The 129,674-nt window shown below is 37.9% G+C and overlaps 2 protein-coding genes across 4 annotated transcripts; both read right to left on the bottom strand.

Annotated features, from left to right (window-relative positions):
- Positions 1 to 10,016: 10,016 nt before the first annotated feature.
- Positions 10,017 to 71,742, bottom strand: agmo (alkylglycerol monooxygenase). 3 transcript variants are annotated; one of them, XM_015357787.2, is made up of 13 exons: positions 71,478 to 71,742; positions 68,140 to 68,270; positions 65,776 to 65,927; positions 43,895 to 43,998; positions 42,022 to 42,117; positions 36,409 to 36,475; positions 35,412 to 35,477; positions 35,003 to 35,082; positions 33,742 to 33,876; positions 29,949 to 30,065; positions 26,776 to 26,858; positions 26,176 to 26,281; positions 10,017 to 12,187 (listed from the first exon to the last, which is right to left on the bottom strand). In XM_015357787.2, exons 1-13 carry the CDS (start codon positions 71,598 to 71,600, stop codon positions 12,107 to 12,109), a joined length of 1,341 nt encoding a protein of 446 aa, XP_015213273.1. In that variant the 5' UTR covers positions 71,601 to 71,742; the 3' UTR covers positions 10,017 to 12,106. The 3 variants fall into 3 exon arrangements, with proteins under 3 accessions (XP_015213273.1, XP_015213274.1, XP_015213275.1); XM_015357788.2 differs by lacking the exon at positions 35,412 to 35,477; XM_015357789.2 differs by lacking the exon at positions 26,776 to 26,858 and having other exon boundaries at positions 12,099 to 12,187.
- A 5,490-nt stretch (positions 71,743 to 77,232) lies between these two features.
- On the bottom strand, positions 77,233 to 100,136 carry meox2a (mesenchyme homeobox 2a). Its single transcript, XM_006636038.3, has 3 exons — positions 99,305 to 100,136; positions 86,106 to 86,278; positions 77,233 to 78,515 (listed from the first exon to the last, which is right to left on the bottom strand). The coding sequence occupies exons 1-3, from the start codon at positions 99,819 to 99,821 to the stop codon at positions 78,297 to 78,299; spliced, it is 909 nt and encodes a 302-aa protein (XP_006636101.2). The 5' UTR covers positions 99,822 to 100,136; the 3' UTR covers positions 77,233 to 78,296.
- Between the last annotated feature and the right edge of the window lie 29,538 nt (positions 100,137 to 129,674).

Genomic DNA, 129,674 nt, shown 5'->3' with positions numbered 1-129,674 from the left:
CTAAAAACATATGAACATACTATAAGAACCGGCCATTTGGTTGTGAGTATATGTGATTGATTGATCTGCCTGAGGAGGATCTCATCCATCTGTTTCCTGAATAAATTCAGTAAAGACAGGGTATCAGCTTCTACAACAAGGTGTTCATCTGTTTTGAGACTCCCTATTCTCAACATTTCCTGATCCATAATTCCTATAATGGTGAAAAAAAAGAAGCTGTCAGAATAAACTTCAGTTTATTCTGAATCAACAAATGCATACTATAAATAATACATTTTTAACATTATTATTATTATTATTATTATTATTATATTATGCCAACAATGGTGCCTACTTTGTCTGTTTAAAACACTGACGATATTTCTGGTAAATTATCGTGTTGCTCGGTCTGCAGACAGTAATACGTTTAATAAAACACCTAATTTAAGTATGATTTATTAGAAGATAAGGCAAAAAAATAATTCAGTTGAATAGGAGAAAGTTAAAGTCTATTTGGTTGGTGGGATAAACATGTAATTCACAGACTAGGCACTGAGACCACTTGCTGCCATGAGGCTGGAATGGGTTCACTGGACCTTGAAGTGTTATTTTTAGAAAGAAAATTGACTGACTATAATGCACAAATTTTCTAGGAGATGAAGTAAGTGGTTGTACACCCAGTAAAATAAAATGTATTTTTTCTTTATAAGACAGGAAATAAAATAAACTCTTAACTAATTCCCCATTGCTAAGATCAGTTATCAAGGGTATTTTTTGATGCATGTTAAATAAATAATTGCATAAACACAAAAAGAATGATTATTTTGTGACTGCTGCATATTCTGTGCATATTCAGAGGTATTTTTGTCATAAATATAGCCCTGTTTATCCTACATTTTGGTCAGAAAATTACAAGTTGGCTCATGAACAATTCTCCCTCATTATAGGCTGGAATACACTGAGTGTGAGTGTCAAATTGATTGTGTGTCTAATGACTTTCAGTTGGTTATATTCCTCAACTGAAAAATTTAATCTTTTGTTTTCCACAGTATCATTTTTTTTAAATGTCTTCAATGAACGGTTATACTACGTAGCTATTTACTTCCCATTGGTTTAAGTGCACTATCATTAAGGTTATAAATCTGAGTTCAGTGGAGATTGAGTGTTTATCGATATTTGAAAAATATATTTGATTTTGCCATTTTAACATTAGATTCCTTCCCGTTTTGGGACATCTGCTTCCTCTCTTTAATAGTCCAATTCACAGTGCAATATATTGTATGCATGCATATACAATAAACTGAATAACCATACTGTATGTCTTTTACCCTCACTGCAGATACTGTATTTAAAAAAAAAATTAAAAACAGAGCTCAGTGTCTTCACTGAGTTTAAGTACAGGAAAATGTTAGAGAAGAAAAAACTTGGCAAAGTGACCTCTGTAATTTCAATCCACGCATATTTCCCAGTTATCTGTAATCCTGATAATGTTGCCTATGCTAGTAGTTGTAGCACTGAAGGTAGGGCAGATACTGTATATGGCCTATTAACAACCACCCTACAAAATTTAAAAGCACAACAACCCTTTAAAATCTAAACTACAACAGTGTTTTAATTACATTAATTGTGTGTACTGTAGCTCTCTGACAAATTTCACCTCTTTGCCTTCACAAATGTGACAACCTTCGCAATGTTCATTAGTCTTAAACATAGATTAGATTTCTTTATGTTGACTTAGATAGATAGACTTAGATAGATACTGTAGTAACGACCACCGTCGTCTGAACTTCCAACATTTTTAATTGCAAAGGAAGGTATCTGAGAGAAAGACTGTACACAAAACAGAATTCTGCGCAGTTACATTATAAACAGTTTATTTTTCCTTTATCGCTTTGGCGCCATCGTTCCTAGCACTCTCACTTTGTAGAAATTGTTTATAACTGACATAATCCTGGGTAAGACATTTCCATTAGTGGCAGTAAGCGTACTACTTTGTGCGGACTTTGTGAAGACGCTGTCTTATTTGTTGGTTTGGAAACACCAGTATCGTAAATAGTAAAAAAGTTGTATGGAGGATAAGCAGCAATTATTATAAGAAATCACTGGGGCAAATCAAATAAACCTAAATGCTCTCTGCAAGCAGAAGCTTCTAAAGGGAACACGCCTCTGTGTCCCCAGGTGCAATGGAAATAAAGTCAAGAAATCTTTCATCCCCTCTGCAATATGACTCTCAAACAAATGCAAATAACTATCTTACCTCCTGAAACACTGCTGTACTGAATTATTTGTTGTGAGGTTTGTTTGTTTTTATTGTATTGCTGTGTTGGACCCTGCCATTAAACACATTTCCCCCAAGAGAAAATTAGAATGAATTCATATGAATTTTTAATGCACGTAGTATAAAGAGTGTTTTAAAGTGAGTTATTTTGTGCCTAGTCTGGTCCTTTTCCAATCACATATATATAAGGTAATAAACCATGCTGCACAAAAGAAAGTTATTATAATGCAGTGTTTAAACAGAAACATTAACATCTACAATTAGTGTCGAGATATTACTGCCAGATACATCACTCATCATTCCCAAGGGTAGGCTTTGCTATAATTGCTTACTACAAAAATAATTTAGTGTACTGTGGGCTATAAATAAGACACATACTGTACATACATTTACATATTGTTATAAGATAATAAAATAAGCAGCAATCATTTTTCTAAAAATAGTTTTAAAAATACTTTTTCCCTTAAGGTCAAAAACCTAAGCTCATCAATAACTACAACTAATAAAATAATAATAATAATAATAATAATAATAATAATAATAATAATAATAAAATTAAGATTCCAACAGCAGATTAGATTGCTGAAGACAGACTTATTTGCATATTTAAACACTTTTAGAAATTGGGTCAGAAAGGGAAAAAACCTATTTCAAGAAAACTTCAAGATTCAAAAATAGAAGAGGGGCTGTGGGACATGAGTAGTTCTTTTTTATCTTGGAGTTTGAATTTAGAAGACTTTTTTTAATTGACACACGAGAGCCCTGGAAAGGCTCAAGACCGTGTATTTGAAGAACTGAAATAAGCAGGTGTGCCTTAACAATTTATCAATTGCCAGGTTTTATCAATCAAATACTGTCTCTGTTGTGGCAAACTGCCTGGATTCAGAGAATCTGAGTGTGCCACCCCAGTGCCACTATAGAGATGGACACAATCACTTTTCTCTTCAAACACAGTGGTTCACCTTGCTCACTACTTTCTCCAGTTTTGGTTAATGGTGAATGTTTACATGGATTTGGGATGTATGCAAGGGTGTGTCGTTGTGCTCACTGTTATTTATTATTTTTGAGAAGTATTAAGTTGGTTTGTTTCAAGTTTTAATAAAGTCAGAAAGTACCCTTGGATGTTGTTTATAAGCTAAATTATTTGAACAGGGAATCTTTCACACTTTCTGTGTTTCTCTTAATATTTATGAAAATTAATAATAAGTTTCTACAGAAATGTGCATGATAAAGCAAACTCGAAATTAAACCCTGGTGTCCAAATCACTCTGCTTCACTGCTGTACTAAAAGAGTGTACTGTATCTATAAAAAGTTCCTAAGTATGGGTTGGAAGTCCTTTAAATGTCTTTAGCTTACACCGCATTTTTCTTTTGTTTTCTAGGTCAACAAAACAAATTGATTACCAGAAGTCCTGGCTAAGTTGCTGCTCCTGAGAGGATAACTTCTGGTGGTGTAGCAAGCACGGCCAACAAAGGACGCATTATTGATTTAGCGCCTTCTCATATCATGTATTTCCTTCTCTAGTCATTTCAAATGTCTTTGTTGTGGCACTCAGATTACCTGAGTTATATGTCATTGTTCATTTATTGAACATTGGCTGAAATAACTATATGCATACAGTATATACTGTATATTTGGTTTAAACAAAGAAAGTTTACCAATGAGAGACAACAATTTGGCCCAACTAGCTCATTTGGTTGATCAAAAGGAAATTGTTCCCAGGATCTCATCCAGCCTTTTCTTGGAAGAAGCCAGGGCACTGGGTTCAACAACATGCCGGGTTTGGTTGTTTCTCACTCTCACAATGTCTTAAGTAAAAAAAAAAAGAACGAATTTAACGATGTATTACTTTTATATCATAAAGACCCCCAAGAGCTTTCCATGTACAGTAGAATGGGACCCACCTCTTCCACCATTGAGGTGCCCTCCCCACAGCTACTGAGGCACAGCAGTAATGATGCACAGGCAGCTGCTCTGCACAGCGGGTCAGGTGGTGAACCGAGGAACTGGCTCACTAACTGAATTAAGGGAACTTTAGATAGGGCAGATTGTTCAAGCCCTGAGTGGAATTTAACTGCTTTCTCATCCCATTTGAAGAATGGCTTATGATGCAGCACATTGTCCCTGATCACTACTGGGGCATCGGTTTGGTAGTTCGCATTCTGTGGGAAGAGCCCCACCTTCTGTTACAGCAGCACCACTGATAGAGGCAACTGGTATTTTCCTAGGAGGTCAACCCCTCCCAGTACAGACCAGTTCGAGCCTTGCTTATATACTGTACAAAGTGGTGTCTGCAATATGTCATGCTGTCTAAAATAATTTCAAGTTAAATTACATATCAATAATAAACTAGTCTGCTAAGTCCATTCAAATAACGTCTTACAATCTGATGTACACTATTACAGTGGGTAAGAAACATTATGAATATGTTTTTATTTTATTTTACTATTAAGTTTCTCTTGTCAGAGATAGCTCTGTCCATAGGACGAGTTCCAGAGGCAGTTATACAGTAAATGACATGACTACCCCCACCAGGCTTCACAGATGAAGTGGTGTTCTTTTGATAATCTCCAGTTCTTTTCTTTCTCCACAGTTTAAACTTTACATCACATTCCCCAAGGTTTTCTAGGTCTCATTTGTCCATAAACCTTCAAAACTAATATGCTTCAAAATTAATACGCTGCATCTATTGGCAACATCCATAAGCAAGTTGAAGTTGAAGGTGCCCCTCGGGGCTGTGTGTGCTCACCAGTTCTGTTCACACTTTATACAAATGATTGTACGAGCTGTAGTCAAAGCAACTTCATCTTCAAATTCTCAGATGATACAGCTGTGCTTGGCTTAATGCATAGAGGAAACAGTTCATCTGTGTACACGTCAGAAATCCAAAGGTTTGTGCAATGGTGCGACAACAATAGCCTATTTTGAATGTTAATAAAACAAAAGAAATAGGTTTTGATCCTATAGCAGTTGGTAATCACTCACATGTAATAATCCACAATGAACCTATCACTCAGGTCGATTCATACAGTATAAGTACTTAAGTGTACACATAGACAGTGACCTGTGCTGGACAACTCATGCTGAGAGTGTTTGCTCCAAAGTTCAGCCACGCTTATATTTTTTGCAAGGACTGTTTGGGGTTCGACAGGAAATAATGCTACTCTTTTACCTTACTGTAATCAAGAGCATTATCCGATATGGTATAACAGTGTGGTTTGGTAATTTATCAGTTCAATTAAGACCGCAAATTACCCGTCTCATCCAAACAGCTTTGAAGGTCATGGGAGTGAAACAGCATCCCTCCCTGCAGACAATCTTTGAAAAAGCCGTAATCAAACAGGCAGAAAAAATTATGTCAGATCCTTCCCACATCCTCAATTCTGAATACCAACTTCTTCCTTCTGGCAAATGTTTCGGGGTTCCCAAATGTAAGTCAAACAGATACAAACATTACTTTGTTCCACTATCCATTAAAGCTGTCAATGCAAATGGCAAGGATAAACATAATTCTTGATCTTTACAATCCACTTGTGTGCAATATGTTTTGTAATGTGTTATAAGTGTTACAGTATGTTATACGTGTGCAATAGAGTGATGTGCAATGTTTTTTTGGGGGGTGCATTATATTTAAATATACAGAAGTGTTGTGTCCCCACAAAAAATTTCCCTTAGGGGACAATAAATCTTATCTTATCTCCTCTCCTGGCTCATCATTGTACTTCTGAGCACCGTGTAGATACAGTAGTGTCATACTGTATCTCAGACATGCTTGGTTGCCTTAGACACTGTCTCATTCATCTTTACTAGAGAAGTATCTAATGACAGCCACAGCAGATGTTTACAAAAACATTTTATGTAGAAGAAAATGTTTCCTTACTTATTGGGCCATGCTTCACCATGCAGCATGTCAATGAGACAAAAGGACTTTGTGACGGAGCAAGCTGAGGTCTGTTGCAAAAATGTTTGTGCTTTCAGCAAGTGAGTCTGACAAAGCCCTTACAAAATGTAGACTTTGTGTAAGAAGGCATTAGAAAATTATGCCATTGTACTGGTGTATTGTACAATGGTATAGTACTACTTTAAGTACTCGAGTATCAGGCATATTAATATCAAAATATCGCTGCACCCAAAGAAATAGCTCTAGTGTAAAGACACAAAAAAATCAGCTACTGTATGTTCACCATGCCTGGTTCTGTTGTTTGAATGTGTAATCGACTGTATGTCATTCTTTGCACTAGAGGACAGTAAAGCCTCATGAATACCTGTCCTTAAAACAATTTGAATTTTATACAGCACTGTAACACCGGTATCACCAAGCTTATGTACAAACACAGGGTTTCAAAATATACAGTAAATCTTATTCTGCAGGCAAGCTGCTTGGCAAGTTTATTGCCTAGAAAATGTTTCAACAAAAACAGGTAGAAGACAGGTACTGTAGGTAATGTGGTTGAGAAGTCAGCTTGGTTTCTACAGGAATACCATTTTATAACATTTTTACCTTAATTTGTTTAACAAGCTTTTGATTCCAGAATTCATCACAGCAGAACATGCTCTGCCATATCAGGTTTCCGTTCAATCTGTGCAGTGCTTCCGAACAAGACTTTGAAAGGCCATTCAAAGAATTGGGTCAGGATCAGCTTAATAGCCAGGGGACCTCTGTTTCTAAAAGAGCTATGTAAACTACTTTTATAACCTTCTTTATATAAAACTAGGTAATTGGGTCAAAGAAAAAAAAATACTGATGTCCTGCAAACATTGAAGGACATACTGTAAAGGTGCTGTCCTTTAAAAATTCCAAATGGGAATCTGAGGAAGCTAATTCCATGCCGGATTGCCATTGGGCAGGGGTGTGTGTGTGTGTGGGAGGGTACTTCCTGAGGAATATTTGAAAATCATTGGACAAAAACGGGAGCCTGGTACCTGTCAAAATGTGATGTAACATATTCTCCTACCACTCTCACCAATGCAGAAAAGGAGCAGTGAAGCTTCAAGCACCAGTCTGCCCAGAGTCTGATCTGGTCTATATTTTGTATACTAATGCTTAGGAAGGTTGAACTTTGTAACATTTTTTTTTTTCATTTTACACTGTATTATGTTTCACACTGAAAATTTAGAAAGATACTTGGATCCATATTTACACTGTGTTCTCTTTTCGGTGATTTGTTTGATATGTTATATTATGCATAATGATAATTACATATTATATATTATAATTATAATAATGATTGTGGCATTGGACTTGAATGTTCCCTTTTTGTAGCAGTATATGTGACAAAACTGCCCCTTTAAATGTTGTGGCGCAATGCAGGGACTGTCTGGTGTGGGGGGGGCGGGGCGGAGCCCCTGATTAAGGGAGACGCGTTGCAGTGGAAACCACACCTGACGTGAATGAACGGCAGGTGCAGAAGTGGTTTAAAGGTAAAAAGATGCAACGGAGGGGAAATGCGGAGGCTCTGCTGTGAGAGAGCCGGGCTGAAGCAGGACAGTAGCGGCTGTGAGACGCTACTAGTCGGGGCGATGTTAGAAGGGCGTGATGCCCTGTACAGTATGAGTGAGCAAAGTCTTGACTAGCCGCTGTAGTAACCCCGAGAGGGGGTGGAGAAGAACGACAATCCCGGAGAGGGTTGTGAGAGAAACAGCCTGAGAGCAAAAGAGTGAAAGCCTCAGTCTGAGGAGACTGACAAGAAACGGAGCATTATGATCGTCAGAAGATTTAAAGGGACCGCATCCTACTAGGGTGTGAGAGCAGGACTGTCGTGTCCGCTGCATGAGTGAGTTGTGAGTTAGTGTGTGTGTGGACCAGAGTGGGTTGTGTGGTAGAGGGACCCTCCTCCTGGCAATACGTTGGTATTGGGGTCTATCTAGCTGCACCGTCTGGGGGATAGTGCAGTGGTGGCTGGGCACAGTGAGGTGCGCTGGCAGCTGTGAGAGTGAGGCACCAGAAAGGGGGTGTGTGTGTGTATTAGAGAGGGACAGTGTGCTGGGTCTCGGCACGGTGTGTAGTGCGGAAGAGACTCGGTGATGTAGGTAGTGTGTTTGTGTATCCCAACCTGGTGGCGTCGGGAAGAGGACGTCAGGGCTGGAGGTGGACCTGGGAGTCCGAGGCGCAGGTTGTGTGTGAAACAGTGGCGTAATGGAGTAGGAGCAGGAGGTTCCTAACAGTGAGGACAACAGGATGAACTTGAGACTCTGAAGTCAAAGGGCCTAGAAGTAAGGGAATGTGGAGTCATGAATCCTGTTACACTGATGAGGGGGTCAGTGTGATCACCACTCTCAGAGGAGAGTGTGTGCAAGATTTTTTTTAAAAAAAGGGAACCTAAAAGAGCTTTATAAAGGGGTGTGACCGTGCCCACTGCAGTGTTGGCTACCCCCATGGTTTAGTGTTCTAGGTTTTTCTCCAGCAAAAGGAACTGTATGTGTGTCCCTTTAAACAAAAAGGCCTATGTAATATTTCCATTTCAAACAGTTTTAGCAATACAAAAAAGTATACTTCACCACAAAAACACATTTAACGTCACCGATACTTATTTTTATACAATTTGTTTTAATTATTTCCCACTTAATTGCCAGTACCACTTCTGATGGAGAGGGAATGACTGAGAATTCAGCTTTTAAATGATCGCACATTACCATTTGACTGCCTAGTAACATGAGAATCGATGTAGTTAGAGAGAACTATAACTTCTCCCTCAATGTGTGGGCTTGATGCATAGATACTGTATGAGGTGACAAACCCCACTTAAAGAATGTCCAGGATTAATCTGAACTTTGAAAGGATGCTACTTAATCCGAGACAGCCCCGGCTTGGTGAAATATACACATCATTTCTAGGCAGTGGTCCAGGTACAGTAGCTTCAGAGAAAGGGACCCAAGGTGCAGATCCGCCAGACTCATGAAACTGAAAAGCTTCCTGGGGTGTGAGAGAAGAAAGACTCTATAATAACAAAGGGGTTGTGGAACGCTTGTGCCTTAGTCACATGTGCAGGAAATCGCAATAAATAGACTAATTGCTTACCAGCGGGCCAGCGTATTCACCCGTTGCTTATCAGCCAGCTGGTTGCATAAGCACACAGGGGCAATTACAGGCACCAAATAACTAAGCCAGCCTGCCTTGAGAAGGTGGAAGAAAGACATGTCCCTGTGTACATGGAAACAGTATGCAGATTCCCACAGGAGGATCGCTATTTAAGATTTAAGATACCAAGACCCCAAAGCTATAATGAAGCAGGTTTAACAGGCATGACACTGCGCCGCACGGGGACTAACTCATTTGAGAAAAGTCCAAACAATGCAAGAAATAATATTGGACGTCAAGAGTTCCCATTTTTAGTGGCAGCCGATCGATTTAAGAAGTTGTCAAAATCCAGCAGTCGCCCTCAGAAGTGTTTTCACCGACTGCATCTGGTTTCCTGTAGGGCTGTAGGGCTTGCTCAAACCACAGCTGGCAAACCACATGCGGGAGTGCACAAAGGGCCCTGCTGTTGGACTTTGTTTTTCTAACTGGGAGATAAAAGACGCGCGCTGTTGTTTTTCTAATCTTTCATTTCCCTTTCATTCCAAACAAATACAAAGAATTAGGAAAATAGAGCCTTTGCTCTTCATTAAATAATACATATACACTATGAACTTTATAATATTAAAAAATCTGTTTAAGCATTTTCACCTGTACTTCTATTGTTTTCATTATTATTGATTCTTTATACCTTGAACTTTATATCCTGAATACGCCTCACTGGAACTGGGTGAAACTGTTTATAAAGATACTATTTCTCTTTACTGCACAGGGCTACTAGACTACTTTGGACAGAATGCTACTTTTCAAAAGCATTACTCAAAGAAAAAAATAGTTTGGAAGAGAATGCAGAATAGCTGTTTTAATTTTGTTTGAGTCATTTAGTTTCTTGGTAATACAGCAATAATTCAGAGTACCCTTTATTGTGTGGTGTGATCTACAGTATATGAAAGAGATTTTAAGAGAAAGAGGCCTCTGTTAAAAAAATAAGAGGCACCCTACTGTGAGCGTTATTCTTAAAACATCTTTAACCATCAATAGACTGTAAATTCAAAACAGTTCTCAAGTAATATTATTTCTTCATTAGAAACTGTTTCAGTAACTTAAAATACCATTTAATTTGCACATATATTATCCAGTGTAGACTCCTGATGTCAGAATACAGTGAAGTTTGTCAAAATATTTTGAAAGGGTAAATGTTTCAATATGGAGAGGCATGCAGTGTATAAAATTACTATAACAGAAGAAATTAATTATAAAAGATGTGAAATTTCTAAGGCACTGTTTTCAATTATGGAAGGCGTTGTACAGATTTATTTGTAATGAAGATACAATACTCATAGATTGTTCACGGAGTCACAGTGACGCCATCTGGTGATGAACAATTTAGTTTACTATAATTTTTCAGTTCATCAGCAACAGCTTTGGATATAATCTAGGAAAGGAAATTTAACCATCGCACAGTAATTAAGTGCTGATTAATGGATAGTGAAAAACTCACCGAGGCAAGATGTCTAAAAATGTATCATTAATTTAAAGCCAACATTACATAACATTCTAGACACATTTGTTTTGGACAGATGAGCACTTTATTTCTGCTCTGCTGTGACTAAGCTGCAGGAAATGACTTTATACACATACTGTACAAGTGGTCACCATGTGGAATGGGCTGGATTGGACATAGGAATTTTAATGAAGGTGGAGGCACCATTTTGAGTTCAAGACTCCCCTGAAAGAGAGTGTGGGCAGACTAGAGATGGAACTGTAATAATTCATCATAATAATAATAATAATTGCTTACACTTATATAGCACTTTTTCTGGACACTCAAATCAAAGCGCTTTACAGGTAATGGGGACTCCCCTCCACCACCACCAATGTGCAGCATCCACCTGGATGATGTGACTGCAGCCATAGTGCGCCAGAGCGCTCCCCACACACCAGCTATCAGTGGGGAGGAGAGCAGAGTAATGAAGCCAATTCATAGATGGGGATTATTAGGAGGCCATGATTGGTAAGGGCCAATGGGAAATTTGGCCAGGATGACGGGGTTACACCCCTTCTCTTTTCGAGAAACGCCCTGGGATTTTTAATGACCACAGAGAGTCAGGACCTCGGTTTTACGTCTCATCCAAATTACAGTATAGTGTCCCCATCACTATACTGGGGCATTAGGACCCACATGGACCGCAGGGTGAGCACCCCCTGCTGGCCCCACTAACACCTCTTCCAGCAGCAAACCATAGTTTTTCCCAGGAGGTCTCCCAACCAGGTACTGACCAGGCTCACACCAGCTTAGCTTCAGTAAATACTGTAAAAGCAATAGGTACCATACAGTATGTCTGTATTGCAGATTCTGTATATGTTTGCTTCATGATGATTACTATTGAAACATTTCCTATATAATAAACATCATGAAATATATGAAAATATTAAACAAGATGAAACATAAATTTAGCTGCAGAAGCTAACCACTTCTGAACTGTTAAATTATTCTTTTAAAATGTTTTCAGAAAGAATATTTGATGACTGTTTTTTGCTGTCACATGTGGCCTGTCACTAGTACTAGCCATAATAGCTAATTTTTAGCAAATTAATTTTATTAAATCTATAAATAATTTGACATATTATGTGCCTAATAATTTTTACTGTGTCACTGTATAGCATCTGTAATTCCAACAGAATTATACATGAAATATGTTGGATGACATGATGGTGCAGTGCACTCCAGAAAGAAAAAAAACATTTAAAAATCACTATGAAAAGCAAAGGCTCTTTTTTTTTTAAACAATGAGCCTTTGCTGGAAGGATTTTGCTAATATGAGGTACTTTTTCACTGGTGTTTTTTCTCATTGCCAGCCAGTATGCACAATGTCTTCAGCCCCCAATACACCACACTCAGCAGAAAGAAAACCTGAAAAAAGAAAAAAAAAATACAATCAAATGTACGTCATTTAATGGATATTACAGGCTACTGCTGCCATGCTGATAAATACATTGGACTCAATAGGAAGCAATGGGGACTTTAAAGCACTTAAGTGTTTTAAATATAGAGCCCATTAATCATAAGATCTGAGCCAAGAGAGATGGTCGATGTCCCAGTCGCTAGTTATTTTCTTGATAAGAAATACAAGCTTTACTTGAAGTCTGTATTTATACACAAAGTTATTTATATTGAGTGTGTTATGATCATAGTACATTGCAACACTTTTATTCAATGGATACTAGATTTTTAAAAAAAGGTTATTTAACTTTAATTCCGTTGGTAAGAGACAATACCATTGTTTGTTGCAGGTTAACTCATAAATTATAGAGTGCATGTGTAAGTAAATCTGCTTGATGTTAACATGCTTAAAATATCAAATGCTTTAAAAGTAAGTGCTTGATCCTGACAAAGTTACAGTAAAATATGTAGTGTTTCAACTATGTCAACTGAAGGCTTAAACAAAGATATAAAGTATTTAAACTTTTGTAACACATGCCCAATTTCACACACTAGCATGATTAGTTTACTTCTGCATCATTACATATTATTTATTATACATTAATTATTGGCAGGAGTGTAGTCTCTACAGATTCTGCAGACACCAGGTCAATGTAAGATTGAAAATAAACATAAGAGTCAAGGAGAAGCAAAAGAATCTCCCATGATGCACTGCCGTGAGGTCAAGTAGATGTGTTCACGTCAGGGGAATAGACGAGGCTTCTGCCAAAAGCTGGACTGCGGAACCTGTTTCTCTTCTAACTTCTAGGCCATAAAGTGCATCCTACTCAATGAGCCCTGCCAAGCCAGGCCCTTGTCTATCAAGGGTCTCAACTGATGGGAAAAAATGGTTGTTTCCTCTGGAAGCCACAGCTGTTTTCCTAGGAGAGCGCAGATGCCTGGAATTTTCCCTGTCTTCCTCTTCTGACTACCTGTCCTGGCAACAGGTTCCCCTGTAGTGTGGGGGAGGTGCAGGGGTCCAGCACAGCATAGCTCACATGACCTCACTTTCAGTGACTTTTTGTTTTTTATTTTTGTGACTTGTTTTCCGTTTGTTTTAAAGTAAAAAAAAAAAAAATCATCTCAGACTCGATATAAACGCTTTTGAACATTCCAAAGATGCAGGCATTCAATCAAAAGAAATCAATAAAAGCCCCTGAAATAGCTTCACCAAATTAGCACATACAGTAATGGAGGTGATGGAATGTCAGTGTATTTAATGTTTAATTCATAGTGTACAGTATATTCCTCATTTCAGTGATCACGAAACCATTCCTTCCTGAGCCATAACATTTACTTATGAGATAAACAAATTAAACAGCTGGAGGTTGATCTTAACGTCTGCCAAAATCAACATTAGCTTATCACCCTGTTCGTTTGATCTTATTTGTGAAATATTTCTATATTAAATAAGTCCTGTTGTTTCTTTTCTAAATTAAATGTACACACAGTTGATTTAAAGGAATTAAAGGTTATACCATACTTCAGAAAACAGTATCCTGTCTGAACTTTTATCGCCCTACTCCCCACCTCGCAACCTCCGCTCTTCAAATTCTGCCCTCCTTACTGTCCCCCAAGCCCGTCTACATTGTATGGGCGACAGGGCCTTCTCCTGCTATGCCCCCAAGCTCTGGAACTCCTTGCCCAAGGATATTAGAGAGTCACCTTCTCTAAACTCCTTCAAATCCAGACTCAAAACCCTCCTTTTCAGAAAAGCCTTTACTTAACTGGTTCCATTCTTCACCCCTCTGCTCTTCTTAATACCATCTTCCACGGTCTCCTCTATTGTTATTGTTGTATTGTTGTAATTATAATTGTGTCCTGTCTTGTGAAATTTTCTTATTTATTGTTGTAGTCTTCTTATTTATTGTTATTGTCATCCTGTAAAGCGCTTTGAGAAGCCACCTTTAAAGGCGCTATATAAAATAAAGTTTATTATTATTATTATTATTATTATAGTATTATGGATGTCTAAACTTAATTACATTTCATTTTAGCTACAGTATTTCAATATAGACATGTACTGCATCCAAAAGCAAATTGCTGTAAACGTGATTATTGAACACTTTCTTTGTTTAAAAAGCAGGAGTATGCAATGTTACACTTTCCTCATGAGAAGTCTTGTGATATAATCAGAAACTCAGTAATTATTTGCATTTTGCTCATAATCATTGGCTTTCTTTCAGATACTTTACTACCTTCCCTGTCTCCTGTGTCTTCATTGATTAAATTCCCCTGCCATAGACTCCAGAAGGGAAATGCAAACCTATTGTGTGGAGATCAAATCTGTCGGCTGCAGGAGACTCGTCAGATTGTAAAAGCAGGAACATGCTGTTCTCAGTATGAAGTTGTCAATTGTACGAAACGCAGAAAGGGCCGCGTTCCAGAAATCCATTTCACACTTTATTTTTCACGTGTGCTTAACTCCAGCCTTTCACTGAGCTCTCGCATCCTAAAACACACAGCACAGGGAAAGGAGAATGATCTACTGTACGTTTAGCCCTGCAAAAATACACCACCACGTATGAGCTTGCAAAACAGGCTTGAAAACTACTCTCCAAAAAATACAGTACATGAGAAGGGGTTAAATTTACTTCAGACAGCAGCTGAGCAGCTGCATTCATGATTGAAATCAAAACAAGTCGAAATCCTTGCTGTCAGCTCAGTGATATATTACTTGTAATGGGATGTTTCCAAACTCCCTCTTCCATATGGCTGCCTACACGTTAGGTAACACATAATGCCTATAGTGCAACTGCCTGAGCGCAAAACATCTGTGTCCCATTCCTTTACTATGACTTACAAAGTAGCCTCCCACAAGCTGAGCTGATTCATTTTATGATACCCCTCTCCATAGGACGAAATTAAGGACTAACAGTGATAATTGATCACTGCCCCAATTTATGGGAATGAGCAACATTTTATTTACTATTTTTGTCTCGCTTAAAAGCTGAATTTTTGCACCACTTCATCAGGTTTAGCTTTGTGTACATTCAGTACAGTAGGAGAAAACACTGCAACAGTTTCATCTGACCTTACAGTTTCAGTGTCTTCATAGTACTGTGGCAGTGTTGACATCCATCATCATCGACAATGGGATTCACTAACTTGTTCAGTGCAATAAACTACTGTTGTTAAACTATACAGTGCCAAAAAATGTTTGCAAACCCCCTAGATTGGTCTGTATTCTAGTTTATTTTCGATCCTAAACATACTTAGGTCCTCAGGGAAGTATTAATACAAGATTAATTCAGCTTGATTAAATGTATAACAAAGACATTATATTTTTTTATTATGTAATTAACAAAATGATCCAAGAATAAATATCCTCGTGTGAATATGTATGTCAGTCCTTAGATACAGTAAGTGGAGGCACCTCCTTGAGCAGCAATATCTGGACATTTTCTGTAACTGTTTGTCATGCTATTCAAGCTTCGAGCTGGTGAAGACTGAAGGTTCTCCTGCTTCAGGTCCTGACATAACATCTCATTGGGGTTCAGGTCAGGACTGTGGCCAGTACAAAATACAAAATTCCTTCTGTTGTAGATCTGCATTTATGTTTAATATAATTGTTTTGCTGCATGAGCCACTTTTGACTCGGCTTCATCTGACAGATGGATGGCCCACCATCACTCTCCGGATCTCCAGAACCATGACATTCCCACCAACATGCCTGGCAGTCAGGCTGAGGTTTGTCCAGGACACCAGGCAACAAATTTTCCATTGGCCCTTACCAATCATGGCCTCCTCATAATCCCCATCTATGAATTGGCTTCATCACTCTGTTTTCCCCCCACTGATAGCTGGTGTGTGGGGAGCGTTCTGGCACACTATGGCTGCCCTCACATCATCCAGGTGGGGCTGCACACCAGTGGTGGTGGAGGGGAGTCCCCACTAAATGCAAAGCGCTTTGAGTTGAGTGTCCAGAAAAGAGATAAATAAGTGTAAGGCATCATTATTATTAACCACTTGATTCTAATTACACCCTTAATTGTGATCAGTAAACTAATGACTTGTGTATTATTTCACCTGGACTGACATTTAATTAAGCACTTTTTTATATACTTTATACTGCATACCACCTTATCTCAAACCTTTCTGATGAAGAAGACTGGTTTTGATGACACAGGGGTTCCATGGTACAAATTGTAATTTTCATAATGACATTGGAGGTTCACAGACTTATTCTTGGCACTGTATTTGCTTCTATAAATGTATTGCACGCTCACTGTTCATCTCAGCAGGGGGTAGCAATTCTTTAGAAAATCCGATGCAGTTATAGAAGTACCACATGCTATGATTTAAGATTATATAATTCCTCATAAATTTTATAGACTGGCAAGGATGAATAGGTCTAACAAATACAAGTTAACAAACAATATTAATATGAATTAGCTTATGACACTGAAGGAGAAGGGGGTGCCCATATGCATGTCTGTAATCAATTAGAAAACAGCAGTAGTGGAGCTCTAAGCACATTTTGTAATTAATCCAACTGCAAAGCTGCTCCATGGGGAAATCTACAGTACAATATTTGAGAATTTCTTGAATAACTGCAAATCAGCCATATGAAGCGAAAAGTACATTTTGGTTCTTTACTTTTACCTTCGATGCTAAGTTCCCTTAGTGATGTAGTACTATAGTAGAAACGCAGTACAAACCAGCTTGATCACTTTGTACACTGATCTGGTCAGATCTCAGAAGCCAAGCAAGGCTGGGCCTAGTCAACACTGGGATAGTAAATCACCGTAGGAAAACCAGGTGGTAGGCTGCAAGCAGAGCTGGAGCACCAGTAGGTGGCGCTCTCTCCTCTGCTCTAGAATTTCCCAACTAGTGCTGCAGCATGGTGACTGGGCACCCTGCACAGTGGGAGGGATTGTCCCTCAGAGGACACGTTAAACTACTGTACAAGGTCATTAAAGACCCCATGGCACTCTGAAAAGTAGGGGGTTTTAACCCTATTATCTTACCTGGATTCTACTCTTGTACAAGCTGGCCTCACTTAAGTCTCCCTTACTTTAATCGGTGCAATAACTTCTCTCTTCTCCCCCCTGATTTGCTTCCACTATTTTGGAGGAAGCTGTACTTCAGTGCTGGAATATGTGCCCTTTGGTCTAAAACAGCTACTCTATACAGTATGTGTAGTTCTAATTATTATACAAATAAGTGAATTTGACTACTCTGGGCAAATAAAAGACAATGTCTTCTTGACTTTGTCAGTGCAAGAGTTTTTATTTTCCCTGAGAGAAACCAAAAGAACTAAAACAACAGGTTTTATGATGCAAGCCATATTGATTGTTATCATGTACTGTATGATTACTGCTTTTGAAATAGTAAAACTCTTATATCAAACATGCTTCCTTGTCTTAGGACCCAGGAAAAATTATTAACAGTAATTAAAAGTAAAGTTAGCAGTAATAATGTATGTCACATCTTCATGTGTTTTGTTTTAAATTAGCATGAGATTCTCATTGAGAAAGAAAAGTTTCTCGATAGTATTACATCAGTTATGTTTTGTCGTTTTTTTATGTACCTTAAAATGCAGGTACAGTGCTGTTACCTGCAGTGGTTTGGAAATGTGCTTTAATCCATTCATTTTGTGTCAAGATAAGGATAAGCTCCCTCTAGTGGTCAGCAAGTAAACACGTTGACATGAGAAACACGCTGGGTACAGAGACTTTGATTTAGATAGGGAAATTGCAGTGCAACAGCAGCTTAACACAGCAACAGTGTAATGAATGATACAATAATAATAATACAATACAATCAGTACAGTGAGAAGTGCACTAAGAAGAGTTACTCACAGTCCAGAACACACAAAGAACAAACCAGAACAGAACAGTACACAAAAAAGTTGTATTGCACAATATAAATATTTGCAGTACAATTTCTGCAATTTGCCCTTGGCTGTCGAATTACCAACAGTGGACGGCAGCTTTGCTCACTGAGGTGTTAAAAAAAGAAGCATGATTCTTTCCAAAACTTACACAATTTAAGAGCATGAAAAGGATGTTTCTACCTTTGCTTGATTGTAGACTAGTAAAAACATAGATTGCTCAGTTGTAGATAGATAGATACTTTATTGATCCTGTGAGGGAAATTGCAGTGCAACAGCAGCTTAACACACACAACACAGCCACAGTGTAACGAATTATATAATAATAGTACAATACATACAATACAATACAAGAGTTACTCACAGTCCGGACACACAAGAGCAAACTAGAACAGAACAGTACACAGAAAAACGTATCACACATATGAATATAAATATAGATGTAATTAAGGCTGAATGCTTTAATATCACACCTGTACAGCCACGGTCAGAAAAAACTACCGATACACATGCAAGCATAAGTTAGTCTCGTAAGAGAAACACAAAAGCAATATGTCATTGTGAAGTCCAGCTGAATTTGTTCATTGGCTTTTTTCTTTTTAATAATAATATTTCCTTCCATTTAGATTTGTCAGCACACTGTTCACAATGATCAGCTCAGAGAGTATTAATTGACATCTGACACATCAATTTACAGTATTTAAGAAGAAAGACTCCCAAGTCCTAGACGTTGAACATGAGTGAAGGCAGACTGTACAGATCCAGGAGGATGCAACTAGGAAGCAAAGGCCGAATAAGAATCTTAGAAACATCTTCATTCAGCTATGGGTCCATAAAGGTGTAACATGATATATACAGTAAACGATAAAATTATTAAGGTTAAGAATTTTTTTTTTGCCTGTTTGCATTTTTTTTTGGGGGGGCTGACTTTACCACTGAACTTGAACAGGCAATTAAAGGCGTTATGAATGGCTCTGCCTGTACTCTGGAGGTCAGCAGTGATTGGCCCCTGAGGTCTGAATGTGGGAGAACACCTGTGCAAAACTGAGTTCTACATAAAGAAAGAACACAGCATGAACCATGTTCCACACGGCTGGGATAAATACAGAAATACTGCACCTCGGTTCCCAAATCACAGAGCTATTCCTGGTTTGGCAACCACGTGGATAAAAGCTATTGTCAATGTCCCTGGTGGTAGGAACCCTGCAGTCAGATGCTACATGCTGATATTTGTTTCTCTCTCACCTAAAATGAAACTACGGAAAGGATTCCAACATCCCCTGAGGCACTGGTAAACTTTAAACATAGCTGCAGCAACAATAGCTGTGTCAAACAAAAAACTCAAAGTGTGAAAATGGCCTGCTGACACCGTTCATCATACTGTATGCCCATAATAATCTATTCATTTCCTTTCCATTAACTACTATACCTTTTATGCACATTTTATTAATAACATTTATTGTCCTTGACATAGTGTCATGCATTGATCTTCAAGAATTTAAATTACATTGATCAAATCTTTTATCAGTCGATCCATAAAAGTCCTTCAGAACAGCCTGTCAGTGTTGATCCCCTTTCCACTTAGGAGTTAACCAGCAAGGGCAGAGCAAGGCACAAACAAAGCAAATATTGTAGTGCTGTTGAGGTCTTAGGAGTAGCTGTGATTAATGACTTGCTGCTGTTAATAAACAGGGTGTCTTCTCCATTGCAAGAGACCTTGGAAAGTTGGCAATAGGGATGGGACTGGGTCCAACACATGGATAAAAAAATAAATCAAGGGGAGGACATCTGCCTTGCAAAATCTAACCCTCTGCACTTTGATGGTACATTCGGGAAAGCCGAAGCCACAGACCTTTGTCTCGCTGGACTTTCTGTAAATCAGTTCAATGGGATTCCAAAGAGAACGGAAAAGATTTATAGGTCCCGTGGGGCCTGTAAGCTGGCTATCGTTCCCCTCCTCTGCCTCCTTAGCAACCTGAAGCCTTCGTGCTCTGACTTCCTCTTTAGAGCTGAGGCAGCAGAAATTTCGGCAGAAGTTCCAATAAAGGAGTTTTTCCCTGTACTCCCCACTGTGGGGAAGATGTAGAAAATGCCAATAAACAACACCAGGAGGCCCAAGGAGATATTCCGTTTGATCAGGTTGACCAGGGAAATGTCAAAAACGGCAGAGTAATGTACATTTTATTTCACCTAAAAAAGAAAAACTATTAAATACTGGCTCATCACTCAAGGGTTCCTTGAAGGAAGCCCTGTGTCTATAAAGGGTATCTTCTACAAAGCCTTATCGCAGCTCATCAAACCAGAGGCAGCCGGGTCCCAGCATTAACACAGCGCTCTATAAATTATAGCCGAATGTTACATCCATAGGCTCAGTCAGTAGCCAGCCAACTGATAAACAGCTTTCCAGTCAGAAATGTCGAGTCAGTGCACCACACTTCCTTCCAGAACGAGCTCTGCCAGAGCCACCTGCTTCTTATTCGCACAGCGGGTCCCAGACAGCACTACCGATTGCAGGACTGAAGTAGCACAGACAGCAAGACTTCCAGCTGACATGGGCCCACCAGGCCGCTGGGGTCACTGCTGTGGCCGCGAGCTGGTCCTCTCTAGCCTGCCGGCTGCTGTCAACACTAGCCCTGCTTGGAGAACTCCAGTGACAGGCTTGACTCCGGCCAGCGATGTCTGCAGTGGAGGGCTCACCCTGTTCGGGCCACTGAGGAGACTCGGGATTTCTGTGTTCTAACACCTGAGTGTTTCTATCCCTAAGCCCTGAAGTATCGCACTACTGTATATACAGCAAGAAATGAGTTGTATATTTTACTCCCAGGGAGAGTATTTGTTAGTCTGTATTCTGTAATGGTGTGGAACACGCTAAATTACACATTTTATAAGGTTTATGTCTGGGTACTAGCCAGATTATGGAAGAAGTGGCTGTTCGTTTGATGTGTTTTTTTTTAAATTGTCATTCTTTAATTGAAAGTTGTAAAGTCTATCCTACATAAAGTAAAATGATGCTAATACATACCGTTTATACATTTAGTAAATGACACAAACTCATCGTTCTTTCAGTTTTATCATTGTTGCCCCCTATTATTCATCACGTAATATTCTCCACTCTAGCAGAGGGCTTATTTTGCCTTACTTGTGTTCATTTTGATTTCTAGAGCCCAGTTTGCACAGTGCACCATGAAAACTGCAAGTGTCACTGGAAGAAAAGTGCCTGAGTGCCTTGTTTGTGTTTCAGCATATGGTGTCAATTTTAAAATTTCCAGCAATGCCTTTGCAGTTTAAAACTGTTGTGCTCTGTGTCCTATCTTGTAAAGCAATAACAGGTGAGTTTATTTAACACACTAAGTGTTAAATGTCCTGTCACTCACAGACTGTTTCCAAAACAAAAACAGCGTTCCTTCCATTCTCTCTGGGGTTAAACATTGTAGATCTTGTATTTGTGAAAATCCCAAAAGCTTTTATTAAGACGTGAGAATACAGAAACGACTAATTTGCATGAAATAACATCCTCCATTAGTAGCACGAATCCCGGTACTTATTTATTCAAGTCAGAATGTGGCAATTAAATTGTCAAGCAGAAGTCAATCTGTTCAAACTGTGAGTCAGCTGGGGTGAGACTTGTATGGGATGGCTATTAATTATTTAAGTTTGTTATGTGACTAACGATACAAATAAAAATTCTTTATCACTGTAATTTCATATGATTATATACTGTATGTCTAGAGAGATAAATACAGGTATCATTCTGGTGCAAAAAGTGCAATAAATACTGTACCTATCCCTGAGTATGGAGTGCTTTTATTTCCTTTCAGAGACACTCTCTAGATGTAAAGCAAATAGAAGTTACAGAATTTAACTTTAATCTCACAGGGGATTGTTTAAGGAATGTCTGATGAAAGTGTGGATGTGGATATCTGCAAGCCTTTGGTTTCTCCAGGCTGCTTTGTTGATTTTCTTTTTGTTTACAATTGTAAAATTGGGTCTATAGAATAGAAAAAAGAACTACATTAAAAATGTTTCATGAGCTAAATCTGTACAAAACAGACATTTGTTTAAAAAAACTTGTTTAAAACTAAATAAAGTACTCTGCATTGAAATTTTAATAACCTCCCTGCCAGCAGACTTTCAACTTGGATTAATACGTAGGCGGTAGATGGAGTGTTTACCAGAAGAAAAAATGAAATTGCGCTTTTTTAAATTCCTCAGTTTTGGGAAAAGAGAGATTTCCTTTCCATTCCTCGGAGCATTGCTCTGTTTTCTTCACAATGATGTCATTTTTAAAGTTTCCAGACCTTCCTATTATTTCCTGACCTCCTCCAGTGATTTCTATGCTTCTTTTCAACTACGTGTTTCTAGTCAGTAGCAGTGATCTTAACCAGCAACAGATACCCTGTAACTCATGGTAAAAGCTACTCAAATGGAACAGATCAAATAAACACTAAGTGTTATAAGTGTTGTATTAAAATGTGTCTTCCCCCATCTAAAGAACTAACTTAAAACCAGGACCATTAGAAAATAAAAGCCATTACAGCTATCAGCACATACAGCCATACTGTTTGTTTCAAAAGAAGCTTTCCTAATGACTTTTGATTAATCATTTGAAGGTTTAATAAAAGAAATTAGACTAAAATTGACAGAACCATGTATATTTACAGTATGCTTAAGTGTCCGTAATATGTTTTGCTTTGCCTTGCAGAGCCAACTGAAGGAAAAACAAAAATGACAAAAAAAAAAAGATTCCTGACAAGCCTCAAAGCACACAGGCAAATAGGCATTAACAGCCATGAAGACTTGCAGAAACTCTGGCAGAGCAATTCGTTCTGACTTCATCTGAAAAACGTCCATGTGTCCATTTTAAGTAACAATTTTATCCTGAGAGTTTCACAGGGATCCAGGGTCTGAACCTGCCGGCACAGAGAGGAAGAAAGGACCCCAGTTGGGGCACCAGTCCACCACAGAGTGCACCCACATACAGGAGATGCCAATTAACCTGCACAGCTGGTCTTCAGACTGTGGGAAGACACAGGAGCACCTGTAGAGTACCTTCATGGGCAAAGGGGATCATGCAAACTCAAACACACAGAAGGATTCCCAAACTGGACATAAGACCCAAGAGCTGTGAGGCAGCAGTGTTAATGGTTACACCACTGTGCCATCCATTTTATAAACTTCCACCTCTACACAGTATAAATAAGAAAACACCCACTTCCCATCAAAGAAAGCAACAGGGCAAGTGGTAGCTGGGCAGCAGAATTCCTCTGTATTTCTGAAGTTGTTCTTTAAAAGGATTAACCCCTTCCTACCATGTCCCTCTAAAAAAAAAAAAAAAAACAAACGCCAAAATGAAACAAAAACAATGTGCAATATGGTGGGAAACATTTTCACCACAGACGAATTCCACCTAAAAGACGTAACTAGAGTACTGCTATGACTGAATCACATCTATGTCTGGTCATAATAGAAGCTCAGATGATGCTAACCTACGAACTACATTAGAACAATATTTAGTTAACACTGTGGGCTGCAAATGTAGAGTTCAAAGAACCAACATTAAAGACTCATTTTACACTACGAGGCAGGTGTATTTTTATGAGCTCTCATCTTAAATTGCTATGACTTCACTGGTGGGTCGTCGCCAGCAGTCATTACTGGGAACCAGGCGGTAATTACTGTGGGACATGCAATGTCTGAAGCACTTAACCACCCCACGTTCCCGCAGCCTTCAAACAGTCTCGCAAACCCAAGTGTTACATCATTAAAGCAGAATTACTGCGCCCCCATGGTGTGTGCTCCATGTGTGCCATTTGAAACAATGGGAGAGACCACTGACATGGAGATTTACTGGTCAGTGCTGGCACTTTACTAGGGAAAACTCCTGCACAATAATAAATTGCAGTAAGCTCTTTAAGGGTCCCATATATCACGGAAATCTGTTTTAAAGGTACTTGCAGGAAAAAAAAATCATTTGCCTCTTTTTTATGATGAATGCCATTAAATTTAATTTTTCCCTGCTTAAGCCACTGTTAATCGATTGGACCGACTTCAAGACCCCATTTCTGAAGCAGAAGTGTTGGCTATTTACATCAAGCAATATGACAATATATCATTCGTTTATTTCGGTTTCGGTTTTTATGCAGGGCGACTGACACGTTCCGTGTTAAAACTCTCACGTCCTGTAAGTAGAAATTCATTATGCTAGCATACTGTATGTACCTCACCTGTTTTAAGGCACAAACGTCAATATAAAGTTAAAGACTTTTCTTTGTTTCTGATAGTGGGACTTGATTTAATAATATTAAATGTATTTAAAGTATCTGTAATGTTTTTTTAAAGCAGATTATAGTAGACCATAGCAACCAAAATCTGTGCACATACAGCCATACTTAAAACTCATGAATCTGAAAAGGACACTATTTTCTGATGTCTGCTTTACAAAGTTTTTTTTTTCAATAAAATTCCTGCGGCATTTTAAAGGCATAGGTCTACATAACTTTAGTAATCCACAGTTTATTTGTTTAAAACGCAATTAATAATGATTTAACAATCACTGGTTCTTGTATTACAAATACATTCTGAAAAATCTCTCCCCAGCTTTTACCACCTGAAGGAGCAGATGTCCACTGACACAATAAAAGACCCAGCAATTCCAAACTCACGTGCAAATCTCATCAGCTCCTTAGTTAACAGCAGACGTTTCTAATTCCTTCCAGAAGTTTCCCTAGAACTGGGATGGCAGGGAAGGAAGAGAGTAATGAGAGGGTCCGCTACAAACTAGAGCTTCTCTCCAATGCCAGAAACGAAGAGCAATTTTATGGTCAATTGGGCCGAGCATCTGGAGTCATACATCACAGCTCAAGCCGCTGGTAATGGAGCTAGCTCGCACACTGGCTCAAGGAACTCAGTAATGACTTGCTGTCACACCTAAACGAAACCCATCTTAATCTACGAAGCTTTGCAAACAGAGGCTTTCCTTTCAAAGGGCCAAATACCCTGAAGGGTGTCTGTCAAATATGCTCAGAATCAAGCCTGTTCCATATACTTGGCATTTGCTGTCTCTATCTGAAATGTCCCCAATTAAGTAATTAAACCCTAAACCTCCTACATTTCCTCTTCTGCCGGTGCAATGCAATGAGAAGGGTTTACATTTATTATGAAAACCTGTGGGGCATCTATTTTGCTGCAGTAAAACTGGACTTTTACGAGCCTGTACCCCATCTGAAGTGATTACATAGTAAGTCAACTGAACGGCTTTAAGAATTCTTTAAATACATTATTCAAAGCAGTGCTAGCTACAGAACTTAAGAGCTTGTTTAATTATTGACGTGAACATTCAAGACAACATTAGTGTAACATATCTTGCTCCTAGAGGACCAAACGCAATCACTAATGGTTGCTACTGTCCTAATAACAAACTGGAAAGCAAACAAATTGAAATGTACAGTACACTTTACGTGAATACCCAGGCAATTTGTAGAAACAGAAGCACACAATTTTCTGCTTAGCTAGGGACAGCAGTGACTGCCTCCGGGGTGACCGTACCAAATCCAGATATCATCAGACGCACTTCATGTTATACCTTCATTGCACACAGACTTTATAACCAAGTCTCTAATCTAAATGGACCAGAAGTACTGGTAATGTATATTTCTGTTAACACAGTATGTGGATTTATTCCAAATTCACATAGGATTACAGAGATGTTTGGTAACAAATTCATATAATCTGGAAAAATTTTGTATATTACTTAATAATAATAATAATAATAATAATACAATAATATGCAGGCTATTCATCAACAAACAATCACTGCACAATATATTTATAGAATAACATTTTAGAGAGCAGTAGCAGGAACAAAAAAGCAGAACTATTCAAAAGACTTCAGAATCAATTTGGGAGGTACAGTAGGCGTTTCTGTTCTATCAAGGTGGCTGCAGCATGGTGTTAACATAATTTTAAGAATTATTATTTATTTTTGCTTTGCTTTGATGGTGCCAAAGGCTGGAATAAACAATGGAGACCAGAGAAGACGCACGTAGCAAATCAGCTGGAATAAGCTTTAGTAACAAGCGCTTACCTCAGTGGGCACAGCTAATGCCAGGACCATGGTTTTCACATGGCCCAGCCTATGGAAAGCCAGAAACACACAGCATCGGACAGATTCCAGCATGGCTGCATTCGGTCTGCAGAGTAAAATACAGTTCATCTCACAGCTTTAATGCCACAGTAACAGCTGAACACTACTTTAAATCAACATTGCCAGCAGAATGACAGTAGTCATTAGTAAGTAGCACTAATAAAAATGTGTCTGGCAGCTCTCACAAATATACAACCTTATTTTACCTTCTCAGACACATGAAAAATGGTACAAATTCCTTGTAAAGAAGAGGAAATACTCAGTGAAACATTAGCTATCCCTAATATATTTTTGCACAAGGCACATTTTGGTTGTCTTTGGTGTATTATGTTGTCAGTGGGAAATTTGATTAAGATTGCACAAGCTTTGTTGATGGTGCTGTGGAAATCTATAGATCTGAACAGAATATACAAAATCCATGCCAAAATCAGGTGGTACTGTAACCTAATGGCTGGTCATGAAACAGGGCACCTGGGTGAGAAAACATATCACTAACAGATAATCAATCATCAATCAAGAACAATAAGAAACAAGCCATGCCTTTGGTCAATGAGAAATCCAAGAGATGTCAAAGTCAGAAGAATGAAGCCAGTAGTCATCAGAAATGTTATCTGTGATAAATCCTAAGGGGGGGGGAAAGGATTAGATTAGCCTTAGATTTTCGTTGCATTTTAGGAGTATGAACATAAAAGAGCTACTTTGGAAACAAGAAAACCAGAAAACGGGTTACCAAAAACATTTTGCCCTTTTGTAATCAGACATTTTTCACGAAGGTTTTATGCAGTAAAAGGCATGTAAAAATATAAATTCCGAGTACTTTCACAGAAGGCTGACAAATATACCCATAACAGAAAATGCCCAACATGTTTATTACAATTTAAAATAATAATTGCAGTATATGGGGGCATATCATTGTAATCTGAATTTGAAATAAACATTACACTGTATGTATATACTCTATAGTACAGAATATGCAATTCTATGGACAGTACGATTTCCATTCCATTTCCTTTAAAAATTCCCCTTTAGGTACAGTACATGAATGTCCCCTTTATACTATATAATATATATCACAGGAATCTCACTCATACTGTACACCACAGTACAAGCAACTCACAACTGGCAACCCACTGAAGCTAAGCAGGTGTGAGCCTGGTCAGTACCTGGATGGGAGACCTCCTGGGAAAAACTAAGGTTGCTGCTGGAAGAGGTGTTAGTGGGGCCAGCAGGGGGCGCTCACCCTGTGGTCCATGTGGGTCCTAATGCCCCAGTATAGTGATGGGGACACTATACTGTAAACAGGCGCCGTCCTTCGGATGAGACGTAAAACCGAGGTCCTGACTCTCTGTGGTCATTAAAAATCCCAGGGCTCTTCTCGAAAAGAGTAGGGGTGTACCCCGGTGTCCTGGCCAAATTTCCAATTGGCCCTTACTAATCATGGCCTCCTAATAATCCCCCTCTATGAATTGGCTACATTACTCTGCTCTCCTCCCCACTGATAGCTGATGTGTGGTGAGCGTTCTGGCGCACTATGGCTGCCGTCGCATCATCCAGGTGGATGCTGCACATTGGTGGTGGTGGAGGGGAGTCCCCATTACCTGTAAAGCGCTTTGAGTGGAGTGTCCAGAAAAGCGCTATATAAGTGTAAGCAATTATTATTATTATTATTATCTTCTCTCACAGATGAGAATGCTTTCACAAGTAACTGTACTCTTAGCATGAGCATGCAGATTTTGAAGTCTGAGTGACACAGAGGGCTCTGCGTAGGCTTGTTCAATTTAGTTATTATCTGCGTGAAATAACACTATTAATCTTCATCCTGGATTAACGTGGCCAAAACAAACATCCACCAAACAGTCAATTCTGCTGTTAACATGCGCTCTACTATGTATTGACCTGTCATACTGGGATCCGATCTGGGTTCTATTTCACAAACCTGCACAAGTCTCCATCCCAGCTTAAGTGTGTCAAAGAAAAATAAGGTTGCGCCACGTCGTCTGTGATTATGCGTGTGTACGTCCTGCTGGCCAAAAGACTAGAGAAAGTCCTGCAGAGGGAACGCAGAAGAAGAAATTCCTATAACAGCTACCCCAGGCCCCAGACTGCAAGCTGAACTGTGGGAAGAACACCATGATGTCAATGTGGTCTCTGGAGCTTGGAAGGAAAAGTGCTGAAACTGAATTTTGTACTGCACTACTGGGAGAGTATTTCTAGCCATAGTTGAGCAAGACTGTCAAAGCTTATAAAACCTCAATCTGTCCTCAAAACAACAGATTGGCCAACCCTGTGCCAAACCATTGCTTTCTTCTTATCTTAAATATTACTACTGTATTCCTTCAAATGTCACTTGGGTGGGGGGAAACAATCCCAGATGCCAAGTTTCCAAGTGAAGGATTTCTAAAACAAAAGGCTGTTGCAACTTGGAGAAAGTTTTTAGACAAAACTTCGGAAAATACGTGCTTAGGTTTTCATGTGATTTCAGTGTGCAAATCCATTTACTGTACGTGTTCATACTGATCCACTTCCTACTGCACTTAAAACTGACTGCCACAAAAACCATCTGTGTGCTGTACTGCTACATCTTGCATTTTTCAATTGCTCATTCTTTGCATCCAATTCTCCATAAAAGATGGTTATGACAATAAATACTGTATGTTAATTGTTCTAGGATCTCCCCCAAAACAAATGCCTATCATATGCTCTTTTAACCCTTGATTTATTTGTACATCTCATTGATTAAACCAATTATCCAAAAGAGTATTAACCTTCTGTAAAAAATAAACTTGGTAAAGAATATGTCAGGAGTCAATATTTATTTTAAGATTCCCCATGGGTCTCGTGTGTGAACACAGAGAAGACATACTGTATTTGCATTGTGCACTGCAATCTGCATTTTAATTCAATCTGTCCCTTGTTGGTAAATCACTATAATAATTTTAGCTTCTATTCTAAGGTGTAATGCTGCATATCTCCTACATGAAGGTGAAAGCACCTTTTTTAAGGAGAACTTTAGCAGGCAATGAATAATATTTAATATTTAATTTTAAAGGTACGATACCTATTTATTATGAAATAGTCCAAGCAATACCCCAAAAGCACACAAACAGGATACACAGCTTTAGTCGCCATATTTGAGAGAACCGTCTCTTACTAAAATAAGAAAATTCTGTAGTAACTGTTTACTTTACTCTGCAGCCTGGGGCATGTCTTGATTGATGTTATGTTGCTTAAGAACCCTGACTGATGTATTCTGAAAGCTGGCTCGGGCAGAATGTGGGTAGCCTGACAGCTAAGACATTTGTATCTGCTGTTGGACCACCAGCAGTTGTTTTAGTCACTGGTGGTTATGGGGAATAGTTCTTCCTCTCACTGCTATTCTCCATAAGCCACAACACAAAAAGAGCACGATGGAGGTAGGGTTTACAGTAAGAAAGCCATTCCATTTCACTTTTCAAGAAGGGTGGGGCTGCAAGTTTTGGCGAACCAAAAGTATGCCTGGGGAGTAAAGACTTCCAAAGATAACTCCTGGGAAAACTTGAATTTACATTCTTGAATTTAGGTCATCCTGTTTCCACAGTAGAGAAAAAAAAAGATGTTAGAGGTTAAACATTATGTTAAAGCAGAATGTGGCCATAGGCATATTCCATTTTTGGTTGGATTTATTTGACAGACCTTATGGAAACTCATAAATTCATGTTAAGACAAATACTTACAGCTTTTGTAGCGACGATTTCATTGTAAATCCCCATCAACACTATGAAGTGTGTGAAAACATAGGCTTGCAGGGCAGCTGGCCACGCTGGGTTGTGTGGAATCTCTTTTCCAGTAATCTGAAAACAAACGTCCGGAATGAGAAAGCAAGAAGTCAGCCTCCTTTTCCCACCCTAAAACATTATTGAAGGCTTACTGCGCAGTATTTGTCAAGACGTGTCTATACAGTACAGTACATTTTGCCTGACTGGAAGCATCAGTACCCTGTAGCCTGGTTTTGTGGGGTCTCTTTTTTTTGTGTGCAATCCAAACAATTGACATTCAAATTATGAACGATAACTAATAACTAAAATAGTATACGCCCCTCCACCACCTTCCCTCAGCCCCAAATCTCCCCCTTTGGATGCCTGAAATACAGAGAGACAGCTGCAGCAGAAAGTCTTCTTCCTGTCTCCTCTGCTCTGTCTATTGTGTGACCCTGTCAAGGGTGCTAATTCGTCCAACACCCCGGCCCCATCTGAAGGGTGTCATAACGACCTCCCTGTTAAATAAAACGAAGAGGGGTATTGTATTGACTTAGCAGAGAATTTGTTTATCCTGAGTTACTGTAACAGTTAGAATCATTTGCATCTTATACTGTACCATTCGTACCGATTCAAGGACACAGGAGAGCAGCGTAAACATGTACGACAATGCACGTTGTTGTTGGCATATGTGGTACTTGATACATCTGTATTTTACATCTTTAGTCTCTGTTTGTATTCTACAGGCATTATGAGGCCTGTCAGGTTATGAATCCTATTCCATATTTATTCTACAGAGCCATAACACTGGTTGGTTCTATGCCTGGAAGGAGGTGTACATGACAAAATAATAAATTCATGGCCACTTTTGGCTGGAAGGTGTTAAAACACATTTTTAAATAGATTGATTTATTACAACATTTCCTTTATTTTTTTATTATTCGTTTTTTTTTTCAGCCTGCACGTTAATCATCCCTCATTTATATTTAGGCTTTGTCAAAGCTCACAAGGTTTCACAGGGGCCCACTCTGAGGCTGACTACTGAGTTTAGCCATATGTGGCTTTTCTCTAGATCAAAACGATTTTCTTAAGGTATTTCAGCCTGGTCTCTGCTCTGGCTCAGAAATCAACTTAGTCAACTTTTTTATAAAAAAATACCAGCACTTGCAGCCCTCCTCGGAGTGGCCTTTCTAGCCATGCCTGCTGCAAATTCAAATTCCTAAGCTGTCCACATGTTTAGAATCATCATGCAAAGTTTTAAGCACGTTTAATTGCAGAGGCACTTTTTAACTCTCAAGCAAGACCAGCAAAATATGTGCAAGAGTCAGCTCTATTTCAAAGCCGGCAACTCAGCATCTTGGCGGGGCAAGACTCAACCCCTGTCTCAGAGGGAGAGCACAAAGCGTTTGATCCCATAGAGTGTGCCCACAGGCTTGCAGTTGTTTAAAAGCAAGTGGAATAGTGCTCCGTGTGCCGGATCTCTTTGTGACCCAAGCTTAGCATGCTATTTTCTATACAGGTTCACAGGCCGTTCGTATTTTCTGTAATGAACGGCGTGCACGACGGTGTTCTTCAGCTGTCAGTTCGGGGGAATTCAGCCTTCATTTCGCCCTGACAACCATCAGCCATGACTGCCTCGGCCTCAAACCCTGACACAGTGGGAACCACATCGGCACAAATCCACAGGGCTGAGATCAGACTGGCAAAATGCCCGCTGATCAACGAGCTTCCTGCGCCCCCATATAGAGGAAGGGCAGCTTTTAAAAGAATAAAATGTTCTTATTAATTGGAAAGTGAGCAAAGCTTTTGTAACGATCCAGGAGTGCGAAGAACCCTCTTGCTGAGACCAGGGGGGAAAGGCGAGCAGCTGGCCAGTGCATATTATTGATACAGTTATTGCCGGTATTCACAGCAAACGATAAACTGCCTCATCAACGGCATCTGAAAAGAAAAGGCGAGTGAAATCAGCTTATGAGTCAGGAGGCTATCTTTAACAGGGGAGAGCTTGGAGCCCAGGGTGTAATAAAAGCCAAATCCACAAGAATCTGATAGGAGTATTGAAAATCCTCAAGAGCACTGACAAAGTCTACCCAGAGGACGTCTGCGAAACGAGCAGTGAACCATGACCCAGAGGGCACAAGCGGCAAACATTGAAGCGCATTTACAAGCGAGAAAAGAAGGCACTTCATTACCCATAATAACTTCAGGGTCGTGGGAATATCGAACAAGCTACAGTACATAGCCAAGTGGTTAAAGCCGATACTTGGTTTCTTTCACAAAACAGCTGGAGGAGATCCTTGGATCAATTACCTCACTATTAAACAGGCGAGATGGGTCGAGTGGCCTCCTCTCGTTTACAGGTTTTCTTGTGTTCTTAAGAGTCACACTTAAGGAAAAGTGCTGGTTTATTCACAAAATGGCCGTTAAGTAATGGAATAAGCACGATGTGTAGTCAATTCTTAGTGAATAGGTTCTACTCGAATCCCAGGAAGACAATCCCGAGAGAAGGAGAAAGGACTCCAGCTTCCTTCAAGCTCTGCTAGACCTGAGGGAGGAGGACCAGGAGTCTGACTCTTATACCAGGTGCTCCTCCCTCTTGCTTCCACAAGTTGTGTTTCTTAAAGGGAAGTTGTGCTTTTACAATCGGACCGCAATAACCTATCCAAATACACCACAAGCATCACCTCTTTCCAAAACAGCAGGCGATTTTTTTTAATAGCTTTCTATTTCTTGAACCAGGAAATTTTGGAAGTGCTAGAAGAGTGGTTAACTTTTTACTTTGACGTGAGGAAATGATGGGGTAACCAGTTTCCCTCCAGGCCACATGAGGGCACTACAGAAGCTCACCTGGAGCCAGCCGGTTTCTTCTCCACTGTCTAAAGTGTCTGGTTAAACCCTGAACACAGTTTTGGAGTCTGAAGCCTCAGTGTTAGTTAACTCCCAAACAGGAATAAAACAAACACATACAGTACCTAGTCCCTTTCACACCTGGGTACATTTTCACCCAAATATATTTTTTCACCTTGTATGTCTGCTTGTATCCCAGAGTGCAGTGTGGACAAGGTGAAGGCAGCAGTCTTGCTTTTTTGTGCATGTTCTTGTTTGCTTTGTAAAGCTGGCAGTCAAGATTGCTTCCTAGACGCAACAAGACCCTTCAAGCTCTGCTAGACCAGAGGAAAATTCCTTTTAAAGTGCCACACTTTATTTTCCCTCCTAGCTTAGGAACCCTGTCCTTGAAGTGTCACGTAAAGATGATTAATTGATTGAGCTTTCTTGAGCAAAGTGTAACTAAACAGAATTAAGAAATCTTTATTTCATCAGATCAATCAAGTGAGAACTAAGAATTCTCTCTTACAATGGCAATCAAGACCACTTATACAGTACAGCAGCACTGTTCATTTTACCCAGTAATAAACCCTCTCGGACCTTGAAGCAGAATTTAAAAGTCCTAATTCACAATTACACTGGGAAGAATCCATTAAGCCACGAATACACATTAATTTCCAAACTGAACACCCCACTATCTTTAAACAAATTGTAGAATCCTCACACTCTGCTTTCACCGAACTGAACAATGGTTCTTATTGAGGTAGAATCAGACTTTTCAGGCTTTACGACATCATGACTGGTAGAATGAATGGGGACCAGAGCACCATAAAAAAAGTCTGACTCGCATAAAGGTATTAAATCCCACCATAATTCCCAAAGCTATGTCATAATTATGAAATAATGCCAACTTCATAATTAGTAATTATATTAAATCCCTTCCAACCTCAGGCAAGTCTTCATGCAGCCCCAATCTCGGTTTGCCTGGAGTCCAGCCAGGCCCTTTGAAGACCACAGACAATTTGTTTGTGACGCCTGGAGTATTCCAGAATGAGTCCCAGATATAGAGATAGTGATGAAACTAAAATAAAAAATCAAACAGAGAAATAAGATACACAAATAACACCTTAGAATGTTCAATGTCTGAAGATGCGTGACAATTCTACAGTCATTTATTATGATTATTGACTGACTGGTTGACATAAAAAAAAATCAATGGTGTCAAGGAGATTGCATACATTTAAATCTATTTGACAAAGATTAAAAGGGGGAATTGATTATATTCCTCATTGTTTAGTTTTAATTCCATTTTATAAGCACTGTTGTGAGCATCCTGTTTTTCACCATTATTTTTTCATTTTCTAACTATTCCCTAATTAAAATTAGTGCTATTTATTGCTTTCTGTACTCAGGAAATTTAAAACTAAATGCATGCAGTTTTGTTAGAAAACTGCTTCCCACTGGACTTTCTCAAGATAAAAATGGGTTTCCTAACCACTTGGCTTCATCGGAATCACAGAAATTAAATGAAATGTAACTTTGTTATTTTGATTTCTTAATGTATTAATACGTTTTTATTGATGCACTCATAATCAGAATATTATCTGCCCCAGACTCTATGTTACTGGCAAAAAGAATAAAAGTGTTTTACCCACACCTGTCTTTCTTTACAGAGGCTTTTGAGTTTCATTCTCACTGAAACAACCAATGAGAGCCACATATTGTATAGACCATCTCTCTGTTATCTCTGTCTGCAGAAAACTCAACATATCGCATTTAACAAGTAAAAAAGATGCAAACTTGACATAACAAATGTGGGTAAATATGCCTCCAAAAAGGTGCTGTTCATGACTTCTACAGTAATGTCAGATCCTACTGTGCTGTGCTACTGTGCTATACCTAATAGCATAATGGTTTTGTCCGTATTAAGGGTCAATTGGAAAATGGACTTGTCTCTAAGGTCACTGCAACTTCCTCATATCAGACCTTTGCTATCTCTGGAAGTGTGTTTCTTTGGCAGACAGCATATTTAATAATAGTTCCCAGACTAAAGTAACTGACCCCTGAAAAAAATAATGCATATTCTAAAACTGTAATAAGGCAATTTAATTCACAACAGATTTCAATGAACAGCCAAAGGACAAAAGCAAATAAAAGACATACTTACGTTACTCATAGTACTAAACATAGACAATGCAAAGGATTACCTGCACCCAAAGGAGTTCAAAAGAGTTGATTGGATGAGTCAGACCATAAAGAACTTTCTCTCCCTCTGGAGCAAATGTACCTGTTGAGCAGGAAATCACAGTTAAATTCAGCAATATACTGTAGTTATAAGAGAGTTCACAACCAAGTAGAGTATACTAAGCCCTCTTCTTAAGTCTCTTCAAAATGTTAATACATGTAATTTATTACAGGACAAGAAGTAAGCAGAGAACAAACAATTAGCTGAAAGCCAGGCATTTGACTAACAATTGAGATAAAGGCTACTTTAAAGTGCATATTTTAGGCTGCAGGAATATTTATATCTGGATCACAAAGTCATTTTTACTTCAGATGACTTTTGTCTTTTATTTAACTTTTCTTTGAATAATGCATTGATGTGTGTAAACTCACCAAAAAGTCGGTCCCATATAATTAAAGTTCCTCCATAGTTCTTGTCGATGCAATAAGGATTTCGCCCTGTGTTTGACAGGAGAATATTTACTGTGTACATTGATGACCACGTATGAAGGGTGTACTGTGAATTATAGTAAACAAAGTTCTGCTAAAACAGTATTATTATGCCTCTAATTTCAGTATTTTTCTTTATAAAATGTTATTGTCATGTAATGTAATGTCATGTACTGTCGTGTACAGTAAAGGTAATCAGGATAAAAGCTTGTTAAAGCAATCCTATTGTTATGGCTCATCAAAGTCACAAAGCTAAATTTTACCATAAATAACACGCCTTTCTCCTCATAGGATGTTTCTCCATCCATGGTTTTGCATGCTCAAGTTGTCAGGACAGGCTTGGCCAGGGGTTCTTGAAACTTCTAGAACATTCTCAGAGGCCCTAAGCTTCTACCACATTCCCAGAAGTCCGAGGCTTCTAGAACATCCTCAGAAGCCAGAAATCATCCCGAAAATTCTCAGAGGCCCATAGCTTCTCAGGACACCTCAGAAAACCAATTCAAAATTTGCTTGCATTGGATGTGATTTCCTCTGTGTTAACCTTTGCATCTGCTGCTTCATCACATCTTCCTGAAGATCACTTCATAACCATAAAGGTACAGTGCGTGGTTTATATATAAAACAGTAAAGTACTGAATTTTCTTATCTGACTTACTGGAGCACTAGGTACAGTATACTCATGGTTTCTCTATACAGTATGGTATAGGAGAATTTCTTCTTAATATACACATTGTTTGTTATCGGTGAACAGGAACTTCTCCCTGTGAATAAGAGGACCTGGTGTATATACAGTACGGTATCTATTTTACTAGGAAAACCTTCTAGCTTGGTGTGATTTAAATCTACAAAATTTAAGTTAGACCTCTCAGCATTTTGGAACACCAACAGCTAATTAATATTTATTCCCATACTCAGAATCTATTTCATTTCATTTACTCACCATGATGAACCCTGTGGTGGCTTGGGGTATTCATAATCAGCTCCACTGGCCCAAGATTACTAACGAGCTGAAGAGGGAAAATATACAATCATTTCAGGGCCATTACAAAAGCACATTACACAGAAAATTTAAATTGTAATTAAATTCATATCCCAAGGTGTGGGGCTGGCACGTACAGTACATGCATCTGTATTTATAAAAACAATAATATACTTACTGTACAGTATGTTATAATGACATGATAACATAAATAAGCCTTCAGTCTAAATTCCCTCTGATTCATTCTTTAAAGCCTACAGAGAGGTAACAGGCTATAAATTAAATAATAGTTTTCAGAGAGATTAAACAGAATGGCTGCAGACTTAAGACGAAACGTCCAAAAAGGTCCAACACATGGCTCACTGTGGCATTAGTTCTCTTCCAGTATTAATATAAAACACCCAAATATGCATTAACATGTAGATATGGGTAGCTGTGTTAATATGTGTGCTGCATGGAAGGCACAAGCAGGGGTTAAAGTCCATGATGAAAAGTTGAAATAAGAAAAAACACATTGTATTAGCTGGGAAGTCTTCCTTGGATGCATGGAAAAATAAGGCAGGGATAGGAGACAAAAGGACTGACTAAGGAGAACGAAATGAAAGAATGAGAATGTGTGGGGTGTGAGAGAAGAGGTGCAAAGATATTGACGTCTGGGAACTAAATCCAGTGTGTAATAAGTGTGAAAGGTAGAAATCTGTACATGATAGGGAGATTGGCAAAGAAATGAGTCAATAATTTCTTCAGAGAGAACCGGGGTAAAGTGCAAACCCAGTTTAAGGATCATTTTAGCTTCTGATATCTTACTGGAGAAAGTCTCTTAGAATCCCCAAGAAAGGACAGACAGTCCTTCATGCTTCCTTCCTTCTGTCACCCCTTCACAGCATGACAGTGCAGCCATGCTTGGAGCATCTTTAACCCTCATGGCTCTGATGTGTTCCATGAAACGGTCGGCCAGTCGTCCTCATGTTTCTCTAATGCAAATGGCAGCTGCAATTACTAAGATTGCTGGACGAACATGATCTTGAAATGGCCTTTATGGTTGTGCTGCCGCATAAGCATTTGCAGGTGATCCAGCAGTTCCTGTTGCAACAAAGAGTGCTTTCCGCGGACAGAGACTAGGAATGGTGTGTATTTAGAAGAAATTCCTGAAGGCATAACAACAAAACTTAGGTTTGGTCATTTCTAGCAATAATAAAGTGTTCATTTCTAAGACTGCCTCCTACTGGTTGCAGGAATGGAGTCTCTATATAGCAATGGCTGTTCGATTGTTGTGATTTTCCAGTGGGAGAGACTACTCAGGAATGCATAGCACCAGGAAAGCTTAATGTCGGTGTCGAGTAAAACTTTGAAGTCCTTTTCAGTTCTTGATTTATACCTACCCAAGTGTTTTCGTATCTGATGAAGCAGTTCTCAACTCAAATAACCATGGAAAGACTGAGGTAGCCAGATTTCCAAAACAGAGACAGAAAGAACAATATTTATAGATTGGAAGTAAAACAATCTGCAGAAGATGGAAAGTACCAAAATCATGAAAAACCTCAATGGGGGGGGGAAATGGCAGATCATTCTGTCATAGAAGGTCTGTAATGTTGCACCCTCATTCTTAGGACAAAACGTTAAATATCTCTCTTACAATAGAGGCAGGGGAATGCAGGTCCCAAACACACTAAATCATTTTACCACCCAGTTTATCCAAACATGAGATGTACACTATATGACTTTCCTGCAGGAAGAAGTCAGAAATTAAGGTGAATCCCAACCACTGCTGAATTAAGAGCTCCTTGAAACTGAATATTTAATTCATCAGTCCCCACAGCATGAGAATCTAAAGCATGCAAACAAACATAGGAAATACAAATCCATGCCGATAAGATTTCGCGTGTGGTGACATTTGTATTGCATGTGTAGATCATATGCCTGGATCTGAAAAGGGTTCCTGTGCTTTTTGTACAGTTTGTGCAGCAACAGTGTTTGCAACATTTAGGCTTTTGGAACCTTTACAAAGTTGACATTTAATAAAGTTGCCAGTCTAGATCACTGACATAAATCAATAAGAACACTTGGTCAAATATTATTGTATGTGGTGTGTCATAAATAACCTCACACCAATTTGAGGTTTCCTTTAACCAGTTCTCAGTTCAAGTGAATGCACGGCATTATATCCCTACAGCTTTCAGTCTGAGAATTAACTGTTTGTGTGGAACTTTAAATTAAGCTTCTGGAGATCTAAAAGTATCATGCGATACGCTCTGATGTTATTTGTTGTTGCTGTTGCTTGGTAAAAGATGTCTAGTAAGATGAATAAAATCAGTATTTTTCAAAATCCGTGCTGGCTAACTCCTAGAAAGCTGTTACCATTTAATTTTCTACTTTGACCTTTATGACACCCTTAACTTATTTAACAGAGATAAGACTGATCAGTCACTTATCGCCCAGACCCTTTGTCTTTTGTGGACAAAAGAAAGGTTACAAACAAGAAACCATTGACCTACTGTATCTACAGTAGCTTGTTTGGTTGATGCAATACATTGACAAACTATGTTCCTTCCTAAATATAAAGCACATCGGTATCCATCAGAAAAAAACACTATTATAAAGGAATTCTAACTATTATTATACTATCTGTTTTTCATTACTGGACAGCTGTTCTCGGTTCAAAAAACTCCAACGAGTTAAACTGAATTGGCCTTCTCTAAATCCATATTGACTATACCCTAGAGCCTCACTGCCATACAGATGGTCCTCTTGAATAGTTCTAATCTTCATTTCCATAACTTTACAGTACATGTAATGGAAGTCAGTTCAGTTTATTTGTCATGTGCACAAGTGCAATGAAATGCTTATTTGCATGTACCGTATGCTGCTCAAACACAAAGACATTAAAGGAATCACCAGAAACATAAACAGAACAGCAGCAGCAACAACAAGTTAAGTATCATAGAACTTTAAAAACTTCAGACAAGCAGCGTGAGAAGAAAACCATCAGTGTGAGCCAGTGGTAGGGGCAGAGTTAGACTTATTAGTCTATACATGTTGGTTCTGTTTTATGGAAGGGCAAAACATTTGCAATCGTCTAGTTAATGCGAATTACCCTGTCTTGAATACCTGTTGGAAGGTGTGTGTTAATGGCCTATGAATAACAGCTCTTGTTTCTTTAAGTACTATTTGGTAGAATACCATCAGACCCTGGAAGTTTGTTTATCTAAGTCCTTCTAGTACCTGTAGTACTTTTGCCTCATCTGTGCTGGTACTGTTTATACAGAAAGTTAGTCATAAGTGACTGTTGAAATATCCTAGTTAATAGGCTATGAATAAACACTCTTCACGGCTTTGAGAACAACTGAAAAAACACCCCAGTGATTTGTTTAAGTGCTCCTAGTCCCTGTAATACTTAAAAATACTTAAGCCTCTGTCATAATCAGATTAATCAGTACTACATGGAGCCATTCTTTGACTGTTTATTCCTTAGAGAACAACTGCAAAAAAGACCGTTCAGTATGAATTGCCATTCCATTTTCATCTCCTTCAATTAATCTTTTGTAACTGTTGTTGGATCAGGAAAAGACACTTTTTTTATAGCCACTACTATTTTTTTGCCACTATAGTCATTATGTATACTATTTTTGTGTGCAGTTGAGAATGGTCCAAGTGCTCTCTTCTCCTGAATCTCCAAATGGTGTTGACAATGAGAGGAAAACCCGGCAGTTTCACAAACAACTTAGAGTAATCACTTAAACGCTACACTTCGCTTTGCAAACTGCGATTTTTTCTATTAAATTTGTATATGATTTTCTGCCTCTTAAGCAGGTCAAGGTATAAAAATAACTATCACTAAATTTGTATTTGTCCATGTTTTCCAGAACTTTTCCCCTAAGGAAACCAATCATTTTCGCTGTAACATGTTGATTAATTCTTGGTTAAGTATCAGGGATTTTTCACACCACAGCAGCTAAATCATTCTGTAAAGAAAGAGTAGGACTTAATTGCATGCAGACCTACCTACTGTGGACAGACTAAATAAATCCACGACACCACAACCTCTTTCCTTTCCCTCCCCACATTTTCTCACTTTTCTCCACCATTTCCATACCAGAGCTAAGCAGTTCGATATCTATAACAATCTGCAATATCCATCTATTCGTAGACAGACAGTGAGCCAGAGCTCCACTCTGCATTACAGAGCACACTCATGCCCAAACAGGGACAATTTAGCGACACTCATTAATACAGCCAGCATGGCTGCGGACTGTGGAGGAAATTCCAGACTTCTAGAACTGCATTCTAATTCCGAGATTTGATTCCAGTAAGGACTGGTGTCTGGCAACAGCTGAGTTATATCTTGAATGAAACTAGGCATGCCATACTATACTTTCATTTTGGATTAAGCCTGAGGATTTCATTGCCAATAAACTATTTGACATCAAAAAGGCTCCGTACAGAAGGCATAAATTATATCCTTTCAAAAAAATCATTAATATTATGATGGATTTCACTAATAGAGTACTAAAAAGACGGCATTTGAGATTCATTTTTTCCCTCTGCTATCCAAGGCTGTAAAGCTGATACACCCTCAGACTAAAAAAAAGAAAAATAAAAGAATTCGTTTATGCTTCCGTGTTCAATATTTTATGAAGTCTCATTATTTTTTATTAAATGCAGGTTTTGATTTTATGCCTGCAACCATTAAGCCTTCCACTAAAACACAGAGGAGGGAACAGACTGAGATAGAGGGGGGGTGTCTTTTCAGTCATTGGAGGACAAGGAACTGGTTCTTTCTCATGTTTCTGTGTGCATTCATTTTAACCAGGTCGGGTTCAACCCCTACACTGGAAATTCATTACTATCTGCGCTGAAAAAAAATGAAAAAAGCAAAGTGCTTTGATCAACTGCAAGTTAGGCTGATTAGTGGCTAGGTTATCTGGATCAAAACGTTGTTAATTTTTACAGATTTTGCAATATGAAAACTTCAAAATCTCAATACCTACAGTATAAATACTGCAGACAATGTGAAAAAACAGGTATGCATAAAAAGGTATTCATCAGGAGCAAGGCTTCAGCCCCACAGCATAGACGCTTTGCCACCTTCAGCTGCATTCCCAGGTAAAGCTCATTTAGGAGCTTTTGCACATTGTAAAATCACGGTCAATGAAAACATTGGTTTTCAAATAAAAAGAACATAAAACCACGACCACTATTCTGAGACATCACACACCCGTTATGCAGAATCATGTTAGAGACATGATGCAGGAGTATAACGTGCAGCATGACCACTTTGTCAATTGTCTTTCGACAATGATCATTTGTGAGATAACTTAATCCCTGGTACAGTAACTACTTTCCACACAACTGCGGCCAGTATCTCAGGAGGCAGACAGTGAGTCATTACTAGAATGCAGACCAGAGATTAGAAGAGCAGTTGCTCACAGACCTGAAAAGAGCCTCTCGTGAGACTTGCTTCATATTGCTAACTCGATGGCACAGTGAACTTTCAGTGTGTTGCTCCAGTCCATGTTAAACCCGCAATAGAGATTTAAAGTGAACACTATTAGGAAAAGTCGGTCCGTAATTTACCTCTGTGTGAATCCAGAACTGGTAGAGAAGGTTGAACTGAATGTGCACAGCAAATACTGATGGAGGAATGGCCAAGGCCATGGGGAGATAGAACACCTGAGGAAAAGAAATCCGACAACATTGGTTAACAATGCTATTTTATATAATGTTACTTCTTATGATTTTATTTTAATTTCTTAAAAAATTCTAACATTATGTACACAATGCCTTCCAAACATTAATTAAATCGTTATTTGTACTTGTATTAACAGTCCTGCATTTTGTGTTTGTGAGCATTGTATAATTATGAATGATAAGTATAATATTAGTTTTATTTTCCGGTACTACTATGCATACAATAATAGCATGAAGTCTGCTCCCCACACTCTTTCCTGCAATGGTCTTTTGATGTTTTATAGCATCTCAAAAATTTGAATGCTTTTACTTTGAGATCTTAACTATTTTTTGGGTGTCCTGTCTTCAATTTTTTTTCCCTCCAGCAGGAAAAACACATGGTCAATTGCACTTAAATCAGCCTAGATGTAGCTTTGGACAGCCTAAAGAATGTCCACTTTTTTTTCTCTTGATAAACTATTTCTTTGCATTGGTCATTGTCATGTTGGTTTATAAAGCACTGTTGAATACGCATGGAAACATTTTCTTCTGCTGTACATTAGCAGACAGAATGTTTCTGTAAGCTTCGGAATTCACTCTGCTGCTGTCATCATTAGTCATATTATCAATAAAGACCAGTGAGCCAGTTCCACAGGCAGCCATGCATGGCCAGGTCACGACATGACGTCCACCAGGCTTCAGAATCTGCTTGGAAGTACAGATATGAGCCAGAATTTTGGATATAATGAAATACAAAGATGGGCCAGGAGAGCATGGTTTTTTTATGGAAATATGAGACCAAGATAAAGCTTCACCGAAGTGATGAAAAGGTGAAAGAAATGAACTGCAGATCCTCCAAAGAAAAGCACTTCATCGGTGAAGCATAGCCTAGCAGAGACATGAACAGCCGACTCTGGAACAGGCTCACTTGTTGTCATTTTCAGGTGGAGACGTCAGGAATTGATTCAACAATTGCATTAAGTACGAACTTTAGGTAGGCCAGACTGTAACACACAGGATTGGAATTTAGCCAGGACATAGGGGGTCAATATTTCTAAGAAGCTAAAAATTGACAACACACCTCAAGCTAAGAAATTTCTGTTTCAAATAGAATTAGCATTGGGGAGGCAACAAAACTCTTTCAACAGTCACACACAGCAGAGGCAATACCCCTTACCAATGTAGCACCCATCCATAACAAGGGCACCAAAGCTAACCAAATAGCTCTAAACCAATACGTTCACCTCTAAAACTTGTAACCTTATGTAAAAAATAATTCATGGACATGAATAACCCATGTGGCAGCAATAAAATCATGGATATCATTGACATCTGCATTTCCTTTGCTTTTTCTGTTCACCAGCTGTTCTCCACGTCATGAATTATCCTTTAGTCCTCTTTTTTGCTTGTCTGTGTGCCAGCCTCTTCTGCTTCAAGCTTGGCTCCCTCTGCCATGCACAGACAGACTTGTGCTTGTCATCAATAAGTTCAATATTCATCTGGTCATTTTCATCAAACCAATCCTGTCGTTTCCTGCTATAGTATCAAATCATCTCTCTGCAGCTGTTAGTGATATTTGCCCTGCGGTTTTCCTAAGCAGTATGAATGTTTCTCCTCTGTCCTTGGTTGAGGCTTGAGAGCTCTTTCCTATTGCTTTCTTCTCATTTTGGTTGAATCCTTCAGTGTTTTGATTTTCCATGAACATGTACTTCTTCTGGTGCCAATGCTGGCCAAATTCAAAATGTTTTTTTTTGTGATCTGCATGTCACCATGCTCTTACCCAGGAGGTGCACTGCTGTGTTAGAGACTGTCTCAGGGCTGTGGATAAATTATAATCTTCAGAGCTGTGATGCACCTGGTGAGCTGCCCACATTATATTCACTTCTGTGGAAGAGAAGGAAAGATGTACAGTACATGGTTTTCGCTTTAACATATTTAACATATTCTGATCGCAGCTACTGTATATCACCCCGCAGCTTACAAACAGAAGCCCACTGAAGCTCAGCAGGTCAGTAACTGGATGGGAGACCTCCTGGGAAAGCTAAGGTTGCTGCTGGAAGAGGTGTTAGTGGGGCCAGTAGAGGGTACTCTTCTTGTGGTCTGTGTGGGTCCTAATGCCCCAGTATAGTGACAGGGACATTATATTGTAAAAAGGCATCGTCCTTCGAATGAGATGTAAAACCGAGGTCCTGACTCTCTGTGGTCATTAAAAATCCCAGGGAATTTCTCAAAAAGAGTAGGGGTATTACCCCGGCGTCCTGGCCAAATTTCCCATTGGCCCTTACCAATCATGCACTCCTGTAAAGCGCTTTGAGAGGAGTGTCCAGAAAAGCGCTATGTAAGAGTAAGGAATTATTATTATGATGTAAGGTACTTTATGAGGTACATCATGCTGCATGAGACAAGAAAACCCCAAAGACAGCATGTAATGACCATGGTGACTCATGGAGACTTCAAACAACCAAACAAATTTCTTAATTGGGGTATGCAAGACTGCATTAAATAAATAATTTTTTTCAAAAATTCAGAATCCTCAGTGAAGAGAGACTGATAATAAGACTTCTTGGAAATTAGCGATTTTTGACGTTACTGACCACCAAATCAATGAGACTCAATGTCAAACTATAGCAGTAAGCCATTTTAGTTTACAAATGAATTACGTAGGGACAGAATCAAACTATGGTACAACTTGTACAGTAAATATTCAGTAGGTTAGATATTGCCTCTGTATTGTTATAATTGCAACATTAATCTTGGGATTTGTCTTCATTTTTCTGGGGCTTCATATCCAGTTGAACATGCTTGTTAAATTTCGCTGGCCTCTCGAAACCATTTCCGGACCACACACTTCATTGTGCATTTTGGCAGAATTAACCTCTTGGCATTGCTAAACGGAACGAACCTCCTTCTCAAGCCTGCCCACAAAATCCTTGTAGGTTATCTTTAACGAAACAAAATCTCCGAAAATAAGAGGGTCGTGCCTAAACTTCTGTATTCTCTTCTGCAAAAGGAGTGGACAGTAGTGCAGAACAAGGGAGAGTTATGTGCCATTTGCCTCCAACATGAGAGCAAAAGATCCAAAGAGAACGACTTGGGATGGGGTGGGGGGACAGCTCTCAAAATGCTTTCCCAGAAGCTGCTTTTATGGAAAAGATCTTTCTTACTTTTCCTGCGTTTCTACAATGCTAAGGTGTTTAGAGCAAACAGCAAATGACAGAAATGAAGCGTGAAATTCATATTTGGATCTTCGTGCAGTGCTTAAGTCAGGTGTCTGTAGATTAAGAGTTCATGTGACAAAGGCTTTTTTGTACTTCGCATTCTTGTGGAAAATGTGAGTAGGGATTATGGGAACAGAGGTGAGGAAACATTTCAGATGTGGAAAGCTCAGCTATGACTCCCACTGGGTAGCAACAATAAAAAGGTTCATGAAAGGTGGCTACATTATTTTATCTCTCTTAAATGTCATAAGTTAAAAATCCATGTACAAGTCAACACAGGAAAAAAAAAACTTTTTACTGTTTTCCTGGTTGGTCAGTTCAGCTGACATGCGTCTTTATCAATTCTGTGGTCACACAAAAACCTTGAATAAAATGTGCTCACACACAAGAGAGACAGCTGGGAGTCTCTAATGGTTTATTTTAGGGAGGTGGCGGGATTGTTCCACCATGACTTGATTCATTTTGTTTATACTATTTATTATTCATAGATTTTTTTCTTGGTGTGTTTGCAATTATTTACAAATTATTACATTACAGTTGGCAGCAGTAATTCCAAAAAGAAATATGTTCAAATTGACATAACACAAATGAAAGTTGTCAGTAATTAAACTAAATTAAATACAATAAATCAGTACATTATCGGCTTACAGGTGTTAAACTCTGTGATGAATCTGTTTACATGGGCACTTAAAAGGTGCAGGTTAAAGACTGGACTCCTTGGTTGTTTTACAAACATTCCCTGCCTATCAAAACTGAGTGTAACAAAATCCTGTGCACTGCAGCTGAATAAACATAACTGCGACTGAACTGCATTTTTTACATATGTCAGTCTAAGATTCCAAAGTCACATGCTATGTGATTTTCAGAGCTGCCAAAAATCCTGATTTTTGAGACAGATCCCAAATTCACTATCCATCCTAGATCACCATCAGGTCTTGTGCTATTGTCACACAAGGCAAGCAGTACCTATTTCAGAACACTAACAGCATTCTCTAGAAAGGATCTCTGACCACTTTATTACATTATTGGAAAATGCATGTGCACATCCAAGCATTGTCCTGTATTTACAATTTACAATAGCATGACAATAATTTGTCTTTCAGACAAACAATCATGGCATGAAGAGCAACTCAAAGATGGCCCCAACGGATCCAAACATTGACACACCAGCCATTTGTAAACTCCAAACCAATAAATGAGGGCTTTTTTCTAACAGAAAATATGTCTTCTTCAAGACAATGGATGTCCATCATCAAGTATTTCTTTTTTAATTGGTAGGATTATTGGTTGGTTGGTTGGATTACCTCCAATTTATTTTCAGAATGAAACTAAACCTGCTGTAGCTAACTGTAAGGTACATGATGTCATGAAAGTGGCTTCCCTGAAGAATCACCTCCTCCAGTCAGCAGTCACTCTCCTATGAATCGCTGTGGAGCTCACAGTGAGTGAAATGATTCATGACTGTCAGGCTGGTGCAGGAGGTTGACTGGTGATTCCAAAGTTGTGAAAAGAAAGAGAAAATCCCAACCACTACACGGATAGGTTTGATATGGAAAAGTTTAAATGTTTTTAATGGCCACGAAAATGCCACAAAGAAGGACATAATTAGCATTCAACAAAACTCACCACTGGAGAGCAATATACTTTACAAAAGCTGCTATGATCATGATACTTCATTTTTAACTGTTTTCCAAACTTTGCTGCCCAACCAGAATAAACTCACTACATAGGCAGTTTGCCAATCCGGAGAATCAGGCTGTGTGTCTACAGTGGTGACTGCACAGCCAACAGTTACTGTACACTCCGATTGACGTTCCTTCACACAAAATGACTCAAACGTTTGGCAATGATGCACTGGTAACTGGTAACTATGGGACTATTTTTCTCAAGGCCAAAAAAACTAAATTTAGGCGGTCTTGACATTAAAGAAAAAGTTTTTTGCTTCGAAAGTATATTTATGGAACTTAGTCTCCTGAGACCGAAGCCATCATAAAGTCATTTTTAAGAAACTATTCCCCCTTAATCTTTTCTCAGTACAGCTGTAAATACTTTATGATGTGCCATCCTTAATGTTCATGCATCTTAATAGCACTTGAAATCACATCAGTCATCATCTACTCACCATATGAAAAATGTAAAATCCATTAATATAAAACAAATTTGACATAAAATTGTACTGAATAAAACTAAACATGCCAACTGATGTGCAGATCAGTCAGTGCATTCTCATTCTTCAGCATCTATTTGTAGCAGTTTTCAAAACTTTGAATAGTATTTATTCTTTATAATGTGTTTTACCAACAACACAGTAGAATTATGCAGCAACAAAATTCCTATTGCTATATTTTAAAACTTTTTAATTCTTATAAGCATATAATTTGTTTTCAAAACACCAAATATTCTTAAATGCAATTCAACAGAACTTATACAGAACATAAAGAAAAAATCAAATTAAAATATTTTCTTATTGCTGCTGTTCTTTCAAATGTTTTGTTTTAGTCTAAGAACGTGAATAATAACCCACTCTTCGAAGAATTATTACACAAATTCTTGTTACTTGTACTCAGATACTCAGATACTTGTTGATCTGCTGAGGTTCAGAAAGAGGTCTTTAGATGAAGTATAACCAAACACTTGGGAATGTATTTTTTCTCCAAAAGGCAGCAGCTCTCTTCCATGGATGAAGCACATGGCTTATCTTCCCTGTGGTACATTAAGTTTCCTTCTCTGATTGCAAAGCATGGGGAATGGTAAACCTAAGATCTCAGTGGTTTTCTCCATTAGTCAAAGCTATGAGACATGGACTGGAAAACAAACAGCCAGGAGCTGGCTTCTTTCATTGCCCTCAGGAGTTCCTGCAGAGTAGGTGCCCATTGGCGGACACACACAGACTTGGCAAAGTGACCCTCATCCTTCAACAGACGACTGCATGCCTGTGCCAGAGGGGAACAGGGAACAGCTGGCCCCGAGAGTGGATACTTTGGAAAAAAATATTGAGGCAGAAATATTGAGATAAGTAAATCTCAAATTGTCTTTAGGGTCTAGCTCATGGATGACTCCACGTGAGCTTCACTATACAGAATTAAGAAAGGAACAAACGTGAATAGGGAGCAAACCTAAAAAGTTTTATTGCGTTTTTCTTGTATACTTTCACCTCTCCGCTTGTCAAAACCAAATTCAAATAAAATAAATACACCACTGAAAAAGATAATTAAACCATTGTTGGATTCCATAATTCCTTTTTCATTTTCTCACTGCTCCTTTGAAAGATTGATGCTTCATGTCACTGGTAGGAAGTATAAACTGCTAAGCTTCATTGCAACCCATGTCCTGATCCTCTGACTCAACAGGACACCACATACTTTGGCAGCTGATATTCAGATGGGAAGCTCTTTAATGATGAGAATGAATACCAGTGAAACCCTTTCCCACAAAGAAGAAAAGCTGAAATCTAGAGATTTCAAGCTGCATTATTTTCAGATATAATGGGCTGCAAACCCATAAGACAAAATTCAGAGGATGTTGCTCTGGGTGATTTAAAAGCAACTAGATTTTTATTTCCATCAGGTAACTTACGAATATTAAATTGTATTAATGATACATACTGTACTGTTGTCAAGGGTATTGTCAAGGGTACTGTTGACAGTATTTATTTTTTTTTGTTGTGCAGGCTTTTTATTCAATGGAATTATTTAAAGACAGTGATAAAAAGATCTAAAATAGGCGAGTGTGTAACATCTACAGTAAGTGATTATGTTTGAATAGATATTTTCTTTGAAAGTGTATTTTGTTTTCAGTGTTGTTGCGAAAAGCAGTTTTCACATAAAAACTGGTAAAGCAGTATTGAAGCAAAGAAGGAGTGAGAATATATACAGTAATTCACACTCACATAGAATAAGGTTCATGTTCCAAAATAAAAGAACGAAGAATAAATATCAAATCTAACTTTCTTATAGATTTCTATAGGGCCAAGAAGTTTTGAAAAAATCTGAAAAATGAAAAGAACTGAGGCCTGGTCACGGTCAGCGAGCTGGAATGTACATGGGGTGTCTAGCAAGCTGTGAGCTTGACAGAATCGAGTTAATCCCATGACGTGCATGGCATGCACCATTGATAAATTACACTTGCGAACTCAGAGCTTGAACCGCACAGTCCAACAACCTTTCCCACATCATACTCGTGCATTTCAAATGTTCAGTGTTGCTGCTTATACAGTATGTTGATAAATAATAATGTAAGGAATATGTTTGATTCATCTTTGAGGTTAGCCCATCTGTAACACGATTATATTGCATATCCTGTATATGAACGCCTTCGGACTGTGTTGAAATCTGTAATCCCGTTATATGGAGCATACTTAGCATGCCTTCATCCAGATTTGTAGTGACTTTGAGACCAAGAACCACAAAACGCTTATCTCTTTGCAACATATTTTTGATATCTTAATTTGCACTGAGCATCGCTGTAATAGCTTTGCATTATTCAAAGAACTTTTACTGGCCTTGAAACCATTTAAGCCTAATTGGCCACTATCAAACAGGCCAGGTTGCTCAAAAGCCCTCCTTTCTTTGAATAACTTACTTTTATTCTTATATGACTGCTGAAGACTTGCTTTAAGATTTTTGTTAAATACTGTATGAATGGCTAACTGTGAAAAGAAACATTTATGTGTTTTTGTCTCTATTTCATTGTACAACAATGAAACAATCTTTAATTTTTAATTTAAAAATGATGACAAACATAACTGCCATCAAATGCAATAAAATTAAATAAAGAAGTGTTTTAAATATAATAGTAAACAAAACAATCATAATAATTAACAGCTGGTAGTGTGAGTGTAACAAGGCTCTATAGATCTTTTAAAATTTTGCAAATGATAATGATAATGAGCCTAAAAAAAGCCTCTAATTCACACTTGATTAGTTTCAAATAGAAAATTTGAATATTGTGTAGATCTAACAAATGGCAGCTTCTCCAATCTCTATCTAGAAAATATTCTGAACATTTTATTAAATATGCTATATTTAAATAAACCATCCTTATATTGTATCATTTACCCAGCTGAGTAGATTTTTCTACATTGAGCCAAGCTTTAAAAGAACAGTCCTATTGTTAGCATTAATGAATCATTACACCACAAGCATGAAAGACAAATTTAGAAGTGACAGTATTATCCAGCAGGATCCTATGCAATGGGGTGAAATTCTTTAGAAAATCAGTGCTAATATAGGGAATACTCTTAGACTATTCAAGTTAAATATGAACCTTCCCCTTATGATATCTCATAAAAGGTTAAAAACAAAACAAGTTGCTGCTGCGAGTTTTAATTTGTCAGCCGTATGGATTTAGACTGTAAACATAATGTACATAAGAACAGCAAGGCACTGCAGAAGGACCTGAAACCACAACTGAAAATTAAGAGGATCTGTGACTAAGGAAGCAGTGCTTTACAGAAAGGGTTGTAGATGTCTAGCGCAACATACGCAACCATGTTGTTCCAGCAGATTCCCTACGATCCTTCAAGGAATTGTAGGATGAGCTTCTTGGATAAATAAGCTACTGTACCAGCAGCCCAATGACAATGACAAGCCTGAGTACCATCTTTAGTTAGCACAATTTCTTATAGACTGTCCTAATGTGCATCATCCATCCTCCAAACCTTCCATCCTTCCACCTTCTAACCACTGTATCCAATACAGGCTTGTGGGGGAGCCAGAGCCCATCCCAGCAAGCAATGGGAGCAAGGCAGGATTCACCCTGGATGTGACGCCAGTCAATCGCAGGGAACACACAGACTCGCGCACAGTAACACCAGTGCCAGGTTTTCCAGGAGCCAGTTAACCTGCCAGCATGTCTTTGGACTGTGGGAGGAAACCAGAGCACCCGGGGGAAACCCACACAAACGCAGGGAGAACATGCAAACTCCACGCAGACAACCCCCCCAGTGTGTGAACTCAGGACCACAATGCTGTGGGAGAGCAATGCAAACCACTGCACCACCATGCCACTCTTACTGTACTGTATGTGCACTATTCCTACCAAGAAATCTGGAGCTCCACTTGAAAACAAACTTCCATGACATGCAAGTACATCCCTTAATTTTCAGACTTGTAGCTACATAAATCAGCTATTTCTAATGTTAAGTCAATAGTTTTTATTTTAATCTGCAAAGTTGTAGCAATAAAGACGTTTTAGAGTTTTTACTGTTGACACTAAGGTCACAGAAGTCCATTTCAAAACACACTACAAAATTAAACAAATAATCAAAGTAAAAAATATACTCCCCTTTGGTGCTTTCATAGAGCAGTTTCAATGAGGCATTGATTTGTAATCTGCTGAGTGACTGAACACCTTGTCGCTCATATTATCAATGGGGTGTAAAAACGTTTAGTGTTTCTACCATGAGGTCTTCATAAGAAATGCCAAATTAAACAACAGCCTTTCTCTGCTACACTGGACAAACCATGTTCTGTCATCACAATACTTTGCACTGTCTCCACTCCCTGCCAGAATGATCTGATTATGAATAAAGGCAGACCTTCTCAGCACCATACTGTATATGAGAAAATTATTGTTTAAAGATTTTTGTCTGGCATTTCCAGAAAGAGCAGCCTCTTTGAGTTTCAGTTAGGAAAACAGGTAAGTTTTTCCTTAAATAGCACATGAAAGCACTTCAGACATCAGCCATCAGGGGGAAAATAATACAACAGCATGAAAGTGGAAACATAACAGGAAACAGACTGTTCTGTATTTCTAAGGACAGCACTTAGTGTAAAGATCAATCATGTTTTCATATTTGATGGTATTCTGGTGAAATCCACTAAGAAATAATATGAGAACACGTACTATTCGTTTAAATATTTATCAGTCACCCCAAGCAACATTTTACTACTAATATTTCATATTTGTTGACAAATTATCAAATAAGAGGAGGATTTTGGTTACTAATTAATTACTAATTATTTAAATTACTTAATCACAAATTACTACAGGATTGCTACCGTTCATCTCATCTCATCCGGTCATTTGTTTATAAAGTCAGGGTATCAGCTTTCACGATGTGGTTGGATAGTTTTCTCCTGGCTCCCACAACCCTTAATGTAAAGAGCACTTACAGTAGTTTCTATTCATGTCCTCTGGTTTGTGTTTTACTGCTGAATTAAAGTAGGTTTTCATTACATGGAATCCTGCTTTCGCCCTGCAAACAGCAAAACATCAACCCACGTACTAATTGCAAATCTTTTTGATGTCTTTTCTGACTGTCAGAGGAGTCCTGTCTGTTCACCACAATAGCCTGTAATGGAGAACTGGGTTAGTTTCATGGTTCAAAGTGTTGATCTGCTCTGGAGCCCAAACCTCAAAGGGCTTTAATTCATGGTCTTTATTTAGTCCTTTATCGAAGCAGGTACAGTAAGTAAAGACCAAAAGGTTTATAGCACAGTGGCACAGAAACAAAAGCATTATAAGAAAGATGAACAATCAATACATTGTAAATTGCATAACCATGCCTATAATACAAGTATGTAGTAATATTTACCAGTGCAAGTATCAGCTGGAAATTTTCTAACCAAATGATTTGGATTTCGCTGGACATAAAGTGAAGGAAAATAATATTTAAACAATTATTTAACATAACATTGTTTATACCCTCAAACAATGTGAACTTTACTTTGCAATTCACAATATCATTAAACAGCAGCTCATCTTAAGAGCACAAAAAGGCATATCTTTTTTGCATTTTTAATTATAAGTAGGAAAATCATGTCACTGCTCTAATTTAATCTGCCCTGACTATGGATTCCAGAAATGCAAATCAGAAGTGCAAATCTGCTACTGCATAACACTTTTGCCTCTACTGAAAGAACACTTTATTTTCAAGTTACTTTATGCTTGCATTCCCAATAATAGTTTAAATGATATTTGTGATTAAGTCTAAATGTATGGTTCCCTTCTCAGAGAAACATACTGTAACAAGCCAGAAAAGTGTTTTGCATGTTTAGGGGACTTTAAACTTTAAACAAACGCAGCACATGAGGGCAGCAGAATTCTAGACAGCAGGAGCTGAGCACATGAGATCCCACGACTTGTACACTGAAGCGTACAAAAGCGTTCATTTTAGGCAGCAGAATGAAAACAGAGAGAGCTGAAGTCCTGCCTTGCAGTCTTGGCCATTGTTAATATTATTGCAGCGTCCCTCAGGCAATCCTCTCATGTACAGTACAGAGACTTCACATCCTGGAGCTTTTGATTCTTTTGTATGCCCTCCAACCTGCGTGGCCAGGAACTTCCAGTCAAAGGGAAGAATTATGGAGCCCCCAGCAACAAGGTTAACCCTGCTTTCTCACCAGAGGATTTCTTCTTAAAACAATAACATCCATCTAGTAATCCACTGGGATAGCCCTTCTTGGATCAATGCTATCTGTTTGTCTTAACAACTGCTGCACACTATAACTGCAAGATCTTTGGGGGATGTCCATCTGATGCTCTCAGACTCAATAGCCATGACCCCTGTGACTATCAACTCTTTGTCATCATTTCCTACCAGCTAGGCATGTCCAGGACAGTGTTGTCAGTCTGCTATGAGGACATGAGCCCCACGTGTGTGTTAAACATTCCTAATAATTAACATCTATATACGGATTTTAAAAAGGGAAATAAAAGTCTGCTCATTCCTCATTTTACTACAGTAGCTTTGTAATCATTAGAATTTTAATCTGGAATCTGGGAAGGGTAGGCAGTTTCCAATTAAGTTCTCGAAATTATACACCTTTATACATTCACTATACTTCATTTCAGTAAACAGAAAGTGAAGTTTGAAAAGGCTTGTTAACTAGGTATCTTTAAACAAAATATGAGTGGATAAAATCTGCTCTGGTTTGCTAGAATCCACAGCAGTCACACAAGATCTTCAATGTACTGTAGAGTCCAGGTAACACATTACATTTCTCATAAAGTTTTAAGGTTGCTCCATGTATGTACTGTACAGCGTTGTTTTAAATCACAAACTGCAATCAACAAATTGGAACATTTTTGTGAAATACAAAGCAAACTAATAGCACTCAAAGCTGACAATGGTGTAATTATTAATTTGTTTTCAATTGACAGGAAATGATATATTGGACAATTGGGAGCATTGTTTTCTTGCCTGAAGCTGAGGAACAGACTATTTAACTTTATCTTCCTTTTCTGCACACTAGCAAAACAACGTTGATGGATGTTGAATGGAGGTAATTCATTTTAGTAAACAAAAGAGTCCAAAGCAAACTTTGCTTTTCATAAAAATAAAATCTTCTGGTAGTTTAACTGGCAGCAATTCAAATTGGACAAATGTCACTAGGTATTAGGAAACTGCAGTCTCTTGGTTTACTCTGATTTCATTCAGTCATGGGTTGACAATGATGTTGTTTCTTAAGCTATCATGTTTTGTTTGAGCTTTTTCTTTTCGCTCTCTGAAAAAAAACCTCAGGGACATGACATAAATGATCTTCTTTCACTCAGTGATAAAGAGAGAGGAAGAAGAAAGGGTTCATGTCTGATAGTATACTCATACAACTGTAAAGATAAGGTATTTTCCCCTAATCATTTCATATTCATGCAGACCCAGGTACAGTATCTACAGTACTTCCCCCTACACCACAGAAATCTGAACAGCTGTACAATATTCTAAACAGTGAGATTACAAAGTAAGACAACTGCATAACATTTCCCATGGCACTTGTTCATAGTGCATTTACAGTAAGGCTTTATCACACACTCCTTTTTATAAGTTATGCTGTGTTTGAACATCTGTACACACACCTGTTACACCTTGACAAATGCTGCCAAATAATTATCATGGGAGGTAAGTTAAACAGGGCATTTCATACTGTATATGTACATTCAGCCAATACAGCTCATTTCTTTTAACATGAAGAAAAGGCTCATAGTGGTGGATCATGAAAAACAGTAATAGCACACATTTGTGCAGACACCTCGGCAAAGCATGTATGGAAGAAGAAACACAAGGAATAGACTGAAAGGGTAAAAGGGTGAAGGCAGGACCAGAGGGCACAGACTCCTACGTCATGGCTAATTACAGCAGGAGGAATAATGACAGCGAGGATTTTTGAAAACTAAAGGAGACTGGCCTTGACTCGGGTAGGAGCCTTCGCACTCTACAAACTGTGATGGACTTTCTACTGATTACAAAGCAAACAGGAGCTTTGGTATTGTCTAACATCAAAGATGGGACTTCCTACTGAAGTGTCAGCTCTCAAGGAGGCATTTTCTGTTTCAAAAGGAAGAGAGGCCTTTCATTTCCTAAGGCATCCAATTTTCCTGAAGGTCATCTATTCAAATAGTCCAGCCTTCCTCTGAGAATTTGTTAAGTTTCTAAATTGGAAAGATGTTCTGTGAGTGAACAGAATCTGCAAGAATTGCTTCAGCCTTTGCGATGTTGCTAAGGCAGTTTTCACATATCTGACTTTACATCTGTTCTCTTACATCTGTTTGGTAATTCTGCAGTCCTATAAGATACAGTATATCCTGCATTGAATGCAGGATATCAATATTAGATAGAGTCTGATTTTAAAAGACTATCTGAAAGAGTTTCCCCTTGTCTCCCTCCTTCATTTTCATGTGAACAGCTGTCTCTCTTGGCAAGCGTTTTGCCTGTGTTTTGCTGTTTCTGATACACTCTGCTGACTGAGTGCTTGCAGGAATTTGCAACCATACCAGCTCGGCTTGCACTCAAAATCTTACAAAAACTGTAAGATGTTTTCATTTCCACATTTCTGGAACAATTGTTGCACATAAGTAAATTTATTTGCATTTCATTTCGAGGACTCAGCCAGATTCTGTCATAAGGACAGGTCTTAACACATCTGCCTTCAGTACAGTAGACTAATTTATTCCCATATCCTCTTTCACCAAATAAACCAAGAATCATCGGAATAATATGCTTACAATTACAGAAATATGCTTTATTTTTTGTTATTGTACCACTCTAATATCACCATAGAAAGGGAAATAAAAAAAACAGTTTTCCCTTGGCATTGGGTAAGAAAGGATGCAACAGCTTACTTCTAGTACAGCTGTATCAAAATTTCAATAAATTGTGCTCTGGATGATATTTTTGCTGTTGTATCTGCCGTTAAGAGCAGGAGTGGTTGGAAAGCAGGCAGGGTGACAAGAATATGTGGCAGGCTGGCAGAACGAGAGGCGGGATGGCAGGAATAAGAGGGGTACTGCTGGAAAATAACACAGTGACTGGAAAAAATGCGGAGTAAATGAAAAAGACAAGGGCATGGGAAAAATGGGTTTGGAGCTGGAAAAAAGCTGCAAGCCCAAAAATGGGAAGGACGGTCATAAAAACACAGTCCAGACTCAGCGCTAAACGGAGAGCACAGGAACTCATCAAAATCAAATTATACACGAAGAATGATTTTTAACATTTCGGAAGGGTTGAAAATACACATCAGATGTCTATTATTACCAACGGTTTCGATGGCTTCCAAGCAAGCCCCCTATCCCTTTGCTTTGACTTTCATGTGAGTGAATTTCAAGTAAGCTAAGGGAAGAATTAGCTCTAGCAGGTCTGGAGCTTAAATGTTTTTTCAACAGTTAAGAGTTAGAGCTGCTCGTGAGATTCAGCTTGCGGATAATTTATTTTAATAAGCTAAATGTTATTAAAACCTGGACCTTGTGCTGCAACTGTGTTGAACTGGAGGTTTCACGTGCCTGAGCCAAACACTCAAGGCAAGATAGGGATCTTTCACAGCAGGTACCCCATTTTCACACACAGTATATCCCTCTTGCTGGCACTAGACTTACTGTAGAGCTGTAATGTTTGGAGTTAATTTGACACAGTTTTTGTAGCAAAGAAGCTGGGTTTACAGTAGCTGGAGCAAGTACACGATGCACCGTGTACAGATGCAGCCATTCAGACTGCGCGGTACAAACCCGTACCGCACGCAACTACCCACAAGCCACTGCGGCTCGTGGTGCATTGGTCGTTAGTGAAAAGATTTAATCATTTAATCTCTTTACTCTGCACATTTTAATCTGCTTAGTTTTGAATATTTAGATGGGAAATTTAAGTAGCTGAGCATAAAATAAAGAGCAGCATAACGGATCTGATGGTCATAAACGATAGTAATTTAGGAACATAAACATATTATGTAAACTGTATGTGGCTGGTATTGGTAGTTTAAAGAAAAAATACATACCAGTATTCCATTTTTTCCTAAACATTTAAGAATCAAAGTCTTACATGTGGTTATTTCGGAAATGTTTTTACTTGCTCCTTCTGACCATATTAAGTTTATATACTTTGTGAATACGCTCGTTATCGGAGTAAACAAAAGCATACTTTTAAAATTTGATAAATAGGGAATATAATATGGAATCGCGTGATCTAAAGAAATTAATAACGATATCATTATATTAATGTACTGTAGCACAAACAGTGGTATAATTCCAATGCTCCAATGTTAATGCGACACGGAAGATATTATTAATAATGTAGCGCTTTTGGGCTCACATGGGTTTGCGCCCTACACCCTGCGGGACTGCTGTGTACATACAGTACATTCACAATGGGAGAAATACTGCTCAATACAAGTTCATGCGAACAACCCGCATAGGTGATATTTAGAGATATATATTGTAGTTTTTTCGGGTTCAGCGAGGACGGGCACAGTGATTCAGACACTACTCTTCTTGTGTCTAATTTTTAGTTTAGTTGTGCCCACCACGTTGTACCGCGGCGTACCTCGAATGAATGGCTATCTGTAGGTGTCATCGAACAAGCTAGTCAATCGATGCAGCAATTCCAAGACAATGGCCGTTTGAATTTTGCAAACAACAACGGCAGTCAGGAAGCTGTTGTGGTTTATGCAGAAATATTATTTTGCCATATGTTAATTTTATTGCCGCTAGAACGATACTGTGAGGGAGTCTACTTTCCTGATTGGACTATGAAACTGAGGTGTCCCTGGCCTCCTCAGCAACCAGTGATTGTGGCTCAGTGACTGCTCCTTCTCGTACAAAAAGATTGGACATGTCATGCCCTCCATGAGTTTTGGGAATCATTCCACTGAAGTACTCCAGAATAAATCAACTCTCGAAGATGACAAGAAAGCACTTTCATATTTATAACAGAGAAAATTCCAACCATTCAGGTCAGCATCTATTTCTATTAAAGTTACCACGATGGCTTTCTCAGCATCACATGAAAGAATGACAGAGTACATGCTGTGGTTGCGTGTATAAGGTGCATAAGACAGTGAACGTTATCAGAGGCGTGGTATTTTACAAAGAAACCCATCCGACTGTGGGGAACGCCTTTGGCCATACAAATGTCTAGCCAAGGCAAAAGCACCTTAGACTGCAGCTAAGCATCTGAGTAAATTAGGAAGCAGGAGGAGAGCCCACTCCAACAAAGTGTGGGATCATTGTCTGAGTAATAGGGATATAACATCTTTACTAACTGAAGAAGAATGAACTGAGCAAAACAGAGACACAGTGAAAGAGAAAAGGCCACTAATGGAATTAGCAAACATGACCCCAGTCCTTTAAAGCAGAACTGAGATAATAAATGTGTGGGGATGCAGAAAGAAACTTTATTAAACTGTAGTGCTTAGAAGCCTGGGCTACATCTGTTTCACAAGATCAGCTGATGAGGAAATGTCAACATGTAGGGACAAACTCATTTCACCTAATTTAGCATCGCTCATAGCTGATGCCTCATAAAAGTTTTATGGGTCTATGCAAATACAATCTGGAAAAACAAGGGGGGGGCCATGCAGTTCATTTTTTTAGATGAATACACAGTGAGAGCTGGAAACCCAGAGCGAATCCAGCACTTTACAACACAAATAGGAAAATGCAGAAGTTAAAATAAACCACATATCCCACTCGCTTACAGCAAAAAACTCAACCCATGTACCAAAACAAAAAGAAAAGCTAAATTTCACAATACAGTATCCCAAGACATCATTTGTCTGTCAGAGTATCATTCAGACTAGTGTGCTTCGCCTAAGATCCAAACATAACGATGCCACCCAGTTACGAGAGAGTTTTCTTTGCTTTGAAACTATTCCACTCAGTTAATCATTGCTCTTTTCCATTTCATAACACTGAAACCTTGCCTTCATGTATATGACTTGAAGGAAAAAAGAATCCCTGCCAAATTCCACAAAAAAGCACGATGCAGCAGAAGTCCAGAGAATATATCCACCAGCAAAAAGCCCCTTATTCCTGGTGAGGGTTACGGCAAACCAGAGTACAGCCTGGAAGCATGAGAGCATAACAATAGTCTGTGACTTGTCAGGTCCATCAGCTCATTGTGGGCCACCGAGAAACGAAATTCAGAACAGCCCATTGGTCACAGCTGGAATGTCTTTGTGTGGTGAGAGGAAAACTGAAGCACCTAGGGATGACATGCAAACTCCACACACACAGATGCTGGAGAGCAGGACCACCGCCATGCTCACCAGAAATATGATAGAATGACAGTTTGAAGTTTTACAATTTTAGTAATTAGAGCTGGATTATTTCGTATGCCTATCTCTGTAAACAATATGTAGATTTTTTTCTCTCTCTTCTTATGCTTGCACACATTTTAATTCATGGTCCATTATTACAAGTGGAAAAAGATTACGCCAAAAGTTAAAATTCCTCTCAAAACTGTTGCTATGATGCTATAAATTACTGCTTAAACTATCTGAAATTCTGATGAGAAACACTCAGATCAAATATATTTAAAAAGTCAAAAATCTGAAAACAAAACTAAAAATAATTTTCATTTTCTGGGTGATTTTAATTTTCAGCATTACACATCCATAATTTAAATTATTAAAAAGATTCTAGCTGAAAGTTATGAGTAATTCTTTGTTTGCTTCTTTGCAACTGGAACCAAACTGTTCAGCAAACACGGACTGCTTGTAGCCCCTGACGCAATATTTTGGATCAAAAGCAGGAAAAGTTTAAGTTCTCAAAGGTGCTGCTTTATTCCAGCTTCCACAAAAATCCTAAAACAAAACAAATTTAGTAATGCCAGCCTTGTTTATTATTTGAGAGCTTCTAAATAATGTAAACTAAAAACAAAGTTTTAGGAGAAATTTCGATATTTTAAAACAGATATGCTCTAATTACACACAACCTCAACATCTATCTCAAGAACTGTTTATAAAAATTGGAAATAGTACTTATCAGATATTACTGGTTATAAAATGGTAAATCTGGATATTTTTAAAAAATCAGTGGCTGGTTCAAGGAATGCCTTTGTAATACATGCTTTGGTAGAAGCAAAGTGCATACATGAAGCAATAGTGCATCTTGTACAGTAGCTGGAAAGCTCGAGGCTACCTTGTGTAACCAGCTTTTGGAGCCAGCTGGCCCTGCACCAGTAAAAAACCTTCCCAATCCAGAAATCAATTGGGTCTTTAGTCGAAATCCATCTAAAATGACCTAATAACCAGAGAAGAGCACACCTGACATACTCCAATGTATTTGTGAAATGGGTCTGGCTGAACACGTTCTCCCCTCTTCTAGGAGAATCTGGAGGTGCCAGGTCCTCCGGTGGTAACAGCTCGGGTGTTTCTGGTTCAGCAGGATTAAACGTTGTTCGAGGAAAGGTGTGGTGTGGCAGGAAGAGAGCGACTCCTGAGAGCCCATGATCGAACGTGCTCGCCTCCCACCGCAGTGTGTGTTGTCAATTTCAAATGTGTTTGCACAAAGGGGCTAAGAGGAGGTAAGATAGAGATCACTGCCTCGGGTACATTGCAAGTGCGCATAGAAACTACCGCTGCACGCAGTCACCCGCCGCCCGACAGTTGGTCAGGAAACGATTTTAAAAACCAGGAAGCGACACTTTCCACTGTTTCGTATTTGCAGCCTGAGAACGGAGGGCAGAAGCACTGAAACGTGTCATGGTGTAAGAAAGAGCCAAGTGCCCAACAAGAAATCGAGAGAGCTGTTCGACAGCCCTGTTTTGTGGGCTCTGGATTGCCATGGTGCCGGTAAAACACTAAGCTGCCCGGCTTTCTGGTAACGAAGGACTCAAGAGTTTGTTTTTCGTTTTTGGTCATATTGTAAAAAAGGACATTGTTTTTACCTTTTCTGACACATCTGGGAGCAGGGTAAAGTGAGAACACCCTTACCTCATAGATTCTGTAGCCTATCCCCAGTGGTGCCACAGTCAAAATACTCGTTTCCATCCACGCATTTTCCAACTTATACTGTATATAATTCAGGGTCGCATCTCAGCAAGCAACGGGCAAAGGCAGGATATACCCTGGCAGGGATACCAGTCCATCACAGGCAAACAGACACAAACACGCACACACCAGGGCCAGTTTCCCCAGCCACCAGAAGCCAATTAACCTACAGTACCAGCATGTCTTTGGGCCGTGTGAGGAAACCGGAGCATATGGACACTGGGAGAACACTGCTCCACCGTGCTGCCCCCAAAATACTCATTCACGATAGGGAAATCTTTTTCTTTCTCTTTCTTGCAAACAAATTCTAATTTATAGTTTCTTTAAAGTAATACGTGGGTGAGATCCACAGATCTATCAGCCACTTGCAACCAAATATGCTAGAATGTCCTCTTTTTTTCTTGGTACAAATGGTAAAACGAGCCTGATGAAAAGTATACATTTAAATGCCATTAGCACTTGTAGGAAATGATTTCTCAGGGATGTCTAGGGTAATAGTTCTTAGTATTTTTTTTCTTTTAAAATGCTTGTGCACAATTCCTTGAAACGATAGAGAAATGATATTTAAAGAAGGCATATTATAAAAAGACTTACTGCTCTTAGTTCTGTCCCTTGACACTCTAGCAGCAACATAATTTAACAAGTATTAATTTGCACATATGTAGAGGAAAGTGCTGACTGCATCTGTATTTCTCTGGGTAGCAATAATAACCCAGAGGGAAGAGTGAGTAGAAGAAATGAAAACATTCTGTCCAGCATAGCTCCTGCCAAATCACAGTTAACATGTTTACTATTTACTGCTTCCTCTGCAAAGGCACAGGTAGGACAACTAGCCCTCAGAAATCATAATGTAATACATCTGGTCAGAAAACATCTGGATAAGCATTGTAAGCCATTTCCTTTTGTAAATCCAAAAGAGTTGTGCATTTTTTCATCTGAGAGTTCTCCCCACTGGCCCGAGTCTGCTTACGAATCAAATCAACAAGTAAGCATTTATCACCAACCTCTTTTTTTTAGTGCAGTGTTACACAACCTTTAAAAAGGGCCGTTAAGAAATGTAAAAAATATCCACTGGGTAATAAAAAAGACTAGACAGGAACACAAAGATTTATAGCTGAATGTTCCTTTTTAGAAAACAAAAATGTATATAGATATATTTTCAAGATTGTTCTCTGGAATGATATTTTGATACTGAAACCTGTTTACTGACAGTCTTTATAAATATTTGTATGTATTGTTTGGAACAAGGAAATGAAGAATTATTTTGTTCCTCTTTTAAAAGTTTTAAAAAACAGTTTACATTGCATCACATTAACTTTTACTATAATTACTATTTTGATAGTTGAATTGACCATGGACCAAAATGAAAATTACTGTACATGTAATAATGGATCCAGGCAGAAACAACAATATACTGTATGTTTTAAATTATGCTATCTTAGCTATTTTCAGCAAACTGATTCTATAACAAAGTAAGGACTGTGGGAGCACCTACAACAAAACAAACTACTACAAAACGGTACCATAAATCTCATACTCCATAACCTGAAAAATATTCATCAGTGTAGAGAAACAAAGATGTTTTTTCACCTCCCTATTCTGTTATGTAATACTTTTTTTACAGTGAAAATAACATATACAGTACAGTAGGTAAGAAAAAATCTTACATACAGGATGGAATAAAAAAGCTGGAAAAATGAAGTTCAGTTTCACCATATTACTAGCAGGCACACACTGTATGGAGTTCGAGCTCGAGTTTAAACTCTTGTCCAGTTTCTCCATTTTTCTCAGACCAGTTTTCATTCAGCTCAGTGGATGAGGAGCCTGTTAATCAATCAAGATGATTGAGATGATTGGATCATCTGAGCCAGGGAAAGCAATGACTTATACTGATACAGCTATGTTATTAACATTGATACTATTGCTCTGTTCTTCTGCTCTGGCCTCTTAATTTATTAAAATAAACTAAAACTACAGTACAAGAACGGCCTCAAGCAATTCAGCCCATTTAGCTTGTTCGGTAATTGGTCACTAATTGATCCCAGGATCTCATCCAGCTGTTCCCTGCTAGAAGCTAGGGAATCAGCTTCAACAATATGGCTGGGTAGCTTGTTCCTGACTCCCACTACCCTCCATGTAAAGAAGTACTTCCCACTCTCAATTTTAAATGGACATGCTATTAAGGAATAGTGCACTCCGTGTTATTAATATTGTAACGCATACGGCCAACATTACAGGTTGTGCGAGCCGGCTTGCAAGAGCAGTGACGTCACCGCCCTTCCCTGTGAATAGCAGGGACCACAGCCGCCAGGCTGATGGGATGTACCAAAACATTCTTTACTCTTCCTGTAGTTCCTTCCTTACTGTGAATATCAAACCGTTGTAAAACTAATACATTTTTGTGTTGATCGTTTTTTATTCAACATTTCCTTATGCTCTAAGAAAAAAGTGTCGGATTATATACTTCACTTAATATGCTTCAAACACGGCTTCAAAGCCCAACCAGATTAAACCTTGTGAAATACTCATCAGTTCAAGAAATAGCCATCCATCCATTTTTAAGAACCACTTAATCCAGTACAGGGGCACAATGAGCCAGACCTGGCAAAATCTCATTGTCTGCTGTTCTATACATTTATTTTTGTCGTACTGTCGTTTTTATGATTATTCAGCAAGACCAATGGCAAATCTCAGACATCACAGCAAAGTACACTGGATGTGCTGTACTTGGAAAAATAAAACGGTGACAGCTGTGTTTATTTATTAAAGGTAATTTATGGTATATCATTATGAATTTGGCTCGTTGTCCAAAAGCAGGTGTTGCTGGTAACAAAGTAATAAACATAGATTAAGTAAATGCCAGTATAAGTCAATGAAGCCTTAATAAAATATGACACTATGGAAAAATGGAAAAAAATGTGTCTCACTAAATTGAAGTAGTTTAAAATATCAGAAAATGTTCTTAGATTAGTATGTCTTCTTTCCATTAATGACACAACTGCTCTACACAATTAATTGGCCAGGGCTGTATTAGAACTTTTCCAAAAAATAGCTTTGCTTTTGTATTTTAGTTGGCAAATTATTTAATTACTAATAAAGCAAAGCATGTGAACTTGGATGTTTGCAAATGCTGCAGCTTAAAAAATATTAGCCATTATTTAATTAAGTCCTGTCGTGCAAGCCATTAACCATCAATTACTGTAGATGGAAATAATTGGACACGGGATCCGGCAGAGAGCAAACCAGTGAAAATAAGATTACTGTATCCATGGTTGAGCTTTGTAATTATTCACATTCATTATGTATATATTTAATCAAAGCTGGTAGGTCACAAAACATACAGTATTGCTTAAAACATTGTAGGACTCCAGGGAGCTACGACCAGTATTCCTTCTGATCCAGACAGTGTTGGTTCAAGCCTGGACTGCACCAGCACTCTCCTATGACGAGCACAAGAAGACGCCCCTTGGGTTGGGTAAGCAAGTGAGGCAGGCAACTCTTCCAGTCAGTGCTATCTGCCCCGTAAGGCGCAGTGGGGCTCACAGCACAGGAATAAAGGTACCCTCATGACGTCTGAGGTGTGATTGGTGTAAGACAGGTGTGGGGGGTGGTGTCAAGGCAGTACGCACACAGGTTCTCTCTCTCAGAGGTTGCTCCAGTAAGACCAGTTGGCCAACAGCTGGGAGGGTATAAAGTTATTGGCGATTCTAAATACAAAACATTTCAAAAATGCAAATAAAGAGAACCAGAGTATTCTCTATAAATACATATGAGAGTAGTTGCGGTTATCTTTTTCAATTTGTGAAAGTATTGGTTCAGAATGATATGTGATAAGTATGATTATACTATAGTAGTATATATTTTACAAACTGATTGTACTTCCACTGTATATATTTACAAATAGAAAAGGCAGGCACCAGCAGGGTGTAATAAAAAGAAAATGCAGGATAATGATCCACCTCTTATTCACTGTTATAATTGAAGGATTCTCAAGATGAAGATGAAACAAGCTTCAAATTTGCTGCAGTTCACCAAATGCCTGATATTAATACTATAGCACCTGGTAACTGAATTATAACCAGTGAAATCTGTGCTGGTTTCCACTGTGAGCAAACTCGGTGTGTTACACTGTGTTCTGGAGCAGCCTGTCTCTCCCAGGCTGCACATGGAATTTAAAACAAAGATTTGGGTTCTTTAATCCTAGAAGTACAAGAAAAACGACGGAGATGCATGAATGCCATTACCGTGCGAGAAACGATGAAGCCAGTAATAGCCAAAGTCTACTCCAAGAAAAGCCAGCCACCAAGTCCAAGGAGAATCCCAGGGCAACTCCAAGAGTCTGTAGCTGTCCCAGACATAAATATAACTGCACAGCTCCAGACTCCTCACAAACAGCCTGAAATAATGAAAGGAGCATTTTAGATGTTTGTGCATCAAACAACAGAAGCTTTAATAGACAGAGCAAAATGTTTTCGTTTTCAGATATTCCTCCCTACATCTGACACTGGGGTTGCTCTAAAGAGGTAGAAAAGCAAACTTTCAGTGTTTGTTTTCATTATTCTTCAGTTTTCTTGCAATAATCCTTCATTTTTGCCAAACTGCTAAGGCAAAAATTTCTTAGTTAACGAATATCTTATTCCCAGAGCCAAAAGTGTTTTTTCCTTTATGGATGAAAAAAAGCACAGAGTCATAAAAACATAAAGTTCTTGAATAGATTACCACATGCTCGCTTAAATATGAAATTGCACTATATGCAACAAGGCAGCAACAAAGTTTGATCTATACAGAACATACTATATATACTTCATTATATATAACTACATAATATGGGTGCAGCATATAGCCTGTTGTGGCTGGATTAGATCCCTAGATTAATTAGTTACTATTAACCAAACAAGCTGGATGGCCCAAATGGTGCTTTCTCTTTCTTAATTCTGCAAAAAAAATCTAATGTCATTGATCCTCTTCGTACATACACAATGCCCAGGGAATCCTGCAGTACAGTACAGTATGTGAACACAAAAGAGGATAGAACATAACAAGTCAGCCTAACAGATCTAGTAATGAATGAGTAATAAGCCTCACATATCTGTCTAAGGTTGATATAATAATGTCTTCAGTCTGGTTTGGTCTGTGTTGTCAAATACCATTTAAATCTCTTGCAATGAGAGTTCAATGGTTTGACACGGTGCACGTTTGTCAGCTGCTCTTGGTGAGCATGTATCTTGGGCGCTGCAGGTGGACTGATCAATGCTGATCCAATCCTGGATTCGAACACGCACACGCCACATGTGCATGTTCTGTCACATGCCGCTGTAAGGATTTCACTCCTCGCAGAGCTGGGGAGTGTTTCTTGCTCCGAGCACCACCCCTAACTCTGGCCTGTGCACCAGCACAGAAACATGGAGGACTGCGGCAGGACCCCTCTGCAAACCAGCATGGAAATGAAATAAAACAAAAGCACAGAAGGCCTTGCTGAAAATTCACCGTGGCCAGTGCCACCATTCTGAAATCTGAGCTGTTTTCCTGCACAGGTGCAAAACTCGGGGGCTGGGGGGATACCCAGCCAGAGAGCAAGTGTAGATTAAAACTGACTGCAGCCTGCAGCAGAGCTGATGAGGAACAGATCTTCACAATCAGCACAAAGCTAGCTTCACCATGTGTTCACTGTGAGACATACAAATGTTCCTGAAAGTTTTTTAGAAAAACAAAATAACTCTGGCATCCTTAACAAATCTGAAATCCCTCTCTCTTTCTGATTTAATCCATTTCTGAATGCTGTTTGCTTAGGTTATGTTCTTTACTACTGTACCTTTAGAGTTTTTCATAAGTTTTTCATTATCAGTAGCAAACTGAATTTAAGGTGATTTCTCTGGGTGTGCAATGCCTTTTTTAAAAACGATCTTCTCTTTACACTATATGCCTTCGTTTAAATACATTACATTTACTGGATGACCCCTTTCATATAGAGAAATTCCTTTATTCACTGTGGAATAAAGTATATTGTTAATATTAAGATACACTTTTTTGAATTTTCCATTAATAATCTTGCATTAAGATTACTAATTTATTTAGGATAATTTATTTAGGTGTTTTATTCAAAAACACTTAACATTTCTACCCATTTGAATGACTGAATATTCTACTAAAGCAATTTAAGTGACAGTAGTAACACAGCTGTGTTCCACCCAGGTTTTGAACCACTGCTCACATAGCGAATAGGTTTATATTATTACTGCTTTTTTTAAACATTATGAAATGTTGCATCACAGGACAATTATGTAATTTTACAACTGGGGCATAATTTTAAAATTATAATCGTTTATTATTCCTTCTGCTGGACAAAAAGCGTTTTTTTTTCTTTGTTAATAAAGCTGAGAATTACAAGTGAAATTTCTCTTCTGATGAATACATGATAGAGCCAAATTAAAGAAACCTAGGGGACTGGTTAAGAAAATATTATTAAAAGATGACTTCAAGTATTAATGTTGCTATTGTACTGAATTATGAAACCTTGGTAATTTGTGGATTACATTTCCCTAGACATGCATTTGATTTATTTATCTTTATTTAGTATCACATTTCTTTAGTGAATTAGGATTACTTACTTTGGAATCATGGACAGCATGCCTGCTGAGACAGAAGTCACTCCATCATTGATTCTAATGACCAGCCATCCATTTTTAGCCCAGCTCACAAACAGCTCCAGCAGTATCATTCCCACAAAGAACGGTGTGGCCTAAGCAAATTACAGACATGCATTAATCTTTATATTGTGTGGATTAGTGCTCATGGTATTTACAGTAGCAGTCGTGAGTCTTATCCAAGATCCACAGAACACAGAGACACTCCTACCCCCGATTTACCATAGTGAAATGACAATCAGGTTACCAAGACCCTCTGTTACTGCAATATTGAGGCACACTGCAAAAGTATAAGCACGCACATGTCACCCTAAAGAGAACGGAGAGAGGAAAGGTGGACCTGTATTGTGAAATGAGCTAAGGCGTAAGAGCACAAGTCCAGGATCAGGCAGTGAAGGCACCACTGAAACCTGAGCACACAACAGAGCTCCTGTAAAAAAGAATTAGTCCGTCGACCCAGCAAGGCTTAAACTGCCTCAGTGCAATCACTCCATTTTCCATTGTATCTACTGGAAAAAAAGGAACAAAAAACACAGCCGCAGTTATTACAGTAACCTTAAAAAATACATTTTTCCACAGTCATACATTCTTACTGTTTAACAGCATACATACAGTTTTTCCCTAGTTAATTTTAGGTTTCTAAAACATTTCTAACTTCTGGTTATTGGATCACACCTCTCCTCAACGGTGTTGGAGCAGTCTTTTGGTTGTTTTAGCTTACATGATGGTTTGGGCTTGTTGGGCCTCAATGGAGAGAGATGACAAGCACAGTGCCTAGTCTTGTAAAGGCATGGTATCAGTCCCTTCTCACCTGCCACAAAGTGCACAACGGAGGTTACAGATGGGTTACAACGGGCCCCAGGAGGGCAATATCCCAGGGCTGCTGCCCCATCCTGCATCTTCAGGAATCTTACCTCCATCAACTTTCAAAGCTCCCTGCAGCCCTCTGACTGAGAAGGGAATGTGCTGTACACTTCACCACACTGCCTATATCCACTGTGCTATTTTCTTTTTAAATGGATCTGAAACTTTGTGTCTGTCAGCTTTTTTTTTTCCTTTCAGGATTTCAGAAAGACTTCCAGCTGTTCCGATACTTTTGACCACTATCACGGACAGTCCAGAGGAAAGCAGCAGCGTCACATTTTAGGTACATAAAAATATCGGGAGGTTTAGATATTTTTGCATAGGCTGCTGCTCTTTGGACTGAAATCTCGTGTGGCATATGACAACATTTGTAGTGCAGATGTGTGTTTTTCCCTCTGATGGGAGTTTTTAAGAGTTTGGGGATTGTAGCCATCTGGGAACTGAAGTGCTCAATATGAAAACTAAGAGAACTAAATAGTCTGACCACTAACCTTTACATTCCCATGGTGAAAAGCCATTTTCTCATGATATATTTATATATTCAACTAAATATGAGGGGGTATTCATTTCAAACATTGTCTTATTTTCTATCCTTGCATAACACACTGAAAATAACTTTCAGTAAATGACAAATCTTCTACAATATGTTTAACAACATCATGACATGGTGCACAATATAAATGTTGAACACTTTGCAGAATACACTATAGTTTCCAGCTCTTTGCTTGCCTGTGTAAAAAGACTCTTTTAAGTGAGGTGGTGTCAAGAACCAAAAGATTAAACTTTAAACATTCACTGCAAAATGATGGAAACTTTATGGAGAAGTGCATAAACAATAACTACTTAAAATACATATCTGTGATATATTTAAATATATATTTTACAGAACAATTACATCCATATTGCTTATTATTAAAAAAACTGCACTGTTCTTTAATTGCTTAAGTGGTGAAGAATTTTATTAGCAGATGCTCTGATTAGCTACCACCCTGCCTTTTAGCTGTGAAAAGCAGTATTATCACTTCAGCAATCAAAGTGACATTAGTGCAAATTATACCATCTGCCTGTGAAACCTACAGTACAAGATATGATGAAGTATCATGAAGCATGCTTAAATCTTTTTACGTCTTCCATTTCATCAGATTCCACAGACCCTTATTCAAGGCTCAACAAGAAATCTGTTTATTCACCTCAACTTCAACCACAGTGCCACACAACCACAATTCAATCCAACATGTCTGCTCTCCGGTGAAAGAGTACCAGGTCACCAGAGATATGAGACCAATGTGTGACTATACTGTGCCTCTCTCAAAGCAGTTGTTAAGGTTAAACGAGTGGCTGATTCAAAGAAGACACTGAGAAGGTATTGGAAAGTGGTTCTTAAAAGGCAATATGTGGTCAAGTTATGTAATTTGGATTTCAATAAATTGGTAAACGATGGATACACAGAATGGATACACAGAAGCACAGCCTTGTAGCATACCGAGCTGAACACACAATGTAACACTCATTTAAATTTCTCTCTTGGGGCAAGGGTTCATTTGAACCTGTTAAATGTTTACTGTCTTGTGATAAACACATGTATGGACATGAAGATACTGTAGGGAAATGAAGTCAGACACAGTTAAGGACTGTGCATGTTCAGTTAGCTGTGTTCTAATAATCAAGATTAATTATTATTTTTAACTAATGTTCTTCACCTTAAGAGAAGATGGCCGTGTCTTAATATATACAGTACTTACAGAATGTTTAAACTTTTTATTTTTTAGACTGCTTTGTATAATCCATAAAACATTAAAGACCTGCGGATTCATTCACTTCAAACACCATCAAATATGGATTTTATTAAAAATCCCTAAAATCTATTAAACTTTTTTTAACAACTAAATAATTGCTAACATAATTTGCCTTTCACAACACGTACTAATTAGCACATTACTTTTTTCCAACAATGTAATAAAACTACTGGAGTATTTTATAGTGACGTTCACGTCATGCCACATAAAAAATTAAACACATATGTAAAAAAAAAACAAACTAGATTATGAAACAAACCATTAGTTGGTGTGTATTATGTATAAAAAGGTTGACGTCAATAATTACCGATAGCGTTGTAATAAAATGTACACACATACTATGATAAATACGGTAGCTGTTGTCAAAAGAGGAAATACATTTTTCTTCCTTATACCTTGACCACTTATTGGACCACTGTTAGCTGTACAATATGAAATCAAACAGATTCAGAGGCATCCCGCAATCAGTTACTTTTGGAGTGTAACTACTGTTAAAGTAAACCTGACCAATCAAACCAATAGCACACAATTACAGAAGGCTTGGGGTCGGTTTTCTGCTCTTCCGTTGAAACTGACTTCTGAGTCGTGGAGACTGGGCAAAAAAACCTGAAAATCACGTTATGAATTATGAATAGGGCTCACCTGCTGGACATATTCCGGAACCTCGTCATTCTGCGCGAAAGACGTTTCATTCGGTGTCATAAGGTAAAACATCATACGAATACCCTGAGAGACCGACACTACGGGCTTTTCATAGAGTGCCATTGTTGCGGTATAAATACAGTATGCCTCTTAACTATTGCTGGGGTAACCTCAAGCGCTTCAACACTCAGTGGACCTACAGTAGCTATAGTCCATACTGTAGATGAAAGTGCACTCCACCGGACCAAAGTGCGCAGATCCAGGGGACAGGTAGTCATCACGTGACAAAGCAGTTCACTGTGTTTCACAGGTCGCTCCTATAGGATTTGGCCTTACAGTACATTTTTTCCAGATGAGATTTACTCATTTTAATACCTTTGATTCAACAGTGTCCCGTCCCCCAAAAAAGGGGGCAAAATACTGGATACGAGTGGTTAAAAAAATGTTCACAGACAAAAAGTATCATAACTATTTTTTTTTTTCAGTTTAAAAAATCATTACGTTCATTAATTCCGAGATGTCGTAGAAATGTGTATTTCTGCCACGTTATGTAAGAGATTAAAATGTGAGTTTAAGCTGTACTGTATATGCGTTACTGGTCAACTCGGATGTACAGTACTGTAATAAAAGTGTAATTTGGTGCAACTGATCATGCAGTTGCCATTGTCTGATCAATGGCAGATGTACAGGTGCAGGGATAAAGGTTCACCTTTCATTGTAAACCCGGTTGGATCACTTCCTCAGAACTGCTGGATAATAGGGTTGCAGCCACCACATAAGGGATCTAGAATGGCAAGGCAGGTATCACTCACCATGACATCTGGCTTTCTGCCATTTGACTGGACAGTTTCTGGTTAATTTTTGGTTAAGTCTACATTCAGGTGGGTACAATCAATATCAACGCCTCTAACCAGCAACAGTCTACACACAAGCATTTTTATTTTTTCCAAACTTAACGTAACAATAACATCTGTAGGGTTTCATGCTAAATAAGCAACTTAAAGATTTTTATAGACAAATGTCCAGATCCCCTACAGAAGCTTGATTTCTAGATTTCTGGATTGGATTTAGAAATAAACATGCAAGTTAACTACAGATTAATTGGATTAGGGATGTTACGCATAAATCTCAAAGATCTGCATCTGAAGATTTCATTTTTTCCTAAAGGTTGCTAATGGCTGTCGTCTACTGTGTGTTATAACTTGAATTGGATTCAGCAGTTACAGCCTATGCCCAATTAGCTAGATATACATAAAACAGTCTTGGATTTTTCACAGATGGCATTTTCCCCCTCACCAGACGAAAGGCAAGACCAGTACTTGGAAACTTACCAAACCGTCTGCGAAAACTGTGAGAAACTCAATACAGGCATTCTGAGGGCAATGAAAAAGGTTTTTCATCCTCTTTAAACTTTTTAACTTTGTATCTGCACAGATTGTTAAATGGTCTTTCATTTTTTAGCATTTTTCCTTTCTTACACATGGTGACCTGTTGCAATGAAACAACAAAGGTATTCGCTTTTTAAAAAAAGAAAGTAATTTTGATATACAGTAAAGCTTTATCTTTTACCTTCATTTACCACCAGATGCTACATACTGTACACTTCCCTTCCTTTGGGATTTTCAGAAAACTGTATACTGTTTTAACAACCACAGTTGTTCATGAAGTGAAAACAAAACGTTTTCTTTAATAAAGGCTTAGTAAGCATTCAAATACAGCGTGGAAAAGTATTTAGTTCGGTGTGTTGTTTTTGGCTTACTGTGTAATTATAACAATATTGCCTTTTCCGGCAAAAGGAAAGGGTTTCCCTAATGGAACAAGGTAGAGGGTTCACCCAAGATGAAAAGTAACATGTTTGAAATCATTTGTCCCGAGGTAACCAAAACAAGGAGGTTGAAGGTTTGTATTAATATAATAAGCTTCATAAATACATACAGAAAATATTCTTAAACTTCACCCAACTAGATGTCAGAAGTTAATCAGTACATCACATACAAGAACAATAGAAAAAATCACAATCCCTTAGTTCACGGGGAATAACAACATCCAAGAATCGGACGTCTTCTGAATGTTTATTGAGTATTTAAGTATAGTAGGTTTTGGCTTAACCCGTTTAGTTTAGGTGTTAGGTTCCTGGCCACAGGACGAGGAGGCTTGTCCCCCCAAAAGAAATAGGTGAACCCCAAAGTCACCAATGCGGAAACAGAGATGGATGGAGCAGATTTGCAAAGTATGGAAATCCAGACATTATGGTGATGAGGAGAAGACATTGAAGCCTGTGGGACGCCTGGTGATTCGAACAGAGGTAGGACGCCAGAGCTAGACAGACCCAGGGCCAAGGGGACAGCGTCGAGACCAGCAGGGGCCCAGAGGGAGGAACTCAGGGCTGCTCGAACCCCAGAACAAACAAGTGAGCTACGGGTGAGATGGAAATATAGACTTTACACTAAAAAGGGAAGGCGGGCATTAAAAGAGGGCACGTGGCTTGAAATTCTTAGGCCTGAGTAGTCTGGACAGGATGCTGACATAAACAAGAGGAAGTAGGAAAAGCAGAATAAACAGGACTGGAAGCCAAATTAAGAAAAAACAGCTCCAGTATAGACTAAAAAGGTGGAATGTTAGAAGAAGAGACAGAAACATGGGAATAAGGTCCTGGGGTTGGGAGCCGCAGTGGACCAGGGGATTGTGAGGAAATATAGCGTCTCCAGATACAGGAGCATGCTGAGTGACCTCAGTGTGCTTCTTAGGAACTTCAGACAAAGTGCTGTGTGTCTTCAGGCTTTGTAAGAACCCAGAGATAAACAGCAAATTATGTCTTGTTTGTTCTGCCTTGTTTTCACTTTCCTGCATGTTATTTCACACATGGTCTGTGCATAGATGGAGTGTAATAAAAATGCAATAACAGGTGTGTGCAAGTATTATATATACAGTATAGCAAAAGTCAATAATGATTGTGATTTGAGACAGCTGGGTGTGATTGCCTTGTCTGTCATTATCCCTCTCTAGCGCCAGTTAAGAACCTCCATATAATATACAGTACTTTGGAAAAGTATTCAAAGCCATTCTGATTATGTCCAATTTTGTTAAATTACAAGTGATGTATACACATTTTTATAAATGTGAACCTTCTTAATCAAAACCTGAATGCTCAGACTGAACACATTTATGATGAAAGAAAGTTAAATGTCAGAAAAACACTGAGAATCAAAAACTAAAATACTGTATTTTGATTACATAAATAATCACCCCCTTTGCCACAGTAAACGGAAATTAGTTCAGGTGCAGGGAATTGCTTTGACAAGTCACGCCATTTGTTGAGTGGCCTTTGGCTGTGTGCAATAGAGCCTCTGTGGTTTACTTGATTTCTGAATAAATACTACTGTCCCTGTAAGGTCCCTCACTCATGTAGAGAACATCAAAGGACTGAATATCCCTTTGAGCATAATGAGGTTGAGCATCAAAAAGTGGGAAGTGTATCTTCAAACCCCACTTAAGACCTCAAATTGGGAGAGAAATTGACTTTTCTACAGGATGTAACCGAAGCAGACTGGAATGGCTTAACAAGGAAACAATGTCCTTGAGAGCCCCAGTCACAATCGTGACATGAATCCCAAATACAATCTGTAGGAGGACTTGAAAATGGTTGGACAGAAACAATCCCCACCCAAAGCGTCAGAGCTTGAGCAAGTTCTTGAAGGACAGTGGGCAAAGACTGCACCATCTTGGTGTGCAGAGCTCGCAGGGATTTGTATCTAAAAAGATTTACAGCTACAGTGTAATTGCTAGTAAAGGTGCTTCCGTCCAGTATAGACTCAGAGTGGCAAATACTTACACACCCAACATATTTCAGTTTTTTAATTCCAGTTTAGATCAAAATATTTTCTGTAAAAATGTGCATAAGAAATTTGGAGTTAAAAAAAATTGACATTATTGGAAGGGGAAGAATAATAATAACTGTATACTGTAGTAAGGACAAAAAGAGTTCTAACACGTTCAAATTCATCTCCTCCTCTTTCAACTTATTGGGAGCATTCAATAGCTGTACTTTCTTCAACGTTGGAACATTTCTTTTGGCATTTTTCCTTTATGCAAATCCCAGAAGCAGAGATAATGACTTGCTACTGATTTCCTTTTGCCTGTCCATGGTATGTCATTTAGATTCAAGGCCAGTGATTTCGCTGGCTGGTAAAGAACAGTTTTTGTTTTGTTTTTTGCATTTCTTCCAAAAGTCAGTGTTGCTTTCTGCTGTGCGTTCCGAGTTGTCTTGCTGGAATGGATCTACCACAGATCCGATCTCACGGTAGATCGGATTGGTCTGTGAGTGAATAAACACTTGTTTTTATGTTTGCCTGCCTTTGAGAAATATTCTCTAAACAATGCTGAAGTAAAACCGAACTATTCTGCCCTGCTTTGCCTGGACTGAAGAATGCCAAAGAAAATCTTGGGGTCTATCAGAATATTGTTTTAAAAAACAGCTTGTCTAAAGGGACTTTCTCAAGACTGTTTTTGGTGAAGGCTACGCCATTTAATCTCTATTATTCAAATAATTTCTCACGTTTTTTTCAAATACACTAATTTCTGGATCTCCCAGTTCGTTGTTCATAGCAATGTGGTACAGAGGGTCCTCCCGGTTTTGTGAAGAATTCTTCCAGCCCGACTACAGAATGCTTCTGGACCCTGGTCTTGATGCCTTTCACCATTTTCTGATTTCAGTTTCAACACCTTTTGTTTTGGAAATAGGCCTTTATTATACCACACATATTTCTCCAGTGATCAACTTTCAATTCCTTTGCAATTTCACTGGATAATTAAATGTTTCATTCTATCAAACTCAAGTTATAGCCCCGTGTTGAAGAAAATGAAATTAATGTTTTTTATCTCCTTAATGAAATTGTGTTAATTCAGCTGTTAATCATTAATGATTTGTATTTTCAATAAAAAAAATGTTAGCTATAATCTCACCTCATGCTTCTAGAGACTTTATTGCTTAAATCAATTTTTATGATGTTGCCATGCATTCTGTAAGCCCATGAGGATATGTTTATATTTTACTCTGACACTATGAGTGTTTGTGTAGTATATATGCTGTACTACACTAACCCACTTGTGATATTTGGAACCACACACAGGACTGGCAGAAAACATATTACATTTTCGTGGTGCTGCCCTTTACCGAATGCTAGACAACAAATCATTTATCTGGACATGATGAGATACTTCATCGTGCTCTGCAGGGTTTCAGCCCTTTCAATGGAAAACAGCTCACACATTAAGTGGGCTTCAAAATGTATGTACATTTCCTCTTTACTTAATCTCTGCATATTAATCCCCAGTTGTATTTTGAAAACCTAGCACAGTATGAGGGTTTCTTGCAATATGGAAAGATTGCAAATAAATTTCCCTTGCGTTGCTGACAGTTTAACTATGAATAATTTCTCACGGGGATACAATTTGTTGTCCAGTTTGATCAAGTATGTTTCAAAGTTCTAGCTGGACAAATTAGATAATATAGAAATCTGGCAGACTAATCAAGGTTACAGATGAAAGCACACAAATGGATCTGGCCATAATTGAAAACAAATCCATTCGAAATCTTTTTTGGACCAGGAAACTTTAAGCCTCCGAATAACTCTTAATAGACTACAAAGATTCTTGAGGTATTGAATCTCAAGAAATTTCAGTTTTAAAGTATTAAGGTGCTAAAAAATTATAAATTACAATGCATACTCACACAAACACAGCCAAACACATTACAATGATTTTCAAAATGGCTTTTTTAATAAAATACGTTTCAAATGGGAGGTGTTTAAAATCATTCCTCACTTTTTTTGGCAGGATTATTATTTCTGTTTCAAGTTAAAGATGACAGGAGACTTCATATTGATTCATTCATGCAAACTGAACCTTTTGCATAGTCCCAAATTAATTCAAGTTTCAAAAGCTGTACAGTAGATTACAATGCCTGCTATAGTTTTTTTTAAAGAAAATCTGAAACTTTTGCTTAACTTAACAGATCTCTGAAGTATTTATAAACATTTTCTTTTAACGTTTGCTTCATATGAACTTCAGCAAAGTCTTTTTAAGGCTTCAATCAATAACAACACACAGCCAGAAGAGCGACAGAGTAGCAATGTTTATTATTGTGTGAGCTGGTATACTGTTAATAAGACATGTTTGTTAGAATGAAGGCAAAAAAATACTGATAGTTATTTACAGAATGAATATATTTGCTGCATATTTGTAGCTGAACACGTCTTTGCTTTGTGTGCTTTCCCAGATTCTTTCTTACAGTAGAAACTGTTAAAGGCATGAGTTAAAGAGTGCAAACCAGAGCATATATCTGCCCATTGTCATTGTAAGGCACAAAGTGGAATGTTCAGAATGCTTTGGGCTCATCAGATTTTATATTAAGGCACTTTCTCCAGGTCTGGTTTACAAATAAACAGGCTGGAATAGGAGGTGGTTACCCACTAATTCTTATTTACACTTCAATTTCTAATGGAAGGACGTCCGATTTTTAAAGTGTCCCCTGCAAATCCCTGTTTCACATGTTAAATAGACTTCTACAATCTTTTAATGTTCTTTGATCTTTGATCTGCAATTTAACATTCTGTAATTCTAAAAACTGTGGTGCAAATCATAGACTGGTAAAAAAAAAAAAACAATTGAGAATGTAATCCTCACAGGTCTGGTTAAAGACATCTATCATTCCTCTGTACATTTTTACACTGTTTGTTGTTCACGGCTGTGTGTGACGCCCGCCGTCCCCTGGCGCGTCGTTCTTTCCTGAGTGAGGGCGCCCGAGGCCTCGGCCGCGCGTCATAGGTGGGCGTGCTCGGAGCTGTGCTCGCTGTCGCGGCTGTCCTCGTTGGCCAGGGAGTCCGCGGAGGGGTGCAGGCCGGCCAGGCCGGAGAACTCGGACGGCAGCAGCGTGCCCTTCTTCACGTTGACCAGTTCTTTCTCTCGCGCCGCGGCCCCCTGCTGACCCCCTTTCACTCGTTTCCACTTCATCCGCCTGTTCTGAAACCACACCTTCACCTGTGTGGGAAATACGCAAAGGAACACACATCAGAGCTGCCATCGTAGCAGAAGGACCTGGGCTCTTTCGCACAGGTGCACTTATATTAAAGACTGGGCGGCTTTGCAATGATCCTTCTGGCAGGCCCACTGTCTCCTGAATATCCCAGCATCATATTGATCCTTGATGAATTACCGTAAGTGTGAAGGTAAGACAGTGATAAAGATCAGATGAAATCACTTTATTGGCCATACACAAGTTCTTCCATTAGGAATTCATCTTTTCACATACCCCAGCTTGCTCTCCATGAGACACACTGACAGGGAGAGAAGCTGGGGGTCAGAGCGCAGGGGCAGCCATTTATACAGCACCCCTGGAGCAGTTGGGGTGAAGGGCCTTGCTCAGGGGCCCAACAGAGTAGGATTCCTCTGCCGGCCGCGGGATACGAACCGGCAGCCTTCCAGCCACAGGCGCAGATCCTGAGCCACAGAGCCACTGATCTGCCCTAAAGGCAATGCAGTGCCAAAGGAAAGGTATACAAGTCAAAGTCCACATTAGAGCCAGAGCTCATCCTGGTTTCTGAAGCATTTAGTGAACTAGAGGGCATGTGACACCTCCCTGGGTGGGATGCTGGTCCTTCACAGGGATTAATGGTAAGATAGTGCCCACTTACAACTGGGTGGACTGGAGCAACTGGGCTAGCAGGGACTCAAGCCCCCCACCTACTATTCATGGGTCCAGAGATTCACCCACTATGCTAAGCCACCCCCAAAACTGACATATGCTATTTTAATTTAGAAGCGGATATGAAATAAAAGGTCCACACTAAAACAGAATAGTACCAGAGTGTCTTGAGAGGGAATTTATTTTTCTTTCAAAGTTTTCTTCTGCATGAGAGGGTATTCTGGCAGGAAAACCTCTTCCTTTTAGAAGAAACATACATAATATGGCTAACAGCTGGCAATCCATATTCCTGTCTATCTGTATTCCTGCATTCCTGTTGCAAGCTCAAAACATCAGATCCCATTACGACAGAGTGATTTTATCAAACAAAACTTGGATTAATTGACTTAAATATAAATGGTAAGAAGAAAGCCCTTTACCCTTCTTCACAGCTCAGAATCATTTATTAAAATCACTTTCCAAGCTTCACAGACCAGTGAATAGGCAAAACATTTTCAAATGTAAGGACATGATGATTGTAAGACTTGCATTTGGAGCTATTTCTATATCAGCAATTATGTGCTGATGTATCAGGCACATCTGCTCTCTGGCATCAAGCTCTTCCTTCTTTCCCTGAGTCGACAAGTTGTTTAGTATTTACGTCTCCCAGACTGATGATTAAGCTGTTGCTTAAAAAGGTTGGCGAAGAAGTGAACCCACACTGCTCATCTCCCAGGGACCAGATACTTTGCAAAAGGTTTGTTCTGTCTGATTTATTTTAAGGAGTGCTGCGCTGTGCCCTGTGATCACACGGTTAGGAAGTAATTTAATAGGATAAACGTTTATGTTAGGTTTTGATGATACATGCTGTACTATTGATTGGACATGCTTCAGTGACAGGTTGAAGTTTTTGACCTACAAAATCATCCTCTGCCAAGTGCTGAAAAGAAAAACAAATATTATGGTATTCTAACCTTTAAAAACTAGCTTAATGCTTAACCATTTAATGTATGCCCAGCCAAAGCAGTTGTGACACTCTTTTTTCAGAAAATGATGACATTGATATTTTCCTACCAATTGCTGAGTCAAGGATCAGCATGTGGAGGTTATAATTTTCACATACTGTACATCATGTTTGTGTGTTTTCATCAAAAAGTGTTTCTTTCATCTGCTTCAGTGAATAAAAAGTACCATACAGGGTAGAATAAGTTTAATATTAAAGCAAAAATAAGTTACCACATTTAAATGTTCTTTAAAGGGAAAACCAGTATATTTACAACCAGTACGTTGTTTTCTTTCCTACTGGAGAACAAAGTACCAGGAACTGAAGAAGTCAGCAAAGTTGGCAAATCATATCTACTTTCATATAAATCAAATCATATTTAAACTATATTGTATAATTTAAAAACTATAGTCTATATAGTTTATATTACAGTACATACAGTAGAATGTTCTATGCTGAGTACATATAGAAAGGACTTCACAAACGGGCTTAAAGATTTAAAAACTTTTAAACATAACCTTTTCCAAAAATGTTGTTTTTGGTTGTGCTGGTAGGTCTCCTGTACCGTACTATTTTAGCTCTTAGCAGAGAGAGTTTTCCCAGGAGTATCTGCCCAGAATCCCACACACAGCTAGTTACTTGATCTCTACACGAATCTGTGTTGCTCAAATAACAGAGGTACTGTACAGTACTGTCAGTTTTAAAGGTCTGTGTTGTTCTTGAATGCCTGTCTTTGTTATGCAACATTCACCCCTTACATTAAAAACACATTTCAAATGTTACATACATATTAACTTTTTTTAATGTTATTTTATATAAAAAATAAAATAAATTTTAAATAAACAAAACCATGTAACAGCCAGTGCCTTTGACTTTCTTTTAATTTTTTTTCCACAACATTAGTTTAGTATTGCATTACGAGAATGTATATATATATCAACAGCGCACTATTTTAATGTAAAAATATTTCCACATAGCAGGTGTATCATCAGAAAGACAGCTGACCTAAATATATGACCTTCTATTCAAAAAACACTCACAGCCTAAATCCTTATAGGAAGCAATGATAATTTAATCACCTGTGAATTTTCAGTATAGTGTCCACAATGTTTTTATTCCATTGTTTTAAAACTCTTTCACTTGGCTGTATAACAATTTACATTCAAGTCACAAAACAAGCTTGTAAACCTTGGGAAAAAGGTACTGTTTTGTAACAATATCAGTGAAGGTAAAGTAACTTCCCTGTAATTTGTGATCTGCCATGGATTTCTACAAAGATTATGCTATGAAGGTTCCAGAAATCTTAAGATTATATACTGTACGTATGTTTACATGCTATACTAGAGCATTCCCTCTGCCTGTCGCCACTAATAATCTATAATCTGGATTATGGCTTTCTCTTTGCAACCAGAAGAACAGACCTCACCTGTTTTGTTATGGAAACTAAAGTGGAAAAACTGAAATACAGAAAATAAATAATAAAAATAAGATAATAAATGATAAAAAAATAGGCTGTTTTGTGCTGGCACTCCTTTGTTTCCATGAAATATCAACATTCTTTTGGCTGCCTGGTATCACCATCATACAGTAGCTTTACTAGTAAGAAGGCTACTGAAGGTTAATGTAACAAGTGTTACAAATAAGGCCACTTGGTCCATCTAATCCATTTGGTAGTTAATCGATCCATGGATCTCTTCCAGCTGTTTGTTGGGTCCAACAGCTCGATTCAATACAGGGCAGTGTAGTGTGTTCCATACTCCAACCAGCCTTTGTGTGAGCACTTGCCTCTTGTTCTTAGATTTCAAAGCAGTTCTATATAGTTTCTACTACAGTATATACACAAACCTGCAGGTTGTGTTTCACCGGTGATACTGATGAAGTTCACTAAGGTGACTTAAATGTACATAAGATCAAACTCCTTGTTATTACCGAAACAGCAGTATCAGCTGGCCTTTTGTAACTCTTCATTTCTGAAATGAAATCAATGTGTTTTTTTTTGCAGTGATTTAAGTTTATGATTATTCAAAATATAGTTTAAATGTATATTTTTTATAAAAATAAAAAGGTCTTATTTTTTACAAAGAACTTTGCAGTTTATACTGCATGTGCCATTTTCTTTGGCAATTGTCATGATACGTTTCATGTAGTTTTTACACTGTAGTTTTAAAACAGAAAAAAGAGAAAAGAGAAAGAAAAAAACGTTCAGACGTATTTTGACGGTATCTGCTTCTACACGTGTTGACCCAAATGGAGGTGACACGCCAGTCGGTTAATATTTAGTAAGAAAATAATTTTATGATCTTTTTAATTTTAAAATATAAGATATGGAACAATAGCTCGTTAAGGCATCCACTAGACATAAAAACATAATAACATTACACATGACACCATTAAAATAGAAGATAGGGAATAACAGTTCTCTCAGTCATTAAAGTATTCATTAGACATAAAAAGATAAGGAATGTTAAAGCTTAAAAATGGACCATTTGGCCCTTTCAGCTTATTTGATAGCGTCTGTTCCAAGGATCTCATCCAGCCAATCCAATTCCTGAAGCAGGAAGGGAATCAGCTTTGACAGCATGACCAGATAGCTTATTTCAGACTCCCGCTCACAAGCCACAAAGTAAAACACAACTGCTGAGTGTTTCTGGGTCTATTAGTGGGAGTGTGCTGAAGAGGGGGGCCTCATGCATGCTTTGTTATAATTATCTGGAAAGGAAAGAGTCTTAGGAAAAGCATTTGTGTCATTTCCATGAAAAAAAGCGAATGTAGTAACGTTATTCTGCCAATTATCCATCCGTCCAGTTTCCTGCAGTTCAGGGTCGTGGGGGAGCCGGAGCATATCCCAGCAGGCAACTGGCGGATCTGCCAATTATCGAGTGAAAAAATACATCATCATACTCTATCATACTTATTGTTACGATTTATCATGTCAGATTCCAGAGTGCAAAATTACAAATAGGATCATATTTATTTTATCTTAAAAAGCAACGAGAAAATGTTCTATCCTGTCCCTCAATGCAATCAGAATGTTCTACGTCAACCCCTGAATACATACAGTAAAAATGCTTCTTTTCGAAGAAACTAAGTGTAAGAAGTATTTGTTACATAACTGTGATTTTAGACAAGATATTTAAATTAATAAACCAGTCATTCTGAATATTTTGTCAGACAAAACCCAACATCAATTCCCGAGGGATCATTGTGATATTGTGGCACGTTACTTGATTCAATCTGGATTAAATCTGGAGCAGTAACCATTTAGTTAAGATTTTTTTTTAGAAATTACTGGCGAAGAATAATGCACATTTTTCCATAGTGAAAAGTGGAAAGAAAGAAACAAAATGTTTTGGGAGAAGAAGGCTTCACAGCAGAAAAGCTGCATTCCTTCTATCGTTGTACTTTTCAGTCTGAAATTAAACATAAAGTGTTCCTTTGCAGCTAACGCACACTGACACAAACTCCCCACGCGAACCTGTCAGGCTCAGTTTACCCTTACTGTGAATTTTCACAGTCGTTCACACGATGTGACACAGAAATAGCAAGGTTTTCTTTCCCCATGACAACACTCTTGCAGGCAGATGTCTGCACAACGCAAAATAGAAACCAAAAATGTGCCGGAAACACAGGAAAATAAATATTCACACAAGGATGAAGAGTGGCAAGACCTCCGGGACAGAATTGATTTTATTTCTGTCCAGCCAGTATTTTAGTGTAGATAAACCTTCCCAGGGCAAAACAAAACCTCGGACTAGCAGCTTCATCAGTAAGGTGTCAGAGTAATGTCTCATTACAACATTTTCAGGATGAAAAGTGCTCTACAACTAAATAGTTACAGAATTTCACAATAGAGAAATACTGGCATTCAATTTTCACTGCCAATTCTGGACTCCTGTCCTCTGGTTAAAATGTATGCTTATTCAGTCTTATTTACTTTACTTTATTTCTTAAAGCAGCTTAATACAACCTTCCTGCAACTTATGTAAGAATACACAAAATAATCTTAAATATTTCTAACTGGTGGGTGTGCCTCTTTTTCTCTATCTGATTTACCCTCAACAGTCAACGTCAGTATTCACTAGCTACAGTACGTTTGAAAGTGTTCTGCAGACTGAAAGTCAGAAATCAGATTAAATCAGTGCTAGTTCAAATAATGTCACTAAATTAGAAGCAGGAGTTCTGTTTCTGAGGTACACAATGTTTACATTTTTGTGACCTTTTAAAAATAAATTTGATCCAATTAATTAAAATTAATAAGAAATTGTGTCAAGGAAGAATAAAGATTGGGAAAGCAATTGTTTTATTTTAATAATAGTAGTCAAAAGGAAAAACGTCTTTCAGAGGAAATTTTCTTTTTTAAGGAAATTCCTGACTGTAGTACAGTTATCAGAGATATTGATTTTACTGTAGGTTAAAATAAAATGTAGCTTTATACTGTGCTGTTTCAGCCTCTGAAGTTGTAGTCTCCAAATGTATTCAGACCTTTGAGAAACTGTCCATGGACCTTATTTAGCAAAGGAAATGCATATATCGAATTTATTGAAAAAAATCTGAATTAAAAGATAAAAAAAAATATATGAAATGGAATACTCAAAGTATCAATATCAGAACTGTAAAATGCATTTCTCACCACACAAAACTCAGATTTATTCATGTTCTGTAAATATGTAAAAAAATAAATGCTGCAAATGTAATTTTCTGGTGCCTCTTAGTCATCTGGTTGTATAAAGGCTTAAAAAAGTTTAGAGATTCTTTCTGAAAGTCACCTTGATTGCCAAATAATTGTTTCAAAAATCAAATATGAACAAATGATGTGATTGGATGAGACACTGTCTGGGTTTTTGGACAATATTCCCAATGGTATGATTAACTCAGAAAGGAGAAGGTTGTGTCCAGAAAGAATGACTCCTTCAGGGCTGTTTTGCAGCTTCTGGTCCTGGTGATCTGGGTAGAACTCAGGGAACTCAGGGACAGATGATTATGAAATATTACCAGGATATGTTAGCCACAAAATGGTGCCTTCCATCAAGAATCTCAAGCTTAGTTACAACTGAGTTTACAAACAGGGTAACAATATACAGTAAAGCCTATAATGGATTTCAATGACCAAATTGGTAAGCGAGCATAAGAGTCAGTGTTCTTGATTGGTTATTGTACTGTACATGTGCACACGTGACATGGGCACACTGCACAAGCTATGGGAGCAGGACAAGTTCTGTCAAATATCCCTAATAAATTGTTTAAGAGCCAAAGAAGAGACTACATAATGCTGATCACTGGTACAGTATATGAATAAATCTGAACATCAAGCATTTAGAATGATATGTTCTGTGGCTATTTTTGACAGATGTTCAACTTATACTGTACATATCATATTGAAAGTTATAGACAGATTTATTCTACGATCAATGCGTATCCAATTTTGAATGTACACACAGATTTCCATTCTAAATTAACTTTGCGTTATTGATCATCAAGTATATGAATACATTTGAAGGCTACTGTACAGTATATTATCCATATACTAAAAATCTAAATTAGATCAGAAAAAGCTAAATACTGCATGTTGGCATTCCGAGTTCTGCAATTGTAAGTAAAACAAGAATACTTTGAAAAAGTGTTGAAAAATACAACACCAGTACACTTTTAAAAAATTGGCGCAACATCAGGGATTCTGGTATTTGTTTCAAAACAAACTCTTCATAGCAAATGTAGCTTAACAATTTGCCTAGTCAGCTTACAAAGTTTATTTTGAGATTCAAGTGCCAGGTCACTTATGAAGGAATTACATCTGGATCAACATCAGTTCTTCATGCATTCATTCGGATACAGGTATCAGGGTAGTTTTTAGGTCTAACAGAAATAAATAGAATAAAAGTCAGTAGGGTTGAATAGGTAAATCAGAACCATTCATTTGAAGGATATTATTACTGTTATTTCTTACTTGTCTTTCAGTGAGATCTAGATTCACAGCAATTTCATATCTTCGAAGTCTCGTCAAGTAGTTGTGGTGGGCGAATTCTGTTTCGAGCTCTCTGATTTGATCTTTGGTGAATGCAGTCCTCTCTTTCCTGGGTTTGCTGCTTACGTCTGACTTAAAGTTCCCATCTTGGGAGTCTGAAATGAAAAACAGAACATTTTCCAGTCGCCATAAAAAAAAAAATCGTGATAAACTGCAGGTGCACATCTGAAAAAAAAAATCAAGCAGGAAAAAAAAATTCAGGTAACTAAAACAATTAAGGTTCCCCATCACTTTTTGTATCATTCTGGAATAGTTTATTCACACTTCAAGGGAACGGGGCTGCCTAGTGTGGTATATGTGGAACTGGCAGCTGTACTTCTCCAGGCTTTTTTTGTTTCCCGGCTAAGAGTCACTTCATTTAAATTGAATCTGATACTTTTATTATTCTAAGATTATAAAAAAAGGGGGCTTCATATTATAAAGCGTATTTCAGCTAAAACATTAAAAAAAATCAAAGGTTATGATTTGCATAGAAATGCTGGAGCCAAGGTATAAGTATGTTTTTCCAAAAAATACTCTGCTTTCTCTCACATGGCAGATCTGACGTTACATACACAACTTTAAATCTTTGACTGCAACAAGTCCAAACACTGACAGTAACAGCAGTTATAACCAGCACAAATGAGCTCCAGTGGAGAAGAGAGATCCGTTCTGCATTCATGTGTTTGCAAAAACAGTGATCCTGCTGGTTAAGGATATTTAACTAAAAAGAATGGCAAAGAATTGTATCGACATGCAAACTGAGACAAGCTTCTCTGTTAAGCTGAAATTAAATATATATATATATTTACTGCATCTTTCAATGCATTTTTGTACTCTGTATGCCAGGATTAATTTTAGCTTCACACCTAAAGGGATGTGAGCTTTTATCTTAAATAAATAGGAGCGGAGGAGAAGCTCTTGTATGCAAACATCATCCATCTGCTGTGAAACAATGTAGGAAAAGTCAGTGTCCAGCATTCTGCAAAATCCCACATCAACCGCTAGCACAAACACCACATCTCTGTTCAAATTGTGTGAGTCCGAAAATGCGAATGAATAACCACCTTCAAGTTGATTTGCACATTTCAGTATCCCTCATGGACTTCTAACTATCTCAACAAAGCAGTGTTTTTTTTTTCTATTTTTTCCATTTTTTGGGATCTTCATTCCCCTCTTAGAAAAGGTTTTACCAGTCATTGAAATGTACATCGCACAGTTACTTCTTTCCTTATTGCATATTAATTATTAGCAAACGTTTTTATCTATCTTTCTTCTTGGAAAATAAATCAGCATGTACTATTATTTTCTACCCCACTGCGCTTCATATTACTTTGTGGCTTGGAGTTTTTCTCTATACACTTCAAACACACACTGCACATCTCGCTTCAAGGCATCACAGTTTGCAAGCTAATTTATCTGCGGTTCATTTGTGAAGTGTGTGTTAATCCTATTGGCATTAACGTGCTAAATTACCAATGCAATTCACCCTAACGCATAAAAATACAACAGCTGACACTCTAATGCCACGTCAATGTACTGTACAAGAAACAAGCAGCCCGTTCATGCAAATATTAAAGTCTGGCTGACTTTTTTTTCTTGCTGTCCCGTGATATTGTTTTTAGAACTAACTCCCCGAGTTCTGTTTTATTTATCCAAACTCTCGGGAGGGTTGAAATTATTGTACTACATGTTCTGACCTTATCATTCAATATTATTGACAGAAATAACGCATTTTGGCAGGCTAGACAACGGCAAAATGCAATGCGTGCTGCTGATTAAAAAACACCCTCAAATGTTTTGGCTCAGAAACAATATTATGTCCTCAAAGAAAAAAAAAATAAGATTAGATATGAAAGCTTTAATTAAGCACAGATAACTGTATTATGGTATTAATTCCTACAATATTTCCAAATCATTGACGAAATGGCCACATGCCATACAAATAAACATCACAGTAGGTGCAAAAATGATAAAAAGGCGAAGCCACACATTTTAAACTATATTTACTATTTTCCAAGCTGTCTAAAAAACTGCAGGAAATGCAAAGAAATATTGAAATTTTATTGTCCCAAATTCAATGGTGAAACCCGTGCAGTCCGGGGATGTGTATCACTGGTGTTGACTGACAGTCTGATGTGTGAAGGGGTGTTGAAAATGGTGAAAAGCCCACCATTCAAACTTTTTTCCTACTTCAATCTGTTATGCAGTTGTATTGCAAAAAGATCATGCCCTGTGCCACAGATCAGAACTATGCCGTCAGGCAACTGGTTTACAAGAATCCTCACTCTTCAATTCAGTTGCTCTTCAAAATTTCGTGACTGAAATGGTGTCAGAGATCTATGGTCAATTTTATTAAGCAGAAGTGCAGGAAAGCATGGATGTTCTTTAATAGCAAAATTGATGGACATGTCTCCCCAGTCTTTTGGACAAGGAACAACAACAGTTTGTTTTTGTTTTTGCTTTTATGACTTGGGTTTAGATCTGTAGTAGAGACATGGTACTAATGTTCAATTTCCCTTTTCAATAATTGAGCATTCTTGCTCCAGGAGTACAAACTCTTCCCACACACCTGATTCTCATTTGCATCACAATCATGCTACTTCAATTGTGAAACTAACTTGCACGCTGTTCACATCTATTTTGACTTGTAAATAAACTCTGTGATCCCCTTTACTTTATTGAGACAGTTAATTTGTTAAAGAGTGTTTTTTCAATGACAGTAGCTGTATAAGGTTCTCATTCAATAGGTATACTGTATACACAGTACAGTAGCTTGATATAAAGTCTCAGAGTCAAGAGTTTTAGCTCCATTGGAGCTACAATACGTTTGTTGTGCTTATTTCACTAATAAATGTTCAAATGTGAAATTCTTACACAGCTCAAAATCTCTGTTAACTTCTGTAATGAATGTTTGCATGGTTTTACATTATGTTTCATTGTTATTTGTGTGTTCTCTATATGTTTTCAGTTGATCAGTTGATTCAGTCTCTCCAAAGCACAATTATGACATTTATTTAAATTCATGATAAGCAGTACTTTAAAGTAAAATTTTTCTTCTTTTATTTTGACCTAAACTTCTGTTATGATTCATGTTTCACTGAAGACAAATTACTTTTCAGGGTAGCTACCTGCAGCACTTCATTTATCAGGAGTTATAACATAACAGAAGTTAATATTTAATATAACATCATTATTAAATTTGTTTTTGTACCAATGAAGGAAAAAAAATAGGTAAAGGTTATTTTCTGTGTTACTGACGGCATGAAGGGTTTAAAGTAAATTGTTCAGTAAGAAAGTGTACATTATTTATGAACACAAGAAAGACTACAAACAAAAGAAGTACATTTTCCAAATCAAGCCCATTCAGTAACTAGTAGCTAATTGATCTCAGGATCTCATTCAGTTGATTTCTTGACATAAACCAGGGTTTTGGCTTTAACAACATGGCTGGACAGCTTGTACCACACTCCTACAACCCTTTTTGTAAAGAAGTACCTCCTATTCTCAGATATTGTTGCACATTGTTTCCATATCAGTGTGCTGATATGCATAAATAATACTGATCCTCTATTCAGTACAGACAAACTGTACATTAAAACATATTCAGTTCATGGTATATGAGGTACAATGAATACATTTTCTACATTCTTCATTAAAACCTGTTAATTATATTTCATCATGGCAGATACCCAATCAAGAACAAAGCCCAAGTCTATACTGAATCCCATGTAATCGTGCTATTCAAGATATAAAGCATAAAGGCTACAGCTGTGCATTCATTCATTTACTCCAGGTCTTCAACGGTGACAATGACAAAACAAACATCTGCCAGTGACAGAACAACACTGTCTTAATCAGAACAGTGCCCGATTACGTTCACACTGAGAATGGATACAGCCTGAGTAGGCTGGAAGAGATGGAGCCCATCAGCAAAGCAACATACTGTACAGTACAAACAAGAGGAGACCATTCTGCCTGTTTAGCTCGTTTGGTTTTGAGTAGCTAATTGATCCACGTATCTCATCCAGACATTGTATCCAAGCTATCAGCCAGAATAACAGCTTGGCTTCAACAGCATGAGTTGCAGCTTGTTTCACTCTCCCGCCACCCTTTGTGTAAAGAAGTGTGCCATGTCCTGCTGGGAGGATCGCATGCAGTTGTTTCTTGAAAGAATCCAAGGTATCTTATTTCTGGATTGCTCGTCCCAGACTCCCCGCAACCTTTGTGCAAAAAAAAAAGTGCCTCCTGCTCTTATTTAGAAATGCACTTCCTCATACAGCAGTTGTGTTTCCCTGTTGTTGCCGAAGAAGTCCATGAGACTCTCAGGGTCTTTGAGGATTCTGAACACTTGTATGAGGTGCCTTCATACTCTTCTCTGTTCATGATTAAAAAGGTTCAGTTCCTTCAGCTTGTCAGTGTCGGGCCGTCTTAGTTATCCTAACCGAATACCCATTATTAGCTATGACAGATAATATACAGTAGTCAGCAGTGCTCTGAACACGCAGAATGTATTTTGAATTTTAACCTGATTAACGTAAGGTTAAGATATACAGCGAAACTTGTTAATATTTCTGTCCCATTAACCTTGGGGCTGTAATAAATATTACTAATTCTGAACATGCAAAACTACGCCGTCTTAAATATAAGACTGTATGTAATACTATACGTTGATCCGTATACTGTGTATGCCGTATGTACTGTACAGTACACTCTGCCTCTTCATTTTGGGACTACAGAACTGTAGTACAATAAACCCTAATTAAACATTATGATAAAACGATCTGTTTCATATCAGATTATCCACTGTAGCAAGAGGACCCACCAGTTTCCCAGAAGTTCAAGGAAAAGCCGTGAACGCGTTTATACTGTATGATGGCATGCTTTTACCTGGGCGTTCAGAGCTCAAGACAGCGCCCAGCGGCTGTTGCGTATATACTGAGACTAGCTACCGTACCAAGCCATGCTGTCGAAGCCAAAACCCCGCTGGGTGACATGGATACGGCTGAATATTACTTGAGCAGCCAGAGAAATCAAATAAATGCTGACGTGTTTACGTGTGGTATCTTCGAAGGTTCCTTAATTTGCAGATTCGTCAATTCACTTCTTAAAGGAGTCAAGTGCTTGCTGTAAATTCTGATTTTTTTTTTTTGTAGTCTGTGATGAGCGATGCCAATAATAAAAAAAATATATCCTAATCGCTCACAATTCCAGGTCGTTCAGCTGGGTCATAAACTTTCTCCGTGTAGTCATTTCGTTTCTTACGTACAGTAAGTTGTTGAATTCTTCTTGGAAGTGCTTGAGAAGAGTATTAAAAGAAAAACGGAATATGAAGCAATCAATGTAATTAAAGCTCATTTAGCCTCTGGGCCGAATCTCTGCAATACCTTTGTTCTATATTTTACAACCTTATACTACAGTATTAAAGCTTTAAAACTGGATGGATTAGTCAAATGAGATTTTTTGTACACCGAAAATGTTTGATCTGCAACTGTTTTACAGCCGAATCACCCCGTCTGTAAACATCTATACATACTGTACTGTACATATCGGAATACAATGAAATAATGTTTCGAGTATAAAAAAAGAAAAATATCAGGAATAAGAAGCAAACAAAACATTTAGCGGCTGCGAACTGGTTTCATCAGCACAATGTAGCCTAATCCTGAGTTTTTTTTAATGCTTTTTTCCCCATTGGTATAGTACATATTATTTTCTGTTTTGTTTTAACACGGGTGGGCTAAAATTATTTTTTTCTGCGTTGGCATTTCTTATTTTTCATATTTATATCTTCTGTAACATAAAATGATCTTCAGCTATGAAAACGTTTCTTTAGTGGGTGTGTTTTACAAAAGCGCAGCCATAGTAAATCCTTGCTCAATAATTCCGCGTTCTAAGGGATCCTGCATCAACAAAACGCATACATTGGAATAAGAGTTACGGGCATGCTAGCTTTCCACTCAATCCCTGGACAATTATATTTGACAGTTAATTTGCTCCTATTTCACGCAAATGTATATATGTATATATACATATGTATATATTATATAATGTATATATTTCACGCAAATACAGTATACTTCAGGGTTTTAATACAATAGGGTTGTTGCTGTAACGTTAACAACGGTTCATGCATTTCAAAGGTATTTCACACTGTGAACTGGAGACACTTCTTTAGGATTGTGGGAGTCTGGAAGATGCCTGTGCCTAGTCATGTTGTTAAAACCCTGGTTTCATTCAAGAAATGGCTGGATGAGATCTTCCGATCCATCAGCTATTGAAACTCCAAATGAGCTAAATGGTTTAAACACATAAATTAGAACAAGAAGCTCCTTTTGTTTTTTATCCAATCTTATCATCTTAACTGAGAATGTGTTGTTTTTCTCCAACAGTGTTTTGCAAAACACCCTTGATTACCCACAAACTAGGATGTGGAAACTCTTCCTTAGCCTTCAGTACAGCTGCACTTTTCCCTGGCAGACAGTTACCGAATTTAAGAGACGGGCTTTCAGAAGATTTGGAGTACAAATTGCAATCTGCCTTTTTTTCCCAAACAAAAGAATAATATTACAGTGCAATGAAACAGCAAGTTGAATTATTTGGCGTCATGACCTCATTCACAGAATCTACAGCTGTGTGGACTCTCCTATAACAATTCAAAATATACCATAAACGTGCAGAGAACAGTCTGAGAATAAAGCATATACTGTATGATTATCAAGCATTCCAAACAATATAAATATTAGACATGCAACAGAATTACTCACTATGGAAATCGTGAATAATCTTAAAATCTGTATACCACAGCAAACAGAAAATACACTATAGACCTACAGTACAGCAGAGCAATTCATTTTCCATGGATCTGAATGTACTAGAAGACAACTAGACTGACTTGAAGAGAAGACTGTTTTTCATCCCACACATGGTATAAAGATAAACAGGCAGCAATCCCAACTTACATTTATAGGATACTTTTAAGCTAAATAGCAAAACTCAACATTTTATCGTGGAGACAGCAGGAGGTACAGTAGTCTCTGCTTTACCTTCCTCAGATATTTCAATTTAAAAAATGGAAGTATAGGTTTACTGTATAGGCATACAGTATGAAACATAAAACTCCTAGATTGTTCCTTATGAGGTTTCAGACCAGGCTACATTCCAGCTGGGAAATGGGCACCTTGCTGAATACTGTCAAAGCTGAGGCTGACTGACCACGACATGTCTGCAGAAACAAGAGCAGTTTCATGAGGTGTAGCAGCGTTTATCCTCCCTTCCTGTCGTCAGCAGGACACATGCTCTACACGGTCCATGAAGTCAAAGGGAACCCTTTGTAAAACAGCTTGATGCACCACATTTAAATTATTTTCCCTGCTGTTTTGGATTTGCTAGATGTTTTCATTGAAACCTTCATAGAAATGCCAGTTGACAGACAGCAGAAATACAGTCAGCTTTTGCCGTCTTCTTAAACCATATGGAACCACGAGGGCACACTGAACCCGAGCTGAGCTGAGAGAATCCAAAGAAAAAAACGCACACGTCCTCTGAAATCGGCTGCCGGGCCTAGATGCCTTCGGCTCGCTCTGCTGCCCGGAAAGAAAATTCATGGAACTTGTGCCTCAGCCCAAGCGTGAATACAGCCCTACTTCATACCACCAGATTCCCAGCTGTTGTCCCAGCTGACTGTAGGTCATGCACTGGAGACCCCATTCACAGTCAGTAACGCATTTCCAGGTAATATTTCAAAATAATACTTCAATGTAATAATTGAATTAACATTTCAATTGTTGATAAAACACCCCTTTAGTACCTCCTAGTTAAACTGACATCTCATAAATGTACAGATTTGTTTCTAATATTTTCTATTATTATTTATGTGAAAAAAGCAGCTATTCATTGCAGAAAAAAAAATATCTAAAGGAAGACTGATGACTTAAAGGTATATTGTTATCAGAACATAAAGGGGAAAGTCTCCATGACAATTAGAAAAAACTGTTGTATTCATGTTCATAGGTTTCTCTATTAGAGACACATATTGTAAGAAAAGGTTTTTTACGTACAGAAGGATCATTGAAAACTGTTCAACACTATTTATTCTGTAGGTTGGGACAAATGGTCACAACAAGATCTGTGGATAAATGTATAATAGTTGTCTTCAGGTTACTTTGGAGGTAGAGATAAAGGATTTCATAAAATCAAATAAAAACCGCAGAAATATTTCATTTATTTTATTACATGACTGAGTATGAGTCTTAACATTCAAACTCATAACTCATCTTCACACAAACGGTTTGGTATGATCAACTGTCGCTTATCTGAATTTTACATTAAGAGTCAAGGATTACTTTATGAGGTGTAAAGAGCAGACAGGCTATAAAATTCTTACATCCTCCGTTGTACAGATAAAGTCTTTCTTCTTAATTTCCTAATAATTCCCCGTGTTTAAAAGTGATTTATAAATGCAGTGGTGCTGTGCAAGGGAAGTAAAATAATAGGCTGCTGTAGTGAAACAGTGCCTGAAGCCATTTCTGGTAAAGTAAAAAAAAAAGTTTTCTCAGAAAAATGTTTGTAGCCTGTAACAGCATAGGTACTGTACAATCCTGGCATAAGAGACCAATGACTGTTTAAATCGCAAAGGCTTGCTACTTAACACTATTCAGGGTCTGAGATTAAAACAGACTACATTTGTGGGAAAACTTTTTTGAAGTGGGAAAAAAGTAATAAAACATAACATGTTCATTTTTATTGTTGGAGATCTAAAGCAGAACTAAAGGTGTGCTTTTTGGAATTGTTATCTTTAAAATACAGCTGGAAATCATAACACATCCGTGACAAATGAGTGAATTGTAACAGATTTAAACCTTGTCGCAATTCAATGAAACGTGATGAATGTGAAGATAAAAACTGTGAAATTGGTACAAAACCACAAGTAGAAGCTATGATGCAAGACTGTAAGCATCTGAGGAAGATGAAGTGAGTGTACCGTACTCCGGCGTTATTTTAGTGGCACTTGAAGAATTAAGTGATTCTATTTAAAAAAAAAAAGACAATCTACAACATGAATAAGAGAATCACTTTGAATTTTCTATGAATGCACAGAAGGAGGGATTTACAATTGATGCCATGATAACACAACTATGTGTACTGTCTTTTAAAACTGGTGTTAGGACTTTTAAAATTTGTGCAGTTTTCTACTGTAAGTGTTTACTTTTCTGTAACCATGATTGTGAAGTTAAAGATGGAGGAATGAGTCTGGAGCTTCAGAATTTCAAGCAGGGCTCTCTCAGCAGTTGCAGCCTTTCGGTGAAAATGGCCTCATGCCTCTACAGACAAGATCCAATCCTGACCTCAGCGCTTTTACATTCGCTGAACTTCATAATTTATGTTCCAAATGTTTCGTGAAATATTGCGCCCAGTTTTCTTCAAAGAAGAGACGAAAACCTTCTGAATGCCCACTTTCTCCCTAGTGGTAGATAAAGGCTGTTGGTAATTCCAGGATAAAGTCCAGTGGGTTATTTCTGAGCATGGTGAACACCATTTTAGTCTTTCTTTTCCTTTTTGCTTTTGTGAAGGTGAAAAAAACGAATGTTGATCTTAGATGTTAATGACGGATAATGGAAGTGCATGGATAGCAGACACTGATCGTGAGGTTTATAACACGCAACACAGAAAAATACATTGCTTTGAAGAACTTTCTTCTTATTTTAACAAGTGGCTTACAGATTTTTTCTTGTATATACTTTTGAGCACGAATGTTATTTGAATACGAAAATGAAAAAAAGGTTGTGAGACCCTCTTTAAAAGTTTATATTTCAGATGCCGTGGTTTTCATTAAGCACTAGAGCCCCCCTAACCTTAACTATTTAACTACTCTTAATTAACCATTATCTAAATAAGGAGAAAAAATAAATAAGACCGAATGAAAAAATACATTATATTTAAAGCCAAAACATGTCTTAAATTGTTGATTGATGATGGAAATTAATTCAGACCAGGAAAGATTATAATTAATTCTAATAAAAATTAATACTGTTTATTTTCCATATTAAGTGCAATTTTAGGGGGAATTGTTTCAGAAGAATGCTATTGGACCAAAGAGGGTCAGACACCAATCACTAGCATTTAACACGGGGCTGAGTGTTTAGTTGAGTTTCCTTAGGTCTTTGCATTTGACCTTTGTGAACTTATTTTTTGAGTAACGTATATTTTAAGTGGCAAAGAAACAAATAGTAAACAAGCCTTGTTTGTTTTAATGATGATTGATAATCATCATTGTCGTTCAATTCTTTAATAATTCAGTGCATTTTCTCAGATTCTAAAGTTCACATTTAATTTCATTTAAAATAATAACAAAACATTTCAACAGCTGCACAATAAGTCTATTTTCATTTATCTAAATAGTTACAATATTGTACACTAAAATGTCTGCAAGAGATTTGATAAAGTGAAGCTGTTAAAATAGAAAAAGTTATCCACGGACGAGAATAATTGAAATAATTAGAAGAAAAAAGGCATTACTTTCTCTGAAGATGAGTGGATATTTGTTAGGATGAGATATCCAATATTTACAATAACTAAGTCTGAGGTAAGAACTAAATACTGGCTGAATTAATAAAGAATTAATGTCAGCAGTCCACTTTCTTTTTATTATTTTCAAGCCTTGAAATGCACCTCTTTTGTGGCCACACTTGTGCATGTAATAAGAAAGTCATAGTTGTTACAAATGCTTTCATGAAACAAAAACATTCAGTGCATCAATTAAGAGTCTGCAATAAAATGACATTCAGTAAAAAGTAATTTGTCCAAAATGAAATCCTAGTTTAAACCAAGAGTTATTACAGTATGTCGTGACTCTATTATGGCTAGAGGGTTGCAATAGCATTGATTAAAGTTTGATCTTCCATTTAAATGTATACATTTATTTTCATAGAAGTATGAAATATTTGAGATAAGCTCTTCCGTGTTTGAAAATTTCACAATTACAGTCCTATGTACAGGTATTAATCTTTTGTTTCCTATTTTACACCTAGTAAAGTTCATTATCAGATGCTAATGCCGGAGATGACAAATTTGAACAGTTTTCCTACATTTTAACTATCACTAAGTGACATTATTTATAACATTGAAAGGAAGTGCTGACTTTGAAGTCAGACTATCTTGTCACTGTAGCGGACATGGAACGTGCTGAATTTGATGCCTGGGGTTTTTACAAAGATTTTTTTTTTAATCCCAACTGTTTTCTTAATCTATTGAGACAAAAATGAGCAGTACAATTCAGAATATAATTTGTGATTCTTTCATTAAATGCGCTATGTTAAAATATTTAGGACAACATTGCTTTAAAATGTTTGTGTATTATACAGTTCACAATAAATCCTATTTAACAAGGTAACACTATTTGTTATTCTGCTCTAGTAGTAAAACTGGAGAGTGTAAAAATCTCCTCTTTATTTCAGTATCCCAGACAAGTTAAATGTACATAACTGAATAATTGTAAGTTTACAATTTTACAATTTTTCTTCAGTAGAGAAGTACATACTGTATGGAATGGATGCTTTTGGGGGGCATTTTGTTCAGGTTAACTAATGACAGACAAAAGTGTAAATTTTACAGGTCTGATGGAAATAGTAAACATTATTGGAGCTTCTGTTTCTGTTAAAATAGTTTTCCGAGATGCACTGAAAACTTTTATAACCCTTATGTTTGGGCTGCAGTGCCATAGATTTTTTCCAATTCAATCCAGGAATATTTCTATGATATAAAGCATATAATTGAGTACATATTATCCTTTCTATCAGTGAGATTTTATCAGCCTTTTTTTATTATGTGTATCAGATTTTAATCTATTTGATTTAAATTAAACGTTCAACTGCAAAATGCAAGGAAAACATGTATCAAGCACTTTGCCCATCATTTCATGATCGTATTTCAAATTAAAAATAATTGAATTACCTGTAAAAACTTGGGAACACACCCTTGCGTAGTTAACCTGATTAGAAATCTACAGTATTTATAAAATATAACTGTGGACTTTAATAATCAGCATTATCATGTGAAAAATCCTAAATGTTTTGGTAATGTGAATTTTATCTTATTTAAAATACTAAATACCAAAATTCTTTCGAATATTTGTGAATAATTCTATAGTTATCTCTGTAAACATAAATAATTATCCGATTGCCTCAGATGCTTAGTCTCTTTCAAGTTTCAGTCTTTTCAGCCTGACGCGGTATGAGCCATTACACACAGATGTCGGAAAAAAATTTAAAGGAGGCCCAAGATGTTCAGGTGTTAAATTTTACATTTTCGGAGAAGGTTTTACAACTCCTCATCATTTTCCGTGTTAACGTGCCTCAAAATGAATCTGAAATCAAATATTTTACGTGAAAGTGTCAACAAAGTGGTTCACTTGCAAACTAACTAAATGCTGAAAAAAAGTACAGTACCTGCTCCTTGAAACAAGCCAATGAAAGGATCTTTTACGTACTCTTACCAACAGCTAAAAGTTCAGTTCAAAAGAACAGAATCAAGGTGCCTGCCAACATTTCTAAGACATGCAGGCATGATAGTATTCCAAATCTTGTATCATACCTGCCTGCTGAAATCTATTCTTTAAATTAAACTAACATATTACAAACTGTACATATTTTATACTACTCCTTACAGATCTTCTTAGGACAGTGTGTGAGCAGCCATTACAGGTCCTTACACCTCTCACTACACTACACTTTTTATTCTTTCAAATTGAGCCCCGCAAGGCTCCATGTTCTGTCAAAACTCAGTTAACAATCTCGTCATTGAGAGATGGACATATTGTATTATTCCCCCACAGGGAAACAACATTTTTGTATAATGTTTTCAATAGCCCTGGGAATCCATAAATGAGAATATTTTCCACAAAACGACTGCGCATTTGCAATACGAGTGGCGGAGCTCAGCCTTCAGTATGCAGCTGAAATAGACAGGCTCGAAACTTTGCCTGAGATTCTGAATGCCAGCAGTGAGCTTTCCCCGCAGCAGATACTCTTTAACTCTCTGGCTCCCGCAGGGCGAGCCCCGAAGCGCGCGCGTGCGTTCCCACATAGGGAACGAGCAGGTCGGGGGGTGAGGAGAGGCGAGGACGGCGGCCCCCCCAGTCTTACCTGAGCCATGGCTTTTCCTTTTACTGCTCCTTTTCTCTGCCTCTGCGGGAGACAGCGCCTGCCTGCCGAAGTCCCCAGGTGCGCAGGATGCCCCCGTGGGGGTGGTGCTGCCCAGGCTGGGTGTGCTCGCGCACAGGTTCGGGGGGCTGGGCCCCAGATCTGTGGCGGCGGAGTCCGGGGGCTGCAGGCAGAGGCTGTGCCGGGTGGCAGCGGGAGGAGAGGGCATCTGTGGAATGTGCCAGCTGGAGGGGTGATGATGCTGCTGCTGCTGCTGCTGGTGGTGGTGGTGGTGGTGCTGCTGGTGGTGGTGGTGCCCTCTGTGATGCTGGCTGGCGAACAGGCCCTCATCGTTGGAATATCCAGCTATGATGCAGGAGGGCGAGGAGGTGGACAGGTCAGGGTAAGAAACGTGGTCCGTTCTTCCGTGGAGGGCCAGGGAGGACTGCGAGAAGGCAGGGTGCAAGCCCTGCGCGGGGGCATGAGGGCTGCGCAGGCAGCCGAACAGCGTGTGATCCATGTCATGCAAACGTGAGGTTCCAGAGAGGAAAAGAACGAGAAACCGGGAAAAAAAAGCAACACAAAGATCCCAATAACGCCACCCCTTTTTAGTTTTCACCTCATATACTCAACTAACTTTTTTTTCTCCCCCTGAAAAAGACAGAGGCAAACTTTTTTTTCTGCAAAAAAGGGAGCTCCTCAGATAATCCAGATCATTCACGACAGTTGCCAGGCTGCTTTGGATAAACACAGAGCCCAAGATAAGCCGCTGAAGAGATTCTCAGATGACAGAAAGGGAGGCTGAAGCCAGTGGAAGGTGGTTCCAAGGAAGGGCTTTAAGGGGGGAGAAAGTGGAGGGGATGTTATAAATAGTGTGTAATGTGAGCTGGAGGCTGGGTCAGAGACTCAGTACTGACCACATGCATATGATCTGCCTCCAAAAAGCAACTTACAATAAATCTGCAATATTAAAATGGTTATGCCTTAGAAAAGCATGCAATTTATTTTGGACACAGGCTACTTGACCCCGGTAGCACTTTTTTTTTCTTTTAACCATTGCGTCAGAGTGTGAGATGAAAATGCAGCGCAAGAGTTCATTAATGTGCTAATACTTTTGTGGTTTTAAGTAAAAAGTGTTTTTTTTTACAACAACTGCTATTAGACTTTTGCAGTGTTCTAAGTATTTCCAATGCAGTTTGTGACATCTTTCCTACTGCACTTAAACCTGTTATTACAGGCATTAGATCTGATTCTTACTCGTTAGTATAGTGTGTTAATTTTGTTATTATTCAGTGTGATGATGATGTGAGTTAGTATTTCTTCTTCTCGCATCTTTTTTAAAACATTATTATAAATTCTAAATGAAATACAACACAAATTGGATTTTCTACATGAAAAATGAATATTATAAAGTGAATATATTTAGAACACATTACAACATCTTACAGTATATTGAATTGTTTATTCAGTTTACAGAGTAGATTACTGTCTTAATATGAAAGTAGTGACATTTCAATCTGCATTTGAGAGAAAATAATGGACATTTATGATACAGTACCTGCACCAGTTCAAGAAGATTGGGGTTATTCCCCCAAAAGCACCCTACAGTAGTTATTTAGTTTGCTTGATGCTTTTTTTTTTTCTTATGGCTATTTGCACCCACTGGATACAGCTGGTTATTTTACAGAAACAGTTCCCGTGAAGTACCTTGCTCACAGTTACAAGAGCTCTGTGACGTGAATCCAGATGTGAATCCCGACTGCTTCTCGGGTCAAGCTGTCAACGAGTCAGGGAGATTACATCCTCCAAAGATGTGTGCAGTGATAATTTAACATGTCTTAAAAAGTGACAAAAGTTAAGTTGCTGTTAAGAGATATGTGTACCATATCTTGAAATCAAGTTAAATAGATATATATATATTTTTTTAATTACGTTGTTATCATCTATTGAAAGGTTATCTGTATTTTTAAATTAAAATTTTAAATTTAAAGCTGTAAAACACTGGCTATTTCCTTTACAATAAATTTAAAATTGGACACCACACAAGCTACTGTTAAAATGGTTGATATTCATTTTAAAAAGTCTTTTAGAAAATGGGGTGGTGGTGTAATACATTATGTTAAATTGGGCTTCTTTCTTCTCCTACACATCTGCATATGTTCCTCAAATGGATGAGTACTGTATATACAGTACGTGGCCACTGCACTCCCATTAAAGTTCTATAGGCAAATCGTTTGGTTGTACCACATTTATGAAGCTTCCTTGAGAAAGGAAATTAAATACTTTTGGGGGGGAAATTACTTTTGCAGACCTTGAAGAATTGACTTTCTCATTATTGCTCCACCAGTTGTCTGAAACTGTGCAGAAACACCACATTCAAGACACGCTGGTGAGTTAAAAACTGTGTGTTTACGTTACAAATTAGGGCAATTAGTCCCGACGTAAAGTTATATGTTTATTTAGTCATTCGTCCCATATTAATGCACATGTGGTTTTATTCTTTCAGCATCCAGCTCACCAGGGTTCTTTGGCATATCAGAAATGTTCTTGCATTAAACTTTCTCTTGCTGGCTCGTGGTTACCCCTGAAGCTTTAGTGATTTCTCTTGTAAGTGTTATATGTGAAGAAGAAAGCACTGGTTATGGGTTTGTGAGTATTAACATTTTTTTAGCAACCCGTTCTTGCAGGATTTTCATTGTGATGTTTTTGAGTATGTTTCTTCAGTTACAGTATAGTAGGTTAGATAACTCCCGCATCACACACTGACAGGCTCCGAGTGTTAGAGGTTGTTCAGATTGCACCATCCCTGAAAACCTGCTTCTGTCCGTCAGCTGTGCCTGCTGGGTGTGCAGTTTGATAAGGGAGGATGTGGCGAGAGTGATAACAATTTGAAGAACATGAGTTACAGTCTGTATGATACGTTCTTTGTAAACAAAACATCCTGTATTTAAAGCTGATCGTTTTAATTGCATTAGCTGATGCACCAGCTGTGCATTTCATTTTTTAAAAGCTCAACTGCCCCCCAAAAAAGCCCATCTTATATAAAGGTACTGTTTGCTCAATTGTAACTAAGTGTATTTTTTATTTACTGTAAATTTTCTTCTACAAATTTCAGATTGTCAATGAATGCCAATCCAGCATATTTGGACTACTGTATATTCAGCAGGCGTTTAAATTCAAGCAGAAAATAATAAGTATTAAGAACCAGTTCACACTTCAAACTTTACTTTTAAACTTGTAAAAGTATAAGACATTTTATGCATAATTATAGTTTATACATTTTATGAATGATTATATTACTGTGTAGAACACAATACAAATAGGCAGTTCAAAAACACTTTCTGTTGAACATTTCTATTGCAAAAAAACAAGAACCGAAATAAACCACACCAATTCCAAATGTATTTTTGTGCTTCCTCTTGAAGTGGTGCTATTTCAATTCATTTGAAGTGCTGCTTTACAGAGACACTTCTGAGATTCAAGCAGAAAGGGCTCTATGCGGCTTTCTGTATATAACATAATGGGTGGCTTTTTTAACAATTCAGTTATACGAGTTCATGAAAAGCTTCCGTCTCCTATAAAATACACTTTGAAATGAAATTGTTTTCTGAAATAACTTGTGACTTGATGGGTGAGAAAGCTTTAATGAGTTATGTGCATTTCTGATGTACGACAGGAGTCAGCAACAGCACAATGACAAATGAAGGAATACAACTGGCTTTATATATTTTATGATTCAGATAATTCAGCAAACAATTTTAACCTTTTTACCTAGGATACATATTAATTCCTAGCACAATGATACTGTAGGTACATGACAGGTATTGTTTTCTTATTTGTTTTCATGGTCCCAGATTATGTGCATAGGTAAAAGAGGACAGTTTTTTACAAAGGACTTCCACAGAAAATATCTTGTTTTTTTTTAAATAATACCTATTTGAGATTTGTGACTGCATACTTGCATAATTGAATGAGGAAATACAGTGGTTACTCTTATTTTAATAGCTTAGAACTATCTTATTTTTCTTTAATGACAAAATGAGCCCTATTGTAGATGGGCTTTTACAGTTGTTTCTGTTTGCCCTTCTTTTAGTGTCTAATGTGCTTTTAATACTTGCTTGTGAAGTTCTCAGGGCATTTTAATTACCATTTGTAAACATTAGATGAAAAGCAGTGTAAAATAAACTAAATTCAGAAAGTTTCCATTCTCCTTATGCCATCAAAGCACCGGTCTCTTTTAAGTATTTTTTCAGGATATCACTCTGAGGAGACAGATAAAATAAGTCCTTTGGCAAAAATAAATTATTTAAATACTTCACTAGTGATTCAAATAAAAATCACAATTCTAAAGTAAACGTCCTTTAAAAAAGGTACGCACATACTGAAAGCAATAATAAAATTACCAAACAAAAGAGGAGGAATCTCTTATATGCTATTAATAATATTAATATTAATAATGCTATTAATAATATCTCTTTATATGCTATTACCTTTTTAAATATTATATTACTTATTTTTATTAACGATCAAAAAACGGCAATAAAAAAATCAGAAAATAACAAATGTCTTATCCCCCATTCCTAAATGTCATTATAATATACAGTACAGTATGTTATATAGACAATATGGTATTCTTTTCTAATATATGTAAGGGTTTAAAATTGTTGCTGTTTTAACATTGAATGGACTCTTAAGAATGAGACTCTTTTTAAAGCAAATACAATATTCTTTCACGAGTTTATATCCCAAATGTATTTAGAACCATCAGCATAAAAATAAGCCATTAATAATTTTAAACTATAGTATTATATGTCAAATTTAAACTTGTTTTTTTTTTAGTTAAACTTTCAGAAATTGAGGTAAAATTGTTTTGTTTACTACAGCAATATTTTTTGTATGGTTTAATGTCTGAATTATCTAAGAGCATTTTTGTATTTGGAACAGAAATCCACAAACAGAACTGAATATGTGTACAGTATTTCCTATGTCATAGTTAAAACATTTAATATGTCATTTATACTGTTCAATATCCAGAAATATGAGATACAGTGTTAACAAAATATAAAATTGCATGTGGACTCAACAGTTTGAAAAAAAAAACACAAACCTTAAAATACCATATAGAAACAGAAAACAAGTTACCAGCAGCTTTTCTGTCCACTTGAACATGAGATTCATCAGCTTCAGTTTGTTTTTATTCTTACCTACAGTACAGCAGGAGTAGGTCTATCAGGATATGAAGATCTTGAGAGATAATAGTAGAAGTTTAATATCACTTTAAGACAGCAGCTGTCTGGGAAAGTCATGTATCAGGACGAGTCCTCAGAGCCCCTGGTTTCAAAGGAGCTAAACGCAAAGACGCAAGAATTTGCAATGAAGACCGGAGATTATGCATTATTTTGCTATGCAGTTATTATCGAATTTAACAAAAAGTTGCAGTTCAATGTAGACCTTATTGCATGTGAGTTTATTTTGCTTGTTTGTTTGTTGGGCATTTCTGATCAAGAAAATATAGAGACCTCTGAGTAATCAATGTTCCTCCAGCACAGCTTCCTCTGGTAATGTGGCTGAAGCAAAAAGGTTTGAAACGAAAAGGTTGCTGGAATAAAAAAAAAAAAAACATATTATATTAGTAATGCCACCACGTATAATAACAATAACAAAAGCACCCCCCTTGTTTTTCCACACATGCAAGCAAAACATTTTGGTAATTCCTTCAAATACAGTAACCACCTACTGTACACTTCCACACTGAACAGCTTCCATGAAAAATCATAAAAAATGACTGCAAAACACAGTGTTTTTCCTGTTTTAACTAAAATCTTTTCTCATTTGAATGTCTGTACATAATTTGCTCGCATTCATTTTCATGACATGACAAAGGCTGTATGTAGTGTACAGTGTATGTTGTCTGACACGAAACAAAGCAATAGCACTTGTCTTTACCCTTCCCTCTTAAATATTATTTTTGTACCTTCAGGAGTAAGAGTTTTGTAACATTTTTCCTATTCATTACAGTGTCACATTAACAGAACTCCAGGTGGAGCCAGTCAGTACTCTTAAATTCGCCAAACCATGAACCTCGTATTCGAATCACTTGGGTGCTTAAATCCTGATTGTTTCCTATGCAGAATCAGTGTCTATGTCAATGTTCTGAAACGTGAGTCACTTGAAACTATTGTAACTAGGCACAATGTCCCATTATTGAAAAAGTGATGTTCTTTTCTCTGTGATAGTAATTTTATTAGGTCCTCATTATTTTTATTCTTTAGCATACAGCAATAGTCTAATACAAATGAAAACAATGGATGTATTGATAGAGTCCTTGATTCCTTTGCAAATCAATTACCTAACATGCCCCGATGAATACACTTGATGGGTTTTCAATCCAAATTAATTTTAAAACTTTACAATGCTCAGTAGATCACGCACGACTGTGAGTGAGAGAGTGAGGGAGTTGTTTTTGGTGGGGTCTAAAAATGCATGTAGCTTCCTGGGGCTGATTTCATTTCAAGAGAATACAAAGTATGACAAAAGAACCTTGAATATGTCCCTCCAGATGTGATGATTTCTATATTTCTAATTCTTAAACATTGTTCTCATGGGTGCATTTAAACGAGCAAATGACACAGGATCTCAGCTAATTCAGGAAATATAGTGATATACATAGTCGTATTCAAAATTTGATAGTGCAGTGTGCAGCAATTGTTAGCTACAGTAAACCTGAGCAACTGGAGAGAACATGCAAACTCCAACTAAAAAGTGCCTCAGTTTGGAATAAAGCCAAGGACCCCAAAGGCAACAGCCTTTTGACATCCCTCATTGGCAACTTATTGCTTCAGAAAGTTCATGTTGTATCCTGGGTATTGAAATTCCGTACATTCTGCAGGGTTTTCTTTAAAATGCATTTGTATGCTCTGCAATAAGAATTCTCAAATTTAAATAATAAAGGCACCTACTGTATAAAACAAACTAAAACAACTCTGGACTTTAAATTTCTAACAGGCCAAACACAGTGACTAGAATTTATACCAAATTTAAAATAGACTCTTGCCTTTCTCAATGATAAACAACTTTTATGTCTTGACCAGTGGAAAAATCTGTGGTGGGACGAGAGAGATGAAGGTATCGCACCGAGAGACAAGCGTATTGCTAGACCTACCCGCGTCTTGTAGCTCTGCCAGGCTGGATAGGAAACAGTCGCACACTAATTGATAACGCACTGCCCCACAGCCACCGGTGTTAAGGGTTACTGGTGCACAGCAGGAACAGCATAGCAGAGTTCAGCAAGAGCTCCACACTGCCACTTGGGCTCTCTGGGGACCCAGAGGCTACACTCAGGAGGTGTAACCCCAGTGTGCAACACCAGCTTGTAGTTCTGCAGCACACCCTTCACTGTGGGTGGCGAAGTTTACACCATGATCCCATCAGTAGCTCTTCTGAATATCTTAATGTTTATGCTGGATTGCTACATTTATATTTACAACAATGCTGTGAAAACCGTCCCTCAGAAATGTCACAATATGGGATCATGAACATGAATAAAAACAGCATAACATGTGAATGCCATGGCTGTTGATGAGTTATTTTGCCTTTGCAGTGTCACATTATTTATAATAAATGCCATTCCATTTCAGACAAAAACACATCACTAGATCTTGCAGGTAGATCCATGCTCTTTTTTAATTTACAGTATTAAGCCAGTTTGGTAGATCTATGTTTTTCTTAATTTCCCTCCTTATGTTATTGATGAATTGAGTTTTATTTTTACAGCAGCTGCAGTTCAAAATTAACTACAGTTAAGCATGTTAACTCCTGCCTATTAAACAATGATAACAAGCATTTTTAATTAACATTGTTCGTATTCATGCAGTACTCTTAAATCTTGTAAAATAAATATAAATATACTACTTTAACAAAACCTACAGTACCACTGAAAAACCCAGTGCTTATAATGACATTTTATCTTTAGTGCTTACATTGTTGCTCTTACATTATTTATTAAATATGAAAGTGCTGAATGTCAAACATTCCTGGCACTATCGTATTGTGTTTTTCTAAACAAGACATAGAGGGCATTTCATGTATAAAGATCTGTTTCAAAGCTTTATATTTTTAAATGTATTTATTTATTCTCAACTTAAGTGACATGACAGAGTGTGACAGGATATATCTACAAAACCTGTACTGATGATAATTTTCGATGTATCTCTCACATGAAGAAGGGTCATGGCTGGACACATATTGTAATTGGCAATAAAACTGTTCAGATTCAGATTGATACCTGAGTTATCCCTCAGCACTGCACACATGTGGGGAGTTCTGAATAATTTAAATTATTTAAAGCATTACAGTTTGAACTATGTCTGATATCACTAAGGCATAAATGTATTGTTTTCTGATTCCTTATGCGATCTTGTATTGAATTTGCTAAAAGCCAATTGCATCACCCAGTATTTCCCTCTTGCCAGTGAAACATAACTTTTTAATATGGCTAATAACTCAGAAAAGTGAGGTCAACATTTTATTTAACAGCTTCCTTGTCTCTTTAGTTTCTAGAGAAGCTGGCTCAGTTCCTCGGGGTTACTTCCTCTGAATGGTCCCTTGAATGCAAAGAGTCTGTTTTTCTGGATCTAACTATCCCAGTCCATAAAATGGACACCCAGCCATATGTGTTGTACTTGTATACTGTGATGTACTTATTTTAAAAACAAATCTTTGCCATACAGTATAAAGACAAACACATCAGTCTGCAACAGTGTTCATACAGTACCAATAAAAATAAATGGCAGGGAGATTGCTGCCATTGGAGAAATACTAATCATAAGAAGCAGTCAATTTTTAAAGCCAGTCTTAGGAATTCTGCGATTCTGACATCAAGGGTTTGAACGGGCACCCTATGTGACCAGGATTCCCCCAAAGGGTAGGACACAGTAGTCTGACCCCTGCATGGTGGGCTCAGGTCTAGTGGGCCAGGTGTCTGGGTGCCAGCTGGCCCCGGCAGGCTTGAAGCGACATGCAAGAGAGATGTTCCACCCATCCCAACCTCCTGTAGAGCAGGGCGGAGCCTGCAACACATCGGGTGAACCAGACGAGCGGCCAAGCATGTCAGAAGCACTCTTTCTCTCCGGAGTGGTACTTTTTTAAAACTGTCCTGTTTCGTGGGACAGGACCTGATGGTAGACCTCGGTGGTTCTTTTCTCGTTTCACACGTTGTGTAGACGGGTCGTTGGTGACGTCATGGAAGCAAGGGAAGGTGGGAAAGAGATTATGTTTAGAGCTCTGTGATGCATTTGACTTTTCTCTCAAAAGTTGCACTGCCAAAACGTCATACGCTATGAATAACTCTATTGCAAGGTGTAGGCAGCAGTGATAGCGTACTGGTATTATTTGACCTTTGAAGAGTCTTTACCTTGAATGGTTCTGGCTTCAGAACTCAAGCAGTTTCTCACCTCCAAAAGTGTGTGGGAGTCACTCCTGCAGAGCTGAGTGGCAAGACAATTAGACAAGGAGTTACCCAGAGCTGGCCTGGGGGACCTACAGTAGCAGGAGATGGAGATGGATAATTCAGAGGTCAAGTAAAACTCTTAATTTTTAGTATTTATAGTTGACACCGCTACACAATTTACTGATTTTGCAAAACTGAATGTGCCGAAAGTGTAAACAAACTTGTTTTGGGGTAGGAAGTGCAGTTTTCAGATTGTCTAGTACTTCATCCTTCAGTTTTGGTGATGTTACATTCTTTTGCCTTTTTTATAGTGTGGCCCAAATCTTTTTGTAATTACCACAAGTTCTTTTTTTTTAATTAAGGTCACCTGTTTTACATTCAGTTTGTTGAGTTCCTGATTTTTTTTTACCTTTTTATTTCACAGGGAATATTGTAATTATCATACCACCCCAGATTCAAATTTAATTTGCATCTCTTTCTTGAAGCTGCTTAATTTACACTGCCAATACTAACGACATAATGACATAATTTATTCTGCTGACTTTTTTTTCCCAAACTGAAAAAAAAATATTGTTCTCGACAAACATTATTATACAGTCATGTGTTGCAATCATCATCTTTAACCCTTTTTTATTGCCTCTCCTAAGTCTTACTGCCGGTTCCGTCTTTGGCGGAGCAACTTTTTCTGTTGATCCAGAAAACAAACAATTTCATTTTCCTATGATCCACCCTGTGCGTCTGATTATCTGTCTTGGGAGCCAGTTTAAATTTTCCCTTTCCTTGCTGAGTTTCCAAACCATTGACATTTTTGGATTCTTCGCTGTTTCAGGATTGTCATAAAATGCAGTTACCTCGCATCTGCTGTTTTTATGCCCCATCTAGTTATTCATAGCGTGCACAATCACTTGCTATGCAAGCGTGGAGAGGCGGTACACGGACTAAATCGTGTCGTCTTAATTGATCATCTCCGTGGTTTGTGGAAAAAGAATCGGAATTCTTAGTCCTGTTTTGAAAGATTTGATTTTAACAATGTGGCGGTGAAGAAACATCTTTTGAGTAATTTTTAAAAGAAAGAAAATTAAGTGATAATAAAATACGTAGAGCTCCTGCCCTGATTATGCCTGTTAAAAAAGACTTGCATGCGTTCTTAAAGAGAACTGAGATTTTGTGGGGAGTCGGCTTCTTTCTAAATTTGCGAGGACTAGTTTACGGTTCTTGATTAGGTGCAGATTTGCCTACAGATAGGAACCTTTCATTACTTTGGTGATAAGCGGTTTAAATTGCGCAAAAAATTTCATTTTTGCGCGAGTTAATCAAGTCTGCATTTTTTTTTGCATTTACAATTATGCGGGGCTCTGTGCAGTGCACCATGAGCAAATATTTCATTAAGGGGTCATTGAAGTCGCACCCCGGGCGGTTTAATATTACAGGATTTTCCTGCTTGAATCTTTAATGCGGGATCATACTTTTCATCTTTAACGTCGATGTAACAGTTCTCATCCAGGGAACTTCATTTCTTCATTTCTTTAGAGCGCACTTGTTAAGAAATAAAAAACAAATAAGGTTGTTCATAATGTATTGAAAAGCTAGTGGTTAAAAACGAACGGACGATCACAAAGCAGAATGTTTATTGCAATCGGTGTCAGTCACATTTAACTGTTGCCTGATAGACCTTATTGACCTCTGCATATTTTTCACTCACTGAGGTCATTGACTTGACTCAGGGGGGCAATTTTCCTTTCATTCACAACACACATTGGGAAGCAGAGTTCTCAAGCATTTCCACCCCGAATGTAGAACAATCATATCCCTTCACAATCAAACAAGATTGAGCTCGTAATTCCAGGTCTCCAGATGATTGCACGATGACGCAAATTTTTAACAATTGAAGGATATTAGGCCAAACTTTTTTCTAGATGAGGAAGCCCAGGAGGCTTGACAGAAGTGAACTTGTTACGATATTGTATAAATAGATACAATATCATGGGCCATTTCTGAAATATTTGCGTGCTTCATATTTAAATGTATTTTTTAAAGACTTTTCCAATTAAAGATGCAGTATTTTGCTACCACAGCTAAAACCTTTACATTGAAATGATGTGGCCTCTCAGTAATATTGCTAAATCACACGTCAGCTCTTTGCTATTATGTGACATTTTATGCAGAACGCAAAATATGCTCAGCTTACAGCACACAGTATGAAGAAACATAAGTTTATTTTACATGCAAGGTGGTTACTGCATTCCAGTAGAAGTATTCTACACACATAAAAAAAGATCCAAACAAGAGGAAACCTTTCAGCCCATCTAGAAATATATCATTTATTTTTTATTCAGCCAGGTAAGAGAACAACAGAAACAACCATTTACAAGGACAACCTGGAGACTTCCTCGTACAGCAGAATGCAGACTGAAGAATTTGAGTGACGTACAGTACTTTGCTCAAGGGTACAACAGCAGGAATTCGGACCCTCCATTCGAACCCCCTGCTCTGCTCCGCTCACGACAGCTCGAAGCTCACATGCAGGGTACAGTACCTCACGTGACCGCATCAAGAATATATTCGTTTTCATTAGCCTTTACAAGAAGATGCATCCAAAAGTGGCTAATTTAGAAGGAAAAAATGCATAAAAACACATGGCAAAATCCAATTCTATAATTATATTTTGAATCTTGTTAATTATGCTTTTAGATTTTGAATTGTGCTAAATGTTTTATTCAAATATATTGCAACTACTTATATCTTTTAGCCAATGACACATTTTGAAATGTTAGTCAACATAGCATGAATGCAGTGTAAAGTGAGGAGAGCACTGCTTCTGGCCAGCCACTTCTGTCACATCTGCAGCAGCAAAGATCAGTCATCACACAGTACCTCTCACTGTGGATCCACAGTGGATCTCACTGATTCATCAAAAAAGATAATGACATCCCATTCTCTTGTCATGCAATACATTTAGTCTTTCACAAGATACATGCATCTCTTACATTTATAGATCAGATTAATACTAGAACCTCCTAAACAAAGTCAAGACTATTGTGGCACATTCCTTATAACAATTTTACATAAAGGTAATACTGTAGACACCCATGAACCCCATCAATAATTTAGGGGCTCTTGCAGAAGCAGTCTTGACATCTTGAAATAATTAGATTAATTATATCACAGAAAGCCAAACTTTCCCCTTAAGCCTTTTTATGAATTCTTTAGATACATACTTTTTTTTTTTCATTTTCTTTTTCCAGTTGGGAATCCTCAGTCTGAGATTTTCCACTTTGAACAAATGTTATTCCACTTAGTGAAAGCTGTTTAAATTTGTATGCGGTTATGTGTAATTCATCCAATAATATACTGGATGTGAGCATAACGTCTTAAAAGGCATTTATGGAAGGAGACCTGGACTGAACCATTACACAGTATCTGGACAGTAATGTGAGCTCACAAATCTAGTTGTTTTCCATCATTTCAGTTAGGATTCATTAAAGAGTACTAATATTGTTGTAATAGTTGTATGTAATGTACTAAAAAGTGTACTAATACCTTATGTAAGAGTTACATGATTTTACCTCAGTCTGGTCTCACTCCATATTTCAAGCACAGTATATCAACATACTGTACTGCATTTTAGCAAAGGACAAAGTAAAGATAACACCAATACAGACATATATTCTTCCTTGGATACTTTGCAAAGGAAACAATATCTCAGAGGATGTTTGTTAATCGGAACGTATCCTCAGTGTTCAGCAGAAAGAAGAGTTAAATGATGCTGGTGAAGCTCCTAAATGCCACACAGCTCTTTCAACGAGCCCTCAGACTTCAAGAAGACCATACTACAGCACATTGAAAACAACCGGACATCCTGTGTAGCTTTCTGTGCTGTGTGTGTGCTTTCTTTTCTCTTTAGCAGTTATAATTGTTTAATATACAGTCACTATTATCTTCGTTCATTTGTTGTGTTTCCACTGATGTTTTGTGACAGCTACAATTATTACATTATTGTCTTTTGCACAAGTATCTTGGGCTTCCCCTCTCCCTCCTTCCCCTGAACAGACTCTGCCAGAACTCCCATAACTTCCTGCTTCCAAATCTAATGAAATCAATCATCACCGAAATGAATTATACAGTAGTTACGGTTCCTTTTGAGTAAGACACGAATGAAGCCTTCTGGGACTTTAAATTGATCTTTAAAGAATCATTTGGTCTATTCTTTTTTTTTTTAATTGACCTACTGTATGTGGTGCCTCTTGCCAGGCCAGAGGCCTCTCATTGAAAGAGACCCAAGGCGGGGATGTCTAGATCTGAACTAGCAGAACCTCAATCTATCAGGTTTATGCGCTGTCCTTAATTTACCCATTTCTTAAGATTGTGAATAGATTCATTAAATTCACACAATTAAATTCCCGTGTCTCGAAATGCCCCGAGGTGACCCGTTCTGACCTATTTGTACATGCAAATTGATCATTTACAGTACTTCCATACTGTATTTATGAAGGTTTTAAACTTGTGATTTACAGATCTATTAATAAGCAGTGCACTGGGAACTGTCTGCGACCAGGATTGGACAAATACGTCTGGTTCCCCTGCTAAAATTAATAGTCTCCCAACAATCTTTTCTTTTTTGTTGAAAATACTCTTCCATGAACTGTGGCTCTTCCCTTAATTGTATAATTAGCTGGAGCGTCTCTAGAGCTGCCCCATAGTCTGACAGACTGTCAGAGAGCAGCCAGATGCCTCCTGCTCAGTGCACCGCCAGGAAAGGAGCTTCTAGCTACACAAGACAAACCAGAGCCTTTTCTCTCCATTTGAATTAAAGAATCTCAGTGATGCCTTTATCCCAGCCAAGTGCAACAGCGTACAGATTTGTGGCCTTTTTTACATTAAAAAAACCCCCGTTGTGATTCATTGGTTCAGGAGTTTACCTTCCCACACCCTTAAAGGGCTTGTGTTCCAGCCAGTCACACTCAATAATCAAATCTTGCACTACATGTGATTCTGCAGCGTATAGGGTCCACGATGGGTCCGGCCTTAACTTCAATGTGCAGATCTAATGCCCTTCACATGAAGAAAGTCATGTTTTGAGGGCTGCAGTTCGAACCTGAAGAGTAACCCCTTTAAAAACAGGGCCTCGCCACCTCGCTTCCTGATTGTAACACGGCTATTCGTTTTTTCTGTAAGGGAACAACAAACCACACTTTCCATACAGCTCCGCAGGAGTGAGCTGGGGCCAGGCAAGTGTGCAAGCGATGCTGGGAGTTTATTTCAGCTCTGTGGGATACTGGGGAGGAGGGCTTGGAAGGGAAGGATAGCTTCGGCTCCAGGATTCTCTGCAGTCCCTGGAGTTTCATTAAGGAAGGGGGGAGGACTTCCTGTTGAGGCCACCATCTGCACAGCTCTCCCGAAGCAGCAGGAGCGTGAACCTGCCGCAGCATCGCAGACAACCAGGGTCAGTACTGTCTGGACTACCAGAGCAAAACAGACTGAAGGGAGAAAGAAAAAAGCCCGTAAGTGTTATGGTTACAGTAGAACATTAATCACACAATAGGAAACAATAGGGATGTTGTCAGAGATGGAGGGAATACGGTCTCTTGCACATTTCAGGAAGCCCAGCCTACAACGTGCCTAGATTGGGTAACACCGTAACACTATCCCTCTACCTCATTGCCCAAAAGTAACCATTTTTCTTTTGCACTATCCCGTCCCAAAACCAACATGAACAATCACGGAAAAAGCAACCAAGACACCAAAACAAATTCCATAGAAATTAGGCTGAATACGGGACAGTATGGTCCTTGTCCTCATCGGATTTCACATACAGTATGCATTTTTGTGTGCCGGCTTTTATTAATTCAACAGGGGTATACAAAAGAATACACAGATATATTGATTTATCTTATTTTAGTAGCATGCTGTACAAAACACTGAGCAATTGTCTCTCTGATATTTTTTGAATAGGACATTTTAGATGACTTATCCTTAGAAATTAAATTTCTGCAGGGAAATATTAAAACTCTTTTATTTTCTCGGGTCCACGCTTGCTTAAAAAAAGAAATCATTTTTATTATTCATTAATCACTATTCATGTTAAAATCTAATGTTAATTTAACAGACAAAAAATGAAAGATTCATGTAAACTACATCCTTCGCTGCCCTAATATAATTTTCTTGTAGTAAAACCATAGTGCTTTCAAGTCGATGGTGTAGTACACAAGAAAGAAGAGCACAAGCACAGTTCTGCTCTGAACAGAATTCAAAACCTGTCTCTAAAACATGGCATAGTTCGTGTAGTGTTGTGTGGTATCTCATACAGGATGTTCACTGTTGTATACAGTACTGTACATAAGATTTTCCAGTGTTGGTGCTTTTTTGTGTACTGTGTACTATGAAATAGTGGCTATGAAATGTATGTTTAAATTATGTACAGAATGTGAAAATTATTTTTCCAGGTAATTCTGTGGAGGAAATTGAATTTTATCCTGCACACTTTTGCTTAGAGTCTGAAATTCTGACATTTAGCCAAGAGTACCTTTAGTACTCTACGCATCAATTAACTTACTGTTTCCACTCTGTCATTCGTCTATAAAGGAAAAGATTTTAAAGATATTTAAGACATTTTCCTTGAAAGAACCCGTACTTGGAGAGAGGTTTGCACATGGGCCCTTAAGTGATGTCACTAAAAATTTCAGTATGTGCAGTATGAAATATTTATGAAGGGAAAGCAAATAAGAAAAGAGACTGGTTCTTAATCGAAAGCAAAAGTGCATTTCTTCCCTCTGCTTACAACCACACTCACTGTTGCTTTTTACATATAAGATTTGTTTACACGTAAAGGATTAGAAGTCAGTGACACTGAAAAGCCATAAAACTGTTTATAAGGAAAAGGGCATTTTCATAGCTCATTGTTCTCACACCCCTTTAAACAAATAAACATTGTTCTGCTTACCAATCGTTCAAGAGCTGACGGTGCAGTTTCCAGCAGATACTGTATATAAACCCAAGCAGTGCTAATGACAGCTGTTATTGTTGCATCTCACACCATTACCATTTCTGAAAGCCCCGCAATCAGCATTTGAAACTGTTTGTTTCTTAAACAATTATGCCAGTCTCTCCAGTCAATAATCAGTCTTGATTGTTTCATGTAGTTTGCATTTGGTATTCTAAACTTCCTCCTCCTCTTCCGAAAAGTGCAATTGTTTGTATACTTTCCTCACAACCATATGTAATTTTAGGATGCACTGGTCAGGTTAAGCTTAACCATTTTTAGGATTCGTTTTACCTCAAAATAAAAGACACTTTTATATCATGAATTCTACTGATATATTCATATTTAAGTCCGAATTAATTTCAATCATGTAGTTTTTAGGGGCAGCAGAGCACTTACTGCTGCTTCATAGCTCCTGGGTCCTGGGTTTGATTGGAGATGGATGCACCTTCTGAGCCAAGCTTGCTGGATCTCCTCATGTTCCAAAAACGTTCTCCAGCTGCTGTGATTTTCTCCAGTCTCCTGTAGACATGCTGGACAGGTTAATTGATGCCTTGAAACTGTCCGTGTGTGTGTGTGTGCGTGCGTGCGTGCGTGTGTGCGTGCGTGCGTGCGTGTGTGCGTGCGTGCGTGCGTGCGTGTGTGTGCCCTGCAATGCACTGGTGTCCCCTCAGCTGTGTCGTGCCAGCCTGGGCCCTGTGTTTGCAGAGCATGGCTCTGGGGGAATAAACTGCTTTCTGACAATGGAGGTTTTTAGAAATTATCTATAGTTATTGTGTCATGATTATTTCAAATAAGGCATGAGTACAAACCCCTGACTTCTCGGATGTAGTTTTAGGGTTTTGTTTCACTTTGCGCAGACACACAGATCTTCAATATTTATAAATGAACAAATCCTTTCAAATACTTCGACAAATACTGTTGTCGAACAGAAAAAAAAAACACAGAAAAGATAATGGTAATTGACTGAATTTGATAATTTTATACCAAAATGCAACAAATGGAGATCATTGCTTAAGCATATGATTCTGATTTAATTGGAATCACTAAAATGGCTAATAGAGAGCAAAGGTTATGAAACCAACATTACTGGAGACCGGAAAGATGGAAGAGGAGGGGGGTGTATCTCTATACATTATAAAGAGCAGTCAAGCAAAGGAAGGAACTTTGTCAACATAGACGAATTAAGAGGCAATAAAAATATTTAAAATGTATTCAGTAGGACTATGAAGTGTAATCATCATAAAACCAGGAACATATGTGGAACAAAAGAATTGGTAATCATGGGAAAATGTAATTTTCCTCAAGTAGACTGGGACAAAACCAAATAAAAAACAATGTCAGCTGCAGAAACTGCCTGGTAGACATGCGTATAGACTTCATTGTTGGAGTACGACAGAGGATGTCTGTATTGAGCATGGGTTTTCAAAAGATCAAGAAAGGGTAAGGAAAATGGAGGGGAGAGAACGGTTATGGAACTGTGATCATAGTGTCGTTTGTCTTTGAAGTATTTTTTGGAATTACACAGAGTACAATGCAGTGACACAGGTTTATAATTTCAGGAAAGAATATTATGAAGGACTGAGACAGAGAGTTCATATATTGTGTCGCTGGAACCATAGAATAGACTTACCTCATGAGGAGTTAAATAAATAGTTAAGAAGTAATGACTTGATCATCTTGGAACAACATTTAGGAATAAGGAGAAAGAAAGCATTGTATGATTGATTTTACAAAATGGGCCCTTATTAAAAAAGGAACAGGGCACAGTTAAAGAAAAATAAATTTCAAGTATAGGAATCACAAACTTAATTTTACTTTGATGTTATCCAGCTATATCCATAGTACTTTAAATGCGTTGTAATTCATATTTCATTATAAAAGGTGTTACATTTGCATTCATATGTATCAAAGGGGTGACAATACCAAAACAAGCAATGACACAATTATTTCTTCTTTTACAGGTATAAAATTGTAACATTTGTTTTTTAACAATAATTAAAACTTAACTACAGGATCATCTGTATTGCAAAAGAATGCAAAATGCAGAGATTAATAAAGTGACTACCTTGTCAGAGTTCTTTGAACAAGCTCCAAAGTATTGGATACAAACAGAAATTCTGATATTTAGATTTTCAAAAGACCTGATAAATGTCCTTATAAAAGATTAATTCTCAAATTGCGGAATTTCTGCATTTAAATGAATGCATAAGTTTGGACTGAGAACCAGATAACGGATAAGAAACAGAAGATATGGGAAGAGGCTGAATACTCAAATTGGAGTGATGTAATTAGTGGTGTACCACAAGGTTCTGCATTAGGACAACTGCTCTTCCTAATTTATATCCATAATAGAGTAAATAATGTAGTTCAGGTGGGTAGCTGCATCAGCATGCGTAGGCTGCAAAGGAACAAGTAATGGGTTTATTCCGTTCTGAGCGTTCACACCCGAAGAAGGCTCCACGGCCGAAACGTTGTGTTTTCTTTCGTCTTTTTTTCCAGCATGATATAAACCTATTACTTGTTCCTGAGTAATTAATGTAGTCAGGCCCACAGATTATACTGATTTTGGGGGTTCATCAAACACTACAAATCAAGACTGGGAAAACACATTCAACAAGTGCAGACTATCACAAGCAGACAGCGGAAACGTCATCTATAAATATACGACGGATAAGGCCAGCACAGCATCACCATGGTTAGCATTGCTGCCTAGGGGCGCCGGGGCCCCCCCATGTTCAATTCTGGCCCTGGGGTGCTCTCTGAGTGGAGTTGGCTTGTTCTCCCCGTGTTCGCTTGAGTTTCCTCCAGGGGCTCTGGCTTCCTCCCGTAGTCTTGAGACACACTTGTAGTTTGGCCCTGGAATGAGTATGTGTCCAGCGATGGGCTGGCAAAGGACACGCAGCCAGGGTGAATCCTGCCTTGCTCCCAGTGCCGGCCAGCACAGGCACTGGTTCCCCCGCAACCCTGTACTGGATAAAAAGGTTAGAAAGTGGAGAGGTACTGGAGATAAGATGGGGAACAATAGGGGTGGGGAAGCTTCTTATGAAAGAGGACTTAACATCACACTGTCCGGTATTTTAATGTTTTCCATCTCAGGGATCCTGCAGTACTTGCTGTGCCGTACGTACATAACATGGCGCATAAATGCGACTAATTAATAAGTTAAATAATTGCTCAACCATGCTGGTGTAGCTGATAACATGTACCACGGTTTCTTTCAGGAAATGGTCAAGTGAGAAAACAAGATCCCCATCAATTGTTCAGGGCTGAAAAAAATCCTGTTGTGCTTATCGTAAGAGCAGGGGGTTTCTGTCCCCGGTGTCATGGCCAAACCCAGTTCAGGTTGGAGAAATCCATGCGGCCTGAATTCCACATGCTTGATTTGGTTAACTGCTAGTTTCCCAGCCCACTCCTTGCTGGAGCTGTTCCCATGATCCTGCTATTGTCCAGCCTCCTGGCTCAGAAATGGCTGTTGTGTTCCATCCCGAGGGCAGCTGCAATTCCATGCGAGATTGTTATTTCAGCTGGAATATTATTCTGAGATCCATACTTTCGATGAAGAGAAACAGTGGATTTTTGTTGCGAGAGATTGAAAAGCATGGTTCTTAATAATTATGATAGGAATTAAGTGAGCTCCTATACTGTACATGGGCATTTTTGGACACTGTGTTGCATATTCTGCTGCACCTGTTTAAATACACTCTAATAGGTTTATTCCATGCTGAAAAGAGAAGAGAGAAAACACAAGGTTTCTGAAGAAGGCTTCTCAGCCGAAACATTGTGTTTTCTCATTTATTTATCCATTTATTCTTCACAAAGTACTGTATTTCTGTTATTCTTCTTGTAAAAAAGCTCTTTAGTATCCCTCCCTCCCTTAAAATCAGCTTTGGTAAAAGATACAAACGTTGGAGCAGAACTTGTGCAGTCTTACCATACTTGCGGTGAGTCTTGTAAATAACGCTGCAAACTCGCGATCAAACACAGCACAATGCACGATTTTCTTTGTAAATGGGCTGTATCATACAATATTGCCATGTTTACGTTAAACTAGATAGGGCCTGATTAGTTGAAAATGTGCTAATTACGAAACCAAAATTATAACATTTACACTGATTATATTTTGCTCGTGACTTGTTTATGTGTCAGGAACAGTGCGTGGGTTTAATCTGAGTTAATCAGCTTTTTCAGAGTTGAAAAGAATGCACGGATGGAGTTCAGAAGTAAATATGTTATAAATCTACATCATTTTTAACTATCATGTTTTTGTAAACAGTTTAAAAAATAAAATTTGTGGCACCTTTGACTTAAAACAGGGCACGAATTGTTTGCTCAGTGCTCTCCACAAGAAAGGAGATCAGGGAAAAAAGGCTCTGGGTTTTACGGTCTTTGGTATTTTATACCATCTGGCATGTTTTAATCAAATAAATTTCAATCACTTAAACATGTTCAAGTTGAAGAATGGTTATGCCATTAAAATTTCTGATTTCTGTAGCATCCACATACACAAGTTTGCTGTATTTTATTACGTGTTCACAGGACAGCCCTCGCCAGGAAAGAAAAGTGTTTGGAAGAGAGAGCAATGAGCTATTTGCATAATATTCCCCTCTATTATATGTATTTTCCTGTCTATAAAAAACCTGTTTGCTCTTTATCCAAGTGTATGAATGTTTTGAGTTTTGGGCAGATATACAGTGTATCACTTTGTATTTAGAGATATAAAATGAATAAATGAATAAATGTGCATTGGGAAGACTAATCTAGACTAATCTGAACATAAAATATGAAACAATACTACATTCTGCTCCTTATTATTCATATATACATAGACACTTCCTTTAGATTGCGTGATTTAAAAGTATATCATCTGTGCTTCATATCATTTTTCTTATGATTCCATTCATGTAAACAATACTTTTAGACGTTTGGAGTATAATAATATGTGTAAATTATTTTTTAAAATGTTGTGGTCATTTTATGTTACAGTGATTTCATCATGAGATCCAGTATTATGTCATATTTTTTTCTTTATCGTACACTATGTATTGCATTTTGCATGGTTAATATTTTACATTTCCTTTAATTCACCCTTGATAAAGGCATCAGCTTTATATTGTACATTAACAAGAATATATTAATTTCACATGGATAATTTTAAATCCACAATTTATTTTCATTAACACACATTTATAAAAGAGAAGAAAAGTTATCAGATGTGCCTTTTTGTCTATCATCAATTTATATTTCACCTTTTTTAATGACATCATTAAACACAGAGTCATAAATCGGTTTCTTGGAATGCTTCAGGAAAAATCTAAAAATATTATCCTATACATAATTATATATGTGAAAGAAAAAAGTTTGAAATTTACATTTAGAGTGGCCTTAGGTCTCACCATCTTCATAATCTTTCAACTGATCTATTGATTTATTTGTTTAGGCTGGAAAAGGAGTAAAATTCTCTAGTTCATTTCAATTGTATTTCAGTTTTATTTTGTCTTCTGGGTGGTACATTGCCAGTAGGATGAAAGTAAAAGTAGGATATGTAATAAAAAAATCCAGAGCAAAAGCCAAAAGAAATACCAAAAGAAAAAATAAAAGGTTGAGACGCATAAAAAATATGGGATAGGAGGTAGACTGCAAACGATTTCCCTGTCTTGTACAATCTTTTATTATCCTAGACGTCAGATTTTTTCCCTATTTTAATGAAACACATGCGATGCCTAACTCAGTGGGAGAAATGGGGTGTGTCAGTCTCCTTCAAGCTCAGGGAGACAATCCAACACACTTGTGAAGGACACAGAGGTTTCAGTGACCTTTGTGCCAGACAGTACGCGAAAAGCAGTTGCTAGTACTTGACATAACCTTGCACTTAGGAGCGGATTAAATTTGCAAGACCTGCTATATCTTTGTCTGGTAGATTGCATCTCCTTCAGCATCATTATTTTATTTGCTCAACTGTCTTTCCCTTTGAGATACCACGCTAACACATTGATCGCCAACGTTTCAGTGTCTGACTTTTTATTAGATGATGATTTCCCTTTAATGTGCTGCCAGATGCAACAGGAATAATCACGAGGAATCTGCATTCGATTTGAAAGACAGGTTCTTCAAACCAAAATGAGAGACATACATAAAGTAAACACTGTGCGTCTTGAGATTCTTAAGTAATGAACTCATCAGTAAACCCCCAATATGCTCACAACTCTGCATAATGCTCATACTTGGAATAAAAGCACACTGTCCATAATCCATGGAAATAGCAGTCATGCCTTTATAGTTATTTATTTAATAAATACAGTCTCCCTATCCAGTCTGCTCGCTCATTGAAAATACTGACACTGTCAACCGGGGCTTCATTTACTGGCAATACTAAACTTTCAGCATGGTCAGTGAGTTCTTCAGCAGAATCAGATCAATACATGGGGATAGTAGATCCCATTTGTGATTTGTTTGGCCAGTGTTTTGATTTATCCAATTGTTTTAAATTTGTCTCCTATTTCAGCCAAGGCGTTTTTTTTACTGCAAGCACCCGTCTTCACAGCTTTGTCACTAAATTCACGTACTGTATGTGTTTTCAGCCAGCTATTCAAAATTGGTTCCACCTACTGTATATTATATAGTTTGCATAGATGCTGTTTTGTAAAATCTTTTAACACACTCTTGCAGACTCATAAAATGTGAAAACAATATATTCGAACCTAATTCTGATAAACACTCCTGATAAATATCTGATAAATACTCCATTCATGATTTACAGGTTTCATTTCCTGGGTTCCACACTTTGTCCTCTAGAAACATGGACCTGGAACACAAATCGAAACAACCTGACATGGCATTAAAAACCCAGAACAGGAGGAACAGCTTCATACACAGGATTGTGAGAGTGTGGAACAAGCTTCCCAGCCATATTGTTGAAGCCGATGAACCCTGGAATCTTCCAACAAAGAGCTGGCCGAGACCCTTGGATCAATTAACTACTAACAAAGTGTTGCATGTTTGCAACCCCATTGTGTTCTTATGCAGATGTTATTTAAATATTTAAATAAACGTGTATACAGTCAAAGCTTCAAAACAGTTGTCTGTAGCTGCTAACTTTGACTTTATATAAATAAAGCAGAATGAGAATGTAGCTGTCCTTTCCAGCATGTAAAGAGAGGGTGAGAGTGAATTACTATTCATTCCCATAATTCATAGGCACTGCTTGCTCTTAAAACACATCATAAACTGGAAAGGTGTTCAGAGACAGATGCCCACTCATTATACATATTAATATCATGTCCTACACTGGTATTGAGATTGACATGGTAGACATTGGTTTCCCTTCCCAGACTGCAGAATGTACTTCAGATGTCTGGGAATTTCAAAAACAATGCAAACAATCCTGTTCCCTTCACTTCCAAATGGCTTTGCCAAACATATGTGATTTTGCAGTAGCAAAGCTCGTTGTATAGGACGAAAGAATTTGTTCATTATGTTGTGCCACCCAGAACATGCAATAAAGACTATAACCAAATTAATGTTCTCATGAAAATGTGGTGTACAAATATTCTTTGGAAGCCTTGGTTATTGAACAAAGAAATACAGTGGCTGTGAAAAAGCTTTAAGTCATGTCATTAAAAGCTGGTTTCAGTTTTGGTAGCTAATGGTAGAGATAACACCTGACTATAGGAATGAAGTACTCCAAAAACATAACCTTTTCTTCTGGAAACACAATTACATTCCTATCAGCAGAAAAGATCTGTTATTTTGGTACCAGTACAATGCAGTGCATTATAGACGTAAAGTGTATCACACATCAAATTGACTCTCACTATTATTATTTTACAATAACTGGTCTTGTTGACATCTTGATAACTATCAAGTGAGTCTTTTCAATTCACCCATGATTTCCACGTGGTGTTTGTCGAATTCTGAATTAAAACTCATACAGCAAGTACCAGGACACTATGACACATCAGACAGCCTTAACAGAAATTAGTTCTTAACATTACACTTAGTCAGCATGAACATATTTACAGCATTGCTTTCATTAGATTTACTCATGCAACTACAGTTATGAGTTTGCAGTAGATGCTGTTTTGTTAAATCTTTTAACACACTCTTGCAGACCCTTAAAATGTGAAAACAATATATTCAAACCTAATTAAAACACCATCATCAAATGGTACTGTAAAACAAAAATTTTAATAACTTTGACATCTGAAAGGGAAACTAATCTTACCAATAAAAAATGTTTTAACCAGCACAATAAATGTGAGATTTTCTTACGCGGATTGCCAGTTTAATTTCTGTGTCTGAGAGCAGAGACATAAATCATAAGGCGTCCTCTTCTGCTGATCCCTTCTGGTCTTTGGCTGGTGGATGTGGCACTCATCGTTAGAAAGAGTCCTGTTTTTTTTTCTCCGGAAGAATTACATGGTCAGGCATTACCACATAATATTTTGTGGTACATAGTTTGGGGAAAACTCTATTACACTGGCCGAGCTGTCTAACTTTCAAGGGCCTCTTTCTTACATCTTTAATTAAATTAAGCGCAAGTCCCTCTATTCTCAGACTTAAGTTTGGCATCTCTACCTTAGCAATACTGTAATATCTGGTCTGAAAGTAGGAAATGACATAAACTTTGGTTAGAAAGTATTCTGTTACACCCAACAGTATGCTGACAAAATCATTTATATAATATAGACATTAACTAACTTACGACCAAGGATTTATTGCAGTTATATAAATACTGCTCACAAGACCCAAAACTATGCCGGCTGTGGCCTGCGAGACACGAGGACAACAGCTGAAAGACACATCTATGCAGGGTCAAGTCAAGAGCAACCAATTAGAACTGTAGGCGATCAATAAATTTCACCGAAGCGCAGCGCTACATTCAGAGTTGGTTAATTGTAAGAAAACTGCTTAGAGGTCCCACATGCTATGCTTTGGTCTCTCAGTATGGAATTACTCCCAACATCTTACATGTTTCACCCACATTTATCCATTACTGTTTCACAATTAACGCCCTGTGTGCTGCAGGTACACCCAATGTAAGAATAAATAGAAACCATAACCAGGTCTTCCTTGTGGCTCCTTTCTATCTTGCTAGTAGTCAGAAACCTTGCTTTTCCAGAGAATAGGAACAGTGCGCTATCAAAGAACAATTTTTGATAAGGTCAGGACATGTCTTCGATGTTTCATCTACTTTAACAACTTCAGTCAGTGGTCAAATGAAAGAAACGCGGGACTCAGAAGAACATTTGTCAGTAATAAAATAATGGGGAACCAAGGTTTGTGAATCTTCTGTAAGATCTTTAATCAATAAGCAAATAGGGATGTCCCTTCTATTGCCTTTGCTAATAGCACTAAACTAAGACACATATTGACGTCTAAAATATTACAGACATCTGTTTGTATTTGTGGGAATTAGCCAAGATCTTAAAATAAGACCCCCCCCCCCCCCCGCCCGCCTCCCCCAATATCATTGCTCTCTTATTTCCATCTCGCTGAGGAACATGTGAAGATTTCCAGCCTGTCGGTTCGCTCTGCCTGTTTCTCTAGGCAAGGATTTGGCCATTTCTTGCGGTCGTTCTTTAATCAGTCCTCAACAGAACAGCACTGCCATCAAATGGAGTATAAAAAAAATTGGAGACATAAAGGAGAATTTTGGGTGTCTTAATGATCATTAATCATTAGCATGTGTTATTTTCTTTTTTTTTTTCAGTTTTTTGACAACTGTGCTGTCATGAGAATTAATGATTCACACCCCACACATCCTCCCCACTTGCTTGTCACAGAGCCCATTTCTAGTTAAACCAGCCTCAGTCAGTATTCAAGCGCTCATCACGAAATCCCAACGCTTTAGACATGACTCTTACACCCAAGGATTCTTTTAAAATTGCACACATCACAGGTTTGATGAATAAATGCAAGACACAGCATGTGCATGATGTTATGAGTTTGCAGTTATCATTTGCAGTCCAATCAAATGCAGTTATTAATCAATATAGGCTGATATTGTTATCAATTCCTCTTAAATGAGCAATACGTAAAGAAAAATCAGATTATAATAAAAATAGGCCAATTTGTGAAATGCACTGTGCAGTGCAGTGTCAAAAAGTCTTATTAAAAGTAGGTAGAAATGAACTCCTACACTAACCAGCAGATTACTGCACTTCTGAGTTAATCATTTTAAGTTGTGATTGATTTTGCTGTTTCTCACATACAAAACACACAAATAGTATTATGGCAAGCAAATATTAAAAATATATATTTAATTGTGCTTTTAAATTGCTGTCACGTAGAAGTACCATCAGCAATATCCTTCAAACTGCAGTTAATGGTTCTTTTTTGAAAATATGTTTTTCTCATTCGTGACCTGCAGGGTTAAATCCGTTTTGGTGTGACTCCGAATAATTAGTCCTTGGCGAAAGCGCAGTGGTTTCGGAAGGAGAATGTGGGTGCTGTAATTCAAGGCCAGGGCGTTTTTTTCCATTGTAGTGGCTCCATCTCTGTTGTGTGTGCACATGTGCTCCAGTACAGATGTAGCAGCAAATGAATGTCAGACCCTCTGGTATGAGTTCAAATTTCCTGGAGGTGTTGGAATGTCTGTAAAACAAAAAAAAAAAAGCCAGTTGTATTTTTTTTGCATTGAGTTTTTGTTTTTTAATTCTCTGTTAATGTGCATTTTCTTGTCCAAAACAGAAGCCCATGTAGGTACAACAGTAGAGACATGAACAGACAGAGATATTTCTAGACAATACCACTCCAGCTTACCCAAGACGCTTTAAAGTCTTTGTACTTCTTATGGGGAGGAAGTTGAAAATATGAGCAATCCAGGGCTAAAATTCATTCCTATAAGTCAAAATAATGGTGGACCACAAGCAACTGCAAACCCCACCAAAAGAATCACTTTTCTTAACCCAATGTCGATTGTAAAACTTTTGTTTAACAGAATTGTTTTCAAAGACAATACAATATTTGTTATTCACCCTTTGAAGGCATTCATAACGACAGTCGTCATAATTCCAGGACAGAAGTAAAGAAGAATGAATTTTCACATGGCAAACTCATTAGCATCACAGCAGACATCAATAGTGACATTGACGTCTGGCAGCACTCGTGCCTCTGGTGACTATTACAAGCAGAAGGTAGAATTACAGAAACTGACGCACCTACAGAGAGATCTTAAAAACGCTCCTAGTACTGAAATTAAACTTTGAAGTTTTTATTACAGGCACATACAGTACATACAGTAAGTGAAAAGAAATAGGAAACTACAGATGATATGTCCAGAGACAAGAAGTGACACAGGGCTAATTGAATTGAATGTGATTGCTTTCACTTTGTATATCTGCATGTATAATTTGTAATTGTCCAAAATAGATATCCCCACTCACCCACTTTATCTTATTGTAACAGCAGGAGTGCTGAAGTAGACAAAAAAATTGCTGGACTAAATTTCAGCAGAGACTCCTATGAATGTTGCTGTTTCTTTGAATGATGATATTTCTGCAGATGTAGCTATTTCTGTGGGTGATACTGTTTCTATGAATGATGATGTGTCTGTGGATGATACTGTTTTTTGGATGTTGCTGTTTCTGCGGACAGTGATGTTTCTGTAAATGATCCTATTTCTTCGTACGATGATGTTTCTGATGATGATGGTTTTCCTGTGCTCATTCAGCTTCTGTGAATGTTTCTCCGGTACCACATCTGTCCAATGTGGACAAGACAGAAACTCGTCTTACTCACTTGGCATTTTTCTATGTTGAAATAGTTTGATCTAACTTGGAATTGTGTTGTCCTCAAAATAAATAAAATTAAAAATAATATAATATGGGGACAAAAAAAATTGTCACAAATTTAAACTATGGCACTATCTCAAGTATAATTTTATATATTTGAATATCTGTACAGAAAACATACAGTACTGATTCTGTTGTTTAAGTCTTTATGTGTTGTGTAAAATTACCAGTGCAATTGGATAGTTTCAGGAAATCTTGAACTAATTTGCTTAAATTAACTAATTTTGTGGATATGTCTATGGATATCTTCATTAGTGAGGATTTGTTGTCAAAGGATTTTGATTTGTTTTTCCCACTTAATGCAAAATGTATTGGGTTTTCCAGTACCTCAGAATTCAATATTCTTTTCTGAGAGTTATTTGAATAACATAACATATTTTAGTCTTCAAACTACTAGATCAATTCTTGCCCTGTTCAAGGTGTCCCACAGGAGCCTATTGTATTTCCAGTATTATGGTATATTTTATAATGTTATTGACTTTATTTTGTCAGAAATACCATAAAAGTACTTTTAATAAGACCTTTCCTGAAATTCCTAACTGACTTGTAAGCAGTTGGCTCCTATTTGCATTATACTGCCACCCAAGTGACTTCTTATATTGGCAGCAGTGTGACAATGTAGTTCGGCTTTAGACACGAGTTCATATCCCAGGTGCAATGCTACTGTTCTATTACTGAGCAAGATTAGAACTGCTCCACTTAGATTACCTCAATAAATTCTCTGCAACACACTGTACAGTACATGTGTTTCCATGTAATTACTATAAATGAGAATTGGTTTTCAACTGACTTACATATGGAAATGAAATAAAGGCTAGCAATTAAGATCTATAATCCAGAGTTAAATTAAATTTGAAGTATTATAGATATTATTTTTTCTCCAAATGTCACAAATAAATCTTAAAAGAAAGCTACTAAATTAGCTACTCATTGGCACACATTGGCTTGTCTTCCGAGCTCAGCTGGTTAACTCTGAAGAAATTAAACTCTGTTTTTAGGCTGCTTACAATAATTTAAAACCTTTCCCTCTTTGAAACTTGTGTTTTTGAATTCTACTTCATACACCTACAGTATGTCTGTATATTAAAGTGTCTTGGGAAAGGATGTTCTGTTAAATTAAGGTGAAAAAGGAGGTTTTTTTTTCTACAGACCTGAATTCTGCATTTCCTTCTTCAATTTGTATGAGGATATTTTCTATTTTTATCAATATTAACACTTTACAACTTCCATTAATCTGAAGTTTCCTTTATGGTGCTTTTAAAAACTTTCCATTATGTTTGCGGCTGTCTAAAGTAGTCCTGAACTTGACCCACTCACCAATTACACACTGTAATCTTAGAACTTTCTGTCTTGTTGTCTACAAAAGTCCTTGTCTTCAACCAGGAAGTGTGTCATAGTCTGAGTCTGTATTTTCATTCTGGTCATTTTTTACATTTTCTACGCCAGTTTAACCTGTGGGATGAAATGGTAGTACAGTTGTTAGCATTGAGTCCTTGCATTGCTAGGAGTCCTGGGTTCGGTTCCTGGCGTGCTACAGTATCTGTATAGAGTTGATATGTTCTCTCTGTGTATGCACAGGTTTCCTCCAGGTGCTCAGGCTTCCTCACACAGTCCAAACACATGCTGGTAAGTTGATTGGGCACTGGGAAAATTCCCCTTGGTCTGCATGTGTGCACGTTCGTGTCTGTGCCCTGCAATGGACTGGTGTCCCATACAGAAAGCACCCTGCAGTGTGCCCGGTGCTTGCTGGGATGGGCTCCAGCTCCACTGCAGCCCTGTAGTGAATAAAGCAGTGAGGAGACGGGTGAATGGATGGTTTCAGAACTGTGTGCAGTTTGTTTTAATAAACACGATCGGCGGTGTACAGGCTCACCTAAGTAGTTAAATAAAACAAAACACTCCATTTAGAAAACCTTCTGACTACCTGACTTTTTCTTTCTTTTTTTTTTGTGCGTGTGAGCGTTAGGGGTTTTCCAATGTAACAAAAGTCGAAGAACATTTTTTCTCTGCTCCCTAAATAGAATTGGTTCTCTTGCAGCCTTCCTGTTTAGTGCTACCACCTTAGAAGGACCAGCTCCGCCTTTCCCTTTAGAGATTTTTTAAAACACAAATAAGCATTCTCTAACGACACTTAAAGTCACTGTGTGATAT

The sequence above is a fragment of the Lepisosteus oculatus genome, chromosome 10 (assembly GCF_040954835.1).
Source record: "Lepisosteus oculatus isolate fLepOcu1 chromosome 10, fLepOcu1.hap2, whole genome shotgun sequence".
Classification (NCBI taxonomy): domain Eukaryota; kingdom Metazoa; phylum Chordata; class Actinopteri; order Semionotiformes; family Lepisosteidae; genus Lepisosteus; species Lepisosteus oculatus.
This window is presented reverse-complemented; position numbering and strand designations above follow the sequence as displayed.

Coding starts and splice junctions, on each gene's coding strand:
- agmo (XM_015357787.2), bottom strand. CDS start 71,600: ATGGCACTCTATGAAAAGCCCGTAGTGTCGGTCTCTCAGGGTATTCGT. Junction 35,083..35,411: donor TATATGGGACCGACTTTTTG/GTGAGTTTACAC, acceptor CCTGCTCAACAG/GTACATTTGCTCCAGAGGGA. Junction 30,066..33,741: donor TGCATGAAGACTTGCCTGAG/GTTGGAAGGGAT, acceptor GTTTGTTTTCAG/ATTACTGGAAAAGAGATTCC.
- meox2a (XM_006636038.3), bottom strand. CDS start 99,821: ATGGATCACACGCTGTTCGGCTGCCTGCGCAGCCCTCATGCCCCCGCG. Junction 86,279..99,304: donor AAGGAAAAGCCATGGCTCAG/GTAAGACTGGGG, acceptor TTTTCATTTCAG/ACTCCCAAGATGGGAACTTT. Junction 78,516..86,105: donor TAGATCTCACTGAAAGACAA/GTAAGAAATAAC, acceptor TTTCCCACACAG/GTGAAGGTGTGGTTTCAGAA.